Here is a 143,785-nt window from a genome sequence, read left to right on the forward strand (position 1 = left end):
TGCCCGATTTCCCTGTGCTCTCAGCAGTTCATTGCTTGCCTGTGAGTCCCTCACCTCCAGCTTCTGTGGGCACTTGGCATTGCCAAAGAGCACAATTGGCTGGGACGGGAAGTAGCCAGAGCAGCTACATGGGTTTTACCCATGCTCTGAGCATGAGTTTGTCTCTGTGAAACATATGATGGATGTGTCAGGCAGTGGAGATCCAGGATTCTGAACACTGCTGAACTTCAAAGCACAGAAAGAAGTCAAACCAAAGCCACCTGGGCCTATCTATGGTAAGTCAAATTTTGTGACATTTCAGCATGACACACAAATACTCTTTGGGCAGGAAAAGTAAAGTAGGTTGGGTTGGGGTTTGTTTTATTTATCTCTTTTCATTCAAGAATGCATTTATTTAATAACTGATGGGAGATTACTTTATTTCTAGTGGGTTTAAAATAACTTGCCAGTAATAAAAACAAGATTCTGTTTTTCATAACAAAGAGAAGCCAACTGAGTGGTTCTGTGTTCAGAAGAGCCTCAGAGATCTCTGCTGAATTCATTGACCGTGGTTCAAACCAATGTGCAGCACAGCCACTGAAGGAGAAACAGAACAAGGAGTCAGACCATCTGGAAGGTCCACAAGATGCTACTGGTGCACTCTGTCACAGCTCTGGGAGAACAAGCTGGGAAAGGCTGGAGCTGAGTTGTAATCTGTAATACACATATGATCCATCTGCTCTGGAACTCAGGGGAAACGTATTGCCAGGATCAGCCCCAGACATTGCAAGTGGTCCTCCAGGGCAAACTGCATGGCCTTTGAAAAATTCCAGGGTTGGAATATGCCATGTACAAGTTCAGTTCATTTTAAACTAACTGTGACTGAAGGTCACAGGCCTTCCTAGCCATCGTCCTCCCTTTGAGCCATGCTTCAGCTGAGAGGACTAATTGGATGGACCTCTTGGGGCCCCTTCCAGCTGTTGCCTGTGATATATTTGTATTCTGCAAAGGGAAGACTCAAGCTGATTGCTTTTATTACAGCTTCAGCTGGAGAAATGTGCATTAAAGACAATGTGGGGAAAAGAAGACCTGACACCATTAAGGGTCTCTTCTAATTCTGGCAGGTACATTCTCTGCCAAAAAAGAACAGTTCCCTGCTGTGTGTTTTCTGAAGAACTGGCCACTTCCCTCTAAAAGTAGATCGTGAAACACGCTGTGTAAGCATCTTCTCAAGCAACCTCAGGCATTTCAAATATATCTTTACTTTTTTGCTCATGTAAGGTAAATGTTCATTCTACCGATTCAGACAGGCCTTCTGAACTGAAAAACCTTTTCACATAAACAAACTTTCCCTCTGAATCACTGTTGAGTTTACACTTATAAGAGTGATTTGAAATAAATGTATTTTAGTGTGGTCCACTGCTGTAGCTTACCCAGATGGTATTTCAATCTAACCAGCTTTACCTCAGCCAGAGAGAGCTGTATGACTCCACTCTTCTTTTTGTCCAGGAGATGAAACACTTCTGAAAAGCAGAATATATAGAATATAAACTACAGAATTTGGCATGTAGAGAAATACTGACAAAATGTAGAGATCTGGCTTTTCGCCATGATCTACTAGAAATCTAGACTGGTTCTGTAAGATAAAACTACAGCTGTTTTTCTTTCCTCTTACAAGTAATTTCTAAGCCACTTCATGTGGCGGAATAGATCTACAGCCCCAAACTAGGAGTTGGCAGCAGGACAACTACAAAATCTGATGCAGTAGCATCTGGTATGATCTGGGGACAAACCTGTAAATCAGATCTGAGTAAGGACTATAAATGATAAATGGTACCATTTATTGGAGCTGGGGCAACCTGGGGACCAGAACACTGACCATGAAGTGCAGATGACTGTAAAGAAGAGTGCGGTAGGTTATGCAAACATGTCCCTCCACTCTCCAGGATCATTCAGACAGAAAGACTTCTGCTTTTTCTCTTCTGCTTGCTCTGGCAGACACAGTTTTGCTGGCACACTCAAAGTGCCATGAAATTTGCTACATTCACAGTTAAAAGACACCAAATACTTAATGAAACCCCAAAGTTTACAGGAATTCCCCATGGCTGGTGAATGGAGGCACTTACTGAACAGGGTCTCCAAGCGGATCATACAGGCCACGAAGCCGTCAAAGTCAATGGACAGCTTGCTGCAGGCGTAGCGGAGGACAATGCTATGTTGCATCTGATCATTGAGCATGAAACCTGAAGGCATAGGAAGCACATGAGTCACTGACACAGCAGGTTAATCTGCTGTCTTTGATGTGACTGATCCACGGGCTGCTGCAGCTGCAGGCAGACCTGGGTGAAGGACAGGACTGAACTCCAGCACCTACCTCTGCTGTAGGTCCTTTCCAAAGCCTATTGTGCTGGATGAAGAGAGGCATAAAGTTCTCCCATAGCATTTTTCCAGGCTGCATATTTCACATTGTTTCAGAGCATAAGCAGCCCTATGTTCCCCAGATAAACCCCTAATTAGCGAGTCTTGGCACTGCAGCTGAATAGCAGTGATTGCAGTAGAGCCTACTGCTCACATGACACATTGGGCTCTATTCAGGCCCATATTAATGCTATTTCTGTCTCTGGATCATTCACATAAACTCCATCAAACACAAGACAGATTAAAAAAACAGTGCTCCTGTAGATGCCCCTGAGCTGGCAAGCACTGCTCTAAAAGTGAATAGCAGACAATCAGACAGGATATTGTTGGGGCAGGCCTTGATCAGGCTTGCATGTTCTCTAGTGTAAAGAAAGGTGGTGGGAGGAAATGAAGGGAAGAGAGGATGTGGACATAGCTCTGAAAGATGACAATCAGATTAGGAAATAATGAGGCCAAAAATGGAGCAAGTAATAATCAGATGGATAAGCAATGGTCACAGCGTGGACAAAAGTATCAGTGGCTCATAATGCAGAGCAGAGGATGGGTTTTGATGTATATAAAAGCAAAAGGACATCGTTTTATGTGACTGTCAGGAACGGAGAATGGCACTGGCAATTCTGTGATCTAGGAGATGGGAAGGAAACAGAGCCTTTAACAACCTTCACGTTCTTCCAATATTTGATGGTCCAGTGGTGTCCCCAAGCAGTGTACTCACCTGCCTCTCTGAGGGCATTTCGCATCTCGTGGGAGTCTATGGTGCCAGAGTAGTCACTGTCCACTCTCTTATAGATTTCCTGCAGCAGAGGGGAATGCCGGAATGAGGAGACAGCTTTTCAATGTGTGCCTCCACAGCAATGCAATGGTGCAAGCATAGTCAGGCAGGCTTTGGCTTTCATAGATGCATAACAGCAGCATTGAAGACATGGTAACAGGAGGCTCACAAGGGGTTAGCAGCCAGAATGAAACAATCAGGGCTCCTCTAGGCTTTAACCTTGGTTTATTAGTCCTTCCTGCAGCCTGTGCCCTGCCATCCTCCCTGTTCATGTAGCTAGGTTAACGCCAGGACAATCATACCTACCTCTGCTATGTCCACACCATCACTCTGCTGTGCCTCCGGATTCTGATGGCTGGGACAGGGGCTGCCCCTACCAGCCCAAGCTCCTACTCTCTGAAACATTAATGAGCCCCTGGAATGTTACAAGTAGTTGCTGGCAAGCAAGGCAGCCTGGGAAACACGTTCCCAAGGGCTGGCAGCCGGCCTGCCTGCCTCCACATTACATGGTGGCAGACAGGCCATTGAGGAAAATATCCTATCATTTGGCAAACACTGCAAGAGACAGAGTCCATTTTGCTTAATATTTCAGACACGATGACAGATGCTTCCTACTGCCAGCAGGCTTGTTACTGAGAATTAGATACCACACAGACCTACAGCTCAGACTAGAATTGGTTCTCAGGGCTTGTTCTGCTGATACCAGCCCCAGAATCCATATGGTGCTTCATGAGCCCATCACTTCTTCATGAACCTCCAGGACAGATGTTCTGTGCTGACCTGAATCAAGAACAGTAGCAGCAGGCTTGTCTGAAAGGCATGTTGTCAAAGAAAGCAGGTCCACATTTGACCTTCCTTTAGACTGCTTGATTCTGGGTGAACTTGGATTTTAAATCCTCTGCCAGAAAATTAATTCAGCACTTCAAAAATCTTAAAAATACAAAGCCAGGTTTTTGTGTTTCTTATGTTTGCTGGGACTCAGCTGGCAACGTAACATACTGCAACAGCAGAAATATGTTCATATGAGCTTTAATACAGCAGGCAGCCAAGAGAACCGTCTTTGCCAACAATGAAAGAGGGTTAATCTGGCTTCCCATAAGGTATTACAAATTATGGAGTACGGTGGGGCCAAGGTGAAAGAGGACCTGCTTGGGCCCTTTTAAATCAGGAGGTGTTTCTGAGCCCTGGAACAAGCTCCAGCCATGAGAAGGAAGGCTTCCAAGTGCATCTGCCTGTGGTGGCTTAACCCTAAGTTCTGGATCTGTACTTCAGAGCTGAGCAGGAAGGGGAGACAGTCAGAGATATTATTACCAAATACTTTTGAATCTTCATCCAAAGTGTCTTGAACTCTACAAGTCCCAAGGTGCCAGTCCCGTTGGTCTGGGTCATGTTAAGGCATGGCTCACAAATTCAGGATTCTTCTATCCTTAGCAAAACTAGCTGATAAAAGTAAATCATGCATCACAGTGTCATCTTAATACCATTAGTTCTCATCTGGAATGCATCTCCATCTCACACAGACACTCCTACAGCTTCACATTTGCTTGGCTAAAAGCATGCCAAGAATTTCTAGGCTATCTGCACTCTCAAGGAATGATATATGGGATTGCTAAATATATAAGCACGATGAGATCCACTTGCATTTTGCACAGTTTACAGCAGATTAGAATCCTTAGGGAAAAAGAGGACTGGCCTCTCAGCAAAGTGTTAGAAACCAGAGGCAGTGAACAGAGACAGGCAATAGTAGGCTACAGAGTCTTCCCCCATGTCCTTTAGGATCTTGAACATCTCTTCTTATGGAGAATTATGCAGAAAGAAGTTGGCCCCTATGATGCTGAGTTGCCCTGGTGGGTTTGGGAGGCTGGAGTGTACGGCAAAGGCATCACTTCTAACAGACAGTGATCCACAAGATCCACAGCTAATCCCTGCTGACCTCAACATGACCATGAGACCAACAACAGAACTGCAGCATGGTTCTTGACCCTCCCAGTACACTGGCTACCTCCCCAGCACATCAAGGGAGTACTGGGCACATGTGCTGACCTCTCCTTTTCCTCTGGCTACACAAAGCTTATTAGCTCCCATGTGTCCTACAAGCGATGCAGAACAGAGGGAGGCACAGCATGTTGATGTAGCTTTCCCCCTTTGAAGACGCTCTCCAGCTTGTCTCTACTGCTTTGAGCTCTGTGCTCTATAAGCAGTACCTGGCTTAGAGGTTGAGGTTGTGCTTAAAACCTGCCTCCTGCCAAGCACACGGTGTATGCATCTGAAACTGTACAGATGCATCCAGGCAGAAGGTCCTTGCTTCTTCCCCTGCTATTTTTAGGGAAAAGTTTAAGCAATGAGAGATGCAGAGCAGGTGAGAGAAGCAGCTCATGATTACGTGGTTCAGGGTTCTGCCACTCTGAGCTGATAGAGCTGCTTGACTGAATTTTATGCCTCCAACCGTGTGCCTGGACAATGGAAATGTAAACTTAGCCCATCTTGGCAGGAGCTTTTGCAATGATATCCAGAGACTTTAAAGGTGATGAACTGATGTTCAAAGGATACATCTAAAAGGCTGATCATCTCTCTGCAAGTGTTAATGTTGAATCCATCACTTTTAATATCCTTTCCTATACAAGAAGAAAGAAAAATCCAGGTCAGGAATACTTTTTGACAAATATTTTCCTGCAGACAACCCTGAAAATGTCAGTCATCTTAAAAATCTTATAATCAAAGTAAATGCTCTGCCATTTCTTCCACTATTTTCCTTCTGCTGATTAACATGGCTTTTTTGGCACAGAGGCAGGGCTATTGGGTTTGGGGGTGGTAAGCCTCTATTTGTTCACTGAAATCATGCAGCAGCATATCTTCCTATGGTTGTTGTCCCAGGAAGATAGAGGGAACATAGTGCCTCTGCAGGAGATCAGCTGGCTTGGAATGGGAGCACCAACTGATACTTTTTGCCCCTGTATTAGAGGTTCAACAAAGCAGGAGACACTGAGCTCAGGCACAAACTCAGATTTTCATCCCTCTTAGCTGATAGAGCTGGATTTTGTTAGCACAGATCCAATTCATGTGCTGATGGACCCAAGAACAGACGTTCACTGACCAAAGAGCAACTTTATGCCTTGCTATTTCAGCATGTGCTTCTCAGCTCTGTTCAATGGGAACTACATAACATTACTTACTTTTAGCCAAAACCTGGTTTAGGATAGCTTTAAGTTCAATTGCAGTCATTTCACAGTCCTGGACAGAAAAGAAAACATACTTGAAGTGTTAACACAAAAGCAACTTTTGAAACAAGCTATATTCATTTGCTGTCAGACACCCCGAGACCATTTTGCTTCTGTATCTAAGGCATGTAAACCTTTGATGTTTTTGTAATGGTTCACATTTACCATCATACATTCCATGGAGGAGATCCTTAGAAACCATATTTCCTACACTTTCAAATGGAAATCAAGTGTTACGTTAGGTGCCATAACCCAGCAAATGTTAATGTTGTAACAGATTTGACTGAATTGGGTGACTGTTGTCTTTCTTGTTCAGGAGATCATTTGAGATTTGAGATTTTCCAGGCTTATAGAAACTACCAATCAAACAATACTAAAATTGCCCTCTCAAAACTCAGACAGGTCTTTCTAACTAACAAGATGTTTTCCCTCTCCAATGCCAGTGGCCACCTGTTCATTAAGAGGAAATCTGACATGACAGCCACAGGGTAGCGCAACAGGGCTTTGTAGATATTGTTTGTCAAATACAATAAATAGAGAGGAGGTTCAGCCAACAGGTTCCCAATTTTTGGGGCTTCTAAACAAAAAGGAAGGAATTGGCCAATGAGGCAATTGTCTGAATTATACAGTAACTCCACAGGTAATTTATTTCACCCTGGGATAGTATTTCCACAGTCCTCACTCCTACCACCCTTATTTTCAAAGTTATCCCATGCCCTGCATTACAGAGGGAACAAATTACATTGTGCACCAATAAGGAGAACATTGTAGTAAAACTGCTCTATTGAAAAAGAAATTGAACTGAAGTCGTGACGTAATAAAAAGAGAGAAGTGCTTGATTTTCTGAAGAGCAGACAGAAAAAGGAATCAGTAAGTCAAATATTTGCATAATTGTAACAGAGAGGTCCCAATCTTTTTCTTTCACTTTAATCCACTTACCTCTCCAGAGAGCTTTTGAAACAGAGCCTTGAACTCATCATCTGTATCTTTGTTGTCAACACGAGGCTAGAGGAAAGAGATGACCGAGAGTGTGGTTTACAAGGTGGTTCTGGAAAGCAAGCTGCGCATATCGTAAAGCAGCTTTACAGGGGACTACTTACAGCAAAGGAAAATGAGCACTTGCTCTGCAGCAACGGCAAAACAGAGACACTGCTTAAATCACAACCAGCCAGGGGCTGGCTTCATGTGGGAGTAAATACTTCCTGAGACTGATGTAAAAGTTTTCTTCTGCTACCAAGCCAGTTTTATGAAATAGCTGCAGTGAAAATGCTGCTGCCCCTGGCCAAAGCAGTTCAGCAGCTCCTTGGCAGTCTGATTTTGCAATTTCAGGAAGACTATTTGTTTCTATGGAAAGGATCATTCTGTGCCCCCGCTGCCTCCTCCTACCTGTGCTAGACGGAAGAACAATTTAATGTGCTCCAGACCAGTCTACAAGGGTCCAGTTGCTGTGCCCCAAGGCCCCAGGTACATGAAAATGCACATGAAACTAAGATATGGAGATATGTAAAGAATCCCCATAAATATGTCACATAAATAAATATCCCCAAAAATATTCTTCCTAAGCACAAACACATACTGTGATCCCAGCTCAGGGAGAAGTTAAAACCTTGCCCCTCTTTTGCCCCTACGTTATGAAGAAGTCTGATAAGACAAAGAAATAATGATCCTCCCAGTTAAGATATTTACCTCGTATGGTTTTGCAGATATCACATCACCTATTACCCTAAGGAAAAAAAGGAAAGAAAACAACCAGAAATGATGATCCTACCATTTGCCTTTAAAATGATTAGCAAAAGAAGCTGGTTTAACATAAGCTGTTAATGAATGCACAGTGCAAGCCCCCAGGTTTCCTGCTTCCAAAGTTTCCCACCTCTGTCTGTCCCACCACTTTGAAGATATTTTCCTTGAGAAATCCAGCCTTGTTGTTCTTGTATCCAGACTCCAGCTTTTTCATTCAGTGGCTGCTGTTGATACAACCCTTTTAAAACCACCTCCTTGTCATCATATTCCCAAATCCTGCACTTTTTAGTTGTGGGATCTAGTTATCACCTGAGTGTTTGGTGGAGGCCATCTTATGAGCCATGACTCTCTACCATGGGTGTGCACATGTATGGTAGACTATGTGAGAAAATAGGTCCTAGAAATGGGCTTATTTTGCTGGTAAAGAGAAAAGATAGAGTATGGGATGTGGGTGCAACACCTGACCTTCTCCTTTGTGTGCCCTGCCAGCAGAAAAGGAGGCTTTACAGAGAAGGTACGCACTGAGTTTTAGCCTTCTTCTCAGAAAACACTCGCAGGCAGAACTCTCCGTTTTTGTAGGGCTCAAAAGTGGATGGCACAATGAGGTACTCGCCCCGGGGCAGCTTCATGCGGCTCGAGACTTCACGCAGGTTGATGTAAGGATCAGACCTGCCTACCGGTTGGTTCCTTGTGAAGAAAGCACGGCTCATATGAATGTCTGTGTGGTTTTCCAGCTGTTGGGAAATGTGTGTTAGCAACCATTTGACAATTCACTGGGAAGCCAGACACCCTCCTTCAATTTCACTGCTTTAAAACCATCTCAAGTTTTTCTTAGTATAAAACAATAAATTCTCAAGTGATGGCATAAAAGATAACCACCAGGGTTCTGTTATAGGAAACAGTCAGGCAGATAATTAGAAGAGGTAAACATCTTTCTCTATAAAGATTATTTTTTCACATGCCTCTTTACAATCTGTGATACAATATAAATGAAAGCACCATAATGTGTGCTCATATCTGGTCAAACCGTACTTCAGTTGTTCATGTATTGAGCAGTTTTTGCTCTCACAGGCTGCTAATGCAGATTTAAATTGCAGGATATTTTTGAGCAATTGATGGCATGGGATAAATCTCTTCATTACACAGGAATTGTCATCTCTGATTTCTTTAACAGATAGAAAAAACAATAAGCAGGACAAAGCAGTAGTCACAAGGATGAGACTTCTGGGGCCACATGAGATGATTTATCCAGCTTCTATGAGGAATACTAAGGATATTCCTTTGGATTATGTGGAAAATAGTGCTCAAGTTTTCATTAATAGCAATATATCCTTAAGCAAGTGAAATACTGTGTAACTCAAAAAACAAAGCACTGGTGTAAGAAGAAACAGCAGTGTAAGAACAACATCTGTGCTATAAACCTCCTATTCATGACTTTTTCTCCACACGGATGTCTTTCAAAAAGTGTGATTCAGTGATCCACAAAAGGCACTGTGTGGTTGACAATGGGTGGGGAATATTGCATAGAGGTAGAGTTTCTGGCTGTCTAAGATCAGAGCATACAAAGATGTTACCTTTCATTTTATAGTCATTCAGTTTTTCTGTTGTAAACTGCAGAAAAATACGTTTTTTTTTTTCCAATTTGTTCTGAAGATCAGATTGGATTTGGTATTTATTCAACAGCCCCATCCTTTCTCCTCACTCAATCTTAAGCTAAGTGAGACTGCAAAGATTAAGAAGCCAGATCCATATCTCTTCCATTATATAAAGTTCATTTTCACTTTGCATCGGCAAGGCTCTTACAAGAGCACAGTTAATTGCTAGATGAATACACATTCATTTACTGAGAGAGAAGAAAATGTCTGAAAAGCCAAGGAAATCTGGCAGCACAGGCTGCTGGACCTCAGTAATGAGTATAGGTTATTATTACTGTCAGACACCCCTGGGGTCTCTTTCTTCTGGAATGAAAAGTCTCTTTACCTCAGTATTGACATCTGGGAGGATTAGAGAAGGTTGAGTGGGGTTTGTTCGCTGTCACAGGGTTTGGGATTCCTCTAAACACCATTAGCTATGTTTTCTCAGTTTTAAAGTGCAGACTCTGTTCTGCCTTCACCTGTACTAAATAGGTGAATTCTGACTTCTGTTACATAAGCTCAGTGGAAGCCAGATTTCAAATGGTATAAATGAAGTCAAGACTGGCACTCAGATATCTGTAAATAAAGCCTTGTGCCTTGGAAATAGTTATTTAGAACTTGAGATACTAGTCCAGTGAGCCAAGAGCAAAGTCTTCCTGGTAGCTAAATTCTCCAGTGCAACAGGAGGTGTCCATCTGGATTGTAAAAATCTTCAGCAGAGATTACGTACCTCCTGAGGAATCTGAAAGGAAGAGAAAGAGCCAATGTTAAAGGCTGCTATATACCTGCATCTGTCATCAGGGTAAAAAAACCCCAAACAAACCAACTAAACACAAAGCACAGATAAAGCCTCCTTCAGACACATTTTTCATCATTTTCATTTACAACCACATATTGCAGTATCAGTTATGTAGTTCTAGCTTGTGCAACAGCTGTTCCAAAGGAAAAACAAGATCTTCACCTAGAGGAATCTCTACATTTAGTTGCTTTACTCCCTACATGGTGGTGTCAATGATACTATTGGTTGGAAGTATTTAGGTAAGCCTTTAAATGTTCAGTCAGGAAGGTCAACAAGTTAGCCCCATTTTGCTAACCAAAAGCAAATTGAGGATTTTATCACTACACACCTAAAATCTAAAGTTTACTGTTACTGCAGTATGATGAAAATAGAAGGCCAGCATCACTAGCACTTAACCTGAGGATGAGGAGATTGTTGTAAGGCAATTACAACAAGTAACAGATTTCATTATATGGCCCTTCCTAAACAAACTACATTGCTGTGTTAATTTACCTATGAATACAAGATAGCTTTTCCAAAACCAACTAGTTGTCTTGAAATCACAGGATCCAGTGAGAGACAAAGAGACAATTGTCCCAAGTCACAAAAAATCTTTTGAAATTATCACTCATGCAATCACTGTGGAGCCTGAGAAAACCTCAGGTCTTGCTCCTTAAAATTAGCATGCTAGAAGGCCAGGAGCTTGGTGATGGACACACCATTATTGTCAGTAGGCAGTTTGAGCTGTTTGACTTACAGCATAAGTAAGGACAGGTGGACTTAAACATCTTTTCATCTTTTCACCTTCCCTTGCAGAGATCTGCTTTAGGTCACCATCCATGTTGTCCTAACTGGGCCTTCTCAGCCACAGCATCAGCTGCAATGATGTCAATCTATGACAGCGCATGATCCAAGTGACATGGGTCATAGCTGGATGTCTAGCTGAGATAACTTTGCAGCAATGTCTTTCAAAAGAAAGTCTTTATCTTGTTAAGAGTCACCAAGTCTACCCTACTATGGAAAAAAGTCAGAGGAGGCAGATGGGATGAAATAATGTAAAGCACAAAAGCTCTGCTAACTTCTCCACGGTTGTACTCAGTGATATGAGCAGACAAACATCCTAAATGTGTAAATTCAGGATGCCAATTGGCCAGGCTAGTTGGTACCACACAGATGGCAACTCAGAATTGTGCTCAGTGAGAACCATTTGTGTATGCAGACACTTAGGCACTAGGGAAAACCTTTCTTAGTTTTGAACCATGCTGCACAAGATCTATTAGCAAAAGTCAGCCATTCCCATCTGCTCCCACCTGTGCTGGTTAATGATCTTCATCCAGTAAGAATCTATACAACATTTAATTGCTTGTCTCCAGATATGATATTGGGAATGATACTACTAGTTGGAAATCTTTGTATTTTCTTCTCTCACATCACAGAAATTAGAGGTGATATTGTAGATTTTCCCTGCATTATATTTTTAGAGATAGAAGCAACACTGGAAGAATGAAAAAACCCCCTTCTTTTGCCAGAAAGAAGGCAAAAAAAATACTGAACCAGAACAATACCATGGGAGACAATGAATGAAAACAGTTTTTAAACACAAGGGGAAAATAAGAAGAAAAAAGAAAGTGACTACTGAGCAGTAACCACAGGCTGTAATCAGAAACACTTATCTGGAATTGCCAGGCACCCTGAGCCTGCCCCATTCAGATTTTGTAAGAGAAGGCTCTCAATGAGACTGTTGCTAAATTACTGCCTCTAGTTCTACACTGCTCTCCTGTTAAAGTGGGACAAAAATTGAGCCTAAATTTATCTGAATCTTCCCATATTATGTGGTTCAGGAAGAAATGAGAGGATTTGAATCATCTTGCAAAATCCAGTTTTATTGAAGTGTAGTGCTGAGTGTCAAGATGTAGCGCAGTGCTAATTTTTTCCTGCATAACTGAACAGGGACTAAAGCCTTCAAGCAGAAACAAACTTTACCTGATAGAGCGAATAACCAATACTAAGCAGAGCTTCTCCCATCTTCTTCTGTCTCCTGCGGTACTTCTGCATCAAGCCTACCAATATGGTACAGCATGGCTCATTCAAACTTCCTTCATGGTCATCATCTGGTTCTTCCAACCGGATTTTAAACTGGGGATTGGTCCAGTATGTTGCTAAGAATACCCAAGGTGAGACATAAAGAAGATTTTGATGTCATTGTACCCAAGATAGCTGTCACTAGGATTATAGAGAGTATCTCTTTGGAAGGACTTTTGCTTGGAGTTTTCCCAGTCCTTTCCATTATGCTATATGGGGTTTTGCTGAATATCAGTTTGAGCCATGACAAATCAAAGCACCAAGGTATTTTCTGGGGACTAATAACCAACAGGGAGGAGTTGGTATCTTTAATTCCAGACAGTCATTTATCTCCAGGAAACATCCTTGGCCAAGGCTATTATTATTGCAATAGGATCAAAAGCCAGACAGCGTCTCCTCCAGAGATCTAACCTGAGAATGAATGGAAAACAACACTGTCACTGAACTGTGACACTTCCCTGGCCTGCCCAACCCTTTGGGGGATTGCTCCAGTCAGTAACAAAAGCCACGTAAGCAGGAAAAGCAGACAGAGAAAAAAGAAAAGAACACGGCCATGAATTAACTGCTTAGAGGGCTGGTAATCCCCGATGAGGAAATAAGTGTGAATTAGATCTTCATTTAGACTGCCAAGCTTTTGCTTACAGTCTAAACCACACAGAAAAAGCTGTACCTCTGAGCCCTTCCCATCAAAGCCCCTTCCAGTTTACAAGCACATAGTTTTTTAGTGTTTTGGTTGGTATTTTCACCACTTAGCTGGGTCTCCACCTTGGTAGTTCTGGCAGCCTCCAGCAGTCGAACCCCGTCTCCACTGTCCATTAAATAGGGTCAGTTCCCATCTATTGACCTCGTTGCTTGTCAGTGTGTCAGGAGTCAAGTTGCAGATCTCAAGCCGGGTGAACTGCCTTTGAAAATCTGAAAATGCCATCCTGGCACACAAGAAGACCAGGGTTAGTCCATCAGCCTCAACAGTCAAGGCAACCACAAATGGATGGCCCTCCCAACAGGGCAGCAAACATCACTACTACAGAGCTGCCCAAAGGCACATTTAATGGAACTCTGAACCTTGGAACTGGCTTTTGGGAGATAAATTTCCTGCTCCTTTAATGAGCTGTGTCTGCTGGAGACAGTTGTCAATGGCTGTTACACATACTGGGCTCAGTCATACCATTTCCTGTCATCACCAGCAGTGGGCAATCCCTTATGATCATGCTTCATTTATTAAAACTGGTGGGAAAAAATGTGCAAGGAGGTGTCATTTAATGGGAGCAAAACTTGGCCCTTAAGAAAGTGTCACCCTGTAGAAGAACCGTTCCAGTTTGGTGTTCTGCTTTAATTCTATGGTTGAGGTTTATTTTTAGCATTCCTAGTACATTTGCATGAGTGACAGTCATTGATCACTTCATGCCGCAAGCAGAGGTCTGTTCTCATTTCTCAGTGCCTTATGGCCCGTATATCTGATTGCACTACAAGATGGTGGCCGTTTATCTTCCCAGTCTAGGGCAGAGTGACATGAGCTCAGTACTGATCCATATAATCAACTAAGTGGGATGGGCTTTCCATTAGGTCTGGGTAAACAGACTCTTCCCAAGCTGGTAATCCAAACCTTTTCATTAGTGTGTAGCATTTAGGCAAAAAAATAAACTTCAAAATGTAGAGCAGCTGAGGTTCATTCTTGCCACCTCATTAATTTTATTACCATCTGGTCTCTATATTTTGTATAAGCACTGAATTATGCAAGCTCTAATAAAAGGTAATATTTGAATGGGAAGGGAGATAAACACGAGTCTAACAATGTCATTATTAACCCCCTTGGTGCTGGCAGTTTCTCTCCACCCAACTGAAAGGACTGCTTAAAGAGCACACAGGCATGTAAAATGCCCCAAAGGTTAATCTAAATAAACAGTTCTCACCAGAATTCTCCATCATCTACTTGCTTATCCAGAGCTTGTTTTTGCTTGGGATCAATGTAATTCCATTCAGGAGCACTGCAGACAAAACACAAAAGCAAGCTGTTCAGTTGTGTTTCATTCTACAAGAAGATCAGAGGGCTAGGCTCTGTCTTTGGTTACAGCTGACAAAGGAGTATGTATTTCTTCAGCAACTAGACCTTCTGCCCCTCTCAATGTTAGTACACACCACAGCCTGACTATATGAGGCTGGAATCACATTGCAACCATATATGCAGCAAATAAGCCTTAAGCTGAATCATCACTGCCAGGAGCCAGAATGTACAAATATTTCAGACTGGCTGGATTAGATAACATGCAGCCTGAAACTCAGGCAGAGCTTCTCCACTGTAAGATCTATTGGGAAGCCTGAGAGTCTCCCTAGGGAAATGATAGAAGCTCTGCTGCTGGGCCCACAAAAGAAGAAAGAGAAACAGTGGAATTAGTACTGCAGAAAACGTCACTGCTCCTTTCCCATCCTGATGTTCAAGTGCAGCAAAAGCTGGATTCTGCTCTGATCCGCTCCCATGTGTCCATGCAGTTCTGTACCTGCCTCAGCAGGGCTGTGCCCTGGTAAAACAGGCGTAATAAAATCAGGATATGGCATGTGTGCATGCCTGAGGCATCTTAACTTGGGGCTGAGCAAAGCAGCTCTGGTAAAGGTAAGAATATAATTACAATGTTAATCTCTATTTTCTGTCCTAAAGCGTGATACAACATCAGCACCAGGTCTGCAGTCAATCAATCAGGAGAGGAAAGTGGAATCTCCAAGTGCTGCATGAAAAAATAGATTGTGGCCTTAATTAAAGTGCAATTCACACCACTCTAAATACAAAAATAAAGAGGTGTTGTCATTGCCAGTTTCCTGGATTCCAGGATAGTGGAAACCCGGACAGTTTCTGAGAGATTTTCAAACTTCTAGGTCCTTTGCTTAGTCAACATCCCCAGTTTTTTAAGATTCTCCAGTAGAAACTGGTCTGCTTTAGAGCCAAACAACATTAGAGTTGAAGCAGAGGCACAATATTTTTTTCCCTGCTGTAATTTCCAGGAATTGAATTGGTTTGCATATTGTCCTAAGGTCCTGGCACCATCAGGATCAACCTGAGAAAAGTTATCTTGCAAAATGATGTGGATATGGCTTGCGTTGGTCGGCTCACAATTAAAACATGGACTGTTCGCTCTTACTAGATAGCTCTGCCTGAGGCAGGGAAGAATGTCCGCTGGGCAGAGCAGATCAATATCTAACCCTGCTAATAAATTAATAGTGGTTTATTCCAACTGATTCAGTATCTCTCCTAAATGTGCTTTGTGATTGGATTAACTCCATAGTTCCAATTTAATTTTTAAAAGATACCAAAATACACTGAAGAGAGAGAAGCAGGGGCATATAAAAACCTACTTATCACTCCAAGCTCCAGTCCACTCCACTTCACCCCAGGGATTTCTAAGCCTCACTAGTTTCTCTAGCCGTCCTCTGTAATATACCTAAAAGATCCACAACAAGCAGAGCGTGAGCACTTCCATTATTCCAATCATCACAGGACAATTGCTTTTCAGACTGGATAAAACATGATTTGTACTTGAGTGATACGGTCAATTACAATTTGCAAAAGTTAGAAGACACATAGATACCTTCCACCCTTATTTTACATTATCCCGTGCCACCAAGCAAGCCATTAGCTGCAGCACTCACCATTTCCTACAATGACAACAACCTGCAAGGAAAAACACCAGCTACAAACCAGCAGAATATCTACATCCTCAAAAGCAGGAGACATCGCACAACACAGCAAGGTTGAAAAGAGGTTATTTGGCATGGGCACCTCTGTAAGGATTTCAGTTTCAGAGGAGCAGGAGTATTTAGGGCTCACTGTGAAGGTGAGACTAATGGCACAGTTCCTGAAAGAGGCTTTTACTCCTTTCTCATTAGTGCTGACGGGCAAAGTACACGCTCCCAATTCATGGAGTACAAACATGGGGAAAAGGCTGCCTCTTCTGTTCCTCCTTTCTGTACCCTCCATTTCAGTTACAGCCTGGCCCACCTTTATGTTTTGTATTCCAGTCTGTTGGTACCACACAAGTTGCAGACTGCACTCTACATATACTGTACTATATATACTATATATATGAGTGTATATACTATATATACTGTATATAACTACCAGTACAGAGCTTCTGACCTAAGTACTGCAGGTACTTTCCTTTTACTGTAAGAGGGTGCATCAGAAAGCAACATATTTATTTGGTCAGTCACAGAAAAACATCAGAAAGTTGAAGGCAGTGTAGTATTGCAAGCCCAAGCTGGTTGATATGATGGCCCTTGAGAGGCTGGCTTACCTCTTCTGCTCCAGTGACAGAGTAAGCATGTCCCTTTACCAACTTCAGACTTGTGATTGCTTCTATTTCAGATGTAGATGTTATCTGCGGTGATAAAAGTATACTCATTTAGGACTACATACTGTACATGAACTCTGCTTTCATGAGCAAATGAATATAGGGGAAGATATCCACAGCAGTATGCAGAATGAATATCAATATTCTTGATGCAAAGTATATTAGAGGTGAGATCCACAGCAGAATTTCATCTCTATGGTTCCAATCCCTAAATATGCAGTCCTAGCACAGCAGAAATTCAAGAATGTACAATGAAATCTAAACCTAAATCCAGTTCCCAGCTCAGGCAACAGACCCAGTCACTTGCAAAGACATGCTCATGAGAACTCAGATCTAGTCTGCATCAGCTGAGACCCAACATCTCAAAATTTGAATAATTTGAATAATCTTATATGCCATGAATCAGGATTTTAGCCAAGATAAGGAAACAGGGTGTGAAAGGCATGCAGTTTCGGTAACACACAAACATCATCTGTAACTTGAGACAGTTGGTATTACATGTGTTAACAATCTTTAGGACTGAAAACCAAAAGCGGAGTCAGACTGCAGGCTACAAGAAAACATCTCAAAGAGTTTGTCTCTGACAGTCGAGGGTCTGGAGCTGAAATTACACAGAATTTGAGTGAGAAATGATACATGGAGAATGAAAGCAAAATGTGAGAAGTCCACAGTTTGTGCCATGGCTCTAAGTATTATCACATGCTTGTCAAAAGGGAGGCATGATGAGAGTTGGTTATTTAGAACTTAGTCCAATGTTTTTATAGGTGAAATCAATAAAATTCTCCCATTAATTGGACTTTGATTTTACTTAGATCTTCCTGCCTATGTCTAACATTGGTCTGAGCTTTTGTTGCAGCATAGACCAGAGCCCTGAGAAGAGCAAGGAGAGTAAAGCCAGCAGCAGTGTCTTACATCAATGGAACAGCCAAGTAGCGACCCAGCTCTCAGAGCCTTCTGGATGATTTGATACAGGTTTGAAGGAGCCCTCCGCAGTTCATAGGACTCAGAGATGCCTCCAGTAAAATCCTCAAAGCCCTCTATAGTGGACCCTCCTATGAGAGCTTCATAAGAGCTGTTCAGCCTGGGGGAGAGATGACAAGAGCTTTATCAGGGGCCATCTCCACCTGTAAGCATTGGCACTGCAAAAAGAAGGGTTTATAATTTAGTATCAGACATCAGTGTGACCTGGAGCACCAGCAGTAAAACCCCTTGAAACAGACAGTTGGCAATACCCTTTATGGACCTAGATAAGTAAATAACAGACAGAATGGAGGCTGCATTTGAGTGTATTTATCTAGCATTGTGTCTAGCACCACAACCACCTCGGCAGTCAACTTCTGCACACCCAGGAGTGCTGCTCCTGCTTGGGCACCGTACTTGGCATAGGCCTTCTCCAGCAGTGCGCTCCAGAACTCATTGCCTTCCTCCGAGTGCACAAAGAGCAGCTTTCCATTCCTGGTGGGCAGCCGGTCATCCACCACGACGTCCACCCACTCCCCGTACTGCCAGAACTGATGGAAAGAAGACAGGAAGAGATAATGGAAGCTGGTGTGCACATAATAGCTCCACACTACTATCTTCCTATCACTTCGCCTGTCATCACCTCCCCCTGGATAAGTCACTGTAAGGTTTCATTCCTGTGTTGTATTCTTCTCCCTTGTAATAGAGGCAAACCCTTCCCAGCCCTGTGAAGCACTGAGCAGGCTTTTAATGTATTCAGTTTTGCTGATAGGTAATATTAACAGCCACTTGTTACGCATTACACTTGGAACACTGTCTGAGCTCCATGGTGGCGAGTCCAGAAAGCTAGTGTGTAGTAATAGCTCTAAGTGCTGGTTCGAATTCAAATCAATTGAGAGTATCCAAATCAGAATACTCTAAAGTGCCTTTTCTTGTCTACTCTTTTAAGGCCCAATCCACTGGAAAATAAAACAACCATGCCCCTGTAAAACTGCTGCAAGGAGAGGTCAGCCAAAAGGGAAACACTCAATAGTGCCAATCCCTTCTGAAAACACTGGGAAATGTGTGAAACTTTCCTAATGCTAACTTTATGTCTGAACTGTAGAAACACTCCATAATTTGATGCAGTCCTGAAAGGAAACAAGATAACTCACATAATAACCCCCTCTGCTGAGATGAGCTGGCGAAAGCAATAGGTGTGGGCTCTACAACATCTGTCCTCACCAAAACACCTCCTTTATCTTTGTAGAATGAATCCATATTGCTCACACCTGAGCCTAACCTCCAGTCAAAGTAGGTTGCCTCAGTCCCAGTACACTTCATCTACAGGTTAGGAAATCCAGGCAAAGCCACAGGGAGGGAAAGGAAGGAGAAGGAGGAGAAGGAACCACATCAGCCTGAATTCATTCTTGACAGTTGGCAATGACAGAGCTTGGCTTGACTCACGGTGCATGATGGTTTGGCTCAGTTTATAAACCCTGTATAGCTCACTGAGCCCTATCAGATGTAAGACAGCAGAACCTAGCCAATAAGCAGGTGTCACTTAGCAATATTTAACTGTGCTCTTCTTTTCTCTCCCTCTCCACCACCAATTTCACTTAAACAGTTTAATTCTTGACTATTTAGCCTGTGCCAAACACACACACACACAAACCAATCCTGCTTTATCTAAATACTAGGATTTTCCTTTTTTATTCTCAATACCCTGATCATATAGGTACCTGAAAATGAAAGATCCCGGCGTAGTCCTTCTGGAAACTCTGAGCCTTGGGAACAACGCGGTACAGAATGTCTGGATTCAAAGTGAGAGATGCAATGGCAGCCAGGAGCCAGCAGTCACCTAAAACCACATATGATACATGGCAGAAAAGTTCATTTATAAATAAGAGTTTGCAGAGTTGCGCCTTACACCATTATATCACACTTCCCTCTAGACTTGAATGCCAGCATTTAGAGCTTTGCAAGGTCCTGCCAGGCTCAATATTGGTTCTGAAATCCATTCTGGTTTGTTATTTCTCTTTTGCTCACTTTCTACTCACCCAGACTGCACAGGTATCTTGGGTCCTCTATGGCTGATCATGGTGGTAATTTCAATGGTCTAGTTTGGGCTTTGCTATTTTGATTTTTTAATGAAGCTGTGAAAGCAGGCTGCTTTATCTAAGCTTGTTAATTCCCTCAGGATGTCAAGAACATAGCCAGAGAGAGAAAGCTCTGGGGGTATGTGGGTTGTAAAGCCTGCTGGGCACTACAGTGTTAATGAGCTGTGGTACTTTAAACCCAAGCTACCACACTTGGGAGAGGCAAGGGTTTAGAAAGTGTCCAGAAGAGGGCAAAAGCTCTGAGTTGGTAAGAGGATGGTGGGACTTCCAGTTCTATCTTTGGAGATTATTTGCTGGATAGCAGGAAAATTTGGGTGGTTATTCTTCCTTAGCCCATTTATCAAAGGTCTGAATTGGAACTTAGAGCTATTACTACTGATTTGCTGAAGTCATCTGGGAACACTGTAAGGAGGTGAGGCTTTTCTCTGGCCCATTCCTTGTCCTGGTTAGAATAGGCAACCTCCCTGGAGGCTGTGCATCCTGCAGCTGGAGCTGTTTGCAGGCATAGTTACCTGCTTGTTGTGGATTGGAGTTTGGGGAAGTAGAAGCTACTATCACATGAAAGGTGGTGCCACGGGAATCTCACTGGCTCCTGGGTTTCCTACAGTGTTTGCATGCTGCAAACAGCAGGAAGTACTTTTGTGATTCTGTGTTATTTCTGAGGTGTGCAGAAAGTCTGGAAGAAGAAAACTGCTCTGAAGGTCTGTTTTCCTAGTTCCCTGTGGATTATCTGTGCCAAGACATAGTTTCTTTATGCATGTGCATATTCTGCAAAAGGAACTGACATAATAGCTCTTGCTTCAGTGGAAATAAGCTAAGCAGAGAAACGGAGGAAAGAGTTTAGTCTGTAGCATGATTTAGTATCTTAGAGCAGCAGTTAACTCTTTATATTGACTTGGGCTTTGTGATATAGTGCCATCATGAATATAATTGTATAGGCAAGATATGGGGACTTGCTGGTGCTCATGCTCCCTGCTACCTGTATTCACTGGGTGATACCCAGGTACCTCTTACAAGCTGAGCAACAAACAGATGTTTTCAGCTGTGCAAGCAGAGACTTGAGAAACAGCAGCAAAGTGCCCTGGCGTGATGATCTGTAACTAACCACTGGAGCTGGTTCATTGGATTATGGGTGCAAAAGAGTGGTCTATCCAGTGTGCCAGCCAGTTTCCATCCTGTACCCAGTGTTTCCCTTCTGTTTCCAATCAGGAGGGAAAACCTAGTATTAGTATATGAGGTGCTGCTTGAGCCTTGCCCCAGGATTTCTCTGTTATCTTGACTGCCACATTCAAGAAAGAGAATTCAAGGTACAAAGGGGTAGAAGCATGTCTGAATTACCTCCTTCTCCCCCTCCAGCTGCCTTTCTTATGAGAAGAGGTTGAAGTTTTGTTCTGCTCATGTTACACAAGTGAAGTTTGAAGAGGAAGTGTGAGGTAGGTTGAATGCTACTTTGCAGAAAAGCTGTTTGAGTCAAGCACTCTTACTTGAAAAGTAAGATTTCTTTTACAGGAGCACAGACAAATTAAACTAAAAGGGTTGTGATGTGTTTAAACTGGAAATGGGAGAGTTGCTGTTGTGCACATGGAAAAGAGAATCCAAAAGCCTCAGCCTCTAGAACAACTATGAACAAAAAGCTTAAGTTCATCTTCAACCTAATTATTTTCGAGGTTCTTTCGCATTCTGTGGGAGAGAGCTCAGCTCTCTGGTCTGGAAGGTTCTTCCCAACCTTAGGTATCTATGTATAAGATAAGCACCCAGATCTGCTTTGTATGTATTTCTTTTGGGCTTTCCTTAGTACAGGTGTATTCCTTATGCTGTTATAATTTGTCCTTTTGCTTGGAGAGATAGCAATAACGGTGATAAGACTCTTCAGAGGAGGAAGATGAAAAGCCTTATCAAGTTATAAATTAAGCTCTCATTTTCTCAACTACCCAGACTTTCTTGCTGCCCTGGTTGCTCCTGGCACACCGTGGAGCACAGAAGGTTGTAGAGTGGGGGTCCTGGTGTTCCTGTGATGTCCCTCCACTTGTGGTGAGACTGGAGAAGGTCTGCAGCAGTGACAAGTTGGTGCTTCCCCAATGTGCAATATCTATAAGGGTTTCCCCTTCCTGATCCAGGCTAGGTTTTTACAGCCAGTGAAGGGGAAACTACTCTGGGCTTTGCTGAGGATGGTGTATGTTTAATGCACAATTAGGCAGAAGATTCAGTGAAATAAGAGGGATTTCCTTAAATATGTTATTTACTTCCCTGACTCGGAGCTAAACAACTCCAGAATCTCAACTCCATAAGATGCCAAATGCAGCGTGAAATCCTTTATAGCTATCTTACAGTATGAATTAACTCCTTGGCATCTGGGAGAATGAGTGACATTGGCGCTTCTGCCTCCTGCAAGCACACCATGCAATCTAACCTCCTAGGGAAGCATTAGGGGCAAGTCTGCTCAAAGCACGCAAGGGAAGAATTGTGTTGGAAGAACTGAGTTGGGAAGATACGCAGAGTCCTATCTCTAAACCTTGCTTGGGAGCCTAATATCTTTGGCTAAGCTTATAGCTGAACAAACATCAACCATGCATTCCAAAAGGAACCAGCTGGGAATTGGCTGCTGTGCAGGAACTTGATAAAAACAAAGGTTTGCATGGGGTGCCTAGGAACACATGGTTTGGGAACATATTTATATACAGGTGATGCATGACATTCAAGCTCCTGTGACGAATTAAAGAGGATGCAGGAATCTGTCCGTATCAAAGAACTTCCAGGATGGAGCCTAAACTGCTCAAGTTGCCTCTTATCTTCTTGTACACCACAATGGGATCCTGGCCTATTAATAAGTTTTCTCAGCTCTACTGGATAATATATTGCCAGTTCTAAAAGAGTACAAGTTGACAGTACATCATCTCTTCTTGAAAGCTCAGCAGCAAAGTTCAGGTTTGTTTGTGGCTGTGCCTATAGGACAGTGCAAAAGCACAAGTTCCCTAGAAAGGCAGCTTGTCCTGACTCAGCTGCAGGTTATGAGTAATGTTCCAAACTGTGAGGAAACTATCTGATTCCTTTCCTAAACAGTTAGTTTTTGAAGGAAGAGAAAAATGAGGCTAATTGGCCAATGAATTAAATATTTAATTAGAATGTATTTCCAATCCAGTTATAGTCAGAAGAATGCCAATATCAGAAAGCATTTCTGCTCACTGTATGTGTTTGAAGTTGTAGCCTTTCAGCTTATAGAAATTAATTTTTAAGAAAGTTTTCTCACCATTAGCCCTGCAAGACTAAATCACCTACAGGCACGTACACTGCTTTGTGTTCAGCCTCATATTTAATGAACTGAACTTTCAGACAAGTGCCAATTACAGCGTTTACCATTGCTGCTGAATGTGCTAAAAAGAAGCCAGCTTGATGCCTGGATCTGAAGTAATTTATAGTGTTGGTAACATACAGTATTTATTTATTTATTTATTCATAGATTAGAATAAGCATTTTTGACCTTGAGTTTTTGGTGGAAAGGGTAAACGTGAAGCCTCGCTCTGTGTGTGTGTGCACATATATACATATATATCCACATGATCTTGAAGAATTACTGTGTCATAGTGTGCTTGAAACAAGATCACTTGCTGCTCGCAGGTGTACGGGGATGGCTCGTATTCTCAGTGCTACACAAGCACCTCCCGGTTTAGAGAGATAATCGAATTGCTGCAGAGAACTGCGAATCCTCAGTGACCTGGGAGCTGAGTGACTCCTCTGTATTGATGATGTTTACCCAAGCGTGCTGCACTCGCGGAGGCCAGAAAATAAATGAGAAATCTGATTAGTTTCAGTTGCTACAGAGCCACGCTCGGTTTCTGGTTTAGCTATCATCAAAGTGTCTAGACACAGAGCATATAAACTCTTCAGTGACCTAGTGATGGTGAGTTTCAGCTAAAAGCCCAAATGCCTGGTTCAAAGATCTAACTGGACAGTGGAATCGTAGAATGGTTTGGGTTGGGAAGGACCATAAGATCATCCAGTTCCAGCCCCCTGCCATAGGCAGGGATCCCTCACCACAGACCATGTTGCCCAGGGCTTCTGTCTGGCCTTGACAGAATTATCTCTCTACAGACTGTACCCCGGCTTCCTGCTATTTCAGAAGGTATTCAGAAGGGACCCAAATACACTACTGTGCCTCATGCTTCTCTGTTTGCCAAGCAGATTTAGTTCTCAGCTTTAGTCTCCACTGGAAGCCCTTCTTCAGAACTCATAAACCTAGCAGACTTCAAAGAAGCACATACAGCTTCATAATTTCTAACAGCAAAGGTTGTTCCTGTTTTGACATTTCTACAGAAGGCTTCCTGATTTTTTCTATGGAAATGAATGAAGCTCTGCAGCTGTGTACAGAAAGGCAAAGGAGCACCCAGCAAAGGACCAGCTTTTCTTCTCTTTGGGGTCTCAGAGCTGTCAGTGAATATATTTTTCGAGATTTAGGACATGTAGAACAAGGATCTCCAGTGCCCATGGGATTGAACATCAGAAGACATATTAATGACTAAAGCAAAATAAATGAACAAACCCAGAACTACTAAGCGCTTTCCTGCCTACAGGAGCTCCAAAGGCTCACTCTGAAGGTATTGGATTTATCTCAGAACTATCAGGCTTTGGTTTGTTCTCCAATCTACCCATAATCTTCTCAGATCTGCCCTTAAGACACAAACAAAACATGGATGGGGTGAGCTCCTCAGCTGGTGTGAAGTGGTGCATCTGTGCTGGCTTCAGGGGACCTCTTGACAGCCCAGGCCAAGGGAACTGCAGTGTCTGGAGTACCCTCTGAGCCTCCTTCAGGACAAAAGGTGCCCATGAATACGAGCAGTGTGGATCTGGAAAGCCAATATTAAACTGAGAGGGTTTGAGTGTGTTTTATATTATTTAAGCTAAATTTATGCCACTTGCTTCTTGAACTTCTGCAAACAGTTCTGGGGTTTAACTTACTCAAATAGCTGCAAGAAAACCTCATAAGTCACCTTTAATAACTGAGACTATGTGACTGCATTGCAAGTTGTTACCAAGCCATCAAAAAGATATGGTTCAAAGAACATTTAAAATACTTCCTCTTTCAAGTTCCCATCAAACTTCCCAAGCTGATATTCATCTAGCTGACACTGTTGTCAAAGAAACAAGTTTAATGGAGTGAGACTAACCCTGGGTTTTCTTGTTCCTTTTGTTCCTATAAGCCCAGACCTGCAGTGTTAATTTTTATTTTTTTTAAGAAAAGAAATGTGTCAGAGGAGATTATTAAAATAGGTTCTATTTCCCTAAAGGACTTGTTAACAGGTCACATACGTGCCTTATGTAAATATGTAATCAGGGTTCATTTCGATGGAAGTGTTTAACATGAGGGCTTTCGTAAAAGGACTTTGATATTCAAGGTACTGGATCAAATAACAAAAAACATAGCATGCTTCAGAGATGCAAAGCAAACACCTGAGCACTAGAGGAAAAGTACCGTGCCTGAAGTTTATTTCTGTGAAGGGTCAGTGTGTGTAAGAGTGAATATAAGCAGCCTTGCAGAGAAAGTTGGGGCTGTTCAGCCTGGAGAAGAGAAGGCTCTGTGGAGACGTTATGGCAGCTTCCAGTATCTGAATGGGGCCTACAAGGATGCTGAAGGGGAACTCTTTATCAGGGACTGTAGCAATAAGACAAGGGGTGATGGGTTCAAACTGAAACAGGGAAAGTTCAGGTTAGATCTAAGGGAGAAATTCTTTACTGTTAGGGTGGTGAGGCACTGGAATGGGTTGCCCAGGGAGGTTGTGAGTGCTTCATCCCTGGCAGTGTTCAAGGCCAGGTTGAACAGAGCCTTGGGTGATATGGTTTAGTGTGAGGTGTCCCTGCCCATGGCAGGGGGCTGGAACGGGATGATCTTAAGGTCCTTTCCAACCCAAACCAGTCTGTAATTCTATGATTCTATCTTTGATTATTTATCCTTTTATTTTTGAGAAAAAGAGAGAAAAGGAAGCTCCTAACAAAAGGAGATTTTGGGGGTTTTCTTCTAGGTTAAGAGGTAGCTTTCAGGACTAGCACTTGGGGTACTGCCCACCAAAGGCTGGCTTGGGAAAGCCTAGGGGCAGTCACTGTCCCCAGATTCACAAGTCTGGGTACAGTACTGCTAGTTAGTTTGTGGATTTTGGCACTGCTCTCTAATGAAAGCCCATTTAGTACAAAAGACTGGGACTCCACAGAGACATTCAGGAGGTGACAGAAATCAAAAGAGAGGCTCAGGGTATTTACATTCGGTTTTTAGGCTCAACACAAATAATGCATTGACCTCTTCTAGTTTAAGGGCAAGTAATATTCTTCAGTTCTTTAGCTTGTAAACTGTCAAGGAAAATGAGGTTTTACTTTAGGCATACAGTCTTTTATGTATATATATTATATATATGTATATATACACACAATTATAGAAACTTCCCAAATTGGAGGTGACAAGAAATGTCACTTTTATTACTTACCGTGTTTTAGGGGAATGGTTTAGGTAAGCGATATCCCCATCCTTTATTCCACTATCCACCGAATAAATATTCTGAAGGAAGTGTATGATTGGGCATCTTATTTTTAGCTTTTGGAGCACAAGCCCACACACCAGGGAATTTTTTAGCAATTGCTTTAATGGTGCTCTGTTTACAGGACCAGCATTGGTATTATTTATTGTCAATGACTTGCAGAAATTGTTTGAATCTCATTTGCACAATGGATGGGCTAGAAGACCAGTAAGGTCAGGAGCACTGCAGTAAGCAGCACAGGAGGGAGAAAGGCTGTTTCTCTGGGTCTAATCTATCAAATTCTCATTACAAGAGCTTCAGCCTTCCTGCCTCTATATGCAGTCAGGGGAGGTTGCTGCTGCTGTCTTCTGGAGCTGGATCTTATCAGTGAGGCAGGCAGGCAAGGAGGCTGCGGCAGCAGCTATTCAAAGGGGGGATAAAGCTCCCTTCTGGCTACTTGCATAGGAGCTCTGTTTAGACAAAGGCAGAGCTTGGAACAATTTGCTTGTGGATGCTATTACAAAGTTTACATGCTCTGTTCCTTTTTTACAATGTGGTGCTTGTTTATAGCTCACACCTGCAAGCAGATGGGCCATCCTGTTTGGCATGAAACCGCATGACATAGCCCCAGCCCCTGGACTAAACCAGTTCCTGCTCTGTTCCTTGATTGTGTATTTGTTTTGAGTGAAACTAAGGCTGGAACTTGCTCTACCTCCCAGACAACTAGGCTGCAAGGTGAACCTTCTCCAGTGTCCCTTGTTCCCTGAGTCTTTGGAGCTGCTCTTCCTGGAATGGACATGAAGCCCACTCTCTTGCTTCAGGGAAAGTGCTGTCATGATTAGATTGGTGTCCAGCTCTGCCTCAAAGGGTGAAAAGCAAGCCAGTCTTCTCCCCACAATGGGATAAGTGGCTTCCTACCTCCAGGAAATGGTTTGATGTCTCCCAGGTTTGACATAGCTCTGACAAGCCCATATATACCCTGTCTCAGGCAGCAAGTAAAACCATACCTCCCCTTCTTAGGTATCTGCCTCTCTCCATGCTATGTTTCAGAGGCAGCCAGTAAAATAGTCAGTGTATGAGGAATTTTTAAGTGAAGCTTAATATTAATTTCTTCTTCCAAAGCTGAACTCAGAAGCGCTGTACATACCCAGCTCTCCTTGGCAGACATCTGTCCGAGTAGCTCCTCCAACTATAAACTGAGGGTTGGCACATAACTCCTGAAAGACACATTTTCAAAGCATGCATCACCCTCTCTGGTCTGAAAAAATCCCATTTCCTGTTCCTTGTTTCAATGTTCAAAAAGTACTACAAATCTTCAACATGTCCTTAAAAAGATACCCTTTGTCCTCTGATTAACACAATGTCAGAACAGTGTTGCCTTGTTGAAGACTACACGTATGTTTTTAAGTCAAACTCTGAAGCCCTTTGCTACGTGAGACTGTCAGTGATATTGGTGAGCATTTTTGCCTCTGTGGGGACAGAGGTGAAAATTCAGCCTCAGCATTTACATCTTATTTTACCTTGCTGTGGTTTTGGCTCAGTGCAAATGACTTTGTGACCATTGCTGCTGGCTCTGGAGCCGTGCTGAGTTCCCACTGCCATTGGCATAGAGGATGTTCCCTCCTTCCTGGGAGGCCAGCCACACAAATGCTTTTATTAGAGACCCCTCTTTCCTCTTGGTGCTTTGGGGCCAGCCAAGCAGGTTATGGCAATTACTGTTTCTCTTATCCCAACTTGGAAGCCTCCAACAATTCATGTCCTGAATTAGGAAGCTAATATTGTCTCTTTGGAGACAAAAGCCTTCCCTTTCTCCTGTTTTCCATGAGCTTCTGGATGGCAGCAAGAGGCAGTTTATAGGAAGCCTAACTTGGCAAGCAGGGCGAAGGAAGGCTTAGGCAGTCAGCAGCTCTCCCAGAGAGCAGCAGTTGTCAGCATGAGCATCCAGTGGGGCAACTCAGAACTTCTTGTGCGTGGCAAAGAGCCAGTTTGTGAATCTCCCTTTGCAATATGTGTGGTCTCAACTGCATCCTTTTTGCTTTTGTGGTTTCCCAGCTGGTCAGCTGCCTCAGTGGATAGGAGCTGAGGTTACCTCCCTCCAAAGGGGTATACCTGGTGGCAGTCAGTTGTGAGCAACTGATTTCTCACCCTTCACCCTTTCTGAGCCACTGCAGAGTGCCTCGTACACCTTGCACACAACTGCATTTCCACCTTCTCCCTTTCTATAAGCCCACTGTTGAAATCAGAAGGTAAGTATTTGATGGCAGTGTCTAACATTCACTGTCTGCACATCAGCAGTCACAGCCTGGCGATAATGGCCTTAGTGGATATCTGATTTTCTGGTCTCCTCCAGATTGCTCTCTGGGTATTGCTGCCTGTTTCAAATGCAGGCAGGTAAGTGAACAGTGATCCCATCAACCTGCAGTCACAGGCACAGTTTTGCTCCTGCATGAGGAGCCCAAGTCTAATTTACTGAGTTTTTTTGAGGCTGCTCTTTGCCCAGGATCAGCAAAGCCAAGAGACACATCCAGGGTGCTTGTTGCTGAAACATCCAGGTGCCAGAGAGAGGTGCTGAGGGACAAACAGGGTTGCCAGCATAGAAACTTGGAGTTACTAAACCTGCAAGCTTCTGGTTCTCGCTTTTAAGGTGAAAAACATAACAAAAATGCGAGCCTTGATATTCTCCCTGCTTCTCACTTTCCCCCATCAGAGGAAGGGAAGTACTTTGGGGGGGGGGGGGGGAGTCCTTCCTTCCTGTTTCTCAGTTTTTCTTGATATCAAGGGGCAAAACAACAAAGGAGGAGCAAAGTAGGGACAGAAACAAATGACAGGAAAATGTGTGTGCAGAAAAATCTCCAAAGCCTTGATTATGTGGTTTTTAAAAAACAATAAAATCCCAGCATCTGATCTTTTCTGATGAAAATGGCTTTTTTAAATGTAAGGCCTTTTTTAGGACATAACAACACTAGTAACAGTTCCAGCCAGTTGTTCTTTAACTGTTATAGGTAGCTTGAAGAGAGCAAGAGGATTTTGTGTAAGTATTAGTCTGCTTTCCCGGGGTGCACAGTGGGAAGGCCTTGGTGTAGGTACTGTTACAATTGGTCTATGGCTCCTGGGGGGTGCCTTGTGCTCTGTCTGGATACACCTGGAGCTTTTGTACCCACCTCTGGACTGCACCCTGGACTTGTAGCTCTGTGGAAATAGGATGAACAGGGAGGAAGTAGGTTCCCATGAAGCAGTTATAGGATTCCTTGCTTTATAAAGAGCTTAGAAGATGGTGATTTCTTTTTTCCCTATCCCTTTTTCAACCTTGCATCTGCTATAGCAAGACAGAAGAAAAAACCAAAACATACAGATAGTGGATATTCATGGATATTCACCACTGATTTAGCATGGATGTCCAGGTGGAATTTGATTAGATCTGAACCCAGTGAAACAGGTAGTTATAAAGCACTCTTACCGTGGGGCGCTTCCAGACTATCCCCTGGGTTTTGAAGGAATACGGTCCCAGATCTCGGTAGCCCAGTGTGGAAGGACAAGCCGGGAACTCCTCATCCTTGAACAGAGTGCCAGCCTGCAGGCACTGCTGCTTCAGGACTTCATAGTCCTGCTTCAAATACTTGATGGCATTCCTGTTGGATCCCAGCCCATCTGCAGCCGCTCTTTCTTGGCACAGCCTCGCTGCAACCCTGGACATGACTGGCTACCCTCCTGGCTCTGTCTTTGTCTCCTGGGCAAGAGGAGGTGAATACAGGCAGGTAATAGGCTGGGGTGGAGCTGCCCTAAGTGCTCCAACAGCCCTGGAGGGAGGAGGCACCAGAAAAGCAAATATGTACCCAAAATGTACTTGAGAGATGGAGGCTGGGGGCTGCTGCTGGGACTGTGGCACTGCCTTGTGATACTCCCACCTTATTTGCTTTTTTCTGCCCCTTTTAAAGATATGATTCTAACAAGGAGCAAGGGAAAACCAGTGGTTTTGCAGACACACCTGTTTACACATGGGAAGTAATTGTGTGTTCAGTGTACTGAAAGTCAGGTTTGAGTCCAGATGAAGATGACTTTAAACTCCTTTCCTTCCTTCTGAGATCAGGCTCTATACCATTGGAGGGTTACACAGCCACAAAGCCTGAGGCTGGGTATCTATTGCTGCAGCTTACCTGGCTATGGAGACACCACTGAGTTTTAAAGTTGAAAAGTTGAACCAACTTAAGTGATCTTTAAATGAAAAAGTAAAATCTCTTTGGTACTCCCAAAGCAGTATGATTTCATGAGTTAATGTATTAGCAATAAAAGGTGTGAGCTTGACAGAGCTAGAGATGGTCCCTTGGTTGTATGACCTGCAGAGGGCAAGGATATGGTCCTAGCCTAAGCCAGAAGTGGAGAATTGTATCACCAGATAAGGAAGCAAACTGGTAACCTCTGCTCTCCATCTCCAGTGTGACCATGGGTGAAAGTCACTGTACTTTCCCCATCTATAAAAATGAGATCTTATCTCGGCTAGTGAGAAGTTAACCATCATGTTTACAGTCTTTTGGTGGTGCTTCCTGCACACTTACCAGCAGAAAACAAAGCAAGCTGCAGGTGCAGAAGGCTTTTTAGACCTTAAAAACCAGTGATTTCTGTTCTTGTAGTAGAAAACCTCCAAGTTTCTAACCTGGCAGCCCCAGAGGTGCACATCTCCCTGGCAAGGTGGCTGCAAGTGTCTGTAGGCTCAAAAACTGAAGCAGGAGCACTTTTCCATGGAGCATAGCTGCTCTCTGCTGTCTTCCCATTTAATGGTCAGGTTTCCCCAGCAGAGCCCCCCTGTGTGTCAAGCTAAGAGCAGGGGAAACAGCAGTTTTGTTTGCCAGAGAGTATGTTTGATGACTACCCCTTGGTAAGTTTAGAGAGGAGGTGTGGGGAAGGGAAGAGGGAATTTTTAAGGACTGAAACCTGTTGAGATAAGGAGTCCAAACAGAGACAAGCCAAGCTGCTTGTCTGCAAATATTTGAGGAGTGTGAACACAAAAGAGGAAACAAGATGACTTGGCCAGTTCCAGGTGGGGACAGGTAGAGAAGGCTGGGCTGAGGGTGTTACTATACTGGTTATCCACAAATTCAGTTAATACTGTTGAAATTGAGTAAAGGAGGATGGCCAGAATTCAGCTCTCATTCCATTTCAGTACTTCTAGGGGTTCTTCTTTCTAGAGTGTATATAGATCCATTCAGAGGGACCCATTTTCTCTGCTCATGAAGCAGAACACTGCTTGCTTTCACTCCCTGCATTAGCCTCTTGTGCTGAAGTTTCCTCTCTTCCTCTCATCCAGAGTCATGCTCCCACTTTGCTGTAATTGCTCTAAGCTGCAAGCTCTGGCAATGTTGTTCATGGATCTGGGGCATTTGGCTCAGGAATCTTCTGTTTCCCATGTACTCTTTAGACATACAGTTGATACGCTGTGTGCTCTGTAACTCCAGTTGCTGCCGGACACAAGTGGGCACAGAAGGGGTGAACCCTTGTCCATCATCACCGGTGTGTTAAGCTGCCATACAGAGGAAACACAATCAGATTTCAATCCTCATACACTCCAATAAAATGTGCCATAGGATTTTTTTCTGTGCTATATACCTCACATTTGGGAAGAGGCTGATGACAGCCATGTTCTCTGGTGAAGGCCTGCACTAGTTCAGCACCCAGTGTGCTCACCACAGCCCTCTCTTCCTAGTGGTTAGCAGTACAGAACTCCAGATCGATTTCCAAGCTTGATTAGTGGCAGCATGATTTATTTTGTGTAGAAACTGATGCACAAGCACCATCTAGAGGATACAGAGAAGAGGAAAACGTTATGTCTGTAGCTGACTACAGCAACAAATGACAGCTGTACTATGGGGGACAAAGTTCCCAGGTTCCCCTTGACACCCAGAAACTGTTGCTGAAGGCATTAACCCCAAGGGAAACAGCAACCGGATAAAAAGTTATAACAGTTACGCAGATTTTTGTTCCTTTTAGGATTTCCATAGTTCTGCCTGGTTCTTCCTGCTTTCCTTCCCCTCTCCCCTTTTCTTGATGACAGCAAGATGAAAGAAATGGCAAGGAACCAAAGCAGCCATCATCCTAGTTTCAAAGTCTGCAAATTCCATGAAATCAAGACTGTTCTGTATCTGTGGAAACCTTTCAGAAGAAAATAACCACCAATTATCTAGTAGTTCTAGATACATTTTTGCTGTAGTGTGCTAGAAATGAAAGGGCTCTCCTGCACTGCACCACTTTGCTAATGAGATTTAAAGCTGCTTAGCTGTATTGTAGATGCTGCAGCGTGGAAAGGGATTAGTTTGATTTAGAATGCTTGCCTTCTCCTATTCTAGATGTATGGGCATCTACCTATCCTATGACTGTGAAAACGGAGTGACTAGTAATAGGCAGACTAGTGTAAGCTATAGAAGGTACTAAATGTTTGTCTATGAGATTATTCTTCTAGAGGTTGCAATATTTAATCTAAATGTCTGGGGAGGGAGTGATTGCTACAGGCTGCAGCCTAGTGGGTTCCCTAAAGGGAAACACATCTGAAATTAGCCATAGAATCATAGAATAGTTAGGATTGGAAAGGACCTTAAGATCATCCAGTTCCAACCCCGCTGCCATGGGCAGGGACACCTCACATATCACCCAAGGCTTCATCCAACCTGGCCTTGAACACTGCCAGGGATGGAGCATTCACAACCTCCCTGGGCAACCCATTCCAGTACCTCAGCACCCTAACAGGAAAGAATTTCTTCCTTAGATCCAACCTAAACTTCCCCTGTTTAAGTTTCAACCCATTACCCCTTGTCCTATCACTACAGTCCCTAATGAATAGTCCCTCCCCAGCATCCCTGTAGGCCCCCTTCAGATACTGGAAGGCTGCTATGAGGTCTCCACGCAGCCTTCTCTTCTCCAGGCTGAACAGCCCCAACTTTCTCAGCCTGTCTTCATATGGGAGGTGCTCCAGTCCCCTGATCATCCTCGTGGCCTCCTCTGGACTTGTTCTAACAGTTCCATGTCCTTTTTATGTTGAGGACACCAGAACTGCACACAATACTCCAAGTGAGGTCTCACGAGAGCAGAGTAGAGGAGCAGGATCACCTCCTTCGACCTGCTGGTCACGCTCCTTTTGATGCAGCCCAGGATATGGTCACTTTCTGGGCTGTGAGCGCACACTGCAGCCGATTCATGTTCATTTTCTCATCAACCAACACCCCCAAGTCCTTCTCCGCAGGGCTGCACTGAATTTCCTTTTTGCCCAACCTGTAGCTGTGCCTGGGATTGCTCTGACCCAGGTGTAGGACCTTGCACTTGTCATGGTTAAACTTCATGAGGTTGGCATCAGCCCACCTCACAAGTGTGTTAAGGTCCCTCTGGATGGCATTCCTTCCCTCCAGCGTATCAACTGAACCACACAGCTTGGTGTCATCGGCAAACTTGCTGAGGGCACACTCAATCCCAGTGTCCATGTCACCAACAAAGATGTTAAACAAGACCAGCCCCAACACTGATCCCTCAGGGACACCACTCGTTACTGGTCTCCAGCCGGACATTGAACCACTGACCACAACTCTTTGAGTGCGACCATCCAGCCAGTTCTTTATCCACCGAGTGGTGGATGATCCTGTTCATTTGCTTTATAAAAGCCAGAAAAGTGTTGGTGCCTGAGGAGGAGGGAGATGACATTCTACAATGGTAATGCCTGCACCCCAGGAGTGAAGCTCCATAACACAACCAGGCTGACCCACAAATGGCTCTTCAGCACCATAAGGAGCTAGGAAGGGTGGATGCATTTTGCAGGATGACTCAGGTCCAGCAATGCTGCAAGGCAGAGCAGCCCTGAGCTGCTCACAACTGCTGACAGTGGAGTAAGGAAGGAGCCCATCCTGCCTGGGACTCCAGGCTGAGAGTGGCAGCTGAATGCTCCTCATCAGCAAACAGCACGAGCTGCTGCAAAAACAGCTGAAAACACTTTACTTGCAAAATGTGACTTTTTCAAAGAGCTGCAGGTGTGCAGGGAGCTTAAAGTCAAATTTCATTTTCTTTCTTTAAAGTTGCCTACTTTTAGGGGGATGCTAGTGGGAAACTGTTCTTGGGCCTGCTAGTGCTGGGAGCATTACACTGGTCTCACAGTCGAGTGGAAATCACCCCTCTCTTTAAGAAATGAGCATATGTGTGAACCTATAGAAAATCAAGGGACTGGCTCGTGCAGTGCTCAAAACTTCCTTCCCTTTAACTGTGGATTCACACCCACATCTGCCCAACTTACCTGGCTACAGAGGACTTTGTGGGTAGGCTGTTGAGACAGCTGCTAGGACAACCAATTTCCCATATAATATGAGAAATCCTGTCTTATGCCAACATATCTTCATCTACCATCAAACCACCTGGGACAGCACAGCCCCCATGTGTTTGGGACCAGTCTAACGAGCCATGGTGGCAAATAAACCTTTTCTCTGCACTCTTGCACATACCTCTCCCCGCTGCCTACTTGAATCCTTGCTGGCTCAGTTTCCTTCTGGCTTTGATCCCTTCTGTTCCTCTCCTTTTCTGTTTGGCTCTGCCTCAAGCCCTCTCCCACCACAGAGACACTAAGAAAACTCTGGTAACTCTGCCTGCCCAGGGCAGCAGTATAATATGTTTGTACACACTTGATCTTCTTGATGGTTGTCCAAGTGGAGGCTGTCGGCACGCTGCCAGCAGACCCTAGAGTGGTCTGTGAGTATCATCTATGGGACACAGGGGAGACGGCTGAGAAAAGCAAAGTGATTATATGGCAAACTGCAACCCAGCTTAAGCTTCTGCATCGGCTGGGAAGTGGCTAGAACAGTTCACAAACAAAACCAGGTTTGTGGGCCACTGAAAACCACTGCTTTGAACTGACACTGGTTTCCTTTTACTGTGACTTAGGGGAAAAGTGAGAGAAGTCTGTTCTGTGGCAGCTGTACAGCTTTGAACCACTGCGTGGAGCCAAACAAACGCCTTCTGAGCAGCTCTGCAGCTCCTGGATCTGCCACATTAGGATGCAACCCGGTGCTGCTGTCTCTTAGTCTCCTGGTTCAGTAGATGGCCTTCTTGCCTGAGGGATAATTTAGCAGTGCTTAATGAATTGAAACAGGCAAGTAAAACCATCCTCCTGTGTCCTGCTAGAGCTTCAGCACAGCCATGCTGGAGACCTTAGCTAATGGTGTACCTGATTGAGTGCAAGCAGCATGTACCAGCACTTACGGCATGTAACATTATTTGATCCGCTCCCAGTTCTCCATGTGGGACTGATTTCCCACATGCCTCAACAATCTGCTAAAAACACCATTATTCTCCTTATGAAAAGAGCCCCTCTGACCCATAAGGAAGAGGAGACACCTTCAAAGCAGAGCAAAGCTGGTCTGCACATGGCCAGTTTTGGACACTCTCAAAGGTGAGGTGAGGAATGCTCTCTTGCATGGCTCTATCTACATAGACACTCCTGGCTGGCACGGCTCATACCACTCTCAAACCCTAACTTCAAATGGATTTTGGACCTTCTTCTGCTGCATTGTGAATTGAATGGGCAAAGCTTATCTTGTTTTCTTGTTTAATAGTAATAACTTCCTAACTAACTGTCTAAACAGGACCTGTGCTGAGTATAGGCAGAGGAATCATAAGTGACTGAAGTCCAAAACCACTTAGCAAATGGACAGTGTTTCCCAGTGCATCAGGGCATTGTGCCTCTATCAGCAATGAAGAAAAACCTCTGATTTGTAATTTTCAAGGAAAACTTGCCACCACATCTCAGCAAATGGTACAGCCGGGTATTTTATGGTGTTTTAGGCATTTTTCCAACAATAACATTCATTTTAGTCAGATAAGTTTGTTCCAAACAAGCACTTAGTGCGTCCAGGGCTAGGGACAGAATACAGAGAAGGAGGTGTCTCTCCTTCCAAGGCAGTAGTGCAGGCAGGGGGTGCAGCACTGCCCGGGAATGCTGCCTGGCACCCAGCACATCCTGAGTCAGGCCTAAAATATGAAGCAAATGGCTTGAATTGTCCCTTGGAGAGCTGCCATAGTGTGTGGGTGCCAGCAGCAGCATTTCAGACATCCCTGGCAGCACCTCCCTGCTGAAACAGACACTCCCTGCACCGTGTGGCTGGGGTGCACATCTGGGGGAGCTGTTTGCACATGGTTTGGGCTGTGCAGGGGGGTGTAGGTGGGTTCATGTCAGCAGTGAAAGCAACGCATGCATTGGTTGCCAGCAGCAAATCAAGCTGGAAATCATTTCTGTTGCGTGTAGCATTCAAAGCTGTAACAGGATGACAATACAGGGTACATATGTACCATATTCGGTTTTGAGCCATGTTAGTTTTTCCTTTTTCTTTGACTTTTTTCTAAGCTTACAGATTTGGACATGGATACTTCTGGGTTTTATGCAGGAAATACCAATTTTTTAATCCTCAAGGATCATCTGGTCCAGCCTTCTCTGGGCAAAGCATGACCTCGATACCACAGCACCCTGTCCAGCCAAACCTTAAACATGTCCAACACTGGGAAGTCCACCACTTCCCATTATTCCAATGGCTCGTTGTTTTCACTGTGAAAAAAATCTCCCCTAGTGTTCAGTCAGGATCTCCCCAGTTGTAACCTGTGCACTGGAACAGGCTGTGGAGTGTCCCTCTCAGGAGGCATTCCAAACCCACCCGGATGCATTCTTGTGTGAGGTCCTTTCCAATCCTAACTATTCTATGATTCTTGTGTAACCCGTTCTACTGACCCTCCCTTGGCAGGGGAGATGGACTAGATGATCTCGAGGTCCCTTCCAATCCTGATGACTAAGGGATAACCCCTCCTCTTTTCCATGTGACTACATAAAGAGGGAGCCTCCGTCTTGTTTGTAGCCGCCCTTTACAGACCACGTGCATGCTCCCGGTTTATTAGGACCCGCTGACCGGTGCGCCTGTTCCTCCACCCGGTGCAGCGGGTCCCAGTGAAGCGGCGGGGCTGAGCACTGGCGGCACTCGTGACACCCACCGGGGGTGGTGGGGGTCAGGTGCGGCGATGTCGGGGATGGCGGCGGCGGTGGCGAGGGAGCGGGCAGCGGCTGCGGGAGCGGGGCGGCACAGCCACGCCGTGCCCTACCTGGGGCAGGACTTCGGGGTGCTGCGGCAGCAGTGCCTGCAGGAGGGGCGGCTCTTCCAGGACCCGTCCTTCCCCGCCGGCCCCGCTGCCCTCGGATATCAAGAGCTGGGGCCCAAGTCCTACAAGACACAGGGAGTCGTCTGGCGCAGACCCACGGTAGGGCGGGGGTAAGGTGGCGGGGGGGATGCTCGGTAGCATCGTTCAGCGGCATCACCGCCTCTTTCCACCTCACTTTCCTTTCCTGACCCCCGGCCCCGGTTTGATTTAACCCTGCGGGGCTGTGCCTGTGCTCTTTGCGCTCCCCTGTCTCCCCCTCTGGCTCGTTTCTCCGCTCCCAGACCTGCTCCCACAGCCTCCCCCGGCAGTACCGGGCGGCTGCAGGTGGCGGTGCGGCCGCACAGAGCCCCTGCGATGGGTATCGCTTTGCGCCGGGTCTGGGCTGGCCGGGGACCATTCTCCATCTGTAAAACCAGCAGCAACAAAGCCGTTTGTCTCTTCATCCTGAGCAATCCCGGGGGACAGAGTGCTTGTTGTGGGGCTGTCACTTCAGATGCATAACCCTTTCCGTTAGCAGAGATGAGTTGTTAGTGATGCGGAGGTTTCTTTCCGAGCTCTCGGTTAACCTGTGCTTGTGGCTACCGAAGCAGCCCTGTCTGGCCGCGGGAGCCATCCATAGGATCAGATGGATCCGGGGTGCCTGGATGTTTCTTAAAGGCCTTGAGGTAGTCAGTGGTGGGGAGGTAACAGCAAAGTGGTGTGTGCACATGTGTAGAAACACAGTGGACCTCCTGGCACATACTGTGAAGTGAGATGGCTGCCTGCAAGCTTTGGTCATTGTCCTCACCACTGTTCACATGTCTGGTGCCTGCACTCATTCCTGGCCTGCCCCATCTCTGCAGTGTTCATCTGCTATGGTCAACCCTTTGTTTAAACAAGTGGGGCTCTGATCCCACCCTTACCTGTGGATATGTGTAACAAGGGGCTTCTTTTGTTCCCAGGAGCTGTGTTCCAGCCCCCAGTTCATAGCTGGTGGAGCCACTCGCACAGACATCTGCCAAGGGGCATTAGGTAAGGTGGAGCAGAAAGCTGAGCTTCCTATGCAGGTGCTACCCCAGTAGCAGCCAGTTTATACTAAGCTGTACAGTAACTCACTCTGTAAATACATCCTGTTGAAACCTGCCACCTCTCTTTATATCAAATCAGACCTTCCTTGCCTCTCCTGGGCATTTGCTGGTAGGGACAGTATGTGTTTGGCCACTGAGCACAGCCTTGCTGTGTGCATTGAGCAGGGATGGCACAAATTGGTTTCCTGATTGCTTTTCTGATTGCTTTTAATTCCTTTCACATTCGCATCCATATGCCTGAGAGCAACCTGACTAACCTCTACTTCACCTGTGTGGTGAGGCATTTCTTTCCCATGGGAGGGAATTCCAGGAAGGACACCCTGAAACCTGGAAGCCCAAGGGGACAGCCAGAGGCAAGCGGTTTAAACTGGCTGTGTGTGCACAGTGCACAGTTATCCTGGTCTCAAAAACTCTCTCCTGCCTTGTCTGCCACAGTGTTTTTAGGCAAGTGCCTCCTCTCTCCTCCCAGAAGGCAGCTTGGAGGCTGTAAATGAATACAGCTGAGGGGATGCTCCAGGAGCTAAGATGGGGTAGAAGCAGTGAGGCTCCTATTTATCCTGTAATTGTAGGAAGAGGGTGAACACCCTCTTACCTAAAGATTAGACTGACAGTACAGCTGAGGGGAAGCCCTCGGAGTAGGGAAACATGACTAATACGTGCTGTGTGTTGTGACTTTGCAGCAGGGTTGGCAAAGGAATGGAGTTCTGTTTGTTTGCTTTTCATTGGCATAGTATTAGCCACGTTGCAGCTTCTTAGTTTCTAGTCCTGATGCTGCTATTTGTGTTTTCATGTCCAAAAATAGAACAAATAGGGAAGCTTATTTCATGTATTTTGTGCTTTTTCTTTCAGAAGTTGCTTAGGTTAGTGCTTTAATAACTAGATACAATTTGTGTAAAATGTCCTGACAATAAATAATACAGAGATTGTGAATTTAGTTCTCCTTGTGCCCCAGTAGCATCTGTGACATGGATTAGGCTCCAGTGTGTCACCAGCGAAGTCCTTGGCATGTCAGCAGCTTCCTTTGCGTGTTCTCTCTGTCTGGTATCATGTCTCCCACCACTACTGTTTTGGTATAAGGCATGCCCCAGTGTTTAACACACATGCCCTCTTTTTTTTATTGTGAATTTTTACTGCTCAAGAGTTGGTCAGCTTGAAAATAGAGTTTATTTTAATGCTATTTCAACATCTGGCATTTGTAGAGATCCTGGTTTCTGAAAGCACTTAGCTGCTTTCTGCAGCCAGATGTGGCAGCAGGAGCACTGGAACGAGAGATTTGTAACTTCATTTTCACGTTGTGGGATTGTTGTTGCTAGTGCCAAACCTTGATTTAAATTTATGAAAGTGATTGTTGCCTTAATGGTCTTTGGACCAGTCAGATGCTGTCACCAAAGGATATGAACTGACTCCCAGTTGTTTCAGGAGGCAAAAGAATACCATTTATATAGGAGGATGTTAGTGTTCCAGGTTGTATTACTGCTTTCACTATGACTAAGTACTGCAATGACTCACCCTGCTATCTTCTTGTGAATCTGGACAGAATTTTGCTATTGTCTGACAGTTTACTGGTTGAGTAACAATTGGATGCTGTTGATCTTTTCTCTGTATAGCTATTAAGTTACTAAGAGCCTATATTGAATCTCTTCCTTTTTATTATGTTGCTTTTTTCCATAGGAAACTTTTGCTTTTGTAGTCCTGTTTATCCTCCAAAGAGCTTGATGGCAAAGCAGCACACCTGCACCTACATGGAGTTTCATTGCTGTTGTTAAGCCTTTCAGAACATCTGAGAGTGCAACAGGGACTGATGAGGCATTCAAAGTGCATGTACCCATCACTGCTGCAACTGGTTTCTTGGCAGGTTACAGACCAAGCAGCCTGGCTGATGAGCAGTGGTACACACGTTCCTTTTAGTTCAAGAGTCTTTGGTCTGTGGGCCAGATGCAGCCTATACATTTGTTTCATTGTTTGACCTAGGTTATATGCATAAAAGGCATAGCTGATCATCAGGGCAGAAAAGGTGATCTCCTCCCCAAGGTGGCAGCTTGCTAAGTTGTTCCCGACACCAAAATGCTGCCCTTGGGCTTTGGATTATCCTCTGTTGTGGTCTTGCTCCTTTGTAGGAGAGAAACTTTTAAATTGATTATTTGGAGTTCATTTTGCAGTGTCAGATCTGAAGGTATTTGGCTCAGAATGACAGCACATGGGATGTGGTGACTCATGACAGCAGAGCAGAGGAACCAAAGCCACTGGGGAGAGGAAGCTTATTCACCCTTAACCGCCTTCTTTGGAGGGGATGTCACCATGGTATCACAACACTGGTGTGTACACAGTGCAGTAGCTCTGCTCTGCTGTTGAGACATAGGTGTCTCCTCCTTACATAAATATGTGTAGAAAAATAATGAATAGGATGAATTTGGAAAACTAGATGTATGGTTTTCCCATGCTGGCAACCACTCTGCTGTAAGTGGGTTGCTGCAGCATCATGCTTCTAACCAGAAAACTTCCTGGAGTCTCTGGTATTAATGTAAATGCATTGAGTAGTTGTTACTCTGTGAGTGTTTTAAAATGATTACATGTCTAGTGGGCTGATGTACGTTTTTCCTTCGACCCCATAGTCTCAGATGGGCTGTGCGCTGATCAGAAGAGCTTCCTTTTGCTTACAGTTCTTCAGGTGCTTCATGGGATACTTTGCTTGTGTTTGCTTTCCAGAATGTCAGTTTTAAGCCCTTATGGCTATTTTTGCCTTGCAATTGATTTTTTTTTTCAATGCTCTTGTTTATAGCTGGAGGTTCAGTAATGCAGAGGTAGACACAGAGAAATAGAACGTAAAACATTGACAACAGCAAAAAGGAAACATTAAAGGGAAAAAAAGAGCATTTGTCAATATAAATAAACTCACAGCCAGATAATACTCCCTTTCTTGATAACCGTGTTCTGCCTATTGTATTGTGCACTTGCAAAAGTTCTCCATGATAAACCTGGCTTTGCTAACACCCTTTTCAAATTCTTCATACAAGTAACTGTTCGATAGACTCCTCTTGGACTTTGCTTCTCTATCAAAGCAAAGTTACTGTCACAAGCTTTACGAAAGTACCAGTTCTTACAGTTAAGACTATTTGGTAGAGACCCTGCCTAGGCTTACTTAGTGCAGGCTAAAACTGCAAGTGTTATCACAAGATCTGTTCTCATCCAGGCTTTGACTTGTCACGTCTGCTTTTAGTGCTCAGTGTTCAGAAAGGAAGAGATGATGTCCTGGCTGTTGAGCACTTTTAAATGTGGAAACCAGAGGGTGGTGTGTCTCCTATATATGCTGCATCTGCCTTTTAATCTCAAGAAGACCTTGTCCAGAGTTGTGTGAGATAAGATCTGGGTTTGTCTGGCTCCAAATTCTCCTTGGAACTCAGTGTAAAGTTCAACAGAGAGATTTTCAACAAACTGTGCAGATTCTTTCTCTTCTTGTCTGTCTTAATGGAACAGCTAGAAAGTAAAGGAAATTCTTTAGGAATGTGCTTAGAGGTCTCTTGGGGGTGTTTCTCCTCCTTGAACCTCTGTGCTCATCTACAGGGGAAGTCTGACTCAAAAGATCTATTACAGCATTAAACGGTGTATGCTCTTATCTAGATGCCTGAGCAGCTTCTTGACCAAGACTTCCTGAGCTGCTGTGCTCGTGTTGAGTCGTTCCATTACCCTTTCTGTGCTGCTCTCTTCCTGCCCAGCCCCTGTCTTCTTTATGGAATAGAAAAGCTAACATCAGTTTGGAAGAAGGGTGGGACAGCTGCCCCCTGGGCCAGCCTTGCTACTGATTTAAATCAGCACAATTCTTATGAGGTTAGTAGCGCTAATGTGAGGGTTCCTTGGGGTGTTTGAGTTCGTCTGATCGAGCAAGGCTGTGCAATGTGAACTCTGGTTTATGCTGGAGGTTGAGCAATTGAGTGGGAAAAACACCTCCACAGCTGACTGCAAACAAGGAGCATAGAGCATTCCTTGGGCTGTTCCCACCCACCCTACAGAGCATGCACAAAGGGCCTTCAGCTCTGCATGCAGCTTTGTTGCCGAGTCCAAGGGTGGATGGTTTTGCTCAGCTGTGCCGTAGGACATTATAATGTGAGATTCTGAGGTTTTGAAACTGGTCTGCAATTTCACATCTTCCAACTTCTTTGCAATGTGAAAAGGGCCATGGGACAAATGTTGAGCTGCTGCTGGGGATCAGCTGAGAAAAGCGAGGGGCACCAAAGAGGGAATTGCAGGTTGCCTGTGTTCCTCCTAGAGCTCTCTGAGTGGTGATGGATTTGGGCCTGAGGGCAACCCTCAAAGAGCCACTTTAGAGTTAAATCTGCTTAAGAATTTCTCCCATTTGGATCCCAGCTTCTCACTTGTGAGCTTTTGCCCCTCCTTTCTCTAGGAGGTTGTATAGAGCCTGCTGCTTTGCTGGCTTTTAACTTGCTAGCAGCCATGGATGGCTTATGGCTCTTGAACCTGCAGTCCTATACATGCTGCAGGACCATTTTGTGGGATCTGATGTGTAATATCCACCTCCCCGTGTTCATAAAGCAAGGCAACAGCAGACCTGATAAAATGGGAACAGGGAGGTTTATGCTGGGCTATGGGAGATGAGATCAGCTGGATCATTATATCTCTGATCATCTTGCTAATGGGTTGCAGGAGGCCCCATGGCTGAGCAGGAAGGTAACCACTCTGCTAAACACTGGTTTCTGAAAATAAGTACAAAAAATAGAGGTGATGTTTATATAATTGTGCATCTCCTCAGTGTGGTAGGAGGTGGTGTGGAAAAACACTGTCCAGACAGCCTGGGGCACTAACGTGCAGGCGCTGTGTGTGCTGGCTCCATCCCAGGCAGGGTGAAGAGGTGTGTGGGACTAGGGAACAGTGCCTGCCTTCAGACCTTCCCTGACTCTCTGGTGACTAGTGCCAGAGATGAGATGTGGGATTAAACAGAGAGGTCTCAGCAAGAGGCTTCAGAGATGTATAAAGTGAAAGGAGCTCCTGTGTTGTAAGAGGCTGGCGAGGGACCTGAAAGGGAGCTTGTCCATGGGATAGGTCTCTGGATGGCAAGTCAGTAGATGTTTATTAAACATGGAGGAGGGAAACAGCCTATGTTTAAGGAGACAGTGTCCTTTTGAGGAGAAACCATGTCCATGAGTACCTGTGTGTGCCCACAGGCCCTGTTCTTTGCTTTTTCCCCAGCTGCTTCCTAACCTGCAGACACCCTATTGAATATCAAGTTTTCTTTCAAATAGTCCCAGCATGGGACTGTGTGTTGGTAGATCATAGAAAGCCTGCTTTTGCTTTTCTTTTAGTACTTTGGTTTAGAGGAAACTTGCCCTAGAGACGGTGGGTGTTTGTGTTCGTACATTTGATCTGTCTTAGAGGTAAGCTGATGGGAAGGATCATCTCACCACAGCAGACGTGGCTAGTGACTATAACGGATAAGCCCTGTGCAGTATACAAAAGCTAAAGAATAAAGTTTGAACAGTGAATAATGAACAATGTCTCTTTTCCCCTTTTTTTTCATTACAGGGGACTGTTGGCTCTTGGCCGCTATTGCCTCTCTCACCCTAAATGAAGAAATTCTGGCCCGTGTTGTTCCCAAAGACCAGAGCTTCCAGGATAAATATGCAGGAATTTTCCACTTCCAGGTAGGTGAAAAACAGCCTCCCCTTTGCCCTGTGCTGTTGGCCAGGAGACAGTGTGACTGGCTGTGTCTGTGTGCTGTTTGCTGGAACACTTTGAGGAACACCAAAGAGCCAGGCACAAAAACAGGCATCCAGGAAGGGTGATGGCTGAAGGAAGCAGACATCCATCAGCAGATCCAGCTGAGGACATGCATCCCTGGACAGGGTGGGCAAAGCTGGCTGCGAGGGGCATTGCTTCTCCTCTAGGAAGCAGGTGTTTGAATGTCCTGGTGACCTGAGCATGCAACATGGGGTGGTGACGAGCTGTTTGTGTTCTCTTGCAGTTCTGGCAGTATGGGGAGTGGTTGGATGTTGTGGTGGATGACCAGCTGCCCACCAAGAATGGGGAGCTGCTCTTCGTGCACTCAGCAGAGGGCAGCGAGTTCTGGAGCGCGCTGCTGGAGAAAGCCTATGCCAAGTGAGTTGAGGCCAGGGTTTTGTCCTGCTCCTATCTCCCAGTGCCTCTGCTTCCCCACAGCATCCTCACCTGCATAGACACATTTAAAAAGTCAACCTAATTTATTAGTCTTTACAACTTCTGGGTTACACCACAACTGCTTTAGTAAAGCTTTGCTGACAGATGCTTGGGACAAATAGACAAAAGTATTGATGCTAGCCAAGAAAAACTGCTCTTGTATCTTATGGCAGGGGTGTTCCTAGACAGTCTTCTGTCACTGGGGCTTGGAAAGCTTTGTTTCATGTGCTCTACATGCCTGTGAGGGCTTGCAGCTTCAGTTCTTCAGTGTGCAAAGCCCAGCAGTCCATGAGTTTAGGATTCTGTTCAAGGTGAACATGCTCTACATGCCTGTGAGGGCTCGCAGCTTCACTTCTTCAGTGTGCACAGCCCACCGGTCCATAAGTCCAGGTCTCCATTGAAGGTGAAGATGCACAAGTCTGAGTTTCTAGTTTTAGGATAGGCATGGAGGAATTCTGCCATCTAGCATTGCTATTTTCAGTTGACTTAAGAAATTTAGCTAATTATATCAGCTGAAAATCAGACCCATAATTGTTAAAGGGATTAAAAGCCTGCAGAACTATAGAGGCAAAATGTTGGGGTTTGATTTGTTGGAATAGTTTCCTTTTTGTCAAATAGTGTCCATGATTTTTGGCATTGATATGACTAAACCTACATCCTGTGTACATGATAGTATAACATTTATGCTGGGCTTTCCAAGGAGAGGTCTAAGAAACAAGGGAGGAGGTGTTCATAGCTGCTGGTGGTGCTGTTGAAAGTAGAAACACTGTGATAGTTGGCACAACTGAATGCCTCTCCAAGAGAAGAGAATAGGGAACCTGATGCTTGTATGTGTGAGAAGAGGAAAATGAGGAGCTTGATGGCTGTGTGTGTGTGTCCCCTTTTGTGCAGGCTGAATGGATCATATGAGTCTCTCTCTGGTGGCACCACCACTGAAGGCTTTGAGGACTTCACTGGAGGAATTGCAGAATGGTATGAGCTGCAGAAGGCACCACCCAACCTCTTCAGGATCATTCAGAAGGCACTTCAGAAAGGCTCTCTCCTTGGCTGTTCCATTGATGTGAGTTAGTGGGCTTGTTGCTGGACACTCTGCTCTTGCTGTGCTAGTAGGCAGCTGGGGGTGGACCCGTGCTCCATCTGCAGGTGGTACACAAAGGATGCTGGTCCCCTCTGCTGTGGTTCTCTGCTCTACTTTGTGTCTGGAGAATTTGACCAGAGAGTGTGACCCAGGCATGTGCCCTTCTGCAGGGTTAGGTTGAAATGTAGATTCATTAGTTTATGTGTTGCCTCCCCTGTGTGTCTTCCTCAAGACCTAGAGCTTTTGCTGTTTCATAGGTTGGTACTGGCCAATCATATAGGGAACTCATGAGGGGTCCTGATGTACATCTTTGTTCTTAAGAAAGCCTGTAGCTTGGCAGCAGGTTGCTACAGGCTGAATGGGTTTGGACAGAAACCTGCTGCTAATGGCTCCTGCAGTCTGATGCTCAGAGGTGGTAACCTCCATCCTGTCTGTAGCCTGTTTGTCAGACAAATTGTACCAAAACATTCCCAAAGCAGGAAGGCTCAGGCTGTTGCCAGGCTTTTAAAAGGCTTTATGGGAAAACATTCATCGGAAGCTGAACCTGTGAGAAGGAAAAGGAGCTTTGGCCCTGCCTGCAAGGATTCAGCATTGCTTGTGGCCTTACTGAAATGAGACAAAGCATTGTTAGTATGATAATCATCCTACTCCCAAATGAACATCTTAGTTATGTCTAAAGGGAAAGTGAATGATTTACAAGAACTCCATTTATAATATAAATATTATATATATATATAAATTTGTATTAGAAAACCTTTTTTAAGTTTCAGATATCCTTGTTTACAGATCACTCACATTCTGAAATGATGGGAAGGCAGTGACAGCCATATGTTTCACAGAGGGTTAAGCATTATAACAGCACAACGTCAGGCAGTCACTTTCTAAGAAGTGACTTTTCCCTGTAGTGCTTATAGGCCAGGCTGCCCAGGTATTGTAATGGCTGTGGAAAAGTGAGAGGGTGATATTCCTTCAGGTATGAATGGCATCCGAAGTGCAGCCTTTTCCCTTGCTCTCCTGCATGACCAGTCTAGGGTGGTGGTGCTGGGGAAAGGAAGGGGAACCTCCCACCCTACTGTGGAGTTGACCTCAAAGCAAAGGTCTTGGTGTGTGATCCCTGGGCAGCCTCAGGCTGGTTACCCCCTGTGTTCCTTCTGGCCCCTCGAGAGCCTGGAGCTCATCATGTGTATCCCCTTTGTACAGTGTTTGGTGTGGTGCATCCCCTCTCATGCATTTCCAAGTGTTTTGGAGCCAGAAAGGATCTCTGCTGTGGTGCAGGGCTTCTGACATACATCCCATGCCATAAATGTGGGCCCTAGGACTCCAACATCGCCACATGTGCTGCTGCCCCTATTCTGTCAAATGGATCACTCTCATTTCCTCTGTGCAGCAGCTAAACCATCCCTGCAGCCTCCCAGTGAGACTGGAACTCTTGGAGGGGGAATCCTGGATTCCCTGTGCGTGGGAAGGACGCTCCTTGACTTTCCTTGCTCTTCCAGATCACCAGTGCAGCAGAGTCGGAGGCAGTCACTACCCAGAAGCTGGTGAAGGGACACGCGTACTCGGTCACCGGGGCAGAGGAGGTAGGTGTGCTACCCCAGGGGGGCAAAATGCAGCAAGACTTGTGCGTGGTCCTGCCCAGTCACGAGCACATCTTCAGCACTGCAGATTGTTGAGCATCATGCGTTTGGCTGAATCGGGCTTTGAGTCTGTTCTCAATGAACTGAATTAGTTGGTGGTTTTTGGATAAAAACTTGACTTCTTTGGGGGTTTGAACAAAAAATATCCCTTTTTTTGGCCATAAGCACTGCTGTTTCCCAGTGAGCGGAGCCGTGGGAAGCTCAGCGCAGAGGGCACACTACCCTCTGCTGGTGACTGAGTCCTGCAGCATGTTTCTCTATAGCAGTCAGCACTGTACCGTAAAGCACAGCGGGATGTGCGAGAGATGTGCGCCAAGGAAAACAAACATTACTGTCCCTTCCATGCCTGCTGAATACCTTTCAGCAGGGTGCAGTGCTGGAGCACAGCGCGTCTGTCCAGCAGTATAGGCGAGAGTGAGACAAGTGCAAACAAAGGAAGCGGATCCAGGTGTCCTTCCATGTGTGCCATGCGGTTACTGCTCCACCAATTGTTCCTGTAGTGATTCCTGAAACTTCAGGGTGATGTGTAGAGAGATGCTGATGTGTTGCACTGAGGTGGATGCTCCAAACGGGCATATTCACCTGTGTGCATGTCATCCTCTAGCAGCAAAGAGGGACTTTGTTGACCTTAGTTCATAAAAAGCACAACTTAGCCAGGCTTTTCCTTTGGTGATCTGTGCAGGCTTTGTAGGGATGTTCATCATCAGGGACTGGGGTGTCATGTCTGGACTCTGTGCTGCTGCTCTATGCAGTTTTCTTGGCTTCGGGCTGTAGAGGTGCGCCAGCTCCTTCCTCAAATTAGTACCATGTGTTCCACATAAGTGCTGGGTGTTCCCATTGGAACTGGTACAGCTTTGCTTGGCCTGGCCTCCGTGTGTGCAGAGAGCAGCAGGTAACAAGCCAGGGCCTGGGGTGCAGTGTGAGGAGGTGCTGATGCTGCTGCACTGTGGGGCATTCATCAAAGGGGTTGTGGCCAGACCAAGAATCCCATCTACTTGTAATAGGTTCATCTTATATAGGGATGGGGAAAAGGCATCTGAATGTGAAAAGGCAAATCATACATGGATGATGACTTTAGAGAAGTGTCCCTTTGTACCTGCTTTTTAGCAGTCCTGTAGCAGCTTTACGTTCCCTTTGCTTAAAATCATATCAGAGATAGGTTGTTTAGTGGCACAAAACAGACGTTTTGGTTATCATGAGCTTTGATTTGTGCATGCTTTAAACCTTCTCTGGACAGGCTTGGGTGTGTGGAGCTCATTGAACATCAGTTTGGTTTCTTGTCTTTTGGACCAGATGAGTGCATACATTGTTAATGATACTTGCTCTGCCATGTTAATTCCCATAGAGAAGGTGGGATGGAGCACAGTGCCGAGTCCCTGGGTAACTCTCTGTGTACACTTCTGATCCCATCAGGTGAAATTCCGAGGAACTGTGCAGAAGCTGATCAGAATCAGAAATCCCTGGGGGGAAGTGGAGTGGACCGGGAAATGGAATGACAAGTGAGTCAATGGCTTGTACATTGCCAGGAGGCTTTTACTGCAGGGGTACAACCATGTTTCTGCTGTCATCTGTCTTCTCCCTGCCTTAGATTCCTCTGTAAGTCACATCTGGATGCGATGTTCACTCTGAGCTATTTCAAAGCAGCATCCCATCACTGCCATCTCCCATGTGGGCATCACAGTATGTGGCGTCCTTCATGCAAACATCTGCCTTCATGTAGCATTCAATGATTTGGTTGGTGATTCCTAGAAACCTTTCGGTAGTTTCTGCTTATTTAACAGCCTGGATTCAGTGGTGAGCTCCCTTGGATGTTTAAGAAGTGAAGTGTCTGATAGACCATGTATTTTAATTCTGCTATGGTTTGAGAGCTCTGGAGTTGCTCTCAGCTGGATATTGTGCAGTGTTACAGTCATGTGGAGCTGTAAGAAGGTGAAATCCTTGTGCCAGAACAGCTACATTGGGGTTAAGCTTCACCATACCCTCTAGCTGATGTGGGGTTGTCTTTCAGCTGCCCAAACTGGAGTGGTGTTGACCCTGAGGTGCGGGAGCGGCTGACCAGGAGGCATGAGGATGGGGAGTTCTGGTAAGTACCACTGGATTTGTGTGCAGGCAGGAGGGGATGTCTTTTCCTATGGTCTTTAGCATGCAAAGTAACCTCTCCCACAGCACTCTCCAATGTGAGTGAGCAAATTCCCCCCCAAATCCTAGTACAGGAGAGAAGGGGGATAGACCAGGTGGTTGTATGGGAAGCCAGACGTTGCCAGTGGCATTGCTTCCCACAGGATGGCGTTCAACGACTTCTTGAGGCATTACTCCCGCCTGGAGATCTGCAACCTGACTCCAGACACCCTGGCAAGCGACAAGTACAAGAAGTGGAGCCTGCTGAAGCTGGATGGGAATTGGAGGAGAGGAGCCACTGCGGGGGGATGCAGGAATTACCCAAGTAAGAGACACTGGGAAAACTTTTACTCATCCAGTATCTATAAGGATGCTGGGAAGGGACTTTTCATCAGGGACTGTAGTGATAGGACAAGGGGTAATGGGTTGAAACAGGGGAGGTTTAAATTTGATATAAGGAAGAAGTTCTTTACTGTAAGGGTGGTGAGGCACTGGAATGGGTTGCCCAGGGAGGTAGTGAATGCTCCATCCCTGGCAGTGTTCAAGGCCAGGTTGGACAGAGCCTTGGGTGATACTGTTTAGTGTGAGGTGTCCCTGCCCGTGGCAGTGGGGTTGGAACTAGATGACCTTAAGGTCCTTTCCAACCCAAACCATTCTGTGGTTCTATGATCCACTTGTACTTTCTCTAGGAGCTCCTGGGAGCTGCTTTGGGGTGGCCGATGGAGGAGGATGTACCTGGGATACCCAAGACTTGGGTCCAAGAAGTGCAAGTGGGAAATGTGGCTCCCTGATAGGGTCCAGTTGTGGCTGTAGAGGCTGGGGGGAGGTGTGTTCATTTTTCCTTCTCGCAGCTGATTTTGGAAGTCAGAGCCCCATGTGTTCTAGCTGACAGGTCTGTATCGGCACAGCTGCTTCCAAAGAAGCCTCTGAGCAGTTCACATACATCCTCTTTCCAGACACATTCTGGACGAACCCACAGTATTTAATCAAGCTGGAGGAAGAAGATGAGGACCCCGATGATCCTGAGAGGGGATGTACTTTCCTCATTGGCCTCATTCAGAAGCACCGGCGGAGGCAGAGGAAGATGGGAGAGGACATGCACACCATCGGCTTTGCGATTTATGAGGCAAGTTAAGGCAGTAGAGGTGCATGGGAGGAAATGGAAAGCCCTCTCTATAAATTGGGGTAGTGCATCAGAATTGGGGCAGGTTGAGTTAGACACCAGCTGCAGCAAGGGAAGTTCTGCTTAGATGTTTAGGAAATTATCCTCCATAAAACCAGCAGTCAAGCACAGGTACCCAGAGGATGGAATCTGCATTCATCATTATTATCATGGAGATGTTCAAACCTAGGCTGGACAAGGTCCTGAACAACGTCATTAACTTTGATAGTAGCCTTGCTTTGAGCAGTGGATTGGACTAGGTAACCTGCAGAGGCCCTTTCCCACCTATATTCCAGAATGGAGGAACAGAAAAGCTATTTAAAACATCAAGGTTAAAAGTGCAGAAATGTGGTCTCTACTTGTTAGGGCTGTGAACAGCAGAATGAGAGCAGTCATGGTAAGGATGTGACCATGGTAGGATGTGACCCTAGCTGGGATGCCTGCACTAGCTTGGGGAGTGTGAAACCAGCAGCAGAACCAGCCAAAACACCTGTAAAACCCTTGCAGGATGAAGACTCAGAGATGTTTATGGTGACTCCTGAAGCAGGATGCTTTGTGCAGAGCTGCAAAGCAGTGGTGCTTAACTGGCAGTGGAAATAGGCATAATGGTCTTGCCTGAGGGATGCTCTGTATCTGTAGGCAGTGTGTGCAGCTGCTTGCTTTCCCGGTGTCCCAGCTTTGGAAAAGCTTGTCAAAGAATCTGCTCCCTGTAGGCAAATGAAGTATAAAACAAAGCTAGGTCTCCTGAAGATGTAAGGAAATGAAGAGCTGCATTATTGTCTTGCCCAGATGGTGGAGAGCTTGGAGGGGTGGGAGGATGAAAGACAAGGGGGGAAGAAACAGTTGGGAAACTGAATCTCCAGAAGATATCACTGTGGGCTGCAGGGTGGAGGGGGCCAGCAGGGAACCATGACCCTGGCTGTGCCTGTGCCAGGCTGTGCTCATGCTGCCTCCAGGAGGGATCTGGGAAGCTGAGCAGTCAGCATTGGGTGACATGGGCTCAGTGTTCACTTCCCCTCTAGCAGAGTCTTTTTATCAAGAGCATGGATGTTACCTGCTACCCAGTGGTGAAAAGGAGTAGCCTTGGAGCTGATTCAACCAGCAGATAACTCACTCTCCTTTTCTTCTTGCAGGTGCCCCCAGAGGTATGTAGCATGCACTGGTGGTCACGATGCAGAGCTGGGCTGAATGGCTTGTGGGAAGAAACAGTTCAGAGGATCCTCCTTCACTGCAGGACAATACTGGCTGTACAGTCCAAAGTTTGAGTCCATTTATTCCAGATGGGGCCTTAAGCCCATTATGCATTTTCAGGGTGCCTTGGGTTGGGATAAGAACAGTCTGCACTGCGGAAACTCACCAGAGCTGATCTTCCATGGGTCTTCTCCCATCCCAGACCCATGCTTGCTGCCCCAAAGTACAGCTGCTTTCCTCCAGTTTGCAGAGGTTATTTGACACACAACGAGTATTCCAAGGAGGTGTTTTATTCTCATTTCCCTGAGCATTCTTTATTGGTTTCTCTCTGTTTCTACCTGCAGGTAGCTAACCATATGCCCTGGGGATGAGAGAGGTGTGCAGTGCAGTGATACCTACGCAATATGAAGCAGGGCTGCAGACACCTCTGAGCTGTTGCTCCTCAGAGGAGACAGTGAGGTTGAGCCTGTGTAACCTCAGAGCAGCTGGGGCACCTTGCAGTGCTGCAGGCTATGCTCAAACCAGCTGCTCTTATGTAAAATGTGGTTTCATCAGGAGAGGAAATGGTGCTACTGGTTGATTGAACTTCTTATGTACCTTCTGAACGCCTGTCAGCTGCTCAGCTTGGCACCATAGTGGTCCAAAAGCCTTATTTCCATAAAAAAGACTCCAGCTACAATCCCATGACTTTTCCCCAAAAGGTGGAATTTCTCTCCCACTGTGGCAATGGGTCTTACAGGTATCTGAATGCTCAAAAATCCAAGAGGATGGGAAGCGGTAGGTCTGTGAGCCTGATGTTTGCTTCTAGAGCTGAGATAACCCACCTGTAAGACCCTGTGCAGGAGAGTTTGTTCTGAAACATGTTGCACAGCTTTGATACTGCATAGTCTATTGTTCTTGAGCCCTCCATAAACTGGCTCTCTGCTTTAAGGTAGCCTGGCCTGTGAGGCAAGAGCTGAGCTTACAGGGTCCTGGTGGCACCAGTTTGGGGACCAGAGCGATGGGTGGCATCTCACTGTACAGAAAACCAGGTGGTAAAGAACTTGGCAAATGTCTTCACACATCCATCACCATCTGCAAAACATAAGCCTGACCTGAATGGCTTATTGAGATGATCTGCAGAGCAGAGCTGCAGCTCAGGAGTACCATGGTGGGGTGCAGCAACCCCTTTCTCTTCCTTCACTCACTTCTGTTGAAGCCACATAGCTAATTGCCATATCTATTGTATTGTTAATCTGTAATGCAAATACATGCAAATCATGGGGGGATTTCTCTCTTTCTTTGCTTTTCCCCAAGTTTTCAGGCCAGACAAACATTCATCTGAGCAAAAACTTCTTCCTGACCAACAAAGCAAGGGAAAAATCAAACACCTTTATCAACCTCCGAGAAGTGCTGAACCGGTTCAAGCTCCCTGCAGGGGAATACATCATCGTACCCTCAACCTTTGAGCCCAACAAGAATGGGGATTTCTGCCTGCGAGTCTTCTCAGAGAAGAATGCCGACTCCATGTATGTAGCTCTTTCCTAACCTGAAACTCGAAGGAAGAGCAACAGAAAAGGGACTTGATTTTTAATACCGGTTTCTTCATCTTTCTAGGGTTATAGATGATGAAATTGAGGCCAGTTTTGAAGAGGTATGTCTTAGTTTAAAGCACTTCAGTTGATTTTGTCATAAATAAGTGGGGTTGGAGTGTGTCTGTTCCCTGTGCAGGGCAATGGTTTTCCCTAGGCATTATGAAGAACTGTTGTCCTGCTCTGGAAGGAGATGTGTCAATATCCATAGTTGAAATGGAAACATCACAAGTAGTAATGGAAACACATGTTGTCCTTTATGCAGAGTGGTGAGCTTGGGTGGGCTTCCCAGGAAGAGGGATCAGGTACTGTCAGCAGAGGTGGCAGGAGCCACACAAAATTAGCTCCCTTTGCTCCCCAGACATCTGGGAGTGCAGCCCTTTACCTATAGGGGTGTTTTGATGTGATATTGTTTCCATAAGTGGTGGTTCCATATGTTTAGACTTGCTGGAGCTGAGGGTGGTGATTTCCCCCCCCCCAGGATGAGAACTCATGTTTTGCTTCCTTTGCTTTAAATTAAGACGTGGTCCAATAGTTAACAGTAGCCATAATGAAGTTCTGGATTCGGTAGTGATTGTTTTTAATTGAATAAATTTTAATTTCACAAGGAATTTTAAATTCTGAATTCCTGCAGTATTTGCTGTGCCAGCATTTTGAAAGAATGAAAATAAAACTGCTTTAAATCAAAGCGAATGTACTCTGTACCTTCAACTTTGCCATTTAAATCGTGTTTGACTAGAGGCAAGGAAATGCATTAAGTCCTTCTCAAGCACATTTCCTCCTTTCCGTATTCTCTGTTTCTCTCTTGTAGACTGAGATCAGTGAAGATGACATCGAGCCCAGCTTTAAAAAGCTTTTTGCACAGCTAGCAGGGAGTGTGAGTGTTCTTCTGTTGACGTCTTACTGGTAGCGTGAATGAGTGGGTAAGAGAAATGCCTCCCCCGGGATGGAGTTTAATCCTTGTGCTGACTCAGATCTCAAGCATGTGCATAATTGTGCATGCAAAGATGTGTGTAGTTGCCCATCTGCTTACACAACAGGTTTGTGAGCGCTCCTGGCAAGCAGTCTTTGCTCTCTTTGAACTTCAGGCTCAGCTTTTATCTCTGTGGGTCCCTAATTCTGTCCTTTGGGCAGAGCATTTGGTGGATGAGGGTGAGGGCTGGGCTGTGCCTTCTCCCCAGGCTGCTCTCACCTGCCTGAGGGCTCAGTGTGCTGATCCCTGGGAACTGGAGGTGCTCCTGGGAATGGGAGGTGGGGAGAGCTTACCCTGATTGCATTTCCATCCAAGGGAAATTAACTCCAAGGGGTGTTTGAACTTGGCCACCTCGCCCAAAGGAGTCAGAGGCTGCTGATGGGATAGATTCACTGCGGCTCACAGTGAAAACCTCTCTCTTTCCACAGGATGCAGAGATCTCCGCCTTCGAACTGCGCAACATCTTGAATAAGGTCCTGGCTAAACGTAAGTCCCTTTTCCATCGGCAGCTTTGGTTGGCCAGCAGCAGGCTTCCAGCATGGCTGTGAGAGCACAGAGCACACCATTGACCTGGGCAGAGCAAAACCCTGGGCTCTGCCACAGCCCTGCAGCTTGGGCCATATGGCCACAGCCATGTGCTCTCTCTGCTGCTGCGGGGGGCTGCAGATACACTGGAGCTGAAGCTGTATTTAACAGGATGCGTGCTTTGGCAGCATGCATATGGGTGCCTTTTATCCCTGCATCTGCTACTGGGAATTGGTTGCCAGGAAGATGGATGGATTTGATTAATGCTTTATAATGATCCAGAGAAGGTGTTGCTGCTGCTTTAGTATTGAACCAGTCAGAATTCAAACTAGCCAGCCAGACAAGCCCAGCCAATGGTCTGGGGTGACCCTGAGGAGGAGGAGAAGGAACTTTGAAACTCTGAGCTTCTTTCTCTGTGTAGTAATTCAGAGGTTGGCTCTGCATTGTTTTCCCTTCCATTAAACAGTGCTCAAGAAACAAGTTCCTCTTTAAATCTTAGCCTGGTAGCCAGGACTATGTTGTGTGTCTGTGTGCACCAGCTGGTTAGCAATGGTGTATTGCTGGTTACCATGCTTGATGTTCATCTGTTGCATGAAGCTACTTGCCACTGATGTCTGTAGGTCAGAAGTCCATGTTCCCCTCAAAAGCCTATCCTTGTCCTTTGCAGGCAGACAATAGGGGCAGGAAAGTTTCATCTCCATCCCTTGCTTCTGCAGCACACCTACAAACTAAACTAACTGGGCTGTTTGCTTGGAGAAACATCACAGCTAGCATTCACCCTAAGCCTCTTTGGTTGCAAAGGAAGCCACTGATGACACAGAGCAAATAAGGGCTTATGCATATAGGGCTCGTGAGCTATTTAGGAGGGTGCTGTGGTACAGCATGCACTGATAATCCTTCTGCTCTTTCTTTACAGGCCAGGATATTAAATCTGATGGCTTTAGTATTGAGACATGCAAAATAATGGTTGACCTGTTAGATGTATCCTTTGAGGCTGTTCCTAGGTGGTACTCTTCTGCCTGTGCTGAAGAAAGTGATCTGCCTTTGCAGTGGTGGGTCCATACTGATGTACTGCTAATGACTCCTGAGGTGGAGAAGCTGGGTTTACCCTGGCTCTCCTGGATAAAAACAGTAGCCCTTGCTGTTAGTGCTGCTCATGGCACATGCATTCTCCCATTATCAAGCAGGACAATCTGCTTTGAGGTCTACCCTGTTACATGTTCTGGTTTAGCTGGGGACAAACTGATGTTTGTGTGGGGAAAAGGCACCTGGCTCTCAGCACAGTGTGGCTGTAGAGTTGGAACATGGACATCCGGGTGTATCTCACTGCTCTGTTGTATGCTGGAGTTGGTAAGGGCATTATAAAGCTGTGAGGACTTAGCAAATAGAATATGAGGAGGCAAATACAGGAAGCAGAGACTTGTTGAATTTTAGGAGCTTTTTTCCCCTAAGAAAAGGGCACAAGTGTGGGATGGAGGATCAAGTCTAAGAATAGTTGTGTTCAGCTTCTCTGTGCAGTGGGAGTTGAATTGCATAGTTGGGAAAAGGGAAACTTACCAAAGCAATGCTCTGCTGTAATTTGTTGTAAATCCAGCAGTCTACAGGGACTCCTTAGCGGGTTTTGGGAGCGATGCCATGACCAGGTTCTTTTGTTAGCTCTTTGTGCAGGTTCAAATAGCAGGCTTGGTCGTGCCTTTTCCTGTTTATAAGCCAGACTTAGGACTCATGCTTCTTTAACTGCAGGTGTTGATCCAACTGTGCAGAATAAAATGGCATCATCTTGGTGTATAATACATGTATTGGGAATCTAGGGGTACCAAAATACCAAAGAAGGTGCTTGTGAACAGTTTAACCTGAATCAGTCATCTTGCTGTTTTAGAAAGACATCCTAGGCAACAACTGTGCATTCGACAGGATGAGTCCTTCAGAGGGGACCTGCATCCTTTTCTTAACTGTAGTTATCTTGTTTAAAGTATTAAGTCACTACTGCCTATGTCAGTAAAGCCAGCACAGGAAGGGGAAACCCCTTTTTCTTTGCTCCAAAGACATTCCCTTAACTCAGAGAAGAATGATGGGAGTGGTAAACTGGGCCTGAAGGAGTTCCACACCCTCTGGACAAAGATTCAGAGATACCAGGTAAGGTGCAACCTTCTTGGGCGGTGCAATCAGATACAGAGGTGGCTGTAGACCGGTTTGCTTCAGACAATGCATACAGTCATGCATCCCAGAGCAGGGACTCTTTCTACTCACCGTGCATTTGTGTTCTCAGTCTCCCAGGTTTTGTCCCTTGGAATCTTGGGGGGTGACTTCTTGTCCTTAGGTGAAGGGGCTGAAGGAGAGGCTGCTCCCTTCCTGCCTTTGAGTGGTTTCTGTTTTAACTCAGGTCCAAGCATGTTGAGCCTTTCCACTTAAGAGAGCAAGTTTAGTGTCAGCCTTGCTGCTTTGATGGGGATAGAGCCATTTGGCACAGGTATCCAAGGAGTTCTCCGGAGTCTTTATCTGCTTTGGCTGCTGCCTTAAAATGAGTTTCTAAACCCCTAACTGGGAGATAAGTGTAGTTCTTCAGACCAGTGTTGGAAATATTCCTAAGTAACATGTGGGCTGTGTTTCAAAATGTTTCACTTTCTGATCAAAGCCAAATCACACTCTGAATTATCCTCAAGTTTTGACTTTGGGTTTTGTGTTCCACAGAAAATTTACAGGGAAATTGACATGGATCGATCTGGTACCATGAGTTCCTATGAGATGAGGAGAGCGCTGGAAACAGCAGGTATTTCTATTGGTCTGTCCCGTTTTAGGGTCTATCAGTTTCAGACTGGGTTGATAGCTGCTCTTAGTTTCCTGTGTATCACTTGTAAGCTGTAGTTCCAGACCTGGAAGGCTGCTGTCAATGTAGCTGCTCAGCCTGGGCTCTTGGCTTTGTATGGCAGTCTCTTGCCATGCAGGCACACTAAGAGCATCTCAAAGGAGTGACAGGTTTGCAGTTATTGTCTTCCGTGACCAGCTTTTGGAGAAGCACAACATGGTCTTGTACCAGCAGACTGCTGTTTTTCAGTGAGTGTTTCTGGCTGTATTGGGTGTTTGGCATAAGCCTTGTAAAACCAGGCTACTGTGACCTAGAGAAGGGAAGTGGCTTGACCAAAGGGTGATGCTCACAAGAGCATCATTAAGAACTACTGCAACCACTGTTGCAAATCTGAGTTACAATGGTGAGAAGGAGATGGAGGATATCTCAGAGCCATATGATCTCAAATTAACTTCCCGATCTGGGGCCATCTTAATGCCCACATTAGGGATCTCTGGAGATTTCCCTTCTTGGCACCACGTAAGATGAGCATCTTTTTGTGCCAAAGTTGAGATACTCTTTGTAGATAAGAGACCCATCTGCCTGCAGGAAGCCAATGCTTTGTCTGGGATCTCTGTGGGCTGATTTTGGCATCCACTTTGTTATACAGGGAAGGACCATGAGTTAGAACAATTGGATGTGTCCCCTGGGAAACAGGAGTATACAAGTATGGGAGCACATGCAGCAGGAAGAACTCATGTAATTTAGTCAGCTCTAAATAACTCCCAATACAGAAAGGGTCCCTGGGAATCTCCCAAGCAGAGTCAATATTCCTTAAAATTAGAGAATTTAACCAAAAGTAGCTAATTGAATTTTTGTCAGTGTGTAAGGTTGGGGCTTTGCTGGGGAGAGCTTTTGTGTGTTTTGTTTCTTCTTACCTTTTATATCCTTGCCATTGTATTTTTAGGGTTCAAATTAAACTGCAAGTTACATCAAATCATTGTGGCTCGTTTTGCTGATGAAGACCTCATCATTGACTTTGATAACTTCATCCGGTGTTTGATTCGGCTGGAAACACTGTTCAGTGAGTGCATGCTTTATCACTAGACAGACACTATTGCTTTGTGTTTTCAAGTCCAGGATAAGCTATTCAGAAAACTTTGTGCTGGATCCAAGGCAACTTCAAGGCTGAGCTATAAATCCAGCAACCCCAGTGTGCATGATCCTCCTAGATCTAGGAATCGGCCTTTTAGGCCAGACTGCTGGAGTCAGCCAGTCCTTCATGCAAACAGCTAAATGTTAGCTTTAAAAAAAGATCTAAACACTTACAGGTTGACTAATACTACTGAATGAGTTATTGAAAGTGTTCAGTCTCATTCTTGCACATGAGCAGGTGATGACTTTAAAGTGTTTCTTTCTGGTTTGGGGTGTAGATCATTGTCATAGTTAAGGCTCTGGGACTAAATTGCCTTTTGAATCTGAAGCGTAAGGATGGGGCAGGCTTTCCAATTAGTTCCTATATTCATCCTTGTCTGTCATCTCTCTCCTATCACAGAAATGTTTAGGAAGCTGGATACTGAGAAAACTGGAACAATTGAATTGAACCTTGTTAATGTAAGTTCATTCAGCTCTAAATTGTTCTCTGCTCTTTTTGGGTGGGGAAGGCTGTAAAGAGTAGAGCCTGTCCTGCTCCATTCTAACTGATCATATGGATTCATGTAAATGCTAGATTTATATAGCTTGTGTATCTGCAAGCAGCCTCAACAAAGGTTACCCATTTTAAAACATACCAATATCCCTATCCCTATTTTCTCTAACAAACCAATTTGAACCCAAAGGCACTCATCCCTTGCAGTGATTCTGACTGATGTGTATGAAGGCTTCTTCGCTGCCTTTTCTGTCAACAGCAGGGTAAAATGCAGGTGCAGTAGTGACTCACAGTATTGACCATATCTGCTGCTTTCTGTACCATGTCTGCCCTGGAGCAAGGACTAAGTTTGGAGAAATACACTTTCCTGCATGTCTTTGACTTGCTTATTACCCAAACATAACTCATGTCTGGACCTAAATAAGGAATGAGCAAATCATCCCAAAACCCTTCTGACTTAAATGAGAGATAAATTTAAATCATTCAGGAAAGATCCTAAAATGACTTTAGTAAGAACAGATTTTCTTCCTCATGCTAGAAATGGGAACATTCATATTTGCTGAGGTATTTGTACTAAATTTAACCTTTGGCCATTCTCCTCTCTCATTACAGTGGCTGTGCTTTACTGTCATTTGAGGCACCAACATCAGCTTAAGAAAGCTCAAAAAGAGCAACATCAGGTGAAGATAACTGAGCAAAGATACAAGTAATATCCTAAAGTGAATGTGCCTTAACTTATACAGACAACTTTTGCACACATTTATAAGAACGAAACTGTTCTACTTCAACAGAAGTATCTGCAACCCCATTTTTAAGGGCCTGGCAGTTTTTAGTATTATATAACCTCTGTATAAAAACTTTAGTATAAAGCCTCAGTGCTCTGCTACTATCTCTGGATTTAAGGTGTTTTACATGACTTCTGGAAGAAAGCTTATAGCTTGACAATCCGGTTTAAGAAGTGGGTTTTGTATAACAGTTTCACTCCTGCGTATCTAAAACTGGAAAAGGGATAGCATTGCATGTGTGACCACAGGCATTTAGGGATTTCTTGTATACTTCCTGTTCAAGCTCGGCATTACTCTGATGAAATATTCCTTGAAGAATTTGAGTAGCAAGTATGTTTGATCAATCTGAAGGACAAGTCTTTCCCTCCTGCCCATTTATGTGCCTGTAGCAGGAAGCTGCAACCAGACTCTTGCAAGAGAAAGCCCATGCTCTCAGGTGGAATCTTGAGTTCCTGTTTCTTATTTATCTTCCTTTGAACTGTAAGAAAGTATTTAAATAAAAACAGTAGAAATAAAACTTGCAAGACTGCTATTCCTTCTGAAAATAAACACACTTCTTATAGATTAGATGCAGAGCCTTTTAAAGGGATAAAACAGCATTCGGAAGGTGATGAGGCACTGACAGGCACTCTGGACATGTGTCAGTTAATGGAATGTTAGCCTGATACTTTAAAATATTAATGCTTGAAAAACTAAAGGTTTCCAAGAAACGTAATTGATGCTATGTACCCCATACCTGACCTATTAAAAGCATGAGACTGTGAGGAATTGTTTCCTCTTTCCTACAAACAACTTCTTGTATTTACAGGTTCCTTTTCAGAAAGCAATAAGGATTTACCTAGTAGGAAAACTTGAGCCTAAAGGGAGAAGCAGTGAGGTACTTCATAAATATCCTTAAAGAAATATCTGATCCTCTGTTAAACAGTGTTTATTATCAAATGATTATCTATAAAGGACAGTTCCAGGGGAAAGGCTTTATTTGGAGAATACTTGTACCAAGGTTTTTTTCTTGTCTGTCCCTTAAGATTAAACAAAATTTATCTGCAGCTACCAGATTCAGCTTAATTTTAAATGCAGAAATACTATCTTGAACAAATGGGGGAGGAGATATTCACTTTAATATAGAAAGTAGGTGAATGGCAGCGTGATGTAGAACAGCTGCAGGTCTTACTGGTAACAGTTTCAGACAGTCTAATAGAAACTTGACACTAAAGTACCTGGAGCTAAAGCTTAAGGAGGCAAAAGTTTAATAGTATCACAGTCAAGTAAAAACAAGTTATCAAGGACTACAGAAAGTTGCTACACTTAGTTTTCAAAGTACAAAATACAATAAATACATGAGAGTCCCTGTAAAAAGAAGAATCTAAAACTACATTGTCTGTTACAGCACATAATATTTTGAATACATGGAATTCCTAAGATGCTACAGTATTTTTAGAAGTTATTGCTTAATGGATTGGTCATGTGGCTCTCACTGTTCAGATGCACTTCGGTTTAGCTGCTTTAACATTCTGCTTCCAGCAATAACGATTTGGGTGCTGTGCACATACTTGCTTTAATTTCTTCCATCTGGAAAAAGCTGCAGGATAAATCTGGACAAAGCCAAGTTGTCCATTTCATGATGATTCCTTCAATGGTAAATTGAAAAGGTCCTTGTAGTTAATGAAGAAAAATGTGAAATTCTTTCCTGTGATGTTTGAGGAAATCAGAGTGGGTACTTGAACATAATGGCTTGCTTAGACTAAAGGCAGCAGAATGTCATTTGCTTGTATGCATTATTTCATCTTGGAGAATGCCCTCATCCATTTGCTAATGCATCAATCCTTCATTTGTTTTCAAAGCACATTCTTCATAGCTTTCAAATTACATTGTCATTGAAATAAGTCTCATGATATTGGGAACCAACACAAAATGACTTTTTTTCATAAGTCATCCATGATTAGTACTTCAAGAATCTGGCTTCTGTACTAGTTCATGCCAAGCTTCTTTGTCTAGGTTTAATCCTCGGATACAGCTGAGGGTAAAACAGAAATGAGTTACAATTTTAGTGCTTTAAAAAGTCCATTTATTATAAGAAAAAATAAGTAAAAGAAAAACCTGGCTGATGCTACAATTGTAATGTAATCTCTAGTAGAAAAAGCATGGTTATAAGGCACACCCAGAGCAGTAACAAATACAAATCTAGCATTCTTAGAAAAGCTTAAAAAAATACTACATCTTGTCAGTACAAAAAGAAGGCACTGAACACCACATAATTCAGTACTTGCAGCTCTACCCAGATGGGTGGGCTAGGAAATGCATGTGGCTTTGTAAGTCAAGAGACACTTGTGTTCAGTGAACTACAGGATTTTTTCCCTGTTTTATAAATGGAAAGAGACAGGTATTAAAGCCTTTTTGCTTTCTCTATCTCAATGCCCATCAGCCTTTATGTATCTATAGCTTTGGGCAAGCTGGAAACACCTGCTTGCATAACAACCATGGAACTGTAGGAGCTGTGCTTTACTTGGTGCATAGTGGGTGGCCAGTTAAATTCATTTAGCCTCTCACCAATCAATCACGAGATGCCACCCTCCAGCCCTTGAGCTATGTGCTATTTACTCATTCTGGCTGTGCACACAGCAGTACAGAGACTGCCTTGGCCACAGGGTGACAAACTGATGTGACACAGTTCAAGACAGCAGTACCAAGATGCTTGAGAAGCTTTTGGCTCCCAGTTGCAAAGGGCTTTGGGATCAACTACTGTTCTGAAAAAGTGGCATCTAAAACCAAAAGGATACACTTCATAAAATCAGGAAACTTCCATGCTCTAAACAGCAATGCTCCTTAAAGATGCTTTCTTCTGAATAGTCTGCTAGCAATTCGGAAAAGAACCAGCTTCATCCCTAAGCTGTGTCTCAGCCTGCTATGATTTCACCACTGGCAAAGATTCAGTCAGTTACAACAGCATAACACCTGACTGTGTGGTATTAAGTCAGTATATTGACAGCATTATCTTATTTGCATTCAGTTCTAGAGCTCTCATACAGCTTAGGGACCTAGTGAGTCACTAAGAAGGGTAGAGTACTGATGCAGACAATTTAATCCTTGTCTTCATTCAATGCACCTAACTGCAAAAGGATAAATCAGTTATGATAAAAATACAGCTTAATGTAAGAATATATTAAACTAGCAAATATTTTCCTTTGTGCTGAACATCTTAGCCTAGATTTCAGCTGCTATATTAGGAGTCCAGTAATTGCTTTTGAGAATAACTACAGAATACTTCAGCAGCAGCACCAGAATGGCTCAGTAGAGTGTAACAGTTAATACTGGGCTTTGGTAGTTCTCCCCAAAGGTTCTGTTCAGACTGGGTTGTGCTTAGAAGAATTAGTTGTGTTCCCCACTTCAAGCTTTTTATTACAGAAGCACAGATGCTCCTACCTGTGCTCAGGCTGAGTGAGCTTATGAAGAAGTAACACACAAACCTTGGGGAGTGGAAATAAAAAGCAAACAAACAAAATCTGCTATCTCTAACCTTTCTGACCTTATTGTGCAGGGCTCATTGCTGCTCTTCATCTAGAAAAGTTTATGTCTGGAGAACAAAAAACTGAGCAGAATTACCATGTTAGGGGGAATTTTACAGTATATTGTGGGTAGACCTGACCTGAAAAAAGTGATGCAGAAATGAAAACTGATTTTGTAGTAGATAGAGTTGCTCTGCAAAACTTAACCAGCTTCTGAGTAAGGACTATCTGCATGAGGAAGGTGGCTCAGCCTTTTTCAAGCATCATTTATCAATCAACTAAAATTCACAGTGGTTAATCTTTAGCATTGGCAGAACCTCATCTCTAGCAGCAAGGCAACTGGATATGTAGAGAAAAGCTTAATGGAAATTTGTATGCGTGTGTCCATCTGTTACAATTTTCTAGCAACTCAGCCATAAGGAGAAGTACGGGGACATAAGTGGAATTATCTATTATTTGTACACAATTATATTTAATAAAACAGCACAGAAGGTGATGAGGAAAGGAGAGGCTGTTCATTTAAGGCCTTTGATATATGGTTAAATATTACTTAAAGAGCATAGGAGAAAACAAAGATCTGCCTTTGTTTGGAAATGTGTTTTCAACACTATAAAGAAGATAACCATAGAATTTTACAATGTTTGTCTTAAAGCTCTTTGTGAAACCATCTCAGGCCACAAGGTGCCCTGTATACACCCAGACAGGGAAGGACTCCTGACTCTTCATAAGAGTTTCAGTTCTTAAGGCACTTTGTGCCAGTGTATCACTTTCTGAAAGAGGGGAAACCCAGGTCTATTCACACGCTCAACAAAACCTTATGCACAAGTCATATTCAGATAAAAGCTTGCGCTTTTTTTCTCTTAAGATGGTGAAACAAGGTTGGTATTAGAACCTGCTATCGATAACGGAGTGGTGATACATGTTTTCCTGTTAACATAATGGGTGCACAATGGGTGTTAGGTACCTAACAGAGGGTGTTAACCCACTCTGCCAAAGTGTTCAACTCCCCAGATGAACTAATGAAAAACATCAACTCCTTCCCCTTGACTCTGAAATTGCACCTAACCTAAATGCATGAGAATAGTGCTGTGTAAATTACACATAGTGGGCTGGGTTTTTTAACTGGAAATAGCAAGGACTCACCCCTAGTAGGTTGCGGGGAACATATCCTTCCTTGTCATTCAGCCGTGCCCACCACCACTCAATTTCATCTTCATCTTCCCGGCGCAGGATTGTCATGCAGTCTCCTTCTTTCATCGAGAGCTCATCGTCATTCTGAGCCTCATAATCCCAGAGTCCATAAATCACTCCTTTGTTCATTATCCCCATTTTCTCCTGGACCCCTGCAACATTAAGAATACAGAGCAGCTAAAAATAAGTGAAGGGAAAAAAAAAGGGGAAAAAGACAATGGTTGGAAAGACTGCTGTACTCTTACTGAAGTAACCACACAACCAGCCTCGATTCCTGTCACACCTTGCTATCAACAGCCCACTGGAAGCTGGTCCCAGAACAGGTGGCAGTGTGAAGTTGGCCTCTGCACACACAAGACAGATTCCTTCCTTAGACATGTTCAAAAATATAAGGTAAATGGGGAGAGGAACATCAACTGATAAAAGGTTGTATTTTTGTGCCACTGTTCACACTTCCTACACCAAAGTGATGAGCAAGAAACACTTCTTTGTAGTCTCAGTTCATTAGTAATCTTTCTGTCAAAAGGGATAGCCATACCGCCTTATGTTGACCACCATTCTCATTTTGATGCTTGAGGTGTCATTTGGCACCTGTGTCACTTCATTTCAGAACTTTCAAACAAGTTGCATCTCAGACCTGTACCTGAAAGGTTTGTCTGCTCCCCACCAGCTGCTTTTCATTAACTCAAACACTTATCTCAGCAGTTCTTCATTTCTGCCACTATTTTAATTCTTTTTAAACACTTACTTCAGAAACAGTTCAGTTAAACTGCTTCTCAACCAAGGTGTTTTGGAGAACATCCATACACCCTCCTGCAGATGTTATTTAGAACTTGATCATTTTACAGCTGTAGCCAAAGATAAAATACTATTCTTTCTGTATACGTTCCTCAGCTTCTAAGCGGGAAACCAGAAAAGGTATCCTAACTATTATACAAATCTTCTCTTAGGTAATTATTCCACTTCAAAATACTAAATCCTACTACTCCTGGCAGTATAAAAACCGAAGAGTACATTGCATGTAGTATTGTGAAACTTTGCATTTCCCTTTTAAACTCCTACCTAGAACAACCTACTGTATAGGATTCTTACCTAAATCTGCTAAAGGAAGCATCTGCTCAAATCAAGTTCTTTATTTGTATATACCAGCTCATCATGTAGAAGTAGATTACTTCCACTGCATGCTTAGTTCTACCCAGAGAAACTCTTTCCTTGCTTTGCATTTGGTATAATTAAAGGTTTGGCAAAAGCCATGCTCTGCACCCACATGTGCAGTAAGAAACAAGATTTAACAAGTGAATGAATTTGTTATTATTAACTAGGCAACCAGGAACAGTCTTAGCAATGGGGTTAATTCCTAATGGAACAATGTAGAAATTTGATAGCTGAATTTCATACTGTATCAAGAGATACCTTAGTTTCAGCAATTTCCATTTGGAAAAGCTGGCTATAAACCAAAGCCTTACAGTCCTTTCAGAACCCACTGAAAAGTATCTTATAGCATTAAAAACCAAAAACCCCAAGTCCAACAAAAACCAGAGTATCAAGTGAGATCACCAGATGGTGGGTCCAAAGAAAACCCACAAAAAGAATGTGTTTCTTCATACTGTATATAACAAAGCCATGGATCTCCTTCCCACAGGGGACTGGGGGGTGTTTACCTGAATTTAAGAATTAGGGAAATTCCTGAAAGAAATCTTTCAAAATCTATTAAACACAAAGATACCATCTCTTAACTCATATCAGGAGTTTTAATCAGTAAGATATATTGGACAGGTATTACTATTTTTAATCTATTCCTACAATCTTCCTCGGGCATTTACTGTTGATGACTACCATTGGAGCCTGGATACGAAAGTAAATGGAATTTTACTTAGCCCAGATTTTTATGCTGGTTAAATGGGCTTCTTCCCCTCATAAAGAAAACTATGTATTTGGCACCAAGAGATGCAGTTTTCAAGCTTAGTGAGGACAGCTGGACAGACTGTTTTGAAATATGCTGGCTGAGCAGCTTACAGAAACTCAGATGTCCCATGTTCCACAAAACCAGAAAGGCTGTATTACAGCCTTTTACACTGCATTGCATTGGTATTACTTGACAGTCCAGCTGGTAGGTGCCTAGGGGACAAAAGCTACATACAAAACACACAGAAAAGTAATTTAAAACCTCATTGACTAATACTCATCACACCCTAGGGGGAATTAATTCTCTCCATTAAAAGATGGTTTCTCTGTAGTCTTACTATTTGAATAAAAGTAATACGGCATTCCTTTTTAAATGCAAGAGAAGAAAAAGGCCAGAAAGTAAAGTCAAATTCAACACTTACTAAGCTCCATAAAGGTAGAAACTTGGCAATACCTCTCCTGGCTCTGAAATGCACAGTAGGAAACATTCCTCATTTAAAGGCACTAGCTAACAGACATGAACTGCCTACTGAGATATTCATACCACTTTTGGTTTTATGTAGAAGTACTTACGTGGCAAGATTCACCTAATCACCACCTTATGCTGATGTATCTGTCAATGCACACACTTCATGTTTTTAATGCAGGGAAAACTTTTGCTGCTCAGATTTTCTCTATAGGTTGAATATTATGAGGTTAGTCTCAATGGACCTTATTCTGTGACAAGAAGCTGGCTAAAACCTCTCCCCCAGAGGAACCCGAGGCATGGGCACACAACCTGAATGTGCAGCTTACATTCCTCACCCAAGAACATAGTTTAAAATGCCAGGTGAGTTCCTAACATGCTCCAGAACTCTGCCATCATCACTTACCATACAAGAACTGGGAGCACTGTGTGTAGCCTTCCTCCATTTCCTCACACTTGTCTGCAGCTGTCTGCATGTCGCTGTAGGTCATCGCAAATACAGCTGCCCCTGACTCCACCAGGAACTTGCACACCTGCACGTTATTGCAAGATGCTGCGCAGTGTAATGGGGTCCTGCAAGCGAAGAAGAAAAAGAGGACACTTTTACTTGTAAGCACTGCTATGAGCAGTATAGACTCCTGGGAGCAAACCACTTTTATGCATGACCTCCAGCAATCAGTACTACATCACTGAAGACTTCCCATCAGAAGCACTTAACCCAGGATGTCAAAACCAATTGCTTTTCACAGATAACAGGAGCTACCAAGAGCTGCTTCAGCCCTAAAGCTAGATTTCAATATGGATCTCTAGTTATGCTACCTTTTTATAATCCATTAACACTTTAAGAACATGAAGGCACTAAAAATAATAATGAAAAAAAATTAATCAACATTCAAAATCTTCCTGATATCATGTTACTTACAGTTACTTCAAGACTTGATGACAAGTGCAGGTAATTGAGATAACTACCGAAGGTAAGGGACACATGCATCTTCATTCAGTCTTGGGTCTTAGACACTTTTGTTATAGCGGCTCCCTGTCCCAGCCCCTTGTAAATAAGCTCCCTAGCTACCTCTAAGAAGGAGATGTAACACATTATCAGCTGCAAGCCTGGTTTGCAGGTTTTGGTTTCCTGCTTTGGTTTGAAGTTATCAGAGTATTGAACAAAGAACTGAGGAGAATTTGCAGGCCTAGATACTGCCCAGAGCATATGTAAAGCTATAGGCTCTCACAGAGAGGACACTGGGAATTTCAGCAAGTGGTTCATTATGCATAAGCTGTCTTCCAATATCTTAAAGAAACAAAGCAATTTCCTGACAACTGTATCCATCCTACTGGACCTCAAAGAGAGTTTTTTCATATAGGGAATATTAGTATGATTTGGCCATTTTCTCCTCTGTGTGCTCACCTATGATGTCCCACAGAGAACTGTTGCTACTCTACTGTGGAAAAGTCATTGCCAGCTCTACAGAAGCCAAGTGAGGACCTATAGTAGTCCCCAAGCCATAGCTCTCTGGTGGAGAAAGTACCACTTACAGAAAGCCTTACCATCCATCACTATCTGCAGCATTCACATTCACACCAAACTGTACCAGGAACTTCACAATTTCTGTGTGCCCAGCACACACAGCATTGTGCAGTGCAGTAATCCCCTCATCATTGGGCATGCTGGGATCTTCAACCTATTGAGACAGAAAAGGAATCATTCACACTCTGGTGAAACTTTTAACAATAAACATCTTTTCACACATAAAGATGAGTTGTCTTAATCTGCATTTTGATATTGACCCTTATTTTTATGAAGGGCATAAGAAATGGGCAGAAAACTACAGCAGTAACTAATCTCACAAGAAGACTCACATGTAAGCTTGCAGTCTCCTTTTAACAGTGAGAACCTAAAGCAGTCTAGAGAAATAGTGTCTCAATAACTTAGTATTTGTAACAAGTTTCTGATATTTGCCTATTTAATGATAAGCAAAATTCATGTTGATTTGGGTTATCAAATTATTTGATAACATAGGTGATAAAACACTACATAAGACATAAGGAAAGAGTTGTTCTGCACATTTATAGTATCAATGCTAAATATGGAGTGTTGATTTGACACACTTTTAAAATCAGCTTCCAAGTGGCCATGTCCTGTTAGGGCTTATCTCCTCAAGGGCAGACCTAGGTTGTGCACTATTATTTTAGCTTCCCCACTGCAGAAAAGCTGCTATTTCCCAGTTTGAAGCAGGGCTGCTTCACAAGTTACAAGTTCACATTTGTACCTCATAAATTATTCTCTGAACGAGGTCAAACTCTCCCTCCAAAGATGAATCCAGAAGCAACGCGAGGGGATTGAATTTCACTCTCATTCCATGCCCAATTCTCTCAGAGCCAGTTTTACGCAAGTTCGTCCTCTTCCCCTGTGAAAAGGTAACATGAGTTACAGGCATTTTTTTCCCCCGAGAAGAACAAGAATACAGAATTTCTTATGTGGGAATGACAGCAGAAATGACCAATTAAGGCAGCGTCTAACATGAAATTTAGACTGTTTTCAACCAACTCCCTGACACATAAATACTGTAGGTTAGGCGTGTTGTGAAAAATCTCTGCCTATCTCTGGAGAAGGTCACTATTCAACTCAAATAGAGACATCACCTTGATCAAACACAACAAAATAATAAAATTATCAAATCCCTGAAGATTAGGAAAAATGCCTTTTATATTAAAACCATTTTAGCATTAGCTCTCTCAAAGGTGTTACACAAGCCAAGTAGTACACTCCATGAAGTACACGACACCTTTTAAGCACCCATGTTAAGTTCCTAGCATTTACCTACATTTAGCAGAGGTTAGCAAAAACAAACAGTTATGGAAAAATGGTTTTGGAAAGAATATAGAGCCAAGCATAGAAACACTTCAGATGCTCCCAATGATACTGGAAAGCAAGTATTTCTATAGCTGAGTTTGTACTCCTTCCTTCAGAGAATGTGCATGCATTAGCTCAGCGCTCTCCCCAGCTGGCTGTGCAGCAGCAACAAACACTATTCATAAGGGTATGTAAATTTCTGACAGATGTCCAGGAGAAAATGAATAGACATGACTCATGTTTTGCAAGAGCAAACATGTAAAGATAAGATACATAAGAAGAGATTCCCAGAAAATACTCTTTTGCCTGTTGATTTATACATAATATTAAAGGTATGGGCTTTTTAAAGAAAAAAGCCTCTCAGCACAACCCAAGCATTTAAATCAAGAAGTTGGGCCAGTTTCTTCTCCATCATCACAGAATTGAGAATTGTTACAAAGCCAACCAGAAGAGAGTTCTTAGAATTCAAGAAATCCTACTACTCAAGTTTCCTTGTAAGAGAGCAAGGTCAAAGTCTTTAAAGCACGAAAACTAACATGCAATAACTATTTAACACACATTTAGAGCTTTTTAACTCCTCTGCACCAAAGTGACTGAGGAAAAAACACTTTCATGTATCAAGTCATTAAAATTCTATTCATGATGGGCTTTCAAAGAAATTCTTTGAGGAACTGGAAGCAGTGAGCATTTCTGTTCTATGACAGTAAGAACAGAACCGTATCAACCACAGATAGAAACTTGCAAAAGAAGCCAAGATGGTAAAACTCTGCCTACCCTTAGCTCAAAGAGACTTCATTTTGATGCAACTTGAGAATGGACTGATGTTAAATCAGGTTCCAAAGCAAAATTCAGAATGCATTTCAGTAGAAGTGCAAGTCAGATGATGTCTACAAATCAGTTTTTAGAGTAGAAATTAATCAGTTTCTCCTTTTCAAGGCACTTTCACATAAACAAATGCAATCCAGGATTAAGATACTTAGTTTCTATCTCGTAGTGGGAAATGCTTCTGAAATCTGTATCTGTGCCTCAAAAAAAAAAACCCGCACCATACTTTAATTTCTCCTAAGAAGAAAGTACAGTCTGGATGTACTAGGCAGTCTTCCCTAAGGAATGTTCATTAAAGCCCAGAAGAGTTTTACTATTTGCATATAAAGTTCCATTTGAAACTTTTCATCATATTATTAATTCTAGAGACCACAACAGACTTTTCATTACTGTCATTCACTCTGCACCACACAAAAAGAACAGACACCCACAGAGAAACTTCTAGACTGTTTGTCAAAGCTCTACAATACAATGGGCAGGATTTATGACATCGAGATGACTTATTGACATGGCATCCAAGTTGCAGGCTAGCTAATACTTACAGGAGGCAAGGAAAACTGTCCAGTAACTTCAGGAGGCCTCATACTGAGTGAGTCATCTCCCAAACTTTCCGGTTCCCCAGATGGATAGGGCGGTGGTGGGTATGGAGGATACTCTTCCATGTACACCTCCAGTGACAGTGAAGCTTCTAGGTTTGGTTCTTCTGTTTTCGGCTGTATGAGTTCATCACCATCTGATACTCCCTCAGGTAGAGTGTCCAGAGCTATGGAGGGAACAGCAGCTTCACTCTGATCTGCTGGTGTGTTTTCTGTTTCCTCAGCAATGGTTGGCTCTGGCATAGAAGCAGCTGTTTCTTTTTCTGATTCTGCACTTAGATAAGGATTTGGGATTTCTGCTGGGCTTTCAGGACTGGCAGCTGATGCGGTCTGTTTGGAGGGATGTGATGGTGCTGAGATAGTCTCCATTGCAGCCAGAGTGGTCCTCTGATACAAGAGCTTCTGAATATTGGGGCCATTAGGTCCTTCTGGCTCAGTAATGGAGCTACGTTTCTTCAGTGGTCTGGGTGCATTGGACAGCTTCTTCCGTAGTGCTTCCAGGTCAGCATCACTCTGGTTGCGGTATGGATTGGATAAGAAAGGCAGCAATTTGGTCGGGCTGAGGGGACGGGGTATTCGCTCGGTTTCATGGTTTTCATGAGCAGAAGCAGCTGTTTCCATCTCAGGCTCTGGACTGCCTGGCTTGCCTTGAAGGTTTGAGTAGATGTTCTCTGTCTGTGGCAGCTGATTCTGAACACCAGCTCCTGCCATCACAGGTTTGCCATACACTGCAAAGCAGTTCAGGGAGAGGTGGGGAAAGAACAAGTGTGAATATCTGATCAACCAACCTAAAACCAACATGCAACCTCATTCACTTATGTAGGGCAAAGAAGCAGAATAACACAATCAACCACACAGAATTGATCTGATAACCAGGATTACCATTAAATTATCTTACAAATGCCTGACAGATATTTTGCACTTTCTGTTAACACCAATATACAGCACGTAAGATCTACCTAACAGTCTTACAGCTGCACTAACCTGCCTAATTCCACTGAAGAACAGCTTTATACCCTCAGACCAGGTGGAAAGTGCACTTCTCTGAGAGAAGTAGTAGAAAGCCACATGCTTACCACTTGGGAAGTGTGGTCCTCTGGTCTGTGCCCTCGTCAAAGCACTCTGTACTGCTTGCTGGAAGTTCTTCCCAGGAGTCTGCTGTTGAGTATACATGCTATAAATTGAGCTTGCAGCCACAGTTTGAGGCTTTCGAAATGGTGGGAGTGAGCTCTCTTTGGATGGCTGAGGGGTAAAAGGTCTCACAGCTGCTGCTGGGGGACTCTCCTGTTTGGAGGAGGGAAGAATTTGGTCCTGGGTAGAGGAAGAACCTGCAGGTGGTACAGAAATTCTTTGCTGTATCTGCTGAGAAGGATGGGGAGGCTGCTGTGCCACTGTTTTTGGTTTGTTCCCCATAGTTACAACAGCCAAAGGCAGCTTCTGCAGGTTTCCATCCAGCTTAGTATCAGAGGGTTGCAGGTGACTGGTTTGACCAAAGTAAGGCAAGTTTATCTGTTTTGGTTTAGTAGGGACAGGTGGTGGCACCTTTGTTATATTTTTATTGGCTGTCTGAAAGACAAAAAGTATTAATTAAGATTAAATAGCAAAATGTGTTTTAGAAGTTCTGTCCTGAAGGTCTAAAGAGCCTTAAAGGATGACACAGTATCAAATATTTCTACTGTTGCTGCCCAATATTTACAACATGATGAAACATCATCATAGTTTTCTATACTTGGAATCCATTCCTTCTGTAGAAACTGTGTTTATAACATCAACTGAGGACAGGGCACAGTAATTTCTCTAGAGATAGCAGAGGCACTTAGTATCACCTGCAGGCAAGAAGCTTGTTTTCCAACAAAGCACTTGCCATCCATCCCCAGGTATTCTAATGTCACTGCACCCCTACCTGACCAAATTGTGCCTGTGCCTAGATTTAGGTGGGAAGTCTTGCAATCAAACATCTGAAGGACACTGCTGCATTAAACAGTGAAACAAGTGTGTAAATAATTCTAAAGAAAATTTAGAATGCAAATGTCTTTGTACAGATAATCTTTGGGAAAAAAAAAAACATACACATCACAGTGACTGTAGGGAATGATTTTGAGTTACCACCTGCCATTAAAAGCCTAAAATACATCTATTTCCTTAGAAAAGTTGTCCCTTAAAACATAACCTAGGTCATCTTCAAAAAGCTTTCCAACAGCAACACTGGAAAAGTGGTGTAGTAATCCCCATCAGATGGAATGAAGTAGTTCAGGAGTTTCCTGCATACCTGTGCTTCTCGCAGGAGATCTTCGCTGCTCTGGTTCTTTCTCAGCATGCCCAGCCCAGCAGACTGGTCCACAGAGTCAAACATGGAGAATGGACGCACTTTCTTCTCTTTGTCTCGTAAAAAAGTTTCTCCTTCAGCTGTTGTTAGAGACAGAGGAAGACTTTCAAAAGGGACAACAATTGCAGGAAGAAGAGTCCTGTTCTGTGCAATATTCGAGACACTGTATGCATCCTACCCCTGTGCGAAGGGACCCAAAAGTCTGCCAAATGCTGTGCCTTGCAACAGAACATGTATGAAGGCATTAGGATCTACTTCACTACCCAAAACGAGGTGGGGTTTATCGAGGGTCCCTGTGGGGGGGTTTTATTGGTTTTGGGGGGTTGGTTTTTTGCTTGGGTGGTTTTTGTTTGGTTGGTGTTTTTTCAAACCCCCGCAACATCACACTAAAGCTTATAGGTCAGTATTCTTTGATTTATCTTTTGTTTTCATATAAATTCTATTTACTGAAGCATTTAGAAGATACAGGTATCATTAACTAGATCCTCCACATATTAACATTATGCCAAGCACGTAAGAACGTACCTTGTCCTTCATTAGTCACAACTCCTTTTCCTGAAGTTAAGACTGATCCTTGACTGATATGATTGTCGGCATTTGAACTACTCCAGTCACTGGCAGATGGGGCAGATTTTGCACTGGGGACCACAGAACCTGGAAGAGAACAAGCAGAACAAATTAAGCTAGAACAGTGGTTTTCTTGACTTATTTACAGGTTGGGGATTTTTCTAAGACTCAGGTCTAGCTAGTGTACAAGTATCATTTACAAGTTAACTGCTATACATCCTATCATTTTAGATTGTCTCATTTGCTTGTTCTAAAAAGGGAATGTAAAACCAAGCTCAGAAACAACTATCAAAGCAGCAGCAAAACTATTTGTCCTAACACACAGCTGCACTTACACCATTCAGACAAACTGCTTTAAACTGCCTTCTTTCCAGTTAGTAAGAAGCTTTCCTTGGATATTTACAGTAAGCTAAAAGTAACAGGATGGTAAGAAGGGATGAGAATCAAAAGCATCATGCTTTAAAGAATAAATAAATCCTGCCAGTGATGTCCAAAAAAGCAGAAAAATCATCTGCATGTTCCATGTATACACAGACACCGCATTAAAGCTGGTCTTTAATTCCCTGGAGTAGACATCCAGTCTGCTTCAAAAACAACTAAGAAAATGCTTGCAATTTGCTATTAGTTTAAATATTTCAGCAACTTCTACTGATTTCTAAATGATCTAGCTCAGTAAGTGATATTAAATTCAAATAATAGTGATAAGCAGCAGGAGAAAAGTTTCATTCTGGCAGTATCAGATATTGTCTCTCTAGAAGACCAGTTGTTTTGCCCAAATGCTATAAAATAAGGAGTGATGTTTCAGTTAAATATGACACCACCACACATTCCTATAGCAACCATTCAAATTTTGTATGGACCAGAGCTAAAATTCCAGCAGTTTTAGGATCTGCAAACCAGATAAAATGGAACAGTTCCTTATTCTCCAGTACAGCAGGAGACACTTGGATTGGTTTCGTGCCATGGCTACTTCAGTATATCTGCCAGAATTGGAGATGAAGGGAAAAAGATAGAAGATTATCCTACAAGCTCAGTCTCCATTTTTTCTTTTCAGGAAGATGAAGTTTCTCTTCTCACCTATCTTAAAAGTAAGTTTTCTTTCAAGATGGCACAGAACAGACACTTGCAGCTCTCCAGACTTCTACTCTCACTTTCTTGTAGGAGAAAGCCACAGAGAGAGGCAAATCTCCACTGAAACCCTGAGCAGGAGAGGCCAAGTCTCAAGTCAGATGTTAGACTTATGTCTCTCTGTATTCCTATGCCATCAACATGACAGCAAGTTTACTGCTGTTTCTGTGCTGCAATCAACTGTCTCCTTCATAATACTTCCTGTAATTATTAATCCTTGATATGTGACATTTCCAAAATGCACAATCAGAAAACTTGCCTTTGCCAGTTTTTAAGTATAGGCATCATGGTTGTTACCATGCATATCCTAAAAGTGCCTCTAAACACTCACTCTTGTATAGCTTTTAGGAGTCTTTTAAAATAAATAAATGGATAACTATAGTTTACACGAAAACCCTTCTATATTCTATGCTGTATAACAACTCAAATCACTCACTGAAAGTAACACATTGAATTGTATAATGTCAGTGCTTACAAAATACATTCACTGGTGTAGGAAAATTGCAAGTAGCAAGACTGACATTGCAAATAACACTTCATTATAAAGCAAAGAGACAGAGCTCTTAAGATAGGAAAACAAAACATCTCTGGGAATAAGTATTAATTGTAAGCTATTACCTGCAGGAGCTTTAGCTTGTGAACTGCTCCCAGATCTCATATTGGGCAGAGTCTGCGTTTTTAGTGGACCATCAGGTACCTGCAAAGCTTGTGTCCCATCAGAAAATGCTGGTTTCACCAGAAGTTCAGGTCTGGAAGCAATACGTGGCATAGTAGAGGACTGGATATAAGGACCTACTGCTGCCACTCGACTTGGAGCAGAAGCTGCTGGCTGTGGTAAATTCCCATCTGAAGAAACCTTGGTGGAGGGAATGGGATAAAGAAAACAATTTAAAGAATGTTATGCTGCAGTATCCATCCATCACAGTTTGAAACAGAAGTCAAAAAGGATAAAACATTATACCCAATAATAAAAAGGGCTTAAGAGATATAAACCTGAAGTAGTAATAGAAAAAAAAGAAGTATCTAAAAGATAATCCACAATAGCATAAGAGTTCCTGTCCACAAAAAATAAGTAGGTTAACACCAACATACCATGAAAAGCACTTTAATAATACAACACTTCCACCACTTATGGATAAAAACAACCCATCTAGTATCTGCACAGCCTTCCCCACAAGCAAGTTTTTACTTCAGACTGTAGGAACATAGATGAAGTTATTTCTTTTGCTATTAAATATCCCACACTTACTGGTACATTCTCTTTCTGTTGCAGAGCTGCCTTTTTCTTCCACAGGCGCTCTCGCAGCTCATTAACACGCTTATCCATGACTGCCACCTCCAAGTTGCGCTTGTTCAAACACTCCCTCTGTTGCTGCAGCTTGGCATTCTGCTCCTGGTTCAGTTTGTTCCTCAACTGAATAAATTCACAAAGCAGGGGGGGAAAGGGGAGGAGGGAGGAGAGGAAAACAACAAAAATAAAAACAAACTTTGAGGATGGGGGACAGGAAACAGAAAGAAAAATGTTCTAAAAAGTCAAGTCATGCTGGCAAACTCAGATTATTTTCCCTGGAGAAAATGCTGGTTATTCTCCAACACAAAGGAAGAGGGATATACACTATGTGCTCCTTTCCCTATTTACCTTGAACCCTGTACAACTAACCCTCCATCCTCAGCACAGAGGCAGCCACACAGCTCTGTCAGGAACAGAAGCAACACGATTTCTTTCTGACAAGGCAAGAAACAACCCAACCAACTTTTAGCCCTTTGAATTACAGGTCACAAGCTGTCTTTCCATTACCTGCAGCTCCTTGTACAGGCGGTCGAGCTCTGCTACAGCTGACTGGTTGTCGTGGTAACCATCAATTCGGCCATTCTTCAGCATCTCTAGTTGCCTGGTGAGTTCCTCTACCTTTGACACCGCCAGCACCAGTTCACGCTGCTTTTGCTGGAACAGGCTGTTCATCTGTTCAATCTCCTCCACTGGAGAGGACGAGAGAGCACAATAGCTGCCCTGAGAAACAGCGAGAGCGTGGGCTGCTTCCAAGGCAGCAGTTAAGGGGACAGAGTGCCCTGCTGGACTTCAGAGCAGTGCTGCACCGAGGCTGCGTCCAGCTGCCGCAGACTCACATTCCCTGTCAAACCAGCTCATCCTCCAAGTGTTTGTAAAAGCAAATGCTCTAGCAAGGTTATGTAAATTTGGTCTACTTAGAGCACTGATGGTGAGGGGAAAAATAACATCTTTTACTTTCTAAAGCATGGAAACAAAACTACATTAAGCAGATGAATTTCATCTGTAGAAGCCTAAAATCACTTAACACTGAATTCAGCAGGAAGACACACACTTAACCATAAGGCATATTTATGATATTCAAAACTCTGAATTTAGGTTGTAGGAATTCGAATGACAAAACACTTGGGCTGATACATTACGCAAAAACTCAAAAGGCTTTTTAGGGTCTATCATAAATGGCTATCATTAGCTGCTCCCACTGCCAAAACTGTTGCATTAGAGAACAGTTTAAGGAATCAGTAAGAGTTCGAGTAAGTACCACAACCAGACCTGCTTGGGAGGGTGCAGGGAGACAGGATCTTGTTTTACTTTACCATCCTTCCATTCCCTTAAACTGACATTTGTTTTGTGCAACAGAATCCAAACGTAAAGTGCATTCTCCCCATAGAAAAAAAATCAACACTTTTGCTTATCCATAAAGTACAATGCTTGCTAACAATATATCTGTATTTTACCTTAATAAATCAATATATTTTCATTTAAATCCAGCTAGAAATGACAAGTTCTGTACAATATGTAGAGAGGCAAAAGAATGTGTGTCGATATTAAGTCTGAAATAAGTGTTTAATGTTGCATCAACATGCAAGCTCCCAACTAATACTATAGCAAGGCAGACGCTAGTCAGACTTCCATAATTACAAAGAAAATACTCAGCCACTTTGGCCATTAAGTTACCTGTTGCATAAGAGGCAACATGAGTATCAGGCCAAGCTTTAGAGGCCAAGAAAACAACACTAAATGTGTGAGGTATTTACATCAAGGATGGAAAATGTTACTGTGGTTCACAAAGGTATTTAAGTGAGGAAAACACCTACACTGTAATTAAAGAGTACATGTGCTAGGCTTAAAACACAGGGTGTCCTTATGGGCTATTTTAAAATACAGTAAGAAAATACATTTTGTTCTAGGTCACTCAGGAGTTTTCTCAGTAAATACAAGATTTGAAATTGTTAAGATTAACATTTACTGAAATGCTGCAAAGAACTCCTCTGTAATTCACCTTTTACCCCTTGTCTCATCTGAATCACTGAAATCATGAGAAATTTCAGGGTTCCAAGAACCACAGTCCATAAAAAGTCACAGGCTACTTTCCCCAAGAAGCAACTCACCTAATTTCCCATTGCTGAGCCTTTTTTGTTCCACATGGCCTTTCAGTGCTCTCACTTTCTTAAGTTTGGCTTCCTGATTCTCAGCAATTTCCTTCAATCGCTTCAGTTTTTCCTGTTCAGCAGCTTGCTGTTGCTGTCGCTGATCCTGCTGTTTCAGGAATTTCAGACGTTGTTCCTGTAGCCAAGACAAGGAATTTTTTACCTTTCTTTTTCCTGAATGAATTTACAGTAAGGTACTGCCAGAAACAGTCCCAAAAACAATCACTACAGTAGTTCTGACCAGCTTTAGACCAGTATTTTTCTTCTCTGAGTGTCACGGGAAGTCTGAGGCAACAGAGCAAACAAGGACTAATTCTGTCCCAGTACAATCCTTACAGTACAACCATTTTGTAGTACAAGTATCTACTGAAGCAGAGGTGGTATCCATGTCTAACAGCCCTTGGCAAGTTTTTCCTCCATGAAATTACTCAAAATCCCTTGAATCCTAAGAAAAAATTTAGTATTTATGTTCCATGACATTTGCTAATTTCATTTAATGACTACTTGGCTCTTGACTTACAACAGCTGGTGATTATTGCCTCTTTACCTTCTCCATCTGCTTGTATTTTACAGATCTCTATTACATGCCACACTTTAAACAATTTTAAGTCATGCTGGAAAATATTAAGACATTCTTTCTACAGAAGAATATTTATATTCCATAAATTATGGATCATTGCCATCCCTCTTTGTACTTTTACTGGTTCTGCTAAAAACTCCTTTGAGGTGGGGGATCGCTGCACACCAATGACTGAAAATTGATCATTTCCTAGTAATGATCACTGCTATCACAACATAGGATGATGCAAGACACAGGAAAACCTTCACAGTGACCTGACCAAAATTTATACAACAGACATCATGCCAGTGGAGAGGATCCTTTTGCTTCTCTAAGAGTAGAAAAGTGGTACACTATTAGTTTCTATATACAGATGTCTACAGTTTAGAGCTAAAAGAAACCACTAGAACACCTACAGAGACTTCCTTTAAATCACCAGCCATTACACATGGCTTCCAGTTCTGGAGATGACAGGTTGTTGCAGTGGTAGAACTAAGACTTTCCCAAGCACCCACTAACAGCCAAGACTACCACTGCTTACTAACATTAGAACTCAACACTTCCTCAAAATAAAAGTCACCAGTCATATAAACCCAGGCAGCACTCACATCATATGCACTAGTTTGGAGTCAGTCCCATCAATCCCACGCAGGAAAATGTCAAAAAATAGGTATTACAGCTCATGTCTAAAAAAAAAAGTGTATTTTTTTCCCCCCTCAGAATCTATTTTTAATATTGCACCTGATTTCAGAAGGCAGGAAGGAGGAAATGGAAAGCTTCTCCTTGAAAGGGCATCTAGGAAAGCAGGTCTGTTCTAGAGAGACAGGTTAAATGAAAGATTCTCCCAGTGGGACACCCACAAGGTCCCTCTTCTTCAAACCACAGGCAACAGACACCTGCCTGATGGGTAGCTATCCAGACTCAAACTTGTAATTTAAAATATATATTCTTTAAAGTCTTGTACAACTCCCTTTACAGTAAATATATATAGTGTTCCTGTTTCTGGTTTCATATATATATATATATATATATATATATAGTGACTACAGTATTATTGATAAGACCAAAGTCTACTTCCATCACCTGTGAATGAAACAGACAAAAGTAATAAAGATTCAGATTTCTCTCTGTTATGTTTAACTCATGTCTGCTGGAACTGAGAAGAGGACAATATTCTGCCTTGGCAAATTAATCAGGGCAGAATAGGTGTTAACTCCTGGTAAAAAAATATAATCACCTGGTTGATTTCTTACATTATAGTTGCACCTTCCTTATACCTGTTCTTACTTCAAGAGAAAGATTTTGAGAGGCCATAGTACCACTCTGCAGGTGCTTCAGAACCATGAGAAAGCCATGTTTTAAAGCACTTCCCCAAGATACGATTATTGAAAGCCAAGGGAACTGAACAAGATGCTAAATGTATGGGATGGGGAAAAGGGAGAACCTAACTGATCTTGAGAGGGAGACAGGGCTTGTGACAGAGAAAAAGTAGTGAAACAAAAGCCCCAGAGCAGCCTCCTTCCCCAGTAAAGTATGCTCTGAAGTGCATGGGAACTCATCCACCCAGATAGCCGAGAGTTTTTCAGGACAAGCTTGCATTTAATGATTCTCTGCCAAAAGCAGTGTTTTCTGTTATATTTTCAAGAGTAGTGTGTACAAACAACACTTACATCAAATACGAACTCTATGCCAGCATTCTGCAGATGCTGAGTTATTTGTCCCCCTAAATTATTATGGAGCACCCTTAATAATAAGCATTTTATAAATCACTCTCCTAGCTCCTTTTCTGACATATATGCCATCTTTTCCAGATAGCTGCCACAGGAAAGCAGGCACATTGAACTCTATCAGGGGAAAGCAAGATATCATTATAGGACGGCATTATACCCTGAAACAAAAGAGTTGTTCAGCGATCAAACTGGTGAATTGCTGCTCACCACATGGAGCACAAATAGAGCTGGCAGAGCCATCAGGATAATGACAATACATTAATGCTACATCCTCAATCCTTTTAGCAACCAATATGGTCACTTCCAACACTGGCATTATTTTAATGTTTTACTACTGGATATTTGCATAGATCAACTTTCAAATTTAAAAATAGGAAGCCAAAGAAAGAGACCCCTCTGTGTAAGCAGCAAAAAAAAACCCAACTCCCTTCCACCTCATGCAACTTTTACTACCTTTATTCCTTGCTGTAAACAATCTCATTCCAAACCTACCTTGTTAGCCAGCATTTGCTGTTGAGCCTCAATTTGCTGCTGCTGGCGTGATGCCATTTCCTGAAGTTCAGCCAGTGTCATATCCATCCTTGGAGCACTGACCTGTCAAAGAAAATCCAATGCATACTAAGTCTAGACTTTTAACTTGGCTAGTGTGTAACTCAGTAGAGCTACTGCTGAAAAGTACGATAAAGGTCTTTAAAAAAACCCAACAATAACCAGTTATCCAATTTAATAAGTAGAAAGAAATGGCACATTTCCATGGCAAAATAAATAGTTGTAAGCTCATACACATGCGTAGCCCAATCCAGCAACACACGTAGGCTGACATCTCTTGAAACTTTAATACTTCTAGCATTTTAAAAGAGGTGTTACAGAGCCCTTTGTATAATTAAGCTCAGCATGAATCTGCTTTGACTGACTGACCCAGAATGCTCAGCACATGGCAGAATGGATCTGTGGTCATAGGTGTATCATTGCAATTCAAAGTACTTCAATGTAAGTTGAAGAAAATGGAAAGTTTAAACACAGTGTGGGGACAAACCCCTGCCACTCTCAAAGATAACACTATTATTACATCAGTTATCTGTTCTCATGTTTCTTGAATGTAGATTCAGTCTTATATCCATAATTATATCTTCCAGAGCAACAATAAATGACAGATAATGGATTCAATGCTGAAACACTAACTGGTCTCAAAGTGAAATCTGGAACGGAAGGAAAATTACAACTTTCGATGGGAGTAGAAAAGGGAAAGTCTGCTGCATTTGCTGCTCTGAGATCACCCGTACAAACACAGACATGGCACCCAATGGATCTCCAGAGACATCTTAAAAACTGACAGCAAGGGTGATAATTGCTAGAGGCTTTGTGTCAATTTTGGAGCAGTCATTAGCAACCACTCCAGAGTAGCCCCTTAGTTTCCAGGGTAGGATCTCAAAAGAAGGGAAGCCTCTATTCTCACTATATATATTGCATCAAGCACTTACTCCATTCTCTATTCTTCGATCACCAGGCACTTTCACACCATTTCTTTTTAAGGTTGGATCTTGAGACCTTTGTCCAGTCCCTAGATAGAAATACAGGAACAGGCAACAATGGTAAGGTACTCGGATTTTTCTTATCCCTTTAGGCATCACATTCAATAGAAAATAAGAAATAGTATAGTCATCTTGGTTTAAAATCTGAACTCTCGCTCTTCCAGTGTGCTTACTGTTGAGATAACTTAATAGATGACACAAGACATTTTATTAAGAGGTTGGTGTTTGATGTCAACATTTATCTAAAAATAAGAATAGGACTGTTTAAAACACAACCAACCAACAAAGCTTAACCAACAGCACATTGTTTCAGTATTTCTCCTGCAGTCAACAGGTCTGCATTACAGATGCTCAGTCAGAAAAATGTGTTCCCTTCTGCAAATGAGACAAAAGTAACTGGTTAATTCACAGAAAGACATTTGGACCACTGTTTTAAAACCATCATCTCTATATTCTGGTGTGCCATCAGCCAACTGTCTTACAGAGAACATGAATAACAATAGTTAAAGGTTAGTCACATATCATGAAAGATATGCCACAACCTACAGCTGATTATTTGCACAAAGTTGAAAAGGACAAAGGTTTTTCTTTCTGGCAGTCATTGTAACAGTAAAATGCTGTTTAACTAGAATCCTACTTTAGTGTTTACATCAAGTTATGTACAAACCATGTTCAGATGCCAAAAACCAAGCTCACTCATTTCCCTGTATGACATACTTGTGGCTTTGTCCTGCAGTACATCTGTTAGCTTCTTACCCTTATGATACCTGTTTCAAGAACATATTCCTGCAAGACCAACTGCAGAGTTCCTAACTATTCATTTGTTCTTCCCTAGATATATTGGTTAGTAATGCTACAGCCAATAAAATAACAACAATCCTAATCCTAATACAAGCACTGTGAGCTTGAAAAATTACATCCTCTAGATATTTAGCTGTGGCTAGTATATTTAACACAGGATGCCTTTGGATGCCTTAGTGATGACCAGCTCTAGAAAACCTGCAAAAATTTCAGTTTGGATTTAATGTCCCCAGATCTGGCAAGGGAAGATAAATTCTTTACTAAAATGAGCAAGTTTTCTGTTACTACCGTTCTATTCATCATAAAGTAACAGACCAAAAAGGACTGCAACACCATACTGACTACCAACATTAATAAATTACATACACAAGCTGTTTCCTTAACCTTGAGGAATGAAATGAAGCTTAGACAAGTAAACCAACTGAAAGAAACACCTACCTGTTTCCCGGCAGGGAGAGCGTTCATGGCGAAGAAAGAAGCGAACCTCGCTCCTCTGCATCCCAAAGCGCTGCAAAACATCCAGCATCCGTTCATTATCGGCTATGGGACGTTCTGAAAAGGTAAAAAGCCAGTTGACTATTACATCCCTAAGTAGCACATACCAAAAGAACACAAAAATACCAGTCCATCATCCAGTGTGTTCACCTAAGCCTTGCCCTCACCCAAGGCATTTCTGCCTTTTGCTGAGGAAAGCATTATATCACTCCTTGCTTCTGAAGTTCAACCAACACTTCTGAAAAGCAGGTACACCCTTTAAAAGTCCACACCTGAAGGGAGAAGCTGAGGCATCATCCAGCCCAAGGGGAAGCAAACAGGCAATTTAGAGCTTTCTGCTTAGTTTTGTACTTGCAGATCATCTTAGCCACTCACCACAGCAGGAGATGTGGTGTCATACCTTTTGCTCTACTTCTGTGGTATCTCAGACAAACTTATTTCTCAGTCATTCCTACCCCCTACTCAAGGGCTCCTCTGCACCATTTCCTACAGGGACTCATTTACTATTTATTACAACAAGAATTAAGAGAGGTGCAAAGATAAACTCAGAAGAGAAATTCTTTTCTTAAGGCTTCCTAAGGATTGCAATCAAATGTTGAATTGCAGCTCTTGCCTTCAAGCTCAGGCAGAAGCACTCAATTCCCTGAAGAGGCTCCTAGGCAGTACCCAAAAGCCTGATCCTCAGCATGCCATCATAGCTCCTCTTACTTCAAGTGATCACTTATAGCTCCTGTCAACCACATATCTGGCTCCTTCTCTCAGACAGCAAATTTCATGAAGTTCAGATTACATAGTGTTTGAAAGCCCCACTTCTGATAAACCTGGAAAAGCTGAACTATTTTGGAGTCACTGCTCAAAGGGGGGGGGAGGGAAAGATCATAGTGAAAAATGACTGCAATAAAGACTTGCCATTTTCTTTCAGACAGTTAGGATGAAGTTTCCTTAAAAGTTACATGCACAGTTCAAGTGAATTTCTTTTCCTGCTCGTGTTCTCAAGTTCAGGATTTAGTCACATCTTATTTTTAACCCGTACTCATTGCCTTTTGATATTACAAAAATGCAGTGGGAATCTACACTTACTGTCATCATTTACCAGTACTCCTCCCTTGCTGTATTACTGCTGTTCCAGAATTTACACACTTCACAGCTGGGCAGTCACAAACAGCATATACTGAGAATTACTAAATTTTTACAGAAAAGCAATTTCTTTTAGTTTTCTAAGCATTTTACCATACATTTTTACACGTCTTTTAAAAGCGATGGCAACTGCGGTAAACAGATCTCAGAGCTACCTTTAAATAGTCATGCTACACTCATAGTATCATGTTGGATCCATTTGCACTAGGTGTCAGACAAACAGAGGATATTATTCCTGGCTTGAGAAATAAGCAGAGAAAGACTGAAATGAAATACCACCACTTCTGCACCAGTTTTGATTTTGCTAACACTGCTTCTGTTAGGTGCTTCCTTTCATTATTTAAGGGGAGGAACAGAAAAGAAAATCAGAGTTGTTCATTCATATTCAATGGAGTCTTTCAAGTCACTATATTAATACGGAATAATCATTTCAGGGAAAAAAAATCGTTGGTATTAAGAACTGGAGCTACTAACATGTTTTCAGCACGTAAAAAGCTCTTTTCAACATAAAAGTGTTTCTTTACATGAAAATGCTGCAGCTGTGCTCAAGCAATCCTAGGAAGGAAAATTTCTGGAGTCACTGTCAAAAGAGATTAGCTTTACAGAATAAGCAAGTAGGTCACTGTTACAGAAAAAGCAGTCTCTTGGCAGTTAGTTGTCTAGACAGCTAAAAAAGCTCTTCATCTACTAAACCTTAATTCGAGAGGAAAAAAAGACAAAAAACCCAAAAAAAACCCAATAGTACCACTGTCAGATTTCCATCTTCAAGAATATACAGCAGGCTGAGGAGGCCGATTTCTAGCAGCTCGGCAATACTTCAGCTGAAACTCAATAATCAAGGGAGATGCCCTTTGAAAAGGAGTCTGTCAATACCACTCGGTGACTTCAAAAGGAAGGTCAAAGGGATTTTCAAACAGCAAACAAAACTGTATTTGGAAAGCTCAAGAAAAAAGAACAAACAATCAGACTTCTTTTTAATTCCCTATCTCATAAAGAGGAGAAAAAGAAGTCTTTAGACATGCATACACCTTACTGCTTTCCACAGTGGTCACGGTAGTTGCCTAATAGAATTCTGGCAAGAACACAAATATGAAGAACGTTTGCCTTGAGATTCATCAAATTTCAAGACAAACTGGGAGGACAGGGCAAGTAGGAAACTTGCCCCCTTCAGGGAGCAGAGTGCCTCAAGCACACTTGCAGCAATCTTTCAAAGTACCCTTAATAAGGTCTGACAACAGAAGCTAAAATTCCTGAGCAAGCGTCAGAAAGAGAAACAAGCAATGTAAGAACAATCCGATCCCAGTAGCTCAAGCCTGAGAAGTCATTTTCCTGCACAAATCTTTTGTTTCTACCCCAGGATAGCTGCACTGCACCATGTTTGGTTTAAAACAGTTCCATTTGTTCAGTGTAAAATGCAAGCAAAATAGAAGTCATGGTGTATCTTGGCAAAACAAGATTGCAAACTTTGCTGACATCTGAAACGAGATTATGTAGAAGCTTAAAGTATTTCCTGCCCTTGCTGCCCCCACCCTGTAAATCAAACATGTATGATTTGTATGTGTTGGCTTGGGGGGAGAAGGGGGAGCAAACGGTTGTTTACAAATGATTGCTACTGGATGTTATACAGATGCTTAAGAAAGGATATATTTTATCTGAAACAACATGGGTGTACTTCAGCCAGTACTCAAATCTTTCAGTCTTACATGATTTGAGATTAATGCATTTTTTGTAACCAAATACAGTTTGAATCTGTTTACAGTTTTATACACATACACACACTCACCAGTGTTTGTGTATAAAGTAAATACCTAGTAAATATGAAGGACCTTGAAAGGAACAGGAATAATTTGGTTTCTAAAACAACTGTCAAGGTTTTCACTGTATAAATGGAGGGGTTTGGGGTTTTTTTTGTCTTACAACAACAGCTGTGCAAGTAACATCCAGATATCTGTTCGCATGGTATCTCATGACACCTTTGCAAAGACTCACTTCAAGCAAAAAAAAAATCTCTATGTTTCTGCATCCAGATTATTTTCTTACGTCTTGAGAAGCAGAGAGGCTGACAACCTGATTTTACAAATAAGCCTTCATGTATTACATGATCTCACTCAGCCAGAAGCTCACTTTTGAGCTTACAAAACTATTTGGACACAAAGTACTGGCAAACTTCACTTGCCTCTCACTATAGGTGCTCTCCATTGATTTCAGGACAATCTTGCTGCCCTTGCTAGTACATTCTACATCAACATCTCAAAGACAATCAAGAATCAAAGTTCAAAAAAGTCACAAGCAGAGGAGCTGCCGACTCTAGCAGGGCTCCAACTTTGGTAACAAAAGGAAAATCCTGTCCCTCACCATCACAACCTGTGCTCTTGAAAAGGGCAAGGGTCTAAGGCTAACTATAAATTCAGTTGGTTTACCTTAACCTTTATTTTACTTGTGTTCCACTACAGAGTTTGGCATTGCTTTGATTTAGACAGAGTTGGACAAAGATATACAATAAGAAAACTGTCCTAGAGTATCTCTCTCCACACTTGACTGGTGCTTTTATTTTACTACCATTTCTAAAGAAAAGATGCTTCTGTTGCATTTTTTTAATTTAGAAGTAGCAGAAACATTACATCACTGTCAGAAAAGACAACTCAAGAGACACCTCAGGTATCTCATCCTCTATTAAATAACCAGCTCAAAGACTTCTTTGAACAGATGTGAGCCTGAGTCAACAGCAGAAGACAGGAACATAAGCCCTCATCATGATTCTTTTATAGTTGAAGCATCTTAAAGAGGTTGGATTAAATGTAATTATTTTCTTGACTTAAAACCCTTCATCTATTTTACACCTCTGGATAACTACCAGTATCTAACAAGTACCACAGAGACAGGAGATAGTCAAGAATCCTTTCATGTTTAAGCCATGAAGTTAGCCACACTTCAGCTTTTGATTTGTTTGTTGACATGTTCTCCAGTTCCAATGGAACACTACAAACCAGGGAGACCTGAACTTCCAAGACAAAAATCAGCAAGAACATAGAAGGAAAAAAGCCACAACTGACCACATCCATAAAACCCTCTCCCACAAGCTTAAAAGGACAGTGAACAGTCCAAAGCAGTTTCTATGTCTTCCCTCCCACACATGTTCTTTAGAGCACTTCACATCAGGTGACTCCTACTAATTCTGGTAACACTCCTTCACTTCGAAACTAAATGAACACAATTGGGAACAATGAAGGTGTTATCAGAAAAAGGAAATTTTCCTTTGCCACTGTACATGAAAATAGCTACAAGGCTGAAGAAACAGTTCTGACTGGGTCACAGAACTACTGATACTACTTCAAAAACCACATACAGGCCACTGGGATCCACTGTGAAGAGAAGGAAAAGAAAACAACTCCCCCACACCCTTAGAGACATTTCAGTCAGGGAAGGGCTGCATAGACACATAGACACTCAAGACATCTGCATGCTTGAGTCCCCTTTTGCTTTCAGATCATTTTTGCACGTGTCAGCCTTTCTGTAGATGTATTATCATGCAGCAGGCCTGAAGAGGAGATTAGCAAAACTGTAAGGCAGAAACCTTCTAAGATAGGACCATGTCTGTCAGGTTTCCATGTGCTACTGTATTAGAAGCAGTGAATGGGTAGTAATTCACACAGTGCAAGAGTTACCTACCTGAGCCACACCACACCTCAGCCAGATGGCACTCACTCTCACCAGGCTCCTTGCACAGCTCCACCACATCTCTGCAGGTTGTTTCAGGGGTGACTGGCACCTCAGTGAAGTGCTGTTCATTGTTACTGAGGTACACCGTCAGAAACATCTGGAAAATACAAAAAGATAACAGCACATAGTTATGTTACAGCACAAAGCCAGACTGCACATCGGAGTCACAACCCTCTCATTAAATGCTTTCTTCTCAACATAATTGTTTCATTTCTTAACTACTGTGCACACAGAATTTCAAAACAAAACCAGATTTTGGTACAAGCAACTGAGATCCTGCAGAAGTTACTCTCTGCTCAAATAAATTACCTTGCTGGAGGATTGTTTGGTTTCAAATCTGGACCAACTGCTCCTTCCTTCACCCTTAACATCAGAACTCATCCCACCTTACTATATGTATATACTGCATCTATTCGATGCAGGAGAAACAGCCATCTAGAGTTCAGAATTGTATTTATCATGAAAAAAAAAATGACAACTACATCCATAAAGAGCAACCACACTAACAAAGAACAGAACTTACTACATAGGCTGTGAAATTTGCATTTCCATAACATGTCATCTAAGGGTAGAAACACAAGTCTACTTGCTATGCCCCTAGTCTCAGTATGAATACAAGGTCCCCCCAAACGTTATCCACAAGGAAGTAAGGATATTTCACTTGGCTTCCTCTTCACAGCTGTAGAAAGATCCTTGATCTTTGGTTATTATTCCATACAAACACACCACAGAGATGTTATTCTTGCTTGTGTCTTTCCTGCCACAACTAGGAAATGAGCATTTTAGAAATTAGTTTTCTTTTTTTGATAGGAAATATCAGTGATGACTGCCTTGGAACACCACCTCACTGCATGCTATTAATATTAAACTGCTATCAAAGTTTAGCTGCTAGCTAAAAATTAATGTCAACTCTCTTCTGAGACCTATTCTCAATTTCACTATCAACTGGCTGCTAGTTGCATGACTCCCAGCAACACAAAAACCTGTCAAATACACCCAGCAAGCAATTACTCCTCTAAGCATTTCAAGCAACAGAAATGCCTTATCAATAGGCTACAGAATTCATGTAACTGAAAAAGCTGGTTTTGCAGGAAAAGACAAATCCTTACCTGTCCTCATTTTTAGAGGGTAAAAGGGGTATGTACATCCTTACAGACACGAGTTCAAAGGTCAAAATAAAGATAGACCAAATCAAACAACAAAGCACAAAACCATTACAACAAGCATTACTTATATGATTTTGTGTGAATACTCCAGAATGAAGGGAGGGTTTATGCCACTGCAAAGTAAAATTTAGCCCCACCTTCTTCACAGTTTTAGGAACTCCCTCTTGGGGATTCTCCTGAAATACAGTCATACACATCCCTGATGTCTCCAAAGTCTTTCCAGGGCTCTTTCAAGTGCCAACATTCCTTGCACCCCTCTGAGAGAAGCTGTCTTAATTCTTTAAACACTTCTGAAAAAGCACTCCAAACTCAACCTGTGTTGTTATACACGGTATCTGTCCCACTTGTGGCAGTAAAAACACCTGCAAAGAGTATTTCAGGGCCTGGTACTGCACCAGATTTAGCACCAAGAGCATGCAGAGCTTCATCTCTGGTTTTGCCCAGCTCCCCAAGACAACAGTTTCTGACAAATTCTTGAAGACCTTCTAAAAACATACAAAAAAATGGGAAAAATCTGCTGAAACAGAGCTCAAGACTGCCTGCAACCTTGAAGAAAATGTTTAGCTCCCCCAACCATCTCCTTACACTTGTAAGGAGAGGAGTTAGGAGAGACAATGTGGAAAATGCAAAGGCAGCAACAAAGTTCCAGTTACTGACCAAAGGAAGACGTGGAGAGCAGGCAGATGGAGTGGAACACACAGGACTTGTGGATTTTACCTTGAATCAAGGCTGCTGCTCACTCCACAGCTTCGCTCTTGGAGAGGAGCATCCTGCCTGCAGGCCAGGGTCACAGCTGCTCACCCAGGGTGGCAGGGGATGTGTTTCAAGCTGCTCCCTCTCGGGTATGCTTTGTGTGGGCCAGAGCTGTGCCGCATGCAGTCAGGTAGGATCAGCTTACCACACAGCACTTATAAGGTAGTGAAGGTTGGCACAATCATTGTGCTGTTTACAGCACAACACACTGAAGTCCTGACCTAAATTAAGAGACAAAGCTTCTCAAGCAGGAACTCTGATACCAGCTTTAATCTTTTGCCACTAAACATGGTATCTTTTTGATGTAGCATTTCTAGAGGAGGCTGATAGCGAGGGATGCCACGTGCAACCAGGTAGGAATAGATCTTAATCACAAAAATTAGGGCACAGAAGTATAAAATAAGAAGCTCCCCAAATAGCTTTAGAGCAGGGTTATATAGGTATGTAAAACACATCAACACTTCACATTTAATGCTGTACAACCTCATATTCATATGAGGTTAGTGTTCTCATATGAACTTAGTGTTCTCGTATTCAGAACACTAATTTGCACAGGCTGTGCATCTGCAGTAACACTTGTTAGTTTTAAAAGATGAGCTCAGAGTTGGGCATCAAGAGATAATTATAAAAACCATGGCATTATACACACAAAGCAGACCTAATTTGACCCTAGCATGGCTGCTCACTGTTCAGTGTACCTGTTTATATCCAATTGTTAATCCTTAGGAGGATGTACCAATACAGACAACTACACAGGAAGTATCACGAGTTGTCGTTTCTATCCACAATGCTCAGGATAATTACTAATACCTTAAGCCAAGAGCATTCAAACCTGGTGTGTGAGAGCCATTTCTGAGACTTAGTAGTGTCTTTATCCCACATATGCTAGGAACTGGTGGGGGTGTGAGTGTATAAATAATTAAACCACATTCTGCAAAACATACCTCAAAGTCTTAAGAGTCTTAAGCAACTGAAAGGCTACAAAACTGACATGACCTTCACAGTTACCTCATCCCATTTCCCTTTAGCTCCAGGGACAATGCTGAGATGATTCAGAAGTCCTCCAGGTAGTTGTGACCCTCCTCTTGCCATCCAAATGGTGGTCACATTTAGCACCTTGCAAGACAGAGGCAAGGAGCAAGCTCTGTCTGCTCCACTGTCTGCACAACTACAAGGTCTCCTAGGGTAGCCTGCTCCCCACCTGGATGCATCAGAGCCTAGGGCAAGCATTGATCTGAGAGTACCCATCAAAGAGATGCCCCTCTCCCCAGAGAGGGTGGAAAAGATAACGCAGCTGGTGTGAACCAAAAGCCTGCTATGGCTTCTTGGCACTGCTCCCAGCTCTTAGTAGCTGCTGTGGCTTAAGCCACATTGTTTCAGGATCCCAAGAACTTATCCTACCCCTAAGAACAGTTCAAATGCAACCTTTATTAACCACACTCCCAGCTACTTTATATTGCTCTTTGATTGCTCTGAAAAACAAAGGGAACAAAAATTGTCACATGGCACCTTGTTCAGAAGCTGAAACCCTATAGATTGCATCAAGTTAGAACATTAAAGCCATCTTTTGCTCTTTCCTAAACCATGAAGATGTTAAGATGGTTAGATATAGGCATCCAGGAATTAATATAAAGGGGGGAAAAAGAAACAACATGTAAAAAAACCCAACAGTTTCAAGCTAGGCATAAATGGTTAAACAAATAAGAGGGAGGAAGTGGTTGGGGCAGAGAATCCTCAGACCTTCCACTTCTTTTAAAGACAGCATCCAGGCTAATACTGAAATTTCTGACAATTCCATCAGGTTTTTTCCTCTCAAGACTTTTAAAGAGTGAGTTTTAGGAGTGCTTGTACAGGCTGAGCACCTTTAAACAGGAGTCAGGTCCCTAACTGAATTTTAATCTAAAGACTTCCCCCTCATTCCCCACACCCAAGAGGTACTCACTGTTTACGGGTACTGTGGCATACTTGCAAGTAACCAGGGATGTATTCTGTAGCTACTGAAGCAGTTCCTTCTAAAAATCACATCACAGGTTTTAGCTGACTCTGCTACACCTTAGAAAATAAAAGTTTGCAGCTATGGAGCCACCAAATGAGGCAGTTCGATCAGATGCATCAAGGGCATCAAAGGACACAATGACCAAGGACACATGAGCTAAAGCAAGTTTTTGCAAGGAATGACTGCAATGTATGAATTACAAACAACTGGATAGCAAAGCAGAGCACAAAACACAATGGACTTCATGTCTCAAAAAAAACCCGCTTCTTTGGACATCTAAGAAATCTAACAAAATCCAAATCTGTGTGAATTACAACTCTGAGTTCTCTTAGCGTGAAATATATAATTTTGTTCCAACCCATATTATTTATGCATCACCTCCAACTACAGCCACTAAGTCTGGATTGTAACACACCCAGGAACAGGAAGAAAACCTAGCTAGAAAAGCAACCAAACAGGACAGAAGAGGGCATCAATTAAAGCAAGTCACACCCCACTTTATAATCCTCCATCTCTCTTCTGCATGTCAGTCCAAAGAGCCTTACATTTGCCTGCAAATCTGACCCATTTGCTGCTAATCTCATCAATGGGATCATTTCATGCAATTGCACTGATATTAAATACAACATAACAGGTTTCAACATCTGCAAGTTAGTTTTCAACTGAAAGTAAAATATTTAATGGCTAGCCCTACAAAAGCGCTAGGCTACAACCACACTGCATTTTGGATCCTGCTTTGTTGTATTAAAAAACCCAGAAGTCAGCTTCCAAACCTGTCTGGAATACAAACCTCAGCAAACACATGCCTTACAATTCACATCCATGCCACAGGATATCATTTTATATGAAAGACCTCATATCAATCTTCTCCTTAGATCACAAGACCTCAATTATTGATTAAAAAGGGGGGGAGGGGGAGGAGTAGAAATGCAATTTACTTTTCAGGTTTGATGGCGTTTCTTTAAGGATCAGGCTTCTCTTACTCCTTACTACACAACTGTAATAACACATCTTGGGTATTAAAAGGCTGACACATCGGGCACTTTCTAATTAATATACTAATATTATATTAATAATAACTTATATAAGGATGCAAATATTCAGGAGAAAACTATTACTGTGCATAATGCAGATTGAAATACAAGGGTTTCACTAATTGCTGAAACTACCAGAGTTTAAAGGATGAACATACTTTCCCCCCCAATAATTTCTAGTTAAAGATCCAATTTAGATCATAGAATTGCAATAATAGACAACAATGTTCCAAGGCAAAACTCAACCCTTATAAAATATTATAATCCACTAAAGATGAAACACAAAAGAAACCCTAAACCTTTACTCTGGTTTTCACTATTTGCTGAATTCCTAACTTTATGCAGTCTTCCTGCACAGCATGCAATATACAATACAAACCATAGCACGCATTCACATAGTATTTTTCATCTTCCAAGCATCTTATGACCAGGAAATTGTAATACAAACATGCAGTTTCCTACTTTCTAGGCAGGAAAACTAACACATAGAAGGCGGCAATGACAGACACAAGAACGTTACTTGATAGCCAAACAAGCATAGTGTCTCTGGAAATCATGATCCATTATCCTGCATTAGAGCTTATAATTCTGTACCACATTTCATATTCTCTGCATTTTAGACCAAAACCCAATACCCTTGAACCACATGATGTTAGTGTTTGGGGTTTCTGTATTTCCATAACACAGCTAAGTAATGGTCTTATCTTACATAATAAATTTACTTAGCTCTCTGTTTTAAGGAGCCATTAAAAGCTGCTCTTCAGGTCTTTTCCAACCTAAACAATTCTATGAATTTACATCCTGACCTAAAATATATTGCTAGAAGTTAATCTTAAATGAAGAAACAGCAACATGAAATTTTTAGAATGACTAAATTAGCTATCAAATTTCAAGTACATGTAAGAGAAATGAGAAATAACTGCTTCCACCCGCAGATCTCATACCCACAGTTTTAACCACAAATGAGTCTTCCCTGTTTAATATAAACCCCCCACAAACAGTGTCAAAAAGTAAGTCTTGCACCTTACCTAGTGGGAACACTGATGCTGCACCTTCCCAGATGGCCACAAAGAAATCAGCTGCTATAACAGGTATTTTTGCTGACTTGATGCAACTTTCTAAACAAGAGAAGACAACCTGCACAACAGCACATTTTCCTGTTCTGATAAGCAGCACTTTGTGCTGGTATATAGTTACAGCCCTCCATTTAATGCAAAGTATACCACAATAACAAAGTAATTCAGTGATTCTTCCGTAGCAAGTTCCTCAGAACCTGGAAACAGTCCTTCAGCAGGCAACATCCTCACTTACTAGACCTGAAGATTAAGGTAAGTAAACGATTAAGGTAAGCAAAGATTATCACAGACTTACTAGAAGACAGGCACACAGGATGATTACTATTCCTAATCCTTTTCATATTCAGCCATCCAATAAAGCTAGGTTCAACAGCAATGCAGAGTCGAGTATTTGCCTACAGCCACACCCATGGTGTGGGCTCTTGCAGTCTCACCCACTGCACACACTATTCCACTTATATTGTACTGGCTTTTGGCCCTAAATACGAGAAAGGAAGTTATGATGCAAGGTAGGTGGAGTACAGTAGGAAGCACCATGGGATTGTTCAGATTATTCCCAGTCTATATAAAGCACAGCTCTTTTCCCTTTCAATTGTATCACAGGAGAAAACAAGACTGAGCCTTTACTCTAAAAGGCATGCTAGCTTCTGCTTGCATAGTTTATTTTAAAGATAAGTTTATTATGTATTTTTATTTTATTCTTGGCGAAAATGTATGTTTTGAGTGCAGGAAAAAAGATGACATCTATGTGCACATTGGGGAAGATGGGAGAAGGAGCTGGAAACAGCAAAGAGAAAGGTTTCCCCTCCCCTTCTTTTTCTCCCCCTTATCTTTAATGTAGAGAGAACAGAATGAAAGCCATCTGCTTTTGGTACACACTAGATAAACTGGGCAAAACACTATAGCACAAGCACCACATTAGGTCTTGCTATCAGACATACATCTGAATTATCATTAGGGGAATCTGAAGAGCTGCAAGGAAAACAAGAGTTCTGACCAAGCATTGTTACCATCTCAAATTAACAGATGTAGGTTTTCAACCCTTCTAGTTCATGGACTTCAGCCTCAAAGAGCTCAGTGCTTCAGTTAAGACTTACAAATGAGGAAGATGTGATTACTATCTTTCTGCCAAACCTCATGGAAAATCATCGTTCTCTTGGTTTAGCCATTTTGATTTTGTGAAATCAGGCACAGCTCAGGACTGGTAAATACAGGATTCCTAACCTCCCCTCTGTGGGCTGGCTGCAAGGCAGTGGGCATATTGTGCCCAATCCCAATGCTTTAGCATTAGAAGATGGTGTTTATGATGAGTGCAGGCCTCAATCCCAAGTCAGTAAGTGCCTGCGTGGAGCTCAACATGAACCAAGGAGGAAGAAAGCCGTGGGTAAAGAAGCAAAAGTAACAGTGCAAGCAGGATTAGAAGAAACTGGAATGTGCTAAAACACTATAGTGAACTATGAGCAAGCTTTAGAGACTAGGCTCTCATAGGCTTAATGTAACCAATTGTATACTAGTTGCTGTGTGCTACACTGTATATGTATCTACTAATACAGCAAGCTATTGATTATGTATCCAATCTTAATACAGCCAGTTATTGTGTATGTAGCCAAGTATAATACACCAAGCTATTGTAAGCAGATGCAGACAACAGTATAAAAAGGACAGATGCTCTGTAATAAATGGCATTCGTTGGATCACATTGATTGTTTCAGCGTTGTCCGTAACTCCCACATCGTGACACCCCTCTTTTAGTAGAGTATTAGGCAAAAGACCATTAAGAATAGAGCTTCCCAAAGACTTTTGAACCCAAGTTACATTTTCCAACTTGATGTATTTCTTCAGTCATTCTCACACACAGGAAAAGAGCAAAAGTCTCCCCACAAGCCAGACAGCAGAAAGGTCTATGCAAACAAAACTCACTTTTTGGATGAGCACTAAGCACAGCAGCAACACACTTCATACGCCATAGCTGAACTATGCATCACTGAAGGAAGGCCCATTTCAATCAAGTGTGGCTTTTAAAGCCACTTCTACTTTTACACTGCAGGTATCTATTGCAACATCAGCATTAAGGAGAAGAAAATGTTGTAAAAGATGTAGGCCAGTTTGTTTGTTTTTTAAGATATATAAACTAAACTGGTTTCAGTAATATATGTAAGAAACCACAGCCTTTTACTGAGCATCCCACATTTGCCAGCACATCATGTACAGCTCATTCTGCTCAGACCTGAATCCACACTTGGAATTGCACCAATTTAGTTTAACAACTGCAGGAATTCAGGGTAAACAAACCCTGAATACATTCTTCATATTGTTCCACAGAGCAGCATGTTCACAGATTTCTTCCCATTGCCATCTGTGAAGTTCCTCACTTCCATATATTCTCCCCCTTCCCAGTACTCTCCCCCTTTCTCCTCAAATCCCTCCTTGTGGCTCCTTAGAACCACCAAGTTTGCACTGCTGGACACACCACCAAAACCTGCTGCAAGCTGACTGGCAGAATCATGACTTTACGTGGTGTTTGGACTTGTACTGTTGGTGTCCTACTTGGAGCTCACCCCTCCTCCTCCCTAGAGTCAGTGAAGGAGAACTGGGTCTTTGGAGGCTTGCCCCTTCAGGCACTCTGCCTCACTTTCTGCATTCAGCACCGAGTTATAAACACTTGGTACACAAGGAGAAAGCAATTAATATTATTTTAGGCAGGTAAAAAAAATAATACCATGTAATTCTTCCAAAAGGTACTATGCTCTGGAAAAGGATAACAGTCTGACTCGTACAACATAACCACAGGGGTTTACGCTTACTCCGCCTCCCATTCTTCAGTATAGCAACACGTTGCACCCAAGAAGAGCCTTAAGCCACAGCAACATCCAAGCATAATGTGTAGGGTTATGAACTCAAACTCAGGCCTGAATCATCTCAATGTGCAGTACATGCGTCAAACCCAGGGGCAGTCTTTGCATAAAAACAAACCCAACAACAACAACAACAAAAAACAACAAAAAACCCTACTAAATAAAGGAAAATATACAGAAAGAAACTAAGCTGCTCTTGCTGCTCTTCAGCTTTGCATCCCTCCCCACTGAGAATAAGCCTTACTGTTGTCTTAGCCTCCTGAACGGCTAGAGGCCAGTAAAAAGCCACACAAAGTGATCCCAGTCAAGACACTTGAGAATTACACCTCTCAAAATAGTCCCTTACAATGCAGGTATATTCTTACAATGAAAAGGAAACCTTGTATTTATCCTGGTAATCAAAAGAGAACTGGTACAACCCAGGATCCTTCACAGCAAAAAGCAAAGTTACACCCACATCAGGGCTGAAAGCATATTTAACACAACCTACATGTCAATAAAATAGGCTGGCTATCACAGCCAACTGGCACCTTACCACCCACACCACACCACCCACTGCCTACGACACCAGCTCTTCACTGGGTTTAAAAACACTCATTTTCTGCCTTTCCAGCCAACATATAATCATCTCGCCAACAAAAAGACGATCAACATTCACACCAGGAAGCACTGAACCTCAGCGCATGAGCACATGCAAGTCAAATCCACATTTAGCATGCAACAAGTGCCTGACCTGTCACACAGCAAGCAAATTATTACCTTCTATTCACGAGCAACAGGGGGCTGTGCTGGGAGCACCCATGGGAGAGGCAGAGTAGTAAGCAGAAAAGAGGATTTGTCTTTTTCTTGAGTCAATGTCTAAGTTAAGATTATAGAGCATAAACATTGTGATTTAATAGCGACACAAATCAAGTCAGAAAAAAGAAGTGTGGGACACCAGTTTAGTCCAATCCCAGCAACTTCACAGAGCTCAGTGACAAACACTTTTGAAAATACTACTCCTATCATGTTATTCAGTCCTCCAGGAAAACAGCTGCCAAAATGTGTGTCCTACCTCCACAAAACAGATCTATGACAAGCCAAAACACTCATGATGCGCACAGGTAAGTCAGAGAACACACCACTTCTTGGCACGCAAAACATGACACATGTTTAACCACACAGGTAATTGCAGTGTGAGGAAGTCACAAGATGCACTGTTTGGGCTGTTCTGTGATACAGGCTGAGCAGTCCGGTATCCTAAAGTGCATTACTACAGTGCAAAACCACAGGTTGGTATCTCCTTCATGCTGCAACCTCAGAACTCACTGTTCAGCCATCTACCTTCAGGGCAAGTGAAAAAGAAACACTCAAAACAGGAATTTCAGACCAAGAACAGTTTGTGTGCTTCACTGCTTCCAAGATCAGCTCCAGCTTCCTATATACTTGCCTCCAGGAAGCAGAGGCTTCCTGCTGTATGAGCTTCTCTATCTCACCAGGATAAATGTATGTTTGTATTACTCCAGCTTAATCACCCCAGTGAGTGAGAATACCCAAAGATGGTGAAGAAATTCCCCTCTATTACAATCTCCAGACAACATGGGGGTTAAGGAAAGCATCAAATATCATCTGACTGGTACAGCTTAGCTGACCTAAATGGTGTGCTGACAGAGGTAAGCCATACTCTTCCCAAATCCACCCCCATTATGTCCAACTGTGCAGCCACATGGCATATCACTTCCACCATATAAACCTTTTTGATGCTTTTTGCATTTCGTGTAGGTAGCATTTCCACCCAGGAAGCTGTCACCCAACTCCTTGCTAAATTCAAGGGAAGCTACAAAAGACACGTGGCTTTGGGTGGGGATGAAAACCAAAGGAACAAGACCATCCATTTAGGTAGCATCCTACTATTAAATTAATTAGGTGTAATGTCACACCATACCTTTGCAGAAGGATATCTCACTCCTATCCACCACTAGTTCTGGGTGGGAACTCCTCTTGCAATGGAAGTGTACCTTGAAGTTAAATAACCTTTGCTTGTCAGACACAGATGACTGCCAGTACACTAAGAGCAGCCTGTGCATGGCAATGCAAGCAGTCAACATAGCCATCAGCAATGCCAAAGGAAACCAGCACAAAATGCCTACGCTTGGTGATCATATCTGTTTGACAACAGCTGAAGTTATTCAAAGCCATAAAGAAGGGGGGGTTTGTGCTACCACTTCTGGGCTGCAAACACACAGGAAGTCATTAGTAACCATGAAAATACTGATTACACTACATTCAACTGACACAGAAGACACATTGAGCTTTTGCACCTAAACAGATGGATCTTCTTTGTAATTTTGCAAGTTAAAAAAGACCAGTGGAGCTATTCCAGCACTGGAAGCGATGGATGGTCAGATGGTCTTCATAAACCACGTTACAATGGGATATGCAAAACAAGTACAGCAGAACTGGGAAGGAAAAAATCTTTCCCCCTCTGTACGCCTATTAGCCCACCAAGCACCCCACTTGATTTAACCTTTGCTCCTGTCATGTGGAACTCTACATCCTTTAACTTTCATCAGTAAACATGCAGCTACCCTAACAGGAGCTGCAGAAGGGTGGCAGATTGTACAGTTGATCAGTCTGACAGGTTTTATTTAAGTGCTGCTTACACCCCAGCACTTATTCTAAGCAGTATCAGGTTTTACAGAGACACACCAGCTGAGAAGTAAAAGAAGGGAGAGCAGTTCATCAGAGAGAGGCAGCAGGCTTGCTGGGTGGCTCTGCATGTTGTCACCAGCAAAGTCAGGACTGTAACCTTCACAGACTGTCTTGTATGAAATGGTGGTCACTGAGGGGATACCCACAGCTCTTTTATATAAATTAAACACAATAGTTTAATCAAATCAACATTTATACTATGCTGGGTTCCTCAACAGGCTTCTTTTGCCCAAGAAGTCCAGTTATTGTCCCCCTTTAGCCTGTTACTATTTGGCCAGTCATTCAGCTTCCCTGGAGGCTGAAAACTTTTTCCTCTAACCCAACTTCACTAAATGCTATTTGCAAGAGAAGCACTCTAAATAACAATGGTTTTATGCAACACTGGTAAATCACACTGCAGAAAAGGCCTCGTGGGCAAGACCTACATACAACAGCATAGGAATAACGATTCAGAGGCAAGAAGCATGCAGTGCTGTTTCCATAGCTTCCCCACACAAACCTTTACTTGTGGTAAAATGTGTTCTCAAAAGGCTGGAAGACACAGCATGGCTATCATTGATAAAGTGGCTATGGGGCCGCATGACAAGCAGGCAACGCTCTTCAGAAACACAGCTCGTCAAAGACCCATGGCAGGGCTGCTTTGTCAGGTTTGGTATTTCACAAGAGAGCTTTGTGGCATTCTCCAAGGAGGTCTGGAGTATTTTGCCTGGCCCCTACGCATTTCTGCCTTTCACAACTCAGCAACACCTCCCTTCCTCTCTTGCAGACAGAAATCAGTCACATTCCCTGCTGTGTCAGCTTTTCCTGAACACTTCATTATGTTGAGAGACACACAGAGTCTTACTACACCCCAGAATCAATAACAGATTCTGGGAATCCCATCCTTTACAGGGTCTTTCCAGCCCTGGGATGCCCAAAGATGGCAAGAATGGGTTTCACTTTCTGAAGAAGTCAGGAAAGAAGCCATCAATCAATCACTGCTCTGCACAGCCCAGATACTGATCTAGGTGAGGCTCTGCATTCAGGGTAGCAAACACTTATGTAGGATGGAGAGCAGGGTGAAGAAAGGTGTTTGCACACACTTCAAAAAGGAAAACAACACACTAGACGAGCCACCACACTCAGGCATTAAGGGAACTGAGCACTGGCATGACAAACAGCTGAATAAAAACCCCAGCAATCGGGTGTAAAGCCTTCATGGATTCCCCAACATTGAATATTTTTAAGATTCAAATGGACAGGGTGCTGGGACATCAGATCTAGGCCATGCTTTTCCCTAGAAAAGTTAGAGCAGATGATACCTGGGGTCCAATCCAACCCAGTATCCTGTGATTCTATGGTTTGTGTGACAGCTCAGCCACTTCACACAAATTCAACTTCATCCAGCACAACTAAGGAACACTGGGGTGAGAACCCTATGTGCCTTGCTTCTGGCTAATGAAACCCAAGAAGGGGACAGTAACCTTGCAGAAGGACAAGCCTTGACACCTTGTGAATGCAAGAGGGATACTCTACACCAGTGCTTACATGTAGACTTCTAGCTCCTTATCTGCAAGGCCTCAACACATTCACAGACTGGCAGGCTGCGGCTCCACTGGAGTACCAGAGCACACGCGTGGTTTGGTGCAGGACAGAGCTCAAGTGGAGTAATAACAGCATTAAAAAAGAGCCTGAAGAACTAAGAAAACATGGCTTTTCCTCTTTTAAATGACAGAGTTAAATTGAAGGCAAGAAGAAGACATGATTCCAGGGACTCTTCCTTAGCTTCCATTTAAAGAAACAATGGGATTTAACATTCTATTGCAATAGAGGAAAATACGTAATCTAAGCTTAGATCTAAATTGCTCCTTAAGCAGTTAAGCCTCAAAAAAAAAAAAAAAGTATCAAAAGACAAGGAAAACCTCTCAAGTTATCCGACAAAAAATTCACATGCTGCTTCTTATATCCAAGATATGCCTTAAACAGTGCAACAGGAACACTGGCTTTACACACACATAAAGGATTTATGAACAAGCACCTCTCTGGGGTACCGTTCTCAAGCATGGAGCTGAATGAATTACCATAAAGGTTTCTCTCTCAATTCATGATTAACCCTAAAGAAGCAGGGGTGCAGGCCACGTAATTACTTTAAGCAAGTTCATTTAATACTTACTTTGGATATGGCAGACCTGTATTACAGCCACACAAGTATGTACCAGTTGTTTTTACCCTACAGGTCTCCCAAATCCCAGCCTGAACTCACCGCATGACCTTTAGCAAGTGGCTTAACCTCCCTGCAGCTTCCACTCACTTTATTAAATGCTCTGATCCACAGCAGTTAGTATTTTACAGACCAGATGTTTGGTACTGAATGACTCAAAATAACAACATCAGAAGCTTTCAAGACAGCACAGTGAACAAGTCCTTGTTTTCACTCGAGCCTGGGTACTATAACTATGGACCAGATACAATGCAGATAAAGGTCTTTCTGAATCAACAAGCAATAATCAAGAAAACCAGGCAGAACGAGGGATAACTGCAGTAATGTTTGACTTTACAATGTATATGCTTTACTTTGCAAAAGGAACAAAGATACACATAGAATTAAAATTAGTAAACAAATAAATAGGCAGGAAGTGTTCCCCTAATTCTCCTTTTAAAATAGATGTCAACAGAAGTCAGAGCACTACACACAGCCATCTATCAAAGGATTGTATCATATTAAGATGTGGAAGCATCACTCTAGAAGAAACTGGTACAGAAATGATGTTATCATCTCAGTAATAAAATTCTTGGTGTTAACACCACAGTAACAAAAACCCCCTCACCCTTTTTGACACTTTTTTGTGCCTAAAGTCCCACCCTTTAGACACAATTGGATTCAAGGTCCACATAATGACACATGATGGCTGTGGTGAAATAAGTGGCAAGGACACACGCATGACTAACTCTAAACACTAGCAGCAAGATCCAGAAAGTTAATGATTAACAAAAAGCTAATGGCAAAAGCAAGCGGAAGAGTGGTTTCTGCCTTTTAACATGTCCAGCATCACAACACAGTCATGATTGCTGTCCTCCCTCGGATTGACTCACTATTCCCTCTCCAGGCACATTTACCCCAAATTACAGCTATCGTTATCTTACACTGTTCTAAACAACACTTCAGGTCTTTCCCGTTCCACAGAAAAGACCTGAAACCTCTAAAACAGTTAAGCAACAGTGACTAAGATAATTACATACACTTCACATGATGTCCAGGATTTCTAGTGACCTTTATACACAATATTGTCCTACTACTTGAAGATCAAAAAGACTTGGCCTGAGTCACAAGTGACTAAGCTGAAAGAAACCGGGCTTAAAAGATAATAAAACTGAGAGCAAAGAAAAGAGTTTTATCTGCCCGTTACCTCATGAATAGGAGTACCTTCCAGTTTCCAGAGCATTAAGTAAGTTTTTACACTTCACAGGAAGTAAAAGCCTACAGATCAGAAGGATCCGGGGGTTCCCTTTGTTATCAGTAGGCAAACACAAAAGGAAGCAAGAAGTCCTCCTCCAGCTGTGCCATCAAGCCACGGGAGGTAACTTGAGTCAGTCGCCCAGGGGTTACCCAGCTCCCCCTTCAGAGCTTGTACAGCAGGCGAGGCACAACTCTGCCCATAATTAAACAAGCTCAGTAACATGCACAGTGGGAGAGAAAGGAGAGTCCCTGAGGCAGACTGCTAACAAGGACAGCGGCTAGACAAATGGAGTACTTTCAAGACAGTTTCTTAATCAATAATTTGAAAGAAATGCTAGGCACATTGCCATTCCGCTAGTTTATTCTGCTGAAATAACCTTTATACCTGCCTCTTTAAAAGTTCAACTGACTTGCATGTAAATTAATCCTACAAAGCAGACCTGCTCACTACTAAAGCGGAGATCCCATCTGGCAACACTTGGAAGAAGAAATTATCCACCCATCCCAAACTTCATCACCGCGTACTAGCCCTCGAAACGGTAAATACAAGAGCCCCACGAGGCACCCTGAACTGTTGAACAGATCAGAAGCAGCATAATCAGCTATTCCCATGGCCTCCACAGCTTGGTCTGGTATGAATTTGTAATATTGCCCTTCCCCCATTTGATGAAGACCACACAAAGAAACAAAGATATTTAACATGCCACAGCATAATACAACACAAATTGCAGATGGAAGGTTAAGATATTTAAAAAGTCATCTGAGAAATTAAATGCATTTAAAACTATTCCTGTAATAATAATTCATTGGACAGGGGGATGGGGGAAATACCTTGTTGTGACAACAGGAAAGATTAAAAAAAAAAGAAGGAAAAAAACAACAAAAGAAAAGGAGTACTCTGGGAACTTCAAGGCAGTATTTCCTAATGTGCATAATGATGGTTTGCAAGAGAAGTGCAAGAGGTAGAAGTTTAGAGGTAAGAAAGCTCAGCAGAACCATCCCCTAAGCTTTATTCAGCATTCTAGACAAAATACTTAAACTCTGAATACCACATTAAAATGTTTGAATACAATCACAGTGTTCAAACTTTCCAATCATTAACATTAAATGGAAGTTCAGTTAAAAGAAAAGACAACAGATACTGAATACTTCACCAGATGAAGATATAATGCACATGCTCAAAAGACCTCAGTCTTAAGTCCCACTCATGCAGGCAGACAAGAAAAACAGTGTTAATGACCTATAAACCTGATCAGAGCTTAAATAATTAAAAGACTACAGGAAACAGGGCTTTGATACTAGAGCGCAGATCTTGGTATCAGAACAGGCTGTGCAACTCTCCTGGGGGTCAGTTTGTTTATAAACCCATAGCTGCTCATCTTACCAAGTACAAGACGTTTATTTCTGTTAAAAATTCTTTAGTTAAGCTGCAAGAAAAGCATTTCCTAAGAAAACTGCCCCAAGATGGGCTACTACTACTCCAGTAATGCAGAATCCATATGGCAACTCCAATTAATTACCTAATAGAACAAGCAAAACAGCTTTAATTTTAAGGGTTTGGGGCTGTTTTGTAAGGTTAAAAATACATCAGAAAAACCAAACATCCACAAAGCAGCAAGAATTCTGCAATGACAATATTCACTTTAAATCCAGTGCTCACTGGACATAACAGCTCAGAGCAGACCACTTGAAACAAGGCATTCAGCAGACTTTAGAAGGAAAGCACAGCTCCTTATGGTATTAAAGTTGTATCTTTCCACTTAAAGCACAATTTAACTTGATTAGAAAAGAACACAGAATTACCATGAAACTTCAGTTTCATAAATTTAAGTCGTTTCTGATGCTAAAAGGCAAAACTAATTTATGAATTTAAGCACTCTCCAGTTTGCCAAGTTAGTCCCCAACCCTAACAATGTATCTGGATCCATCCTAATTTCAAGGAGGCTCCCAATAACTACTGCACACAAAACAAACTGCAATGGACTCTTATCTAGTTGAAGGGGGGTTGATCCAAAAACTTCTCTGGGCATTAAAGTGTAGCTCAATCTGTGTTACCTCCCACTGCCTGCAAAAAGCCATTTATCCAGTACGCATAATGATGCAAATTATTTCTCAATGCATGCTTATCTTTAGGGTAATAATGCAAAATAAGGGAGAGAGACCAATTATGTTGCAGAAAAATATGCTATTTCAGAAAGTGTTTCCATCTCCTTTTCACTATTTAACAGTACCAGTCACACTCTCACAAGCCTTCCTTCCCAGATGAAAGGTGAGACTTCACACAGCTTGCCAGCATTAACCCTGTTATTACCTTCATCAGTATAGCTACACACAAATTACTTCATATTACACCATTACGCAGGCTTTTAATCACATTGTCCTGACATATGGTTACAGCAGCAGTTGAGCCCTGTCTGTCATCACCGCAAGGAAAACATTCCCATCTCAGGGCAACCCCCCCAAGAGCACGGGTAGTCATACTGCTACAGCAGCTTCCAAGCTTTCCACTGGCAGCTACTCAGAGGTGAAATCCGGGCTGAAATCGTGCATTTCCAGTCACGAGCCCTGCCATGCTGTTTAATCCTTGTCCATGCTACCTTCTGGAGCACAGGAGAGACAGACCTGGAGCAAAGAGTTAAAAACTTAGAAGGACAATTTGATTTGGAGGGTGGGGAAGAGAATGAGACCTCTTAAGAAGCATTAAGCAAGGAACAAAACATTCTGCAGATGGTTTAGGGTCAGCCTGCTACTACAGATAAAGATACTCAAGTCTATAAACACCTCAATACTGCATGAAAGAGCACTCATATGTCCCACTCCTTCCTTTCTTCAAACCCTCCTTCTCTTCCCACTCCAAACTTGTTCAATCTCTTTATAAAAATAGAAATGAGAGGGCGGGGGTTTAACTAAAAGATTATGAGGAAATATGTAGAAATACTTAAAAAAAAGATAAATAGTAAGACATTAAGACTTGCTTTTGGCACTGTGTTTTCCACACATTCGTATTCATATTCATGAGAGTATATATTTACTATAAAATGCTTTCAAAGTGGCATGGGGCTGTTATGTGCCCTATAAACAGTGAACCAGAGCACTTCTACAGCACCTTTCTGCACTGCTGGAAATCTTATGACCCTGGAGACTAAGCCAAAAATTAGGTTTTTGTTTGGTTTGGGTTTTTTTTTTTAAAGCTGACTTAAAGTTCTAATATTCATAATACTTGTATTTTTCATTCCTTCAGCCACATTCAGCCTTCACAAAGCTTTCATTATTCACAGGAAACACAGTGTGAAAAGGCAGTATTCCATCCCTTTATTTGGGGGTTAAACCCCAGGATCACCAATGAGTTGAGCCACCAAGGCAATGCATACTCCAGAACTTGTCCCCTGATGAGGTAAGACTGCTCCTGCTTTTTTTCTCCTTTATTCTAACTCAGTGACAAGGAACTGGGCAGCAATAGCATCTCTTGGAGATCCGGTTGTGACATGGGTTGAATTAACACCTTGTTACATTTACTGCTTGTTTTTCTAAGTTTTCATAGGCAGACAACACCACAGTTGCACAATACATTGGCTATTTAATCTGTAGTTGGGCTCGTATTCTGTCTGTTCCTCCCTCATTAGTTACAACAGTCACCCCTCCTTCTCTAGTGTTCTAGATCCAATTATCGCTCATTATTTCCTCCTAATTGCAGAGGAAGAACCTCACAGGGACAGCAAAACAAGCATCCCTGACACCCATATCCTTTCAGCACAGATTCCCAGTTTCACCTTCCAGTCTTGCAGTACAGTTCCTTCCTTGCTTATTTCAGTCAGCTCCTGGAAGAGTTAAACTGAAAACAATCTTTAATAGAAGAGTGCTGTTTAGTGGACCGCATATGCATGTAGAACTACTGGGTAGCAAGTGAAGTAAGGCAGGCTACATCGCCTGGGGCCGGGTGGCAGAGAGAACGTTTCAGAATACCTTCAGCTCAGCCTAAACAGGTATTAAACTCACTGGGATTTTCTGTACATATTCCAGTTTCTCAGAACAGCAGCTTATAGATCTCATGGGGCATCCCTGCTGGTAAAACCAGGCAGAGGCAGGCATATCTTTTAAGAAAATTAAGTATTTTTTGTCACTACTTTCATATATTTGTGTTGAAAACTAAGCAGAATTGCTGTGCTATGCTTCCATCCAACTTCAGCTGACAACAACGGTGTACTTTGAGAATTCATGTTAGAACTCTGAATGGAGGTGGTCCTTACAGTCCATTGTGAAAACCTTAATACAAAACACTTCCCAGAGCAGGGCAGGTTTAACTCACGCCACCACCATATACTGAAACTCTCCCAGGCAAGGATGGGAATACCCACCCCGGAGAGCAAATCATCCCTTTGAACCGTAAACAACATGGACACCATCTTCCTCTTGGGAGTCCGGGCGCTCGAAAACTACCATCACCACCCCCCAGGAGGAGAAGGAGAGGCGGCACGGCTCATAACAACTTTCAAGAAGTTGATGCCATTAAATGGAAGAGAATAAAAGCAGGATTCAAAGGAGGTGCCTGCTTACCCCGCGGGGAAACAACCCCGGAGGGTGCAGCCTTATCCCATCCAACCCCGCAGCCCCTCGGAGCGGAACAGATCCCGTGCGCTAAGGGCCCCCCGCGCTGGCTGCACTCCAGCGGGCCCGTCGAACAAGTTGATCCCGGCATGAGAGAAAGAAAAGGAAGAGCTGAGAGAGGAAAAAGAGCCGGGAGGGGGAGGGGAAGCCCCTGCGCGGCCGCACCGCGGCTGCGGAGCCCGCACTGGGCGGACGGACAGCCGGAGGGCAGTAGAGTCTCCCCACAACTCTCCTCCACGTCGCCAGGATCCATGATTCCCTCCCGCTGCCCCACTCCAACTTTCCGCGCCCCGGGGGCGGCCCCCAGGCTCCACCCGCCTCTCCGAGCCGAGCGCCCCCCGCGGCCCTGCCCGCCCGGGACTCACCGGCATCATCTTGGAGCCGAACCGCATGGGGACGGCTCCACCGCCCGGAGCGGGAGATCGGCGACCGGAGGGGGGAACGAAGGGCCTGTGCTGCTCACCAGGACGCGCGGAGGACGAGACCTGTTGCGGGAGATGCCGTTCCCGGCCTCACCACCCCGTCCTGCGCTTTGTTCCCACCGGGCTCCACCGCAGTCGCCCCCGGCTCCGCTCCGAAACTAACCCCGGCCCGGCGAGGAGGAGCCGCCGCGCCCCGCCCGCCGCCCACCCCCGGGAGGGGCCGGCCCGCCTCCTGCCCCCGCCGGGGGGCTCTGCTTCCTTCGCAGTGGGGGTCAGCGCTCCCGGGGCGGAGGTTCTGCGGGGGACGTGTGCATCAGCACGGGGTCACCTCCCCCGAAACTGGCCTCCGGGCACAGCACCGGTCCTTGCCCTGCAGGGTGAGCGTCCCCGGACAGGCGGGCGGGAAGCTGGCCAAGGTCAGGCTTCAACGCCGGAGCCTGCCTGTCAACCCCGTTCCGCTCTTGTGTGCGCAGCCCCTGCCAGAAGCACGCTTCGTTGTTTTGCTGATTTTAGTCGGACCTGGCAGTCGAGCCACAGTGGTCATGTCAGACCTCGCAGAACAGCGATAAGATGCGGAAATAAAGTCTTAAGAGACCCGTATCAAGGTTGGGCTGTCCTCAAAAGACAACCACCCCACAAATCTTTTACACCCCCTTAAGAAGGAAACTAAGGAAGTTTTCCCTTACCCACACCAGTATATGGGACACCCATTTCAAGCCGGCACACTTTACTATCAGCACTTCAAAAGCTCAGAGAAGGCTTGAAAGAACAAGCTTGTGCTAAACCAGCACCGTTATGGGGCTCTCTGTAGGAAAACCAGCTCCATCTGCTTTCCCTACTCGTATTAAAATCTTCGCAGTAATTAAAAAAGGATAAAAGGGGAGAGAATTAAAAGTTCTCAGATGAAGGGAGAACAAAACTCAGACCTGATCTCTATCTAAACATCACTTTTTCGAAGGCAGTAAAGAACTTAAGCAGCGTTGATAAAAACCCCGGGAAGCCCTGTGCAGTAACCGAACACTGTTTAACAGAAAACTGCTGCAGCTGCGGGCGGAGGGGGGGGCTTAAAAAAGGAGGATGTAAATGCTATTTTTGTAGTTGTCTAATTACAGCAAAGAAAAACTTAAGATTTTTTTTCTTTTTGCTGCAGCGTTTATGAAATATATGGATAATCAAAACACGTCCCAGAAGTGCCTCGCACTGATTTAAACCAGCTGTACAACTCCTCCCCGCTCCGGCTCACATTCCGTGAGCGCTTCGCCTTCGGAAGAAGTCCTCCAAAGCCGGCGGGGAGCGAGACGGGAGGCTGGGACCGAGTGTTATACCCTCAGCCGTGACTAGCTTTGACACACACACACATACATCTGTCTGTTTCCCCCCCGGCCCCAGGGCAGCCCGAGGCCACCCTCCCTCCGTGCGGACCTCCGAGCCCCTCCCTGCACCGCTCCCCGCGGGACTCGCACCACCCCCTTGCCAGGGCTGGCCAATGAGAAGGCGCCGCCGGCTGCATGACGTCACCTCCCCCGACGCCTATTGGGTACCCCGCGAAAACAGCTCGGTGTCTCTCGGCAACACCGTGGCGTCACAGCACCGCCCCGTACCCCTCCGCGGGTAACCCCAACCCTCATGCCGGGGGCGAAGCCGTGATCGCTGTACCCGCGGGCGCGCTCCCGAAACACCCCCAACATCTCAGCAGCAGAGCAAGAGCTTAATAAATAAATACCGGCTTCTTCTCGTGGCTCCCATTCACTCAGGGTCGCTCTTCCGCTGCCCGGACACTTTGGCATACCTACCCACAGCAGGTTTCTAACCCCAGGTTTCATTCGGTATTTGTTGTTTTAACTCAACTTTTGAAGCATTTTACAAAATGAAAATGTTACAGGCACGTGCCAAAGGAGAACCAAAATCCTCCTGTAAATCTCTACTGAACTTTAAGGAGCATATAGCTGGTAAAGGAATAAAACAAGAGGCATGATCTTTAGATGTATTCCTCCAATACAGACACGAGTTATTTCTAATAATCATAAAATCAATAGAATAGTTGGGGTTGGAAAGGACCTTAAGATCATCTAGTTCAACCTCTCTGCCATGGGCAGGGACACCTCACACTAGACCATGTCACCTAAGGCTCTGTCCAGCCTGGCCTTGAACACTGCCAGGGACAGAGCTTTTTTATCACCTCTTTGGGCAACCTGTGCCTGTGCCTCACCACCCTCACAGTAATATGAATTGCAATATTACAATAACAATTTCTAAGCCTGCAAAATAAAACTGGAAACAGATATGAATCAGCTAGAAAAGAGGTTTCAGATGCACCTACGAGCACAGTGGCTACATTTTGCCAGGGCATGCCTCCCACTGGTCAATCCACAGAAGTCTTCGTTGGCACAACTCCTAATTTTTACACCTTCCACACAAAGCCACAACCCCATCCCTGCTAAGGAAATGAAGCTTCAAGGGGTGCACCTATTTTTTTCCCAGTTTTTGCCCAGGCTCTATGACTCATATGTTGTGATGGAGGCTCTCTGTGCCATCTGGCCACACTCTTCAGATCACAGCTTCTGTCCAACAGAGGGGACAACCCTCGCCAGGTTTGCAGGTAAAGCAGGGTCAAAATTGCCTGAGCAGAGCTCAGAAGCACTGATCTCTTCCCTACAGCATGCTACATTCCTGCCCCTTTAGGCAATTCAGACGTGATTTCACTAGATAAGCATGACACGAATTTCCCACAGTGGGTTATTAATGACAGGAAAGATTTTAGGGTTTACGAGCAGGGAGGAGATGATTCCCCCCCCACCAGTGGGAAGGAACACGTGAGGGTTTCTGACCGCAGGTTCAACCTCCGGAGTGTCAGCGGTTGGAGATAACTGAGTCATGCACAAGAGGATTGGCAAAAGGCAGCACTTCTCAGTTCTGCATATACAGAGCTGCCACAGAAAGGAAGAGGAGATGAGATCCATGGGATTGGGAGCCAACACTGCAGGCAGCTGAAGCTCTGCACCTCTTCCCTGCTTCCCACTACTCTTGGCAGCCTGATGGAGCATGCTGCAGTTGACTAAGACCACATGCAGCTCCCTAGAAGCAATCACAGCAAGGGCCCAGAGGAAGCTAATACTCATGGAATGGCTTGAAAAGTATCCAAGAAAACGAAAAGTAACACCAAACCACCAAGAAAATGTAGTTGAATCATTCTTCTTTCCACAAGAAATCTACTCTATCTGAACCACAGAAACTTGCAGTAGCAGAAAGACATGACAGCAGTGGTAATGACAATTAGGAGAAATCAACAGCATCATCTTTTCTTTCCATATGATGGGATCATAGGGAGAGGGGGTAGGAAGATACTGTTGTATTTCCCACCTTCAGCAGGCTTCTTAACACTCCAAAACTTCGGTTAATTCTTTCAGTGCTATATCTAAGCCATTTTAACAGTAATGTCTCATCCTTTTCTCTACAAGCCCGAGTAAAACTGCCTCCAGACCAGCCAAATCATCTTTTACAGCCCTTGCACAATTAGGAGGATTACAAGGCAGCAGGTATCGGGTAACGTCTCTTTTGCAATACTTTGTGAGAATAAAAAATACATTAAAATGCTGTACCTGCAAGCTGTTTATATTTTAACAACCTCTTTCATTCTTCAGCAAAAAAAAAATGGTGAAACATATGCTTAGACCGTTTCTAAGACAGTAATTCCAGAGGGAGTTTGTCAGAGATCAGCCCAACAGCCTCAATTTAAGAGGAGCAGAAGGCCACCTGGTTTAGATTTGCTGTCCACTGCCACCTACTGTTAAAACTCCACCACGTCAAACTTCCGAGCTCTACTTTGTGAGAGGTACGACTCAACAGCGCAGAAAGGGAAAGCTTTGGAACTGAGATTGCTGGGGGGCGGGAATAAGGGAAAACGCCTAGAGAATTGCTCACCTAACCTCTGCGGGTTGGGGCATAGCACAGCAGCTTTACATGTTTGGATTCTCTCCAGCAACACTGAACTTCTGGCACCTCATACAGCTAATCCCCAGCCCATGATAAGGCCTTTCCAGAGAGTGATTCAAAGCAAGGTTGTCAAATTTCCTCACAAAGAAAAAAAGTAGCTATAGGAAATACCTTCACCACTTTCATACAATTCTGCTAATCCATCAGCTGCCCTCCAGTGGTTGTTAATCTTTTTCACTATTTAATGTATTTTTATGCTATTTGATCCATTTTTAAAAGATCAGATAGCAGACTTTGCAGTGGAAACACACAACATGGCGAAAACATGTAGCAACAAGTGAGTCTTCATCCCAGATGGAAAAAAAGAAGCCCACTAGATCCAAAATCTGCAGCTGATATTCATTAAATCCTTAAAGGAACCTGCTAACCAAATTAGCTAGGACATCCCATATTATCCCAGTGACTATTTCCAAAGCAAAAGCTGTGTGCCATACTCAAGACACTACATCAAGAAGCATTAAGCAAGTGACAGTCGTAGATAAAGCCATGGTGGCTTGCCACAACTTGTGTCAAATCCAGTTCTTTCACTGTGAAGGTTTTCTTCAGGATTGAGAGGTGGTATAATATATATACTTTCCTCCTGGTGATAAGCTGCTTTGCTCACTAACATCTGTGTCTGGCAACTGAAATGGCTCTCTTCGGCTGTAATTCTCTGCAGGGAGTTTATCATATCAGTGCATGCTTAATGAAGAACATCATCGTGTCCCTATGTGAATGGGCCAGATTTTGTTGAAAGGTATGTTTCATTGTCAGCTGAAGTCCATTTGGGTTGTGACATACACATCCTTATTCACACAAAGATGATGTTGATTTCAAATCTAAACAAAAAACTGTGTTCTGTCACATTCCTGTGCCACAGCTCAAAGTCTAAATTTTCCCAACATGAGGAACAGCTGAGTTACATTTACCTTGCTCAGAAGCACAAGAGCCAGTGTCTTGCCTTGTGAAAGCACTTACTTCTGTACAAAATGAATATAAACTTCATTGGTCACTGTAGATGTGAACTGGTAATGCATGGAAGCAAGCACATGAGACATCAGAGGTTCAGAATCTGTAACCTTAAAGTTAATTAAAATATATTTCTTGCTCAGCTTGCATTCTCTCTGTAAACTAATCCCATTACCTAGGTTGCGAGAATCATGCGTGCTCCCACTGCGCAAAGTACATACTCAACCACATTACTCAGTAAGCTAATAATTATACAGAGCCAGCAGCACCCAGGAACCAGTAGCACTCAGAAACTACTTTAGAAACATGCATCAATTTTGCTGCAACCTATTCAGCTCTTAAGCTGATAATTTAGCAACAATTTCAAAGAATGATTCTATAAAAGCAGAGAGTGACATTAATACTGCTGAACACAAGCATCACTCACAGTAAACAAAAGTCTCTCGTTTATTCCAGAACAACCAGGAATTCATTAACTTCAGTAAACTAAAGCTTCTCCAACTTCTCAAGTTACTTGCTGGAAGAAAATTCTAATTTCCTCACTCAAAATTCTTTTCCATGGACTTCAAATGCCAATCTTTTGTCCCACAAGTATTTTAACATCTATCCAGCTAAAGCTAGTCTGCACTGTATCTTAAAAAGAGGAGAAATAAACTTTGTCATTTGTTAGTCCCCAGTATATTTGAACAAAACATAGTCTGGCACAATTTAGTGTTTCATATGCACCATACGCAGCTGATATTCCTCTCAATAACTAATTTACATTCATTCACTAGACTCTGGATGCCTGTTAATTTACCACAGCACAGATCTGACTGAAGATCCTCTGTAATCAAATGGCTAAGGCAATTACAGCAGTATGAGAAAGCTGTCTCTGCCTGCAGCCACTAATCCAGCCCCACAAGGGAGCTGGTCAGTAAGAAAAAGAAGGGAAGAAACTGAAAAACATGCTTGTTAAGTGCATAGATATTTAGCTGTTGCAAACAGGGATTCAGCAATCAAAATCCCATTCCTTACCAGAAACCTTAAGACACTGATTGGCCACACAGTGATGCTGAACCTTCATCTCAACTGGATGTTTAGAGAACATGGAGAGTTAATTCAACACTGCTGGTTTACTGCTGCCTCATCCCTGTTTCTTAGCTGACAAGAAGCCAGGCTTAGCTCATGCTAGGAGTCCCTCTGGACTCAAGAGAGAATGAAACCAGAAGGATTTAAGAAAAATACAAAATTACTTCAAGATCAGCCCCCACGATTCCTTTTTTTTGTAAAGTGACTGCAGGTCTGAGCAGACCTCATCACTGTAAATGTACCCTCCTTGTTAATCTATGGGTTTCCTTTGTGCCTTCTCACACAAAGCTATAGTCCTGTGCTTCAGCAAATCAAACTCTGCTTTAGATAACCCTGGCAGACACAAGTATGTGGTCTGTAAGTGACAAGAAACACTTTGGGAGCTGTGTTTTACTTCTGCATCAACATTATTAGTGCAGTTTGTCGTGCCAGGGATGTTTCACTCAGCTGAACTAATGAGACACAGAGAGACATTACTGATGTCTTCACTGAATTATCTTTATCATAGTGTAAGTATGTGGTAATATACTAAAATCTAAGGAATTCCTTGGAACTTACATCACAACTGGGCCCCTCCTAATGATGGAAGCTGATTCTCCATCGTAGAGCTTCCGAACATCCTATAAGAAAATAATAGAGAATTAGCAAAAGTCGTGTAATCTAACTGAAATCTCCCTTTTTGTTTTATAAATGCTTTTTCACGGAGCTAACTTCTGAGTACAGCTGTGCGAGAGTATGTAACCTGAGCAAGAGAACATGCTATCCAGTCCCTGCAGTCCTCTTTCAGGGAAGGTATTATGACTCCAATAGAAAGGTTATTTGTCTGAACTCTCATCCTTTTTTATCCCCCAAGTACATCAGTTCTCCTAATTAATATATTACATGTCTACAAACTCCAGCTTTCTTGTGGGTTTGAAAATACTTTTAGTTAATTTTTTTCTTGAAATTAAAACCAGAAAGAAAATACTTAACGAAAGCTTGACTGAGCAATATGCTCAGCCTACAAAAACTACTCAAGATTAGTCTGGTCCTCATACTTTTAGCAGAGAAAAATCTACAGAGGCTGTACTTTCTTTAGTTCTGTCTTATATCCATTTTCCTTTTGCTTCTACTTCTCATTTCCCAGGGAGAATCACATTCTTTTGCCTCTGAACTTCAGCTTATGATCGCTATCAGATACCCAACACATAGTATTACAAATGAATTATGAGGTAGATGTAGATTTTAGAGACGGTTTCTCAACCAACTTTTTATGCAATACAGAACACTAGTGAGCCCCAAACTAGTTAAACTACAAAAGGTCAATTTAAATATGTTGATTTAATTAAACTGGCATTACATTCATATCTGAACCTGACTCTATTACAAAAACTATTAAGTTACTAAAGGATCAAAAGTCTCAGCTGCAAAACATGGGTCTGTGAAATTTACATTTGTTAAGCACATTCTAAAAGGAAATTTCGATGTGGCTTCTTTCCCCATTTATTTTTTAATGCCTCTCAAAAAAAGACCTTTAAGCAAGCAAGACTTTACCTTGGCGTCCAGCAGCCTGAATGAAGCAATAGCTGTGTGAATACACCAGACCTCTTAAAAAAAACGTTAATATCCATAAAGTGAGCAAACTGCTGCCGCCCTACAGAAGAAAACGTGCCATGTGGGAAGGCATTTTCTATTTTTCCATTGATTACACTGACTTAATAAAACAAATCTGTTCTCCTCCCACCCAACTTCTGCTCCTATCCTCAGTTTTTGAGCACATTCCTCCTCTCTGCTCCTATGTTCCTCATTAACATGGCAGTTCTTGACCTAGTTACACAACTCCAACCCCTGCTGCTACGTTTCTTCCCCATCCCTGTCTTCCCAGATGTCTGCTTGTTAGCTCCTGCTTGTCACTTTCTCCCCTTTCCTGAATTTCTTCTTTCTCACATTTGCTACTACAACTTCCCTTGTATTTAAGGCTCTTCACCACAGTTCTTGGTGTTGCTTTGCTTTCATACAAAGCCCAAACAAAATATTCCACATACTTTCATTAAAATTTCGGAGTACTTGCCATCCTCAACAGACCACACTCCAATCAGTTAGGAGCATGATATGCATATGGTCTCATAAGCTTGTAGTAAGCTGAGAGGTTCAATCTGTTCAGTGTAGATACATACTAACATGGTATAATCAAAACTAAAGTTATTTCAAGATTTTTTAACTCTTACAAGCATTGCAGAAATCTATATGAGTTGTAACCCAAATAAGCAGGTTTGTATCCTGTATGAGCCCTAAAACACTGACAAAATGTTGGCGTGTTGACATGCAAGAGACTCTACATAACTTTATTTCCTCTCTTTCAGGAAGTATTATAGAATCACAGAATCATAGAATAGTTAGGGTTGGAAAGGACCTCAAGATCATCTAGTTCCAGCCCCCCTGCCATGGGCAGGAACACCTCACACTAAACCATATCACCCAAGGCTTCATCCAACCTGGCCTTGAACACTGCCAGGGATGGAGCATTCACCACCTCCCTGGGCAACCCATTCCAGTGCCTCATCACCCTTACAGTAGAGAACTTCTTCCTTATATCCAATCTAAACCTCTGCTGTTTAAGTTTCAACCCATCACCCCTTGTCCTATCACTACAGTCCCTAATGAATAGTCCCTCACCAGCATCCCTGTAGGCCCCCTCAGATACTGGAAGGCTGCTATGAGGTCTCCACGCAGCCTTCTCTTCTCCAGGCTGAACAGACCCAACTTTCTCGGCCTGTCTTCATACAGGAGGTGCTCCAGTCCCATGATCATCCTCGTGGCCTCCTTTGGACTTGTTCTAACATTTCCATGCCCTTTTTATGTTGAGGACACCAGAACTGCACACAATACTCCAGGAGAGGTCTCATGAGAGCAGAGTAGAGGGGCAGGATCACCTCCTTTGACCTGCTGGTCATGCTCCTTTTGATGCAGCCCAGGATACAAGTTGTCTGGCTTCACACTACCTGACAGTAACTGAAAAGTTAAGCCACTACAGAGCCTGTATGAGGATTTAGTGAAAGTGTGGTCTGTGTTTTTGCAAATTTAATACAAAGTGATTCATGCTCAGAAAAATGACACAAGATACACTGGGGAAGGATGTGGATCAGAACCTGGAAGGTGGCAGAATTAGCCTACTTGCTGAAGCAGACTTATTAACTATAAAGCTATTTATATAGTTGTAGTTCATAATATAAAATATACAGTGCATATTATTAATATATTCTACTTAGTAATACAGTAAATATACAGAACATAAAGCTTACATTTATTAAACATCAAGCTGTATCTTAAAACCTCAACTTGTCCAAATGATAATTGGGAATGGGTTGCCCAGGGAGGTTGTGAATGCTCCATCCCTGGCAGTGTTCAAGACCAGGTTGGATGAAGCCTTGGGTGGCATGGTTTAGTGTGAGGTGTCCCTGCCCATGGCAGGGGGGTTGGAACTAGATGATCTTAAGGTTCTTTCTAATCCTAACTATTCTATGATAAGACAACACAAAAATCATTCTTAAAACCATCTTAAATTATATATGCTTAGGATGAAAAAATCCACTAGCTTTTAAAGCATTAAGGGACTGCCAGCCCAAACTTCACATGCCAAGTCACAAGAATTCTATGAAGACTTCTCCTGTGTTTTAAACTGCTGAGTGTGCATGTGAGAGGAGATCAGGTCCTAAAATTAAGCACAAGAATAAACCCCTTGTTTCAAGATAGCCAGATCATTTTACAGCAGCATTGATGAGTTGAGGGGTGGGGGGAGCAAAACACTCCCAAATCCATACAAGGCACAGAGTGTTCTGCTCCCAAAAAGGAAATATTAATCTCAGTGCACATTTTCAGAATGCCATTAGGATGACACACATAAAGGCTTCCCCTTGCACTGCCTTGCTCCCAAGTTAATTATTTTAGTTACAATCTTCTTTCTGTTAAGAGAGAGGTTGCAGGTGGGTTTCCAAGGAGAGGGGAGAGCTGCACATGAAAGAAGTGGGTTAAGATAAACCTGCAAAGAGAAGAAGCGCAGCTGAAAAAAAAAAGCACAGGGATGCTGCAGGCACCTAATGCTTTAACCCTGCAATGTTTTAAGCCGTATTACCTTGGTGCAGGTACTGCAACAAGTGGTCCCATTCTCCCCAAACATTTTATGTCTTTTTTCCGTATGCTTTGCTAGTGTCACTTCTGGGATTTGCCTAGTGATCTTCTTTGGCAAGTCAGTCTTCAGCAGCTCCAGTTCCCCAGTCAAGCACACACGCTGAATGGTACTGATGGGGAAAAAAGCAGCAGCCACAGCTGAAGGTAGAGAGAAGACTGGCACCATACTTCTCAATGGCTGTGCCAAGTTCTGTGGGGCTAAAACGGTTGTGAAACTACGGTGTGTCTGTGACCATGCTCCGAAGCACCAGGGAATGTTCTAGAAACAGCCCTTGGTCCCATCCCTTTGCTGCCCCAGCTATTAGAGACAAGAAACCTCCACAATGCACAGGATTAAAGGCAAATACAGCAGCAGAGTTTGTTTTATTTTGGATGTTTCACCTCTCCAATGATGTCTGGTTCCAAGCAGTGCTCTGTGGGCAGCTGCAGCTCATGCCAGCTTGCTCTGACCTCTGAAGGCCACAGCAGACCTGCACACCCTCTGGCTCGTCTGGCTGCTGGGGCTCCCCTTGCTTGTCCTGGCCAAGTGGGGTCAGGCCCAGGCTGGACACAAAAGGCAATGCTCATCTGTCTGTATGTGGAATAGAAAGGCCTGGGTGACATTTTTAAGAAGTATGTAGCTGTGCCTCATGAGCTCCAGAGGTATTTTTCTGTCCTGTGGATGCCCTACTGTAATTCAGCTGTATTTTCCTGTGCCTGCACAGCCATCACTGCTCCTGTGGTGTGGAGGAAGCACTGCCATACCCCTGAGTATCAGCAGTGAGGAAGATTTGGAGGTCCTTCTCACAGTTGCCTCAGGAAGGGGCTCATCTCTCCTGGCTGTTGCTGCTGTCTGGCTACTGGGGGTGAGGGGATGGCATCAAACTGCCTCAGGGGAAATTCAGGTTGGGTATCAGGGAAAAGCTCCACATGGGGAAGGTGATCCAGCACAGGAATGGGCTCCTCAGGGAAAGGGTCAAGGCTTCAAGCCAGTTGGCATTCAAGAAGCATTTGGAGATATATATATATGGATATATATATGGTTTAACTCTTAGGTTGCCCTGCATGGAGTGAGGAACAGGCCTAGATGCTTGTAGTGGGTCCCTTCCTGCTTAGGACAGCCTCTATCTACGTGAGCTTCTGCAACTTCCTCAACCACCTTACTCTTGTGTCTCTTCTTCTATAGCACAGCAGTAAAAAACACAAAACCCCAGGTGCATGGGGCCAGGCTGCTGGTGCAGGGAGCTCAGCATGGCACTTCCAACTGCTTTGGGCACCATGCTACTGTGAGGTGTCCTGGTCCATGGCACAGGGCTGAACTAGATGACCTTAAGTCCCTTTCCAACCCAAACCATTCTCGGACTTACCTCCTGTCACAAACGCACCAGGCACATGCCCTGAGGTGTTTACCAAACCTTGTTTGTGCTTTTAACCCGCACAACAGCAAGCCTCGAGCTTCCATTGCGCACAGCAAACCAGGTTTATTTCCAGCTGGTTGTTTTAACCCTGGCAGGGTCACGACCACTCGGGACAGGGCGGAATGTGAAGCTCCCCACGCCTCTCTTCCAGGCTCCCCCTCAGCCTGGCGGCGGGTGTCACAGCCCCGCAGCTTGGCAATACCGAAGCCCCTATGGGACAGAGGGAGAATGCTCTATCGGGGGCGGAAGTGTCGTCAGAGAAAGGCTTTCTCTCCTCCCACAGTGGAGGAAGGACGGGCTCGAAGATGGCGGCGCCGGAGGAGCGGCTGGTGTCGGAGGGGGAAGGCAGTTCGCTGGGCTCGGCGCGGCTCTCCCCGCCCACGGTCTCGGAGTCTCACGACTGTCTGGCGCCCATGGAGCTGCCTCCTCAGAGCAACACGCTCATGGGGTTGCCCATCGTGGCGATCGAGAACATCCTCAGCTTCCTGTCCTACGATGAGATAAGCCAGCTCCGCCTGGTAGGGGACGGGGGGCGGCGGGGCGGGGGGCGAGGGCCTTGCAGCAGCCGGGGCCTGGGCCCGCTGGGGGATGCCTCCCCATTGCCTTGGTGCCGCTGGCCCTGGAGCAGCGGTGGGAGGTGGTGGCGGCCCCGGCTGCCCCCCGCAGGGCTGCTGCTGTCTCCGGTGGGATGGGGCTTTCTTCCTTCTCCCCAGTGGTCCCCCAGCCTCGGGTATGGGGGTGATGGGAGTGTAGGCGTGTGCCTTCTTCATTCAGGCTTTCCTAAACGTCTTTTACCTTGCCCTGCTGCTTTCATTCCGGTCGTCCTCTGCGAGAAGCTACTGGGCTGCTAGAGGCTTGTTTCTCCTGGCGACTGCTTTCCTTGGGGGTCCTGTCTATTGTGTTTCGTGCATCTGTGTTTATTTTTACGTATAGAGCTTAAGCCTACAAGTGTAGGAGATGGTGAGCCTGCTGCTCCAAAGAGTCTGCTTTATGTAGAAATCAATGTGGAGTTAAAAAGAAGATGCAAAAAAGCCCTTGTGTGCCTGAAAGGCTGCCTGCTTCTTCCAGTCGCAGTAGTAGATCTAATAAAAGATACTACTTCTACCTCTGAACTTCAAAATGAAAAAAATAACCCCAAAAAACAGTGTGCAGCTGTCAATGAGGAGATCAGTGTGTACCAGTCTTTAACTGCTGGCCTGAGGAGCCTGATGTAAACTATGACATGATAAGCAGCTATCTTACGGAATTTCTCACGAGATTGTAAATGAAGTAATGGGGAATTAATGCATAGCTTACGTAATGCTCAGGAAACTTGGATGTACTGTTTCTATTTTAAGAAGTCTTATTAGCCTAAACTGGATAATATTGCAAGCATATTTCTGCAGAGAATTAGTCTATGTGTGTCCTGGATCAGCAACCTGAAGTGTTGCATCTTGACTGTAACTTTAAACTGAAAGCTCTTCAAGCAGAAAATCTGTTCTTACTCGTACTGCACTAAGTACACCAGTACCTAAATATTTCTAGCATGCTGTCAGTCTGCTGAAGACTTTGCTGCTTCTGTGAAAGTAGGTAGTAGAGCTGTGAAAAAGATGTAACACTGTCATTTTGGATTGCAGCCACTGCTTTTGAGTACTTCCAATTTGAACAAAAAGAAGTAGGTATCCTGTTTGGGTATGCTTAATGTTGCATGGTCAGTATTGCAGTGCTAGGCACAGCCCTTTGCTGCAACTTTCCCGTTGCATTTTATAAATTGTGGTACCCGTGGGAGCTGTAACCAGTCAGTAGAAGGTTTCTTTCTTTTCTAAGTTAACGTTTGTAAGCAATGCTTTGTCAGCAGTGAAACTGAGAATAGGAAAGATGGTGGTGGTGGAGGGCTAAACCAGCTGGTTGAGCGCTCAGTGCTTCTTGAGAAGTAAAATAAAGCATTTCTGTGCTCTCTTGTGTAGCACCTGCAAGTTCATTTTTCCAGATGACTGCCTGTTTCAGAAGTTTCAGAAATATGCAAATCCAGATTGGATAAATACCAACTTTGACACACAAAGAGAACAATACTAGACGTAAAATGAAGGAAACTATTCAGTTGGTCTTTCTCTATTTTTAGTTTTTGAGTCAATAACAGCCAAGAAACTTAATCTCCATCCAGTTCCTTACTGTTCCCTTAAGCACATCAGAAGGCATTATGAGTATTCTTCTGAGAAGAAAGCACACTTGTCTTTGTTAACCAGCTGTAATACAGAGAACCAAAGCCCTTCTGGTTTGACCTAGTCAAAAGTACAGCTCATAACCACATAAGCCTGATCAGCTAGGGCTTTTGTGTGGCTATTCAGAACCAAACCTGTTCTCTTAGCAGCTCACTGAGAGGAAGAAACTGGATGTTTTGCATAATGCCAGATGAGGTTGACGGAGTTAAGGTGGCCTTTAAAAATAACAATGCCCAGGCATAACTTCATGAAATTTCATCACTTTCAGATTTTTAAAGGCTACAAGTACTCTTGGGAGGCGCTTGTATATTCCTGTTCGGAAGATCTGTCTTCTGCAGTAGTAGTTTTCTCTTTGCTATGAGAACTGACTTGAGCTGCTTATCAAAGATGAATGGGTGTATCTTATAATGAGTAGTATTCTGCGAAAGATACCTCACAGGACCAAATTAGTTGAATGACAGGGATTAAATTAATTAGGTCTCATGCATATTAAAAATGTGTCCAAAATCTGCCTCATTAACCCTTAAAATGTGGCAGTGCTTGGGATAGAGCATCTTGAGGAAGGTAGGAAGATACAATCCAGGACAGCAATCAGCCTAAATGAAGGTTTTTCAAACTTGTAGACACAAAATGTGGATTCCCTAAACTGCTCCCTTTGATGCATTCTCTGTATCCCAGCGTGGAAGGAAATGGATGTCCTAATCTCTGTCTTTTTCTAGAGTACTGTAGCTCTCTGATAAAAGAAAAATAATCTTTAAATTGAACTGGTGTTAGATCTGGAGTGTGTACAAGAAGACAGACTAGGGAGTTGACTGGGTGGGAGGACAGAACATTAGAACGTTTTCAAATGAAAATAGAGATAGGAACCTTTATTGTTTATATTGGGCATGATGAGGAGCATAATCTAAAGCTTAAGATCCATAAGCCTTTTTCTGTTCCCAAAGGCCAAGGCAAAGAACATTTCCTGCTGCTGATTGCTGTTAGGCAAGGCAAGGCAGGACCATGGGCCCCTCATTGTGCAAAGGAGCACTTGCTTTCCTGAGCATAATGCTTTTTGCTCTTCCTGGTGTTACTGCATTTAAAAACACAAATTAAGCACTGCTGGTTAAGCAGTGAAGTAGATCTAAATTAATGGAGACTGAACAATAGGTATTTGAAATGCAGCCTTGTCTGAAATTATGCAGTTCTTGAGTTACCAAAATTTGTTCAGAGAAAGTGAATGAGGGGAAAAGCAGTGGCATTTTGCTTTCATCCGAGTGAATTTGTACTTAATCTGCTTCCCCTGATATGTTACTGTAAGAGAAACACAGAAAACCCACAAGATCCTGATGTCTGAAGCTGTGATGTTCTAGATGAGCTGCAGCCTAGCACACTGGTATGGAAGCCGGCCCTATTCCAGCTTTTGAAGGCTTCTTTTACTTGGATTTTTTTTAATGACTTAAAGAAGCTTTGGAATTTTTACCTCAGTGGATAATAATGATTTTTTTTTATATTCAGTTTTTATTCCACTCGCATGTCTGAGCTTGGAAATACACTTCCATTGAGGCTATTACTACAGCAAGCATAATTAAAACCAGTCTACACACTCTTTCCATGAACACTCTGAGGAGAAGGTTATGGATTCTGACACACTTCAGAAGTGTCCTAGATTCTTCAGCTAACTTGTACTTCTTTTCTGCAGAGCACAAATAAGGACTGAGAGCCTTTGGACAGCATGGATTTCATCTTCCCTTAGTTGCTATAAATCTGTATTTATGAGCATTTCTGTTTTAAAGCTTCTTGTTGAAGTCATCAACATTTTATCACTTATATTTTACCCTAGAAAGGCATTATGAAACACTTTGTCTGTGTAGCCTCTAAGGAGAAAAACATATATTGAATCTAAATACATTGGGATATTTTTATCTCTGTTTTGATCCCAAGTCAAGCTTGGAAGAAGTAAGACATGCTTGAGGGAAGGGAAGCTGGTAGCAGTCACTTAGTAGATTGTGTCAGTTAGTTTGTTTACTAAAAGAGGTATATTCTTCCTAGAAATATAGATGTTGTATAGCTTAAATGATGAACCATGAACCAGTTGAGAATTAAGAGATGATTGATAAAATAAATTACAGACAAACATTCAGTTTTTGATGGTACCTGTTACCTGTTTAGTGTTTGGCTTCTAGACTGATTATGGACACAAATATGGGTAATGTCCAGAAATGGGAGCAAAGCATTACCCATTTGCTTGCATTACACAGCATTAAGAACAATAAAAATACCCAGTGGTTAAAAATGTAGTGCATTTCGTATTACCCACTGGGACTTGGTATCTTGGATGTGGGAGGCCTTCAGCACTGCCACCAGATGTCAGTATGCACATGGTTAAAACTACTGATTCCTCAGAATTTGTACTTAATAATGTATTGAGGATTGTTTTCTTTTTTGGGCTGAACAGTTGCATAGCTAACAGAGCCCTTGTGTGGGTGCTAGTTCCTGATTCAGGGGGTTGACAGCATTAGTACTACAAGTATGCTGTGAAGTACTGTACTCAAAATGGTAACAGGTCAAGGCATCCCTAATACAGCTAAAACCTCAAAAGGAACATGACAATTTCCTTCTTTCTGTAGTTGAAGGGCCAGCATTATTGTTTATACTCTGGAGATGCTTTAGCTGATTCAGTGAACGTGGGAGAGAGTGCTGAGACTGTGCTTCTATAGTTAGCCTGTCTCATTCTTCTCCTTTGGCTGTTGACAAGGAAGGTCTAAGACAAAGGAGCACAGATGGATTCACGGCAATTGCTTAAAGGTCCATTAGCACAGATCTGTTTGAAAATGGTCAGCTCTTTATCACAGAATTTATACTAGCTGTGACTAGAAGACTCACTGAAGGTAGAACTTTCGGTAGTGCCTTCTATATAGACAGAAAATAATTTTAGGCTTTTCTGGGAGAAGTGAGAATCTTCTTCCTCAAGGAAGGAAGTGGATGGCCTAATCTCTGTCTTTTTCTGTTTATACCTCAAGGTATAAACTTTCATAAACTTTAAAATTATGAAGTATGTAGTTTATGGAATGTTTATTAAAAAAAAAAAAAAGCCAAAGCTAATCCATTAGAAAGTGGGGTCACTGTGGGAGTTGTGCGCTTCAGTAAAAACCAACCCAAAAACCAAAACCACAAAGAAACTCAATAGAAACAATTTCAAAGGGTAGTTGGTTCACTAACCTCATTTATCTTCAGACCTGAATTGCAGTTGCTTTAAACTTTTGGAGAAGTTGGCTTTGTCTCGTAACTCGTTATATGGCAAAGGTTTAAATGTAGCAGTTTATTGAGGGTTGGTTTTTGTTGTTTGGGTTTTTTTTGCAGCTATTAATGTCTTTTATCCCTGCATCTGTTGAAAAAAAATGAGGCATGTTGGTACCCAACATGGTAAATAAAGAAATCTGTTAAACAGAGAGGAAAATACATTATACACAGAGGAATCTTGTTTCAAGTGCAGTGTATTGCATAAATGTTCAAATTTAATTGTAGCTATCTTCAAAAACATAAGCCTTAAATGCTGAAGGAAACCCATCATGATTTCTTGCTTTTAAAAGATTCTTTTTTGAGACTACAAAACATTAACTTGATTTACCAGAATCACTCTGGAGACAATGTTAAAAGCCAGGTACAGGCATTTGCAACTTCCATTAAAATGGTATCTGCTTATATATGAGTGGTATCCAGCCTCCTGTCTCTTGTTAAGCAATATCAGGAGATAGTGATATCAGAGATTCTGAACTGCATGCAACATAGCTGCCTTTTTTTAGAGTATCCTTGTAAGAGAGCCTTTTTAGAGATGATGATTCCTCAAGCTTAACTACAGTTTCTGCTTCTTGAAATGTAAGAAAAAAAAACAATAAGAGAATCATAGAATCATAGAACAGTTAGGGTTGGAAAGGACCTTAAGATCATGTAGTTCCAGCCCCCTTGCCATGGGCAGGGACACTTCACACTAAACCATATCACCCAAGGCTTCATCCAACCTGGCCTTGAACACTGCCAGGGATGGAGCATTCACAACCTCCCTGGGCAACCCATTCCAGTACCTCACCACCCTTACAGTAAAGAATTTATTCCTTAGATCCAATCTAAACCTCTGCTGTTTAAGTTTCAACCTGTTACCCCTTGTCCTATCTCTGCAGTCCCTAATGAATAGTCCCTCACCAGCATCCCTGTAGGCCCCCTTCAGATACTGGAAGGCTGCTATGAGGTCTCCACGCAGCCTTCTCTTCTCCAGGCTGAACAGTCCCAACTTTCTCAGCCTGTCTTCATACAGGAGGTGCTCCAGGCCCCTGATCATCCTCCACCCAGCAAGTATGGATAAGGTAATAGTAAAAGTGACTTGTAGCCTTAATTGAGCATGAAGATTTTCTTTTTACTTAAATCCAGGTTTGCAAGCGAATGGACTTGGTTTGCCAGAGGATGTTAAATCAGGGATTTTTGAAAGTGGAAAGATACCACAACTTGTGTCAAAAGCAGGTTAAAGCTCAGCTTCCAAGGTACGTACCAGTTAAAACTGTACTTATATTTAAATGTGCTAGATTCTTTTAAGCAGAGTATCAGAAAGGAATTTGTTGCTGGCTAATTCATATATTGAAAAATTGAGTCACGGTTAGTTTTATTTAATTTTTGTTGGGTTTTTTTTTCCCAAAAGCACCTTGACCTAAGATCCAGTTAGAGAATAATGGTGTGGATGAATGTAAGTTGTCGTATACTATGTGCAGGAATATTGGAAAGTGTCTGTGGTATTTTAAACATAGAAAAGAATAGATATGTGCTACTTTCCTCTTCTGGCAAATCAAGCAAGGACTCCTAGAAATGAATGAATGCCATTCTTTTTCAGGACTGACTCCCTTTCTTTATGATTTATCTATGACTGCTTGAAAAAAACAGCAATTTTTTTTTTCAGTGTCAAGGATTAAACAGGGAAAGGGAGTGAAGTTTGACATGTGAGCATTACTGGGAGCTAGTTTCTCAGTTAAAGCAATGTTTTTTTCTCCTCCTTATGAAGAATTAAGTGTAGCTACTGCTGTGTCCTGTCAGATTTCTCAGAGTGAAGAGACTGTTTATTGTAGAGATCCTTTGTCAAAATAACTTACATCTCAACCTCAATTTTGTAGCAAGCCCTATTAATATATTAAATTTGTCAGCTGCATTGAAGTATTAACTGTAGGAATATGGGAGGATAAAAATATTCACACGGACTTAGTGTCTACTGCTTGTTAATAGTGAAAGTTTGTTTTTAAATAGTCCTAAATTACATACAGAGTTTATGGATCACATAAGGTGATTATTTAGAGAACAAATTCTGTCTCAGTGTGGTATGCTATTACTAGCTGGCTCTTAATCCACAGCAGGTTATTTCAATACAGACAGAACTAATGTTAGTGGTTACATTTTCAAACCTCAGAGGGTTTTACAGGTGAAGTTAACTGGAGTGATTTTACTGTTTCATTTCGTTGACTCATTGTTAAATCTGTGTCACTTAATGGTCTGTCTTCTAGACGGGAATCAGAAAGAAGAAACCATTCATTAGCACGTCATGCAGACATCCTTGCTGCTGTAGAAACAAGGCTCTCTCTGTTAAATATGACTTTCATGAAGTATGTGGATTCCAATCTCTGTTGCTTCATACCTGGAAAGGTAAAACATGCTTTATTAAGTGAATGTATATCAGTGTTTAAAAAATACGGTTGTATAACTTAACTTGGGACAGCTGGGACAAACTTATGTAATGTGTATATGAAACTGTGTTTCATAACTTGCAAGCAAACACACAACCCAGTGCTCTGCTATAACAGTCTGGAACGAATGAACCTGACTGTATCTAAATATTAATGATTTTAAGCTTGATTTCAATTTTCCTTTAGGTTATCTCTTAATTCTGATGTGTGAATTGTGGCATATGTATCTTAATACAACCTTTTACAAGAAACACATGATATGTAGGGTTTAATTCTCAATTTTAATTCCACAAAATGGCTGGAGCCCAAGTCATCAGAAGATGCAGTAATTTGGACTACACATAACACTAGGCACACAGTCAGGAAGATTCTAGGCACCTTTCTTAAGGATTTGAGTACTTCATATTATTTGAATTAAGGTATTTAGTATGGGGAAATATTGTGCAGTATTGCAGTGGATGGGGTATTTTTTGTACAGTAGGTGAAATTAGTGTTAATGTGCTAAAAGTGTGCTAAATGTGACTACTACTGAACAATTCCAGTGTTTCAGAATAATAACTCAACATAAAATATAAATTATGTAAGGAAGATGTACATCAGAGATAGCACTGGTTTATAAGATGTGATAATGGAATTGCTCAGGGGAATTGACAAAATCATAATCTGAGGAGGACTGCTACAGCTCAGGGTTGAAACAAGATCTGTGAACATTAGCCTAATGCTCTATTCATTGATCTTTCCATTTGGACATGGCGGATGGTATTAATTGTTCATGGGCAGATAATGGAATTGCACTGGGCTGAGTGGAGAACTTAGGTGTTGGATTCAGGTGAAGCATGGCAGGCATTTCTCCAGTACAGTGGGATAGACTGTTGACATGAAATGTATTTTTGTCTTGATGAGAGGATAACTTGATTTCTTGATACTCTTGGTGTTAATTTTAAATCATTATCATTTAAGATATGCTTATTTCACTTTATTTTTATATATGCCATGTATTTTTAAAAATGTAATGTAATGTTAAACTTAAGTCCTTGATTCTCACGAGATAAATAGAATACTTAAAAGAAATATTGCCTTACTTTTGTGAAGAGTAGACAGAAAGTCAATACTCAGCTAGACCTGGGGTGTGCAGGTGTTGAGCAAGTGAGCTTGCCAGCCATTTCCCTTGTGTGTCCCGAGTCATAAGGACCTTGTTTGTATTCTGATACAATGGCTAAAAAGGGGGTATGTGTGTATTACTTACTTAGTGTATGAGCTTACTCTGTCAATAGATTCAAGGCTCAGAGTTCACTTACAGTCTAGTTCCCCCTTGAAATTTTGTTTGCATGAAGCTGCCACAGAACTGTCAGGAACTGTCTGTGTTAGAATATGTGAATCCTGATTTGAGGTTTGGCATACTGTGTGAGGATTCCTGGTGATATCAGACTGCTGCTGAAACATTTTCTGTTGAGGACGCTTCAAGGATGTTGTTGCTAACGGGATGTAGAGTGGGTTAAATTAGATAAGTCTTTGGTAAGCTCATTGTGTGATGAGACTTTTGTCTAGATTTTGCAAGTTTTTAGCTAAGCTTCCTTATTAAAACAGAAGATGCAACAGAAGATGCAACAGAAGATCATTGCCTATGATTCTAAGTCCTTAATATCTGTGCTGTTCAGGAGATTCTTCAACCATTCTTAGCCCAGTGTCAGTAGTTGTCTTAGTTGGTACTAAGAGACCAGCACTCCTATATTGACCTATCTTACAGCCTCATGCTATAATTCATAGATTAGCAAGACACCTTTTGTCTCTCTCTCCTACCAGAAGGGCTTGCTTTTCAAACATATTAAGAGAGTGCTTATGTTCTCTGCCAGTAGTGGATTGGTATTTTGTAAAGTAATATATTTTGGACTTAATCAAAATTTGGAATATTCTGGGTGTATGCAAGTGGACTCAGATAAATATTTGCATTGGTTCACACTAACATAATTCTTGCTACTCTGTTCAGGTGTTTCATAACTTACTGGGGAAGTGACTCGCTTCAGGTGCTCCAGAAAGAAATTACTATGCTCTACTGAGTATAGATTATATAAGTCAAGTATAGATGTAGTGAAACGACATTTCACACAATGAGCCTCATTCTGTGAATTTGAAGAGAGTTATGACAGATCAAGTGAAGAGCTTCTCTGATATGTCACAAACAGCACTTCATTTCAAAAAGCTGACCTAGAACTGAGCACACGGTGTATGCAATAGTTATGTAGTAAAAGCCCCTAAATATGCCTTCTAAAATGGTCTGAAATAATCTTGCTTTTACCATAAAATCCTAATTCTTCTTAAATGTTTTAGGTAATAGATGAAATTTATCGTGTGCTAAGATATGTAAACTCTACAAGAGCTCCTCAGAGAGCTCATGAAGTTCTCCAAGAACTAAGGGACATTTCCTCCATGGCTATGGAATATTTTGATGAGAAGATTGTTCCAATACTGAAAAGAAAGATGCCTGGGTCAGATGTATCAGGACGGCTGATAGGAACTGCCCCAGGTATTAATTCCAATGTAACATCTATTTTGTTCTTCTGTTAAAAATTACAGCACTGCATCTTTTCAAAGCTCCCTCCCTTAAATGTGAGCTTTATTACATAAACATTGATGACATTTGTTTCTTAGGAATGCTAACTGAAATTCATTTGCTTTGAAATTTAAGGAGCCTTTGTACTACCAAAAGAACAGTCACTTGAATGTATGTTAGAATTCTGCATAGTGTGTATTCATGACACAAACGCTTTTGTGCCACCAATGAATGAGACACTATCGCTGGCACTTGGTTGAAATTTGGCACATGAGACGACAACTTGATGCCTTTTATTTTCAGGACAATCAGCAAAGGAATTAACCTAAGCTGCTGTAGCACATAAGGGCTAGAACATCCTTGTATGTGCTTCTTTTTTTTACTTTCCTGGAGCACTGATGTATACACTAACATGCAAACACTTACAGGCAATCATAAAAAGGCAATTCAAATAACAGTCTATAAATAACCAGTTAAATTGGTCCTTCATGTACTCTGTCACACTTTCCAGAGCTTTTCTGAACCAAAGTCTAAGGTAGTTGTCTCTTATAATGGCCAAAAGCAAAAGGTTAGTACCCACATTATTTTCCCTGTGCTGAATATCCTCATGTTTCTTGAGGACTGTAAAATTAATTTTCTGAAAAGATAACATAAATGAAAAATATTTACATCTTAAGTAAAAACAACAGGCTTGACTGTAGGAGCTGCTTATTGTTTCTGGGATGTCCTGTTCATCTTCTAGCTATCAGTTTGTATACCACCTCTCAGTTATATCCTGTTAGTTATACCTGAAGTCCATTGAGTCTCTCAGTTGAGGAAGATTACCCAAAACCTTAGTTGATGTCAGTCAGCTTTTCAAGGCCAAGGCTTCATGTTGCATAAGAATACCTCTCTTGTGTTGAGGGAGGAGCAAAACCCCCTTAATGGCGACCCTTGAGTGGTACATAATGATAACTATGCTGGCATCCTAACAGGAGGAAAAGGATGTTCCTGTAGGCTGCTCCATACTGTACTCTCTGTGCAGCACTTAAAAATTGCATCTTACTTGCACAGGACACTACTGGAAGAGTAAAGTGAAAGACACCTTGTGTGATAAAATGAAATGTACCTTTTATGATAAAGTGATAGAATACCCTGTGATAAAGTGACAGACACCTTGTACGATAGATAAAGCGATATAGTAATAGGTAGTGATAAATGCCTCTTGTGATACATAAGTAATATGTAATAAAATAAATTTTACAATGAATTACAAACGTAATATGTAATAAAATAATACATGATAGATAAATAAAAATGAAGTAATCATAAGTAATATAAAGTAATAATAAGTAAAATAAAGTAATAGATGCCTCTTACGATAAAGTGATAGATGCCTTTTATGTGTGATAAAAACATTTACAATAAAGTGATGGATATCTCTTATGATAACGTGATAAGACCATTTTACAATAGTTAAAATGATGAACACCTTTTATCATACATAAAATGATAGAGACCATTACAACAGATAAAGTGATAGCTGTCTCTCACAGATAACGAGATATCTTTTACAAAAGATAGTGCTAAACACCTCTTACAATTAAGTTATAGAGACTGTATAGCAGATAAAGTGACAGAAATGATAACATAAGTCTTAGTCTCCTTGATTTGCAGGAAGTTTGCTAGAACCAAGGCCCCACGCAATAAATCCAGTCTGGTTTTAAGATTTAGGCAGCATTGTTTTAAATGATGGAAAGTAAAACCTGTTCCTTCAAAAAGTAAGTTAAACAGTAGTATCTTGTTAAGTTTCAAGCCACAAAAAAGTGACAGATGCCTCTTATGATAAAGTGATGGACGCCTGTTATGACAACATAAAGTGATAGATGCCTCTAATGACACATAAGGTGATAGATGATTCTTGTGATAAGGTGATAGATTTCTCTTAATGATAGCAATAGACAGAATCAGAATGGTTAGGGTTGGAAAGGATCCCAAGATCATCTAGTTTCAACTCCTCTGCCATGGGTAGGGACACCTTGCACTGACCCATGTCGCCCAAGGCTCTGTCCAAGCTGGCCTTGAACACTGCCAGAGGTGGTACATTTACAACTTCCTTGGGTAACCCTTTTCAGTGCCTCACCACCCTCACAGTAAAGAACTTCTTATATCTAACCTAAACTTCCCCTGTTTAAGTTTGAAGCCATCAGCCCTTGTCCTGTCACTACAGTCCCTAATGAAGAGTCCCTCCCCAGCATCTTCGTAGCCCCCTTTGAACACTGGAAGGCTGCTATGAGGTCTCCACGCAGCTTCTCTACTCTAGGCTGAACAGCCCCAACTTTCTCAGTCTGTCTTCATACAGGAGGTGCTCCACCTCTCTTATCCTCCTTGTGGCCCTCTTCTGGACTTGCTCCAACAGCTCCATGTCCTTTTTATATTGAGAACACCAGAACTGTACACAGTACTCCAAGTGAGGTCTCAAGAGAGCAGAGTAGATAGCTCTAAGGGTTGATAAAGTGATAGATGACTCAGGATTAATAAAGTGATGGACAGGCATAAGATAGATAAAGGATAGATACTTCTTATGATAAAGTGATGGATACTTCTTATGATAAAATGGACAGGCATTACAAAACATAAAGCTATAGATGACTATGGTAGATTAAGTGATAGATGCCTGTAATGATAGATAAGGTGGTTGATGACTCTAATTATAATGATAGATGCTTCTCAGAGTTGATAAAAGTAATAGATACCTCTTATGATAGTGATGGACACCTGTTACAAAAGATAAAGCAATAGATACCTGTTAGATAGATAAAGCAACAGATGCCTCTTACGGTAAAGCGATGCCTCTGATGATAGGGTGATAGTTGTCTCTAATGATAGATAAAGAGATAAATGCCTATAATGATAGATTAGTCTATAGATGTGTCAATGATACATAAAGCAGTAGATGCCTCTTAGGATTGATAAAGTAGTAGATGGCTGTTAGGATTGATAAAGTGATAGATGCCTCCATAATTGATAAAGTGATAAGATGCCTCTATAATAGACAAAGTGATAGATACCTCTATGATAGGTGAAATGATTGATGTCTCTTCATAAAGTGATAGATACCTTTTATGACTGATGAAGTAATAGATGCCTCTAATGATAGGTAAAGTGATAGATGCCTCTGATGATAAATTGATAGATGTCTCTATGATAGATAATGTGATAGATGCCTCTAATGATTGGTGAAGTGATAGATGTCTTTAATTAAAGTGTTAGATTTCACTTATGATAAACTGATGCTTCTAACGATAGATGTGGTGATGGATGTCTCTTAGGATTGGTGGAGATAGATGCCTATAGTGATAGATAAAGCAATAGATGCCTCAATGATATATAAAGCGGTAGATGCCTCTTAAGATAGTGATAGGTGTCTCTGATAGATAATGTGATAAATATCTCTATGATGATAACATAACGGATGCTTCTGTGATAGATAAAGCGATAGATGCCTCTGTGATAAAGTGATAGATTCCTCTTATGATAAAGTGATAGATTCCTCTTATGATAAACTGATGCCACTAATGATAACGATAGATGCCTCTTAGGATTGATAAAGTGATAGGTGGCTTTTAGGGTTGATAAAGTGATAGATAGCTCTTATAATAAAGTGATGGACACCTATATGATAAATAAAGGCATAGAAGCCTCTTAGGATGGCTAAAGTAACAGACACCTTTCACGATAGTTAAAGTGATAGACACCTGTTATGACAGAGGAAACGGTGGATGCCTCTGTGATAGATAAACTGGTAGATGTCTTTTTGGATAGATGAGGCGATAGATGCTTGTAATGATAGATAAAGCAGAAGATGTCTCTAATGGCAGATGAAGAGATAGATGTCTTAGGATTGGTAAAGTGGTAGATGTTTCTTATGATAAAGTGATGGACACGTATATGATAGATAAAAGGATAGATGCCTCATATTATAAAGTAATAGTGATGGACACCTGTTATAAAAGATAAAGCAATAGATGCCTCTTATGGTACATAAATTGATAGATGCTTCTAATGATAAAGTGATAGATGCTTATAATGGTAGATAAGGTAATAGATGCCTCAACAATAGATAAAGCGGTAGATGCCACTGATAATAAAGTGGTAGATTCCTCTTACAATAGCAATAGATGGCTCTTAGAATTGATAAAGTGATAGGTGCCTCCTTGTTGGATAAAGTGATAGAAGCCTCTAAGGATAGATGAAGCGACAGATGCCTTTAATGACAGATGAAGCGATAGATGCCTCTAATGATAGATAAGGCAATAGATGCCTCTTATGATCATGGTAGATGACTCTTAGGATTAAATGATAGATACCTGTTATGATAAAGTGATAAACTTTTTTTATAATAAAGTGATAGGTACCTATATGATAGATAAAATTTATTCTGTAGCTTTTAGTGTCCTCAATTTGCAGAATCTTTAGTAAAATCAGGATTTTCAGACCCAGAAACTAGAATGAGAAACTAGGAAGAGTTGTTCTAAGGGATGGAAAGTAAAACATGTTAATCCAAAAAGTGCAAGTGTAGTGTCTTGTTAAGCCCCAAATCACAAAATTTTAGAGCTTTAGTTGTCTACAACTAAGACAGCACAGTTTTATTCCTCCATTGAAATATATTTATTTATTATGACTATTTTGTAATAAATAATTTATAGACATGTTGGGTTTGGGCCTAACATCTGTTAACACTAAGTCTAGATGATGTCTTTATGTAATTTTTGATACAGTGAAGGGAAGGCAGCTTATATACAGAAAATTAATGATGAGCTGTTTTTCACACTACTGAGAATCTTACATATTTTAAATTAAGCTAACTGTGCTCTGGGATGCCATGTGCATACACTTAAACCATAGAATGGTTAGGTTTGGAAAGGACCTTAAGTTCATCTAGCCATGGGGAGGGACACCTCGCACTAGACCATGTAACCCAAGGCTCTGTCCAGCCGGGCCTTGAACACTGCCAGGGATGGAGCATTTACCACTTCTTTGGAAAGCTGTTCCAGTGCCTGACCACTCTCATGGTAAAGAACTTCTTCCTTATATCTAACCTGAATCTCCTCTGTGTAAGCTTTAACGCACTACTCCTTGTCCTGTTGCTACAATCCCTGATGAAGAGTCCCTTTCCAGCATCTTCAAATACTTGAAAGCTGCTATGAGGTCTCCACACAGCTTCTCTTCAGGCTGAACACCCCCAATTTTCTAAGCCTGCCTTTGTGACTGTAAATCTCTTGACATGTTCACCTAACTTGCAACCAGTATTCAGATTTATGTTTGGGGAGTAGGGATAAGTAAAATATGAAAACTGGGACACAATTTGTGTCTTAAAGTTGTAGAGGATTAATTGCAATTTTCTCTGAAGTTCCAGGACCTTCTGCTGCACTGACAACAATGCAGCTATTCTCCAAGCAGAACCCTTCAAGACAGGAAGTCACTAAACTCCAGCAGCAAATAAGAGCAAATGGTACAGGCTTGACATCGCTAAAGCGTGAAATCTCAGAGCTTCGCATCAAGGTGCAAGAGCAACAGAAACAACTCCAAGATCAAGATCAGAAACTGCTTGAGCAAACCCAAATCATAGGTGAACAGAATGCCCGACTGGCTGAGCTTGAACGCAAGCTGCGAGATGTGATGGAGAGCACAGTAGGAAATTCTTCAGGGTCTGGCTCAAATGAACAATCTCCTAGAAAACGGAGGAAGACGGTTGAATCCACAGACTGTCCTAGGAAATCTAAACGCCTTCGAAACAGAAAATAACTTTGGAGTAAACAACACTTTCAGGAGGATACACTTATCTTTAGTAGCCCAAGCAGGTCTGCTTGTTTGTGACTAGCTTCATGGTGTCACTTAGGCTGCTGGTTCTTCAAAACAACACTTAGACTTGAACAGTAATTTTCTTTCATTGAGACTTTTCCCCTGCTTTCTGTATGGGTGGGCCTAATGCACAAAACCTTTCAGATTTGCAACAGTTACATACTAACCAGACCTGCTCTGTTATGTTTCGAAAGGTTAACTTTTTTTTGTGCCGATGTGTTTAAAGTAAACTTATTTGTGTTTATGCATATGTTTGAATAAAAACCTTAAATAAATTCAGTCTTAACTGATTAAAAAGTTAAGCATAAAAACAAATGTCCTGTTCACTTGAAGCAAAGATCCATTTGTAAAATCTTGGTTTAGAGGACTTGAACTTTTTTTGTTAAAAGTGACCTTGTCTGGAATGTCTGAAAACTAGTTAATACTTTTTGGGGGTCTCTGTAACAAGTAACACTGACTTCTTAAGCTACAGTATTGGCTATGTATTTTTGTAAACTTAAAAGGAAAGGCCTCTGTCTGGTCTTCACATGCACACCCCCTGGATGTTGATCTTGGGAGCCATATTCCACATTTGCATGGATATATGCATGTGCAGCTTAGCCTACCAAAAGCACTTGCCTGAAGTTGTTCTGAACTCTGGGAGAGAGCAGAGACCTATAAAGCAATTTCTTTGTTCCTCAGCCATAGCTTAACATCTGCTTTCTGACAATGATGTGGTCTCACACAGGCGAGTTTGAACCTAGGTGCTCTCCCTCTCTTACTGCTTGTAAATCACAGGTACAGTTAGGCAGAGCTGGAGAACTGAAATCATTTGATTCACAGGCCAACATTTAATCAGTATCAAATTGTCCCCAGAATATCCAAGCTCAGGGGGACATGTTTGAATGAAATTCTGTATTCTGGAAAAACTTCAACTATGTTATGTGTATGTGTTCGGGGTGGGGTTGGAAATTTCTCTGTAACACTGATGACAATATTCTACAGTTATCCAAAAAGGTAAATCACTTCAGACAAAGCTTTAATTTCTTTTGCACTTCTGTTTTGAGCTTGTAACTGGAAAAGCATGTCTTGCACTGTTCAGTCTCTCCGATCACCTTAACAACCTCAGAGTTGTGTACAGTGATTTTTTTCCCCCTCTGTATATTTTTGGAACTTTATACGAATACCATTGTCCTTGTTTTTGTTTTAATGTACTAAACTATGTAGCTTTATCATTTGACTTATGGGTTTTTTTTTTAATCAGCTGCTGCTTTGTGTTTAGGCAGTACTGAATTCAAATTGGTGTGGCACTGAAAATGCAAATACTGCATTTGGAGCTGGTCAGAATCTTGCTGTTATTACGATGAGTTAAAATGCAAATTTCTCATATGTTTTATGTGGCTGTCAGCATCATATACTGGTTGTATTTAAATCGATGAACAAAGCAGAAATTGGTCAAATGTTACACGATTGTGGGGAAAGTGACCTTTCCCTAAAACTTCAGCTACAAGTTTTACTTCTAAAACATATTAGCTCATATCAGAAGTAACATTGCAAATACCTAATATTTAGCAGACATTTAATTTTCAAATAAATTTGTTGCGTGGTTTGTGTCCTTTAAAAAAAACCAAAGGTACTGCTTAAGAGAAGCATCCAGGAAGTGATACAAAGTTATCTGAGGGAAAGGTTAAACTGCTAAAGGAGTAAATTTCTTTTTTACTGTTATGGACCTCTTTAAGGTAGATATCTGCTGTTCAGTTTAAAAGCATATATTTTGTCTTTTAGAAAATGATCTTGACTCAAAAGGTTTGGAATGATAGCTGTAACTGCTGTCCATCATTTGATACAAATTCATTTAATGGTCATTCATGGTGACAAATTGATGAAGTTTTCTTAACTACCCCATATTTGTGGTTAAATAGGAATTGCATCTACTGAAAAGGTTAATTCATATATCTCAATATCTTTCACTTCAGTTTCTTTATTCTAGAAGATGCAAACAGTTCCCTCCCTCCCCCCAGTATACAAATAGTTTCAGGTTATTCATATTAATATATTTGTGAATCTATGTGTAAGCCACATGTAAACTGAGCTGGAAAGAACAACAACAGCCTATTGTTACATGAAACATTCTCTGTGAATGGTGCCAAGTTGGAATCTTCAACTAAAGGAAGTACCACGTGCTGCAAGTTTGCAGGTGTATCCTGATCCTCTGTGTGCTACCAAATGTAAAATTGAATGAGCCTCATGAAACTTAAGTGGTAGAGGGGGTTGTTACAAGCAATCTCCATGAAATGTCACAGCAAAGGTATGCTGCTGTTTTGTTTTCGCTTCCTGGGGAGGGAGAGATATGACTCTGGACTATACACTAGTGGTATAGATAGAATATGGAAAACAATTAATAGTAGAGGAATAACTGGAACGTTAACTGCTGACCCCATATTGACCCTTACTAAATATAAAAGGGTGCATTTTGCAGTATATGAACAAGCTGATAAATAGCCTGAAGTAAAATAATTTCTGACTATAAATGTCTGTGCAGGTTTACATGAATTGGTATATCAGCCTCAAAAAAGTACAGTGTTAGTAGCAATTAGTGATCACAGAATCTGTTCAAGGTAGAATCTCAAATCAGTGAGACTAAGATGTAATTTACAAGTTAACATAAAAAATGTTATTTGCAGTGTTTTCGGTTTTAGTGCTTGTAGCGACAGCTGAAACAGTACAGTTCAGGGTTGACAGAGAAAGCCAAGTATCTTCTACAGCTATTTCTTAAAATAGTTTAAAACTCCTGTTTCTTCCTGTTTGTTGGGGTTTTTTTGTGGGTTTTTTTTTTTAGTCTTAAAACAGCAGCTTGCTTTGTAACAGCTCTTTGTTTCATGGTAGGGTTTTGAATTCCTGATACTCAGCACATTAACTTAATCACAGAAGTTCATTAATGTTACAAGGATGCCTCCACATAATTTCTTCATGTAAAAGGTAAGACTGTATTGAACAGAAGCTTTGTTGCTCTAAGATCTTCTAACAGTTAATCATGGGAACTGCTAACATCACCTAAGGAATTTTCTGCATCAAGAGCCTCTTGAAAATAGGGTGATGTAAGAAGTAGTTAAATGCGTGTTTATACAAGCACGGATAACCTGATTTCCTAGTGTTCCTGATGATTTTAAGGTGGTAACTGGCAAATTGCAGTGATCGTTTGTTACTTCATTCATAGGTAAATTCAGTTTGGAGTATCTTACCACAACACATCTGCTAGTTGTTAACTGTTCTGATATTCTCTAGTTGCATTCCTATGTTGCTTTGCGCTATTCTTGGACCAGCTCACTTGTCCATGTGCTCTCAGTTCTTGCTGTTCTACTCGCTGGATCTCACCTTCCTGCGTGGACAGGGATGTGCTGCCAGCTGTGCTTATGTGTAACTGAGCTCTCCAGGATTTTTTTTTTCTAGCTTTATGCCAGCTGAAGACATGCTAGGTACTGGATATCTTCGTCTTTGGAAGGGAAAGTTCCATGTTAACCTTGCTGAGGACCTAATCTGGATTTGTTACATGGAATGCTTAAACCAGAATGGCTCAGTGATTAGGAAAAACACTGCACTCCAGGACACTTGGGCAATTACATTTTCTATTTAATATTTTTCTTAGTTGTTTAAGCCTTGTTTGGCTGCAATGGAATGTTTATTTTATAAATCTGGAATCTATTTAATTACCCTACTGAAAGTTGTGACCATTTACAAACCTATATACATTTGCAGCTCTGTAAACCTGCTGCGGCATCCTGAACTCTTGATACCCTTGTCTTTTTTTACCTCCAGTGCTCCTGCCAGTAGCTATGACCTTAGCAGCAGCCACGTTTTGTTCTCTGCAGGATCCTTCCCATGGTTGAGAAGGTTTTTAGTGCAGTGCTAATATTTGAACTACAATGAGAAGGGAACATTTTGAGGAACAAGGGAGACTTGTTTTTCAACCAGTCCATCAGACCCATGGCGTCCAAAGCTGGAGCTGGGAATTGAACTTTCCATTCCAATGTCACCCATTTTTGACATGGAGTGAAACACTTGTGATCCTGGCAGTTTTGCAAACAACTTCTGCTCTGGTAACTCAAACGCACTTCCTGGTTTATTGTGAAGCGGTCACTGAGCAAGAAGTAAAACTGAACAAGGACAGAATGCCTTGATGAAATGGAAACTGATTTTCCTGTGTATGCTGCACCACTCCTCACATGTGACTATGGACGGAAAAGCTGAGAATAAACTTTTCCATCTTTCTTCCAATCCTCTCATATTTGCTTCTAATTCACATCCTAATATACACAGAATGAAAATGTGTGTAAACAAAAATATTTGCAAAGCTGTTCCATCTTATAGATCCTGTGCTTTGTCCATTACTTTAGGTTGCAAACATTTTCAAGTAGGGCTTGTATTTCCACTGCATTTGCACCATTGCCCATGGGCTAATATTTATTGGCCTTTTTTATTCATTATTACTGATAAATTTCAAGTGATGCATCATGAAACGTGAGATATTCATATTACATTTATACATCAGGTATAATTTACTTTGTGACAACTTCCTCTGTTACTTTTATTAGTTATTATTGATTTACATACCTTATCTATCATAGAGGCATCTGTCTGCCTTATCTATTGTAACAGGCATCTATCACTTTTACTAATGTAAATGGTGTTTATTCCTTTGTCCATCATAAGAGGGATCTATACCTTTATCATATAGGTATCCATCGCTTTATCATAAGAAATGTCTATCGCTTTATCAATCCTAAGAGGCATCTCCTGTTTTATCTATCGTAAGAGGCATCTCCTGTTTTGTGTATCATTAGAGTGGAATTAAGGACAACTAAAATTCCAAGCAAGTACTCATTCTAACTGCTACATAAAGTAGCCTTTGTAACTGAACTGCCCACAGTCAGTATTTTATGCAAAATAGAGGCAGGCACAGATAAAATGGAGTTTAGTTCTCACAGAGAAGTTTGTCAAAGCTCTTAAAATATCTTACCACAGAAAGTGAAGAAAAAGGAGACCTACCTTGGCCCCGGGTGTTTTTGAGTTGCAGCTGAGGATGTATCTTTAGGTAGCTTTTAGAAGTTTAGACTTTGGCCAAATGACAGCTAGTTCTATTACCACACATATCTCACCTATGGACAAGAAAAAGTGCTTTTTGAAGAGCCGCTGGAAGATGTGGTTTCTGTTTCCAGTCTTAATAAAGCAACTCGCATGACTCTGCTCGACAGTCTGCGGTGGCCTCTGGGCAGGTTGTCACCACCGAGGGGGCAGAAATCCCACCAGCAGCTAAACCCGCATGAGCACCAGTCAGGACAGGAGGCAGCAGACGGCGGGGTGGGGTGTGTGTGAACATGAAGCGGGCTCGCCCTCCCTACCACGGTGAACCACGAAGGAGCTCCGGGTTTCCACAGCGCCTGGACGCAAGAGGGCTGCCGGAGTCAGGGCCAGCGTTACAAGCCGAGACTTTTCTCTCCCTCCTTACATATCAGTTGTTCCTGAGGCGTTATTAAAGGCACCCACAGCACAGGCCACCTCACTGCTGGTCTGAGGCGCAGGCTGCCGCCTCGCGCTCTGCTCCCCTCAGGCGGCAGCGCGTCACGGCCCCCTCAGCCCACACCCGGCCCCTCGGGCAAGGACGCCTCCATCGGGAAGGTCGGAGAGCCGCAGCCCACCCGTACGGCCGCAGGACGGATCAATGAGCACCTCTTCCGTAACGGGGGAGGAACACACAACCACTTTTCGGCCGGGGCTGGCACTGAGGAGCGGGCGGCCCCTCAGGCGATAGCTTCACATCGCGCCTCGCCCCGCCCGGCCAGGCCCGGCCCGCTCAGGGGCGGGGCCTGTCAGCCCTGACAGCCGGCAGCTAGCCAATGGGAAACGAGGCTGGAGTGGTGGGCGGGGCTCCCGTCGAGCCTCCTCCGCGGAGCTATAAAGTGCTGCGCTGGAGTGTGGGTGTCGCGGTTTGGGCGCTGTGGACTCGGTGGATACGGGCGAGCGGGCTGGGGTCGCCGCGGTGCTAAGATGGGCAACACCGTCGCCAGAGAGGATTTCGAGTGGGTCTACACGGACCAGCCTCATGCAGACCGCCGCAAGGAGATCCTGGGTGAGGAGGAGATGGCGGTGCTGCTGCTTCTTGCCGCTGGCTGCGTGGAGGGGAGCGGGGGACACCCCACAAAATGGCTGCCAGGATCCCACACCGGGGGGTGCCGTGCGGAGGGCCCGTCCGTCGCCGCCGGTCGTTAGAGGGACCTGGAGCGTGAGGACTGGCGAGCGTGGAGGAGTGCGGCCGGGGCCAGAGCCGGCCGGGGCCGAGTGAGGGGAGCGACGCCGGCCGCGTATGTGGAGGCGAGAGCCGCCACCTTGGCGTCGGGGGAGGGGAAGGAGAAGGAGGCGGGGGGCGGCTCTCTGCCGGCGGAGACGGCGCCCGAGCCCCAGACGAAGGGTGGGCGGCCCGGGCTTCCATTTCGAGCGGCGAAGTGAGAGCCGCGGAGCAGTGCGGGTGATGCGGTTCCCCTCAGCCCCTGCGGGGCTGCGGGCCGCTCGCCGCCCGCTACCGGAGCCGCCCGCTTCCGCGGAGCCCTTCGTGCGGTAGGAAGCGAGCTGAATAATTGATAACGTGTGTGGTGGACGGTATAAATAGCTCGTGTGCAGGGCGTAGAGGTCGCCGCGGCACTCAGGAGGGGTGGTGAATAACGCGTTTTCAAGCGAGATGG

General features: G+C 42.8%; 5 protein-coding genes across 5 annotated transcripts in view; 3 read left to right on the forward strand and 2 right to left on the reverse strand.

Annotated features, from left to right (window-relative positions):
• Nucleotides 1-454: 454 nt before the first annotated feature.
• CAPN8 (calpain 8) lies at nt 455-30,229 on the reverse strand. The gene is made up of 21 exons (XM_005151874.3): nt 29,978-30,229; nt 27,668-27,737; nt 19,643-19,761; nt 18,339-18,472; nt 17,874-18,042; nt 16,905-16,988; nt 15,967-16,052; nt 14,532-14,606; nt 13,387-13,547; nt 12,523-12,698; nt 10,492-10,503; nt 8,650-8,861; nt 8,074-8,110; nt 7,327-7,392; nt 6,343-6,400; nt 5,720-5,784; nt 4,481-4,549; nt 3,113-3,191; nt 2,106-2,222; nt 1,444-1,502; nt 455-576 (listed from the first exon to the last, which is right to left on the reverse strand). Exons 1-21 carry the CDS (start codon nt 30,212-30,214, stop codon nt 553-555), a joined length of 2,109 nt encoding a protein of 702 aa, XP_005151931.2. The 5' UTR covers nt 30,215-30,229; the 3' UTR covers nt 455-552.
• Nucleotides 30,230-37,545: 7,316 nt separating this feature from the next.
• On the forward strand, nt 37,546-60,899 carry LOC101869393 (calpain-2 catalytic subunit). Its single transcript, XM_034060968.1, has 21 exons — nt 37,546-37,782; nt 38,625-38,694; nt 44,286-44,404; nt 44,725-44,858; nt 45,807-45,975; nt 47,490-47,573; nt 49,044-49,129; nt 49,639-49,713; nt 49,913-50,073; nt 50,705-50,874; nt 52,044-52,055; nt 53,398-53,609; nt 53,698-53,734; nt 54,484-54,549; nt 55,074-55,131; nt 56,087-56,151; nt 57,238-57,306; nt 57,862-57,940; nt 58,923-59,039; nt 59,511-59,569; nt 60,216-60,899. Exons 1-21 carry the CDS (start codon nt 37,546-37,548, stop codon nt 60,237-60,239), a joined length of 2,103 nt encoding a protein of 700 aa, XP_033916859.1. The 3' UTR covers nt 60,240-60,899.
• Nucleotides 60,900-61,612: 713 nt separating this feature from the next.
• TP53BP2 (tumor protein p53 binding protein 2) lies at nt 61,613-109,335 on the reverse strand. Its single transcript, XM_034060469.1, has 18 exons — nt 109,139-109,335; nt 89,111-89,258; nt 84,248-84,361; nt 82,958-83,037; nt 81,969-82,070; nt 79,149-79,323; nt 77,548-77,729; nt 76,999-77,163; nt 76,368-76,605; nt 74,580-74,708; nt 73,998-74,134; nt 72,805-73,294; nt 71,675-72,456; nt 69,724-69,861; nt 69,002-69,135; nt 67,860-68,026; nt 65,035-65,234; nt 61,613-62,402 (listed from the first exon to the last, which is right to left on the reverse strand). The coding sequence occupies exons 1-18, from the start codon at nt 109,163-109,165 to the stop codon at nt 62,361-62,363; spliced, it is 3,450 nt and encodes a 1,149-aa protein (XP_033916360.1). The 5' UTR covers nt 109,166-109,335; the 3' UTR covers nt 61,613-62,360.
• An 11,729-nt stretch (nt 109,336-121,064) lies between these two features.
• Nucleotides 121,065-138,280, forward strand: FBXO28 (F-box protein 28). Its single transcript, XM_005151871.3, has 5 exons — nt 121,065-121,289; nt 127,380-127,489; nt 128,495-128,633; nt 131,003-131,198; nt 136,618-138,280. Exons 1-5 carry the CDS (start codon nt 121,077-121,079, stop codon nt 137,010-137,012), a joined length of 1,053 nt encoding a protein of 350 aa, XP_005151928.1. The 5' UTR covers nt 121,065-121,076; the 3' UTR covers nt 137,013-138,280.
• A 4,757-nt stretch (nt 138,281-143,037) lies between these two features.
• DEGS1 (delta 4-desaturase, sphingolipid 1) overlaps nt 143,038-143,785 on the forward strand; it is a 5,760-nt gene continuing 5,012 nt past the window's right edge. Inside the window, exon 1 of the mRNA XM_034061035.1 lies at nt 143,038-143,175. Coding sequence (XP_033916926.1) covers nt 143,094-143,175 — 82 coding nt within the window. The 5' untranslated portion in view covers nt 143,038-143,093. The remainder of the gene's footprint in view (nt 143,176-143,785) is intronic.

This window comes from Melopsittacus undulatus, chromosome 3 (genome assembly GCF_012275295.1).
Source record: "Melopsittacus undulatus isolate bMelUnd1 chromosome 3, bMelUnd1.mat.Z, whole genome shotgun sequence".
In the NCBI taxonomy this organism is placed as follows: domain Eukaryota; kingdom Metazoa; phylum Chordata; class Aves; order Psittaciformes; family Psittaculidae; genus Melopsittacus; species Melopsittacus undulatus.

Coding starts and splice junctions, on each gene's coding strand:
- CAPN8 (XM_005151874.3), bottom strand. CDS start 30,214: ATGTCCAGGGTTGCAGCGAGGCTGTGCCAAGAAAGAGCGGCTGCAGAT. Junction 6,401..7,326: donor TTCAAAAGCTCTCTGGAGAG/GTAAGTGGATTA, acceptor TTTTCTGTCCAG/GACTGTGAAATGACTGCAAT. Junction 4,550..5,719: donor AGATGATCAGCCTTTTAGAT/GTATCCTTTGAA, acceptor AACATGACCCAG/ACCAACGGGACTGGCACCTT.
- LOC101869393 (XM_034060968.1), top strand. CDS start 37,546: ATGTCGGGGATGGCGGCGGCGGTGGCGAGGGAGCGGGCAGCGGCTGCG. Junction 53,610..53,697: donor GAGAAGAATGCCGACTCCAT/GTATGTAGCTCT, acceptor TCATCTTTCTAG/GGTTATAGATGATGAAATTG. Junction 53,735..54,483: donor TTGAGGCCAGTTTTGAAGAG/GTATGTCTTAGT, acceptor TCTCTCTTGTAG/ACTGAGATCAGTGAAGATGA.
- TP53BP2 (XM_034060469.1), bottom strand. CDS start 109,165: ATGCGGTTCGGCTCCAAGATGATGCCG. Junction 76,606..76,998: donor AACAGAAAGAGAATGTACCA/GTAAGTGTGGGA, acceptor CCCTCCACCAAG/GTTTCTTCAGATGGGAATTT. Junction 65,235..67,859: donor GTGCTCCCAGTTCTTGTATG/GTAAGTGATGAT, acceptor TTAATGTTGCAG/GGGTCCAGGAGAAAATGGGG.
- FBXO28 (XM_005151871.3), top strand. CDS start 121,077: ATGGCGGCGCCGGAGGAGCGGCTGGTGTCGGAGGGGGAAGGCAGTTCG. Junction 127,490..128,494: donor GTTAAAGCTCAGCTTCCAAG/GTACGTACCAGT, acceptor TCTGTCTTCTAG/ACGGGAATCAGAAAGAAGAA. Junction 128,634..131,002: donor GTTGCTTCATACCTGGAAAG/GTAAAACATGCT, acceptor TAAATGTTTTAG/GTAATAGATGAAATTTATCG.